This window comes from Platalea leucorodia, assembly GCF_965183815.1.
Source record: "Platalea leucorodia genome assembly, chromosome: W".
Lineage (NCBI taxonomy): Eukaryota > Metazoa > Chordata > Aves > Pelecaniformes > Threskiornithidae > Platalea > Platalea leucorodia.
Window position 1 is genome coordinate 13,450,777 of NC_138859.1, and position 144,179 is coordinate 13,594,955.

A 144,179-nucleotide genomic window follows, 5' to 3' on the forward strand; every position below is an offset into this window, starting at 1 on the left:
TTCGACTCCTCACTCACACACACACACACTCACCCTCGGGTGCTTTCTCTCCCCTCAGGCTCGACTCTAGGTTTCCCCGAAGCAGAGCCTCCGACATGACGTACGCCAGGCGAATTTATTGAGTGGTACAGCAGTGAAGAGCAGCTTGAGCTGGGTGCCTCCGGAGAGGGACCCTGAACAAAGAAATCCCTGGGCAATTATACCCTTACAGTCTGAGTTCCCCTCCCCTCATGTGATGGTTCGGTCCAATAGTAATATTTGGGTCTGGGGTCTTCTTGTTCCTTATTGGATCCTTTCCCTATCTCCAGGCAGGACATTCCTTTTCTTATCTTGAATAGTTGCAGCTTCTGCTGATGGTTGTGGCTACCTTATCTTCCTGGTTTGCACCGGTTTCAGGGCCTTCCTTCATGTAGCTAGGTAGGAATTCAGCATACAGTCAGCGTATCTAGGTGAAAGTTCACAGCTTGCAGTCTAAGGCTTCAACAGGCCTAACGCTATGTACTGGATTCTATTTGAGCTAGAAAGTGACTTCTACAACATTGTGAATGGTGTTTTTCAGAATGCGGCCATTGGAAGCATTGAAATTCAACTTGCAAGGACTCTTCATAGCAAGAAGAGTTCTCTTAAAAGGGTTTTTTGTGGGTTGTTATTTTGTTTTTTTAAGTAGCCCACTATAATCTTTAATCCTGCCAAACAGAGATTCACTGCTATAGATGCAAACCCCAGACACATTTGTATGCTTATTATGTAAGTAAGGAGAATAAAAAAAGAAGCGTAGTGCTATAGGCTAACTGTTATGTGAATGATGTTGGCATTACAAAAAAAGAAAGAAAGGAAAGCTGTTGTACTTCTCCTTTTACTGCCGGAGACCTCTGTTAAGGAGAATGAGATGAATGGCTGAGAAAATATCCCAAATAAACATACTGTGTAAAACTTCACTTTCACATAGGATCTTACTCTCTTTGGGCATGCTAACCTATTAACCTGGGACTTCTGGCATCAAATGGCAGCTTAACCCACCCCAGAGTGCTTCCCATGTTGACATATACTATGCACAAAGATTGCTTCTTGCCAATTAGCTCTACCCTGCACGAGCCCCTTTATTGCTTTCAAGTTTTTTTCTTTAAATTTGATTCTTCAGCCTGTGAAAGGCCCTGAAGGGCTGACTTCTGTGTTTCACTTGGGTGACCGAAACAGGATTTGTTTTAGAGGACTTCTTAACACATGGCTTGAGTAAGAGAATATTTCATCAATAGTTATGCTTTTTTTCCATTTCAGCATTCTTTTTCCAGTCTCTGTGGCTAAATCAGTGATAAAAGCTTTTACGACTGATTAGACCTGAGAGGTGAAGGCTAACTCAGCAGCATGCTTCACATAAAAAAGCGCTCTGAGTTGCAAGTCGGAAAGGCAACTTCTCTGGCACAGAGGCAATTTATGACATTTTAAAGGCCTAGAAAAACTGAGACAATAACTGTATTGGAGACTGAAGTGAACTTAACCGGGAATGAGTGGCAGAAGCACCCCACTGTGACTGGCCCAGAGGCTCCGTGCATCCTTGGCATAGACTACCTCAGCAGAGGGTATTTCAAGGACCCAAAAGGGTACCGGTGGGCTTTTGGTATAGCTGCCTTGGAGACGGAGGAAATTAAACAGCTGTCTACCCTGCTTGGTCTCTCGAAGGACCCTTCTATTGTGGGGTTGCTGAGGGTCAAAGGACAACAGGTACCAATCGCTACCACAATGGTGCACCGGTGGCAATATTGCACCAACCAAGACTCCCTGATTCCCATCCATAAGCTGATTTGTCGACTGGAGAGCCAAGGAGTGATCAGCAAGACTCGCTCACCTTTTAACAGTCCCATATGGCCAGTGCGATAGTCTAATGGAGAGTGGAGACTAACAGTAGACTATCGGGGCCTGAACGAAGTCACGCGGCCACTGAGCGCTGCCGTGCTGGACATGCTAGAACTTCAGTATGAACTGGAGTCAAAGGCAACCAAGTGGTATGCCACAATTGATATCACTAATGTGTTTTTCTCAATCCCTTTGGCAGCAGAGTGCAGGCCACAGAATAAAATGGCAAGATGGACGTCGTCAAATCCCAATGGATGTGATCAACAAAATAACAGCCATGTCCCCACCAACCAGCAAAAAGGAAACACAAGCTTCCTTGGGCATTGTGGGTTTTTGGAGAATGTATATTCCAAATTACGGTCTGATCGTAAGCCCTCTCTATCAAGTGACCCGGAAGAAGAACGATTTCAAATGGGGCCCTGAGCAACGAGAAGCCTTTGAACAAACTAAACGGGAGATAGTCCATGCAGTAGCCCTTGGGCCAGTCCGGGCAGGACAAGATGCAAAAAATGTGCTCTACACCGCAGCCAGGGAGAATGGCCCTACCTGAAGCCTCTGGCGGAAAGCACCAGGGGAGACTTGAGGTCGACCCCTAGGGTTTTGGAGTCAGGGATACAGAGGATCCGAGGCTGGCTATACTCCAACTGAGAAAGAGATATTAGCAGCATATGAAGGGGTTTGAGCTGCTTCGGAAGTGGTTGGTACTGAAGCACAGCTCCTCCTGGCACCCCAACTGCCAGTGCTGGGCTGGATGTTCAAAGGGAGAATCCCCTGTACACATCAAGCAACTGATGCTGCATGGAGTAAGTAAGTGGGTCACGCTGATCACACAACAGGCTCAAATAGGAAACCCCAGTCGCCCAGGAATCTTGGAAGTGATCATGAAGTGATCATGATCATATCGCCAGAGAAGGAGGTGGAACGTGCTGAGGAGGCCCCACTGTATAATAAACTGCCAGAAAATGAGAAGCAATATGCCCTGTTCAGTGATGGGTCCTGTCGTCTTGTGGGGAAGCATCGGAGGTGGAAAGCTGCTGTATGGAGTCCTATAGGACAAGTCCCAGTAACTGCTGAAGGGGAAGGTGAATCGAGTCAGTTTGCAGAGGTGAAAGCCATCCAGCTGGCTTTAGATATTGCTGAACAAGAAAAGTGGCCAATGCTCTATCTCTATACTGACTCATGGATGGTGGCAAATGCCCTGTGGGGGTGGTTACAGCAATGGAAGCAGAGCAACTGGCAGTGCAGAGGCAAACCCATCTGGGCTGCCGCATTGTGGCAAGATATTGCTGCCCGGGTAAAGAACCGGGTTGTAAAAGTACATGACGTAGATGCTCACGTACCCAAGAGTTGGGCCACATCAAAACAATCAGCAGGTGGATCAGGCTGCTAAGATTGAAGTGGCTCAGGTGGGTCTGGACAGGCAACATAAGGGTGAATTATTTCTAGCTCAGTTGGTAGAGCATGGGACTCTTAATCCCAGGGTTGTGGGTTCGTGCCCACGTTGGGCACCAAAAAGGACTGTCGTGGTTTAACCCCAGCCAGCAACTAAGCACCACACAGCTACTCACTCACTTCCCCCTCCCCGGTGGTATGAGGGAGAGAATCGGAAGAGTAAAAGTGAAAAAACTTGTGGGTTGAGATAAAGACAGTTTAATAGGTAAAGCAAACCTGTGCACGCAAGCAAAGGAAAACAAGGAATTCATTCACTGCTTCCCGTGGCAGGCAGGTGTTCAGCCATCTCCAGGAAAGCAGGGCTCCATCACGTGTAATGGTTACTTGGGAAGACAAACGCCATCACTCCAAACATCCCCCCCTTCCTTTGTCTTCCCCCAGCTTTATATGCTGAGCATGATGTCATACGGTATGGAATAGCCCTTTGGCCAGTCTGGGTCAGCTGTCCTGGCTGTGCTCCCTCCCAGCTTCTTGTGCACCTGGCAGAGCATGGGAAGCTGAAAAGTCCTTGACTAGTGTAAGCCCTACTTAGCCACAACTAAAACATCAGTGGGTTATATCAACATTATTCTCATCCTAAATGCAAAACACAGCATTATACCAGCTACTAGGAAGACTATTAACTCTATATCTCAGACAAAACCAGGACAGTATCCACAGTATCCATATTCTATACCATCTACGTCACGCCCAGGTCCTACCCTTTCCAATACATTCTCATTAATCACCACCACTTTTCCAGGCTTTTGAGATATACACACAGATATCATTCCCTTAGTCCATGGGCCATCCCTCTATAAATGTCCGTTGAGTTCATTCAGTCCATGACTTTGGGCTTCATCTGTCATAACAGTCCTTCAGGGCAGGACAGATGGTGTGTGGTGTTGGGTTGTTGCATGCTGAAGCCAGTTCTGGTTCCATCACTGCTGCACCTTGCTTGGTTTCCTCAAAGTTCATTCTTCATTAATCTGGGTGATTCTTACTGTAATACCGTTGATATGGCATATAGCCACCATAGAAGTGATGACATCCAGTATTATATAGCAACTAACATTATATAATTCAGTTCATTGGCTATTTTCACCCCAAATCAAATCCCCTTGAGGTACACATCGGACTTCCCCATCCTCCCGCATCACCCACCAAGTGCACCCAGGTCCTTGAGCAAAAGCAATCCCACGAATGGGTTTACCTCTGCCTGAGGCAGGAGTAACCCAGACTGTCTTCCCCAGCATATTTTTTATGTGCACTACGGGGACTTTATCCCTCTCTACGGTATGTAAAAGTCTTGATTGGGCAGGGCCAGCTCGATTGGCAGATCCCCTAGTGTTGACTAACCAGGTGGCCTTTGCAAAATGTGTATCCCAGTGTTTGAATGCCCCACCACCCATTGCTTTGACTGTAGTCTTTCACAGTCCATTGTATCGTTTGATTTTCCCGGAGGCTGGTGCATGATAGGGGATGTGATATACCCACTCAATGCCATGCTCCTTGGCCCAGCTGTCTATGAGGTTGTTTTGGATATAGATAGATATATGATATAGAACATCTTCCTTGAAGGGATACCTTTCCTTCATACCTGACAGGAGTCGCCTCCAGAGGCTGAGGACTTGTGCCCCTTTTCCAATCACTTTGTCAATGCCCCCTTCCCTCAAAAGGGATCCCAGCTGCTTGGCTTCCCTACCCTCTAATTCCAGGCTACTGGCCCCGTTATCCCAGCATCAGAGCAGCCAGGTGACAATGTGCTCGCCTCGATGACGACTGAAATCTTTTCACATCTCTCACAGCTCACTCAAGGATAGGGATCGGGTGGTTTCTGTCTCGTTTACGAGTTCTGCCTCTTCTTCCTCCTCTCCTTGTGATGGCCCTGCTTTTTCATCATCCCTTTCTAAAGTGAGCCGACTTCTGCTTCCAAGATTTCTTCTTGTGTATAGGGGCGACTGATACTGGCACAGGTTGGTTCTCTGGTTCAGCTGCAGTGCCTGTCGCCGGGGTTTGAGCAGATACAGTGCCTGTCGTGGGGGTTTGAGTAGCTACAGTGCCTGTCGTGGGGGTTTGAGTAGCCACAGTGCCTGTCACAGGGGTTTGGAGTAACCGCAGTGCCTGTCGCTGGGGTTTCAGTAGCCATAGTTCCTGTTGCGGGTGTTGGAGTAGCTGCAGTGCCTGTGGCAGGGGTTTGAGTAGCCACAGTATTCTTAAATAGTTGTTTAACCCTGAGCAAGACCTGACACACATTCAGGAGACATAGCAATAGGAACATGCTGCTTTAAACATCCCAAGGATGTTCAAAGTTCTCAAAAGCTATTGTAATCAGCCTGGAGAAGAAGGGGAAGATGGAGGAAGGTGTCTCTCCCAAAGGTTGGCTCTCCGAGGAGAAAAAGTAAAAAGTGTAATTATTAATAATTTCCGATAGAAGGCTCCCGAAGTACAGAGGTGGCAGCAATGCTGAGTACAAATATGAGATTGATCTCATGACCAATAATTTTTTCATACCATAAGCCGGTGTTGTTACACAGTACAGCAAAGCGATGACCTTAATCCATTTCCCAGAGATGATAAACAGCACATAAATACTGATAAACAGCATATATAGCAAATGAGGTGTTACATAACACAACTCTGAGAACAAATAAAACAACTCTGAGAGCAAATGAATCAACATTGTGACCAGCGATTACTAAACTAATATAATGAATGCTTATAACAAATTTGTCTTAACACGCTCTGGTCAGATCTGTCATTATCTCAACCCTTCGAGCCCCACGTTGGGTGCCAAAAAGGACTGTCATGGTTTAACCCCAGCTGGCAACTAAGCACCACACAGCCGCTTGCTCACCTTCCCCCTGCCCCGGTGGGATGGGGGAGAATCAGGGAAAAAAAAGTAAAACCCATGGGTTGAGATAAAGACAGTTTAATAGGACAGCAGAGGAAGAGGAAATAATAATAATGATAAAAGAATATACAAAACAAGTGATGCGCTATGCAATTGCTCACCACCCGCTGACCGATGCTCAGCCCATCCCCGAGCAGAAGTCACTGCCCCCCGGCCAACTCCCCTCAGTTTATATACTGAGCATGATGTCATATGGTATGGAATAGCCCTTTGGCCAGTTTGGGTCAGCCCCCCGGCTGTGCCCCCACCCAGCTTCTTGTGCACCTGGCAGAGCATGGGAAGCTGAAAAGTCCTTGACTAGTGTAAGCACTACTTAGCCACAACTAAAACATCAGTGTGTTATCAACATTATTCTCATACTAAATCCAAAACTCAGCACTATACCAGCTACTAGGAAGAAAATTAACTCTGTCCCAGCCGAAACCAGGACACCATCTTGCACTGCCTCATTAGAACAGTCACTGTCAGCATTTTTGTTTGTTTATTTATTTATTTATTTATTTATTACCTTTTGGCATACATAGAATTTGGACACGTGAAATTTAAGATTTCACATCTACAAGCTCCACCTTTGATGATAGGAAAAGGCTGAAATAAACAGCATATTTCAAATGCAAGAGACGGAAATAGAGAATTAATTAGGATACTTCAGTGAGTTTTAACTATTTTGCAAAATATTTTAGTTACATTTCACATCTTGCATTGTGCCAACAGGGTCAAGACATGAGGCATTGTAAGTCTACGTTCCTTCTATTACCAGTGAAATGCATCTGTCTATGAACAGAGTATGGCATGTTTTCAACAGCCTGTCACAATAATGCACTCATTAATATGCATGTGTAGGTTTATAACAGTTAAATAATTATGAGATATTCAAATGGTTACTCTCTTTCTGTAATTCACAAGTGAAGACTAATCAAAGCTTTGCTTTCTGTTTTTCAAGTATAAAGCTCTGCTCTGGAATGTTGTTTTAGTAGGCAATAATTTGATGAAAATATGAAGGTGGATGGAGGGGAAGGGAATCCTTTGCTTATTCTCTGCTGTTTGTCTGAAGCTGTGCAACCACTTCAGCTTTAAAGTGCCTTCTCCTGTTTTGTTATCTGACTCTGAAGAGTTTTGATGACTCTGAAATGTGTTGCATTTAAAAAACAAAACAAAAAGACACACTGAAGTATCCAAGTGTCCTTCCCTCTTCTTGGTTCAGGTGCTTCCCCTGGTGAGTATGCTTGCCAGAAACCAGTGCCAGCAGAGCTTCTTGTGGTCTGCAGAGAAAGCTTACTCCTAATCTTTTGGGACAACTTGTCTTTCCTAAGTACTAATCCTCCTCCCTGTTCTCTTGACTGGGGAATGTGATGAACATACCTCTTCTTACACTTGCAAGTCACGTATAAGTGTGTGGGGATAGAAATGCAGAGGTGCACCTTTAGCGAGATGGGTTGATGTTCATGGTGGTATCTCCTGAGATACCTGCTTGGTGTCTGGTCCACTACTTTGAAGACTGAGTAGAAGTCGGCAGGAGCCTGCCCTCTCCTCCTGAGCAGCAGCTCCTGGAAGAATGCACCACCTGCAAGGGAACCGAGTGGGAGAAGTTTGTTTACTCACATTTATCACTCACCCAGAAAATGAATAATCTCTAATGCTCATCCCACATCGTCTCTCTTGTGTCATCCCTCCTGCCTCTGTGGTTTCGTGGCTGCCTTGCCCTGTGAGGCAGGATGAGCCAGCAGTTGACCAGCTTACTTGTCCAGTCACACCTAAGGATGGGAGCTGCATAAAGTGGGATCTCACGTCGACCTGGGTGGGGGTTAGCTTGAGGTAATTGAATCTTAGTGTGTGAGCCCCTCTCTGTTTTAAATAATGAGTCTGCAAACATCAACATAAATAGGAGCCGCTTCCACTCTCATAGTTCAAAGCATTTTCACAGTGTTTATAACTGCTAATGAACAATGTTTCGGAGATAGCAGAACCCAGGCTCCCAGGATTTGGACATTTTGGGCTATGAGATGCTCAAGCTTGTGTATTATAAACAAGGTTTAGAAACTACTCTGCATAGTTGTGCTTTGGACTGTAGCAAGCTTTAGAAGAAAAGGTCTAATTGTGCCTGGATTTATTTTATAAATTGGGACTGTTTCAGCAGTTTGTGTGGCCTTCCATTCAGCTGTTTGTTTAAGCCAAGCCAAAAGCCACTTATCTAAAGATGATTTATTCTCACTCTTGAGCTGATAGAACCAGGTTGGTTGGAAAGGCAAATGCTGAATTGTAGGGTTCAGTCCGAGCCCCCATCTTTGGTCAAAACCATAAGGGGATCATGAAGGACTAGCCATAACATCATTCTGGAAGGTACTTACAGGGCTCTTGTACACTGATTGTAAGACACTTTTTTAAAATAAACACCAGTAGTATATGATTGACTCAGATTTGAAGTTCCTATCTACCTGGTATGCCAAAGCAAAACCCTGCAGCTCAACATCTCTGAAATCAAAACCTTAATTCAAATATTATAATTTGGATCAGCTTCTGACTTTCTGGTTTTGGCAGTGTAAGCAAAATGGAGGCAAGTGTGTTTCTTTATGTAGTTCAGAAAAATAGATGTTATTTATTTACTTAGCATATAGTTTGTAGTAAAAGGCAACAGCTGAATATTCTTAGCTAGAGATGTGAAAGTATAACTTGAGGCAGCGTATCTATCTGACTGTCAAAATTGTGTTTCTGAAGAGGAAGAAAGTTTTAATGATATTTTAAGATGGTTTATTTTCTTAGATTAAAATAACCAAAAGATTTTGTATTCAAAAACTCAGTTTTATCCTTTCTGGATGCTTTTAACATCTTTTAACTGTGTTAAACTTCACTTAATGCAGAGCCTGACCATTAGCATGGTTCAGGGAGCAGAGTAAATGAGGCTGAAGGTGTAGTTTTGACCCATCCAAGAGCTGTGCTGGCTAGCTGAGGAACAGCAGGTCGTATGGTGGGGTGGGATAGCACTGCCGAGACCCTTGCACTGGGGAGCTGCCGCGGCATGCGGCTCATGCAGGTGCTCACTGTGCGGGGCTGTTTCCCCCCGGGGCACCCGCTTGCCCAGCACGGATGGCCTTCTTCAGCACCTGCACAGTTGAACACAATAGTAAAAACAGGGGGAGACCCAAATGACTAAGAGGCAAACCTAAAAAAAAGAAGTCTGCTTCCTCAATGAGAATTATTTTGAATGAGTTAATACCAAGGGGGTTAAAGAACCGTTGTATATTTTGAATTTGGGCTGTCAAAGCAAATATTTCAGCAGTTGGTCAGAAGTGGATATTGAGTGGCATGCTGTGAAGAACATACAGTTCTGTCATGGAAAAAACTTGTCAAGGGATGGGGAACTGAGAGGAGGAATAAACAGCCAGTTTTCAGCCTCACAAGGGCCTAGCTTAAGTTTCTGTCGAGCAAAAATGGGAGAAAAAGGGTGCATGAAGCACAGAGTTATTTAGGACAGTTTGTAGCTGGAAAGACTTGGATGTATGGCACAAACATGCTGTTGGAGCCGTGTGAGAATAGGTTAGGTTCATTTGGAAACTCAAGGTGGTGTGTGTTGGAAGGAAAAGGTTAACTACACAAGCATGACTGAACTGTAACTTATCTCTAATACTTTATCTGCAACCTTTCCCTGCTAAGTCTCGAAAAAAAGTGCCCCTGCCCCTACTCTGGTCTGTGTGTCATCCTACTTTATGTGTTTCTGTCTGTCTGCTTACAAAAAGGAGTTGCAGGTGAGCGGCCTTCCTATTCGAAGGCATCACTAGTGCAAGAATAAATATATCCAGAAGCTCTCCCGTGAATAATGGTACGTTGCTCTGGAGATACGCTTTGTACCAGAATAAAGTACTTGTTACCTGTGAAAAGCTGATTTGTGAAGGTTTCATTGGAAAGCTAAATATGTTCTGTTGAACTGTAGTTATTGGTGACATTTATTAACTTTTAGGTGCTGTGAAGTTTCAGTATGTTGCAAAATGGGGAAGTATACATTCCAGTGAAGTTCTGAGATTTGACACTACCTCCATATCATCTTTGGACCAGGCTATTTTGCTTATGCAGTGACTTTTCTGGAGATACTGTGTTTTAAAACATTACCGCAATTTATTCTTGCACTTGTATTTCAAATGGAAAAGAACCCCATGGTGTGTTCTTTTCTTTCTGATTCTACTATGCATCCTATGTTTGTTATCAGTGCCATGTTTTTATGGCTGCCAGTGTTCATCTGGAATTTCCACCTGCTTAAGTAAATATGAACTTTGTCCTCATCTGTGTTCGATAAACAGTATTTTATTATGTTCAGCATGTACAGAGTAAGCAACAACAGCTATGATGGGTGTTCAACTCTTATGTCCCTTGCACCTCAATTAAAATCCTGGAATTACAAAGACAATGCGGTGCTTGCACAGAAATACAGATTCTAGAGCTTTTTGCAACTTATCTTAAAAAATAAAGACATTTTCTATTATATTCTCTTTAATTGTGCTGATGACATCAGAAGAATGTAGGCTTATAGTGGACTTATTTAAAGTGGAAATACTGAGAGAATTAATTTTTTTTTGGCAGGCTGACACTTAAGCTCTCTGTTATTACAAAAGGTATATTCGATGAACCCGGGAGGTTTTCAGCAGGCTCTGTTTGACAGGCCCTCATTAGAGCTTTTGTATGTTGATGTGGATCTGCATGAGATCTTGGTTCATTGTGGGGATGGAAATGAAAATTTTTTTCTCACTGCTGACATGTTGTCTCTTTTTTTTCTTGTAGGTGTGTGTTGTCAAACAGTGGGCAGTCCTTGCGGCCTCCCCCGCCAGCCTGCAGTGTCATGTGCCAATATGAATGTTAAGAAAGAAAAGTGTACTTCAGAGATCAGCATCCCAGAAAGAAAAAAGGAGGAACTAAATGGAGAGAACAAATTACTGTACTGCTTGCAAAACTTGGGGCCATTCACTTTTTCTCCTGAGAAATTTCATCTTGGCCGTTGTGAGAGAGCTGAAAGAGCAAGCAGAACAGCCACAGTGATTTTCTTAGGGTCTTTTTTTTTCTTTCTTAATTTATTTTTTCCCCTTCATGCTTGGATTTTAAGACTGTCAGCTGCACTGATCATAAGCACTGGACATCAATATGTGTCATGTCATTGTAACATGTCGGTCAATGCTATGGACTCTCCTGAGTATTGTTGTGGCTTTCACAGAGCTCATTGCTTTCATGAGTGCAGACTGGCTGATTGGCAAAGCAAAGCCTTTGAGCTCTGAGGACATGGACAACAGAACAGGGGGGTTGCAGGAGCCTTACCATCTGACGCTGGGCATCTACGGGCGCTGCACCAGAATCTCCCACATGCAGCTTTCCAGACGAGACACACTTTGTGGTCCTTATGCCGAAAACTTCAATGAGATTGCCAGTGGGTTCTGGCAGGCAACCGCTATTTTCCTAGCCTTGGGAATCATGATTCTCTGCGCCATGGCATTTGTGTCTGTCTTTACTATGTGTGTGCAGAGTATTATGAAGAAAAGCATTTTTAATGTCTGTGGGCTGCTACAAGGGATTGCAGGTACGTGTACTTTGAGAGCAACTAAAGATTTTATTTTTTGTACCATTCAGCTGAAGAAACAACGATTCTGTCCTGTCTACAAACAGACTGCATTAGGCAGACCCAAAGCATTTCTATATGCTGGTATTTATTCAAACACAACTGAAATTTATAGCTACACAGCATGTAATACATTGACATTGGCAGCAGGATTGCAGTCTGGTGTGTGCCAAAATGAACTGACCAGTGTTGCTTTTGTTTGCTGGTCAGTTTTTTCCTCTCTGTTTGAATTTCTTTCAGTAACAAAAACTTCTCTCCTTTGTTACCAGCAGAGAACAAAGTTAATACTCTTGTTAAGGCAGTCTATCTTCCTCTCACTACTTTAGTAATTTTTCCATGGACCGAAGGCAGTTCTCTCAGCGTCTCAGACACTTCATGACTGTGGTGAGAGCAAATACCACCTCAGGGATAAGAACAGCCTGCAGAGTCGCACGCCCATGGTTTCATACTAAGCAGCATCCTTCAAGGCTGTGAGCTTGACAAGCGATACCTTACAATAAACCCTTCCTTTAGCCAGCTTATTGTTCAGCTGCAATTACACAGCCCGGTGAGCTTATTTCTTCACTGTCCAAGTCTCAGCTGTGCTTTGCCTGAAAAGATGAATTGGTTCTAGAGATTTAGTGTTTCTGCTTAAACCCGGGGATTTTACACAGATTAAGTGACTGCTATGTAAACCAACACTGGACAGCCCTAGTTAGAGCAGTATTTGGCTTTCTCTACTCACCATCAAGCCATGGGGAGAATCTGTCCTGTACATGGGTTTTTGTCTTTTGTGCTGTGTGACTGTGTTCATCTGGAGGAGGAGGGTGGTCTTCTGCCCTACCTCTGGCAGCCCTCGGAGACCTGTGAGGAGGGAAGGAATGAACAGGACCACCTCCTCTTTCCCTCTTGGTGATGCTCTTAAGCAGATGTTTTCAATTCATAAAATGGTTTCATTACAATAAAAATTAGGAGTTTTAACTTGTTTGCTCAAAATGAGAATCCAGCTTCCCCCCTCCTCATCTCTACTGAGGCGGCCAAACACGTCTGCGGTGGCCGTACCTAGACAGGTGTAACGGTAGGTGTTCAAACCTTTATGAAGCTGGTTGGTTTCATTTGCTTAGTTGAGGCGTAAATTAATCTTATTCTAAACACACGTGGGGAAGTAGACAAAAACTGAACTTGGTGCCCGCTGCAGCCCTCCGGAGCCAGCAGTATGGGCCAGGGACCAGCCTGCACTGGCTCCTAAAGCACTAGCGCAGTGACTCTCACCTTCCTCCATTTCATGCAATTTCAGTATAAAAGCATAATGCTTATTTTGCATCACCCACAATGTAAGGTTTGTGCTTCTGGGGCAGAATTAGATCCCTAAGTTGGCTCAAGATGCTTTTGTTCAGATGATGGCATACAATTAGCAGATTAATTATCTGCTTTATCTAATTTATCCTTTAGATAAAAATTACAGGTTTTGCTGTAGTCACTCCTGGTTTACAGGATTTGCCATCACCAGTGCGACAGGTAAGCAGCTCTGCAGTGCAGATTAGAGCCAGGAGAAGGTTTTATCTCCTTGCTTTCTTACCCCATGCTTCAGAAATAATCCATGAAACCTGATTTTCAAGAGATGATATTACTTCTTTTCTGTTGGAAGTGTATTTGTATGGGAGAGAGTGGTTAACAGCATAAGTAGATGTTTGGCATGTCAGACTTGGGTCTATTGAAAAGATAACCTTACTTACAACTCTGATACCATCTCAAAATATCTAGTCAAACATCAAGATTAGCAGGAAGTAGATTCTTATATCTTAGAAAACTGTTCTGGAGACCATGTATTTGTGAGAAAATATGTGCAAAGGCAGTTTTATGTTTTATTATCATAGAATCATAGAACGGTTTGGGTTGGAAGGGACCTTTAAAGGTCATCTAGTCCAACCCCTATCAAACCAGATGTACCTGTAAAGGGACTTGTGGCCTCAAGACTTGAACAATATGGTAGACAAAGCATTTCTTACATGTTAGGGGATAGATCAGTCCTTTTTTGAGCTGTACTGAGGATAGAAGCACTTCCCTTCTTATAATTCAGATAATGACACAGCATGAAACTGGGTAATTGAAACATCACATTACTGAAACCATTGCTATGAGAAGTACGCCTACCAGTATTGGCAGCCAGGCATCTTGCAGCTAGCAACTCATTTTCTCGAGATTAATTTTATTGGGTCCACTGCTACTTTTGTGCCAGTAGCATTACAGCATCTGCTTACTTAGTTGGAAGTATTTTCTTTATGACTTATCACAGCTGTTAATTTAAACTTTCTCAGTTCTTGAGTTTTGGAAAATGCTTAAGCAATTTGTTCAAGAAGGACAGTTGTTGGCCTGGTTAATCCATACAAGGATTATGATAGCTAGACTAATGCTCTGACCAGAGAACAAGATACAACCCTGCCTTAATCGTCTTAAGTGTAAGATCATTCTTTCAAATCTGAACAGTTATGGTTTTTAATAAGCGTAGAAGAAGAATTAACAAAATCATTTTGTTTATCAGCCTATATCAGTCCGATATTTGCAAGTATGTCAAACATATTTTCAAAGATGAGATGCACCCATGGTAGAGTCATCTACAGGAACTCAGGATCTTGCAGACTTCATCTCATTTAAAATCTATATCTTTGCTGTGGAGATTTAATATAATTAAAAACATACAGCAAGTTAATTTATTCCTGGAATTCATAATGAAAAAAAATAACATATACTGGATATATCTTTTAAGTCTAGCAACATTGGTTGTGACCTGTATGATGCCTACGGTGAAATTACAGAACACAGCCACATCTGTTCTGTTACGGCCCTTGGAGAAACATGCAAACTCTCATTTAGGTCAGCAGGAAGGAGCCATACACATATCTGGTGCACAGAGGGGTTTTTTTTTGTGACAGAAAATTAGAAATACAAAGCTATAAAGGAAGAAAATAAGGCTCTTGTTTAAACTCTTGTAACTCCTTTATTATAGAGCCAGACTTTCTACCACTCATTTTCAGACTGCAGGGTCTTTCATTCTGGAGCTGTAGAAATAGTAATCAGTGGCCCTGGTTTTGAAATGTTTGAGGATTGTTTCATCTGGAAAAGCATCTTTTCTCTGCAATAAAGTGCAAAGAATGGAGCCATGTAATTAAATAGATAATTGCTACCCAGCAGCAAGAAGGCCAGGCAGACTTTCATTTGAACGTCTTTTTGGGGAAAGTATTCTATTTTTACAATCTGTGAATCACTTGAAATGCAGAGGCTAGAAGAGGCAATACGTCATTATATGGTAGCTAATAAGAAACAATTCAAAGTAAATTTTCACAGTAATCATCTAGTTATAAGAAGTAAATAATTGATGATCCCCTATTGACATATCTTGGTATGGATATAGGATACTTGCATATATGTTTATAAGCCTTATTTCAGCTTTGGTACTTCACTGTGATATAATCTAAACATATCCTGGCCTCAAAAGGAGGGTAGGGGGGAGCTTAGGACAGAGCCTAAAACAGGTTCAGCCTTCTGTCTCTGACACAATTTCCTTTCCAAAATTCATCAATCAATAATTTTTCTTGGCTTTTTTTTTTTAACCTCTAAGGGCACAGCTTGGCAGAGCTGGCCCCCGGTTTCGTGGCTGGGTGGACACAGACCCTTCCCCACAGCTGGCAGCGTGGCTGGCGGCTGACGGACGTGCAGGTGAGCCATGACCTGCCAGCGACATCCTGACTGTGTGTCAGGAAGCAGAAGCTAAATTAGCAGCGCATATATTATCTCAACCTCAACACTTGAGCAGGCCCCTGTGTTTTGTCCTGGTTTTGGCTAGGATAGAGATATTTTTCTTCCTAGTAGCTGGTATAGTGCTGTGGTTTGGATTTAGGATGAGAATAATGTTGATAACACACTGATGTTTTAGTTGTGGCTAAGTAATTCTTACACTAGTCAAGGACTTTTCAGCTTCCCATGCTCTGCCAGGTGCACAAGAAGCTGGGAGGGGGCACGGCCAGGACAGCTGACCCAGACTGGCCAAAGGGCTATTCCATACCATATGATGTCATGCTCAGTATATAAACTGGGGGGAGTTGGCCAGGGGGCAGCGATCGCTGCTCGGGGACTGGCTGGGTGTTGATCACTGCTGGGGGACTGGCTGGGCATCGATCAGCGGGTTGTGAGCTGTTGCATCACTTGTTTTTCCTGAGTTTTATTTCTCTCTCTTTTTGTTATTTTCCCTTTCATTACAATTTATTATTATTATTATTATTATTATTATTATTATTATTATTATTATTATTAAATTTTATTTCAGTTATTAAACTGTTCTTATCTCAACTCACAAGTTTTCTCACTTTTACCCTTCCAATTCTCTCCCCCATCCCACTGGGGAGGGGGGAGTGAGTGAGCAGCTGTGTGGTGCTTAGTTGCTGGCTGGGGTTAAACCACAACAGTCCTTTTTGGTGCCCAATGTGGGGCACGAAGGATTTGAGGTAATAACAGATTAACCAGAGTGTATTAAGGAATTTCTATCTGTTAGCAGTTGCCGGTCATAATATTGATTCATCTGTTCTCGATCGTAGTTTATCTGATCTGCACCATGCTCTTCTTTTTTGCTGTACAGGTTAAAGATTGGTGTTGGGTTTTGCAGTTTGCTGTGCTCTGCAGTGATTAGTGATGTTTTGCCTGGGAGATTTGTTTTTATAACACTGACCTTGAGCGTTATCTGGTATTTGGGTTCTGTAGTGAAGCCATTACTGTACTTTGGGTACCACCTCATGGAGACAATTAGCAATTATACCTCTTCCTCTGAGAGGTTTTCTGTGGAGGACATACAGAATGGCACCTTCGCTGCCTTCTTCTATGATGTTTCCTCCTTCATTACAACAACTTTTCAGTATCATCTTGAACATCCTTGGGTAGTTAAGATACTTCTATTGGTATTTCTTGGGAATATTGTTTCAGTTTTGTCTAAGGTTAATAAGCAGTTTAAGAATATCATCCAGAGATCTGCCCCGAGGCTGGATAGTTATGAGTGGCAGGGTGTGTGGGAGAGCATGGGCAACCTAGGACAGTGGGCAGTACCTAGGAGATTGGGCACCTCCAATGTTTTGGAACTTCACCCCTGAACAACTGTAGAATCCTGAAAAATTAGTAAAGTATTTGGAAAAAGTATGTTGTCACCCTGGCAACTCGAGAGAGACACAAATCACTGCAACGTGCTGGGGCCTGGTCCATGCCTACTGAGCCCTGTTCAACACTATTCAGAACCCTCAACGGGAAGAGAAGGTCTCTGGATCTGATGACAAAACAACAGGCACTGTGGCTACTCCAACCCCCACGACAGACAATGAGGATATTCCAAGACCCGGTGACAGGCACTGTGGCTACTCCAACCCCTTCAACAGATGCTGCAGCTGAACCAGAGAACCAAGCTGTGCCAGTATCAGTTGCCCCTATAAACAAGAAAAAAATACACAAGAAAATCAGCTCATTTCTCCAGGGTTTTACTTTTTTTTCCCTGATTCTCCCCCATCCCACCGGGGCAGGGGGAAGGTGAGCAAGCGGCTGTGTGGTGCTTAGTTGCCAGCTGGGGTTAAACCATGACAGTCCTTTTTGGCACCCAACGTGGGGCTCGAAGGGTTGAGATAATGACAGATCTGACCAGAGCGTGTTAAGACAAATTTGTTATAAGCATTCATTATATTAGTTTAGTAATCGCTGGTCACAATGTTGATTCATTTGCTCTCAGAGTTGTTTTATTTGTTCTCAGAGTTGTGTTATGTAACACCTCATTTGCTATATATGCTGTTTATCAGTATTTATGTGCTGTTTATCATCTCTGGGAAATGGATTAAGGTCGTCGCTTTGCTGTACTGTGTAACAACACCGGCTTATGGTATGAAAAAATTATTGGTCATGAGATCAATCTCATATTTGTACTCAGCATTGCTGCCACCTCTGTACTTCGGGAGCCTTCTATCGGAAATTATTAATAATTACACTTTTTACTTTTTCTCCTCGGAGAGCCAACCTTTGGGAGAGACACCTTCCTCCATCTTCCCCTTCTTCTCCAGGCTGATTACAATAGCTTTTGAGAACTTTGAACATCCTTGGGATGTTTAAAGCAGCATGTTCCTATTGCTATGTCTCCTGAATGTGTGTCAGGTCTTGCTCAGGGTTAAACAACTATTTAAGAATACTGTGGCTACTCAAACCCCTGCCACAGGCACTGCAGCTACTCCAACACCCGCAACAGGAACTATGGCTACTGAAACCCCAGCGACAGGCACTGCGGTTACTCCAAACCCCTGTGACAGGCACTGTGGCTACTCAAACCCCCACGACAGGCACTGTAGCTACTCAAACCCCCACGACAGGCACCGTATCTGCTCAAACCCCGGCGACAGGCACTGCAGCTGAACCAGAGAACCAACCTGTGCCAGTATCAGTCGCCCCTATACACAAGAAGAAATCTTGGAAGCAGAAGTCGGCTCACTTTAGAAAGGGATGATGAAAAAGCAGGGCCATCACAAGGAGAGGAGGAAGAAGAGGCAGAACTCGTAAACGAGACAGAAACCACCCGATCCCTATCCTTGAGTGAGCTGTGAGAGATGTGAAAAGATTTCAGTCGTCATCGAGGCGAGCACATTGTCACCTGGCTGCTCTGATGCTGGGATAACGGGGCCAGTAGCCTGGAATTAGAGGGTAGGGAAGCCAAGCAGCTGGGATCCCTTTTGAGGGAAGGGGGCATTGACAAAGTGATTGGAAAAGGGGCACAAGTCCTCAGCCTCTGGAGGCGACTCCTGTCAGGTATGAAGGAAAGGTATCCCTTCAAGGAAGATGTTCTATATCATATATCTATCTATATCCAAAACAACCTCATAGACAGCTGGGCCAAGGAGCATGGCATTGAGTGGGTATATCACATCCCCTATCATGCACCAGCCTCCGGGAAAATCAAACGATACAATGGACTGTGAAAGACTACAGTCAAAGCAATGGGTGGTGGGGCATTCAAACACTGGGATACACATTTTGCAAAGGCCACCTGGTTAGTCAACACTAGGGGATCTGCCAATCGAGCTGGCCCTGCCCAATCAAGACTTTTACATACCGTAGAGAGGGATAAAGTCCCCGTAGTGCACATAAAAAATATGCTGGGGAAGACAGTCTGGGTTACTCCTGCCTCAGGCAGAGGTAAACCCATTCGTGGGATTGCTTTTGCTCAAGGACCTGGGTGCACTTGGTGGGTGATGCGGGAGGATGGGGAAGTCCGATGTGTACCTCAAGGGGATTTGATTTGGGGTGAAAATAGCCAATGAACTGAATTATATAATGTTAGTTGCTATATAATACTGGATGTCATCACTTCTATGGTGGCTATATGCCATATCAACGGTATTACAGTAAGAATCACCCAGATTAATGAAGAATGAACTTTGAGGAAACCAAGCAAGGTGCAGCAGTGATGGAACCAGAACTGGCTTCAGCATGCAACAACCCAACACCACACACCATCTGTCCTGCCCTGAAGGACTGTTATGACAGATGAAGCCCAAAGTCATGGACTGAATGAACTCAACGGACATTTATAGAGGGATGGCCCATGGACTAAGGGAATGATATCTGTGTGTATATCTCAAAAGCCTGGAAAAGTGGTGGTGATTAATGAGAATGTATTGGAAAGGGTAGGACCTGGGCGTGACGTAGATGGTATAGAATATGGATACTGTGGATACTGTCCTGGTTTTGTCTGAGATATAGAGTTAATAGTCTTCCTAGTAGCTGGTATAATGCTGTGTTTTGCATTTAGGATGAGAATAATGTTGATATAACCCACTGATGTTTTAGTTGTGGCTAAGTAGGGCTTACACTAGTCAAGGACTTTTCAGCTTCCCATGCTCTGCCAGGTGCACAAGAAGCTGGGAGGGAGCACAGCCAGGACAGCTGACCCAGACTGGCCAAAGGGCTATTCCATACCGTATGACATCATGCTCAGCATATAAAGCTGGGGGAAGACAAAGGAAGGGGGGGATGTTTGGAGTGATGGCGTTTGTCTTCCCAAGTAACCATTACACGTGATGGAGCCCTGCTTTCCTGGAGATGGCTGAACACCTGCCTGCCACGGGAAGCAGTGAATGAATTCCTTGTTTTCCTTTGCTTGCGTGCACAGGTTTGCTTTACCTATTAAACTGTCTTTATCTCAACCCACAAGTTTTTTCACTTTTACTCTTCCGATTCTCTCCCTCATACCACCGGGGAGGGGGAAGTGAGTGAGTAGCTGTGTGGTGCTTAGTTGCTGGCTGGGGTTAAACCACGACAGTCCTTTTTGGTGCCCAACGTGGGCACGAACCCACAACCCTGGGATTAAGAGTCCCATGCTCTACCAACTGAGCTAGAAATAATTCACCCTTATGTTGCCTGTCCAGACCCACCTGAGCCACTTCAATCTTAGCAGCCTGATCCACCTGCTGATTGTTTTGATGTGGCCCAACTCTTGGGTACGTGAGCATCTACGTCATGTACTTTTACAACCCGGTTCTTTACCCGGGCAGCAATATCTTGCCACAATGCGGCAGCCCAGATGGGTTTGCCTCTGCACTGCCAGTTGCTCTGCTTCCATTGCTGTAACCACCCCCACAGGGCATTTGCCACCATCCATGAGTCAGTATAGAGATAGAGCATTGGCCACTTTTCTTGTTCAGCAATATCTAAAGCCAGCTGGATGGCTTTCACCTCTGCAAACTGACTCGATTCACCTTCCCCTTCAGCAGTTACTGGGACTTGTCCTATAGGACTCCATACAGCAGCTTTCCACCTCCGATGCTTCCCCACAAGACGACAGGACCCATCACTGAACAGGGCATATTGCTTCTCATTTTCTGGCAGTTTATTATACAGTGGGGCCTCCTCAGCACGTTCCACCTCCTTCTCTGGCGATATGATCATGATCACTTCATGATCACTTCCAAGATTCCTGGGCGACTGGGGTTTCCTATTTGAGCCTGTTGTGTGATCAGTGTGACCCACTTACTTACTCCATGCAGCATCAGTTGCTTGATGTGTACAGGGGATTCTCCCTTTGAACATCCAGCCCAGCACTGGCAGTTGGGGTGCCAGGAGGAGCTGTGCTTCAGTACCAACCACTTCCGAAGCAGCTCAAACCCCTTCATATGCTGCTAATATCTCTTTCTCAGTTGGAGTATAGCCAGCCTCGGATCCTCTGTATCCCTGACTCCAAAACCCTAGGGGTCGACCTCAAGTCTCCCCTGGTGCTTTCCGCCAGAGGCTTCAGGTAGGGCCATTCTCCCTGGCTGCGGTGTAGAGCACATTTTTTGCATCTTGTCCTGCCCGGACTGGCCCAAGGGCTACTGCATGGACTATCTCCCGTTTAGTTTGTTCAAAGGCTTCTCGTTGCTCAGGGCCCCATTTGAAATCGTTCTTCTTCCGGGTCACTTGATAGAGAGGGCTTACGATCAGACCGTAATTTGGAATATACATTCTCCAAAAACCCACAATGCCCAAGGAAGCTTGTGTTTCCTTTTTGCTGGTTGGTGGGGACATGGCTGTTATTTTGTTGATCACATCCATTGGGATTTGACGACGTCCATCTTGCCATTTTATTCTGTGGCCTGCACTCTGCTGCCAAAGGGATTGAGAAAAACACATTAGTGATATCAATTGTGGCATACCACTTGGTTGCCTTTGACTCCAGTTCATACTGAAGTTCTAGCATGTCCAGCACGGCAGCGCTCAGTGGCCGCGTGACTTCGTTCAGGCCCCGATAGTCTACTGTTAGTCTCCACTCTCCATTAGACTATCGCACTGGCCATATGGGACTGTTAAAAGGTGAGCGAGTCTTGCTGATCACTCCTTGGCTCTCCAGTCGACAAATCAGCTTATGGATGGGAATCAGGGAGTCTTGGTTGGTGCAATATTGCCACCGGTGCACCATTGTGGTAGCGATTGGTACCTGTTGTCCTTTGACCCTCAGCAACCCCACAATAGAAGGGTCCTTCGAGAGACCAAGCAGGGTAGACAGCTGTTTAATTTCCTCCGTCTCCAAGGCAGCTATACCAAAAGCCCACCGGTACCCTTTTGGGTCCTTGAAATACCCTCTGCTGAGGTAGTCTATGCCAAGGATGCACGGAGCCTCTGGGCCAGTCACAGTGGGGTGCTTCTGCCACTCATTCCCGGTTAAGTTCACTTCAGTCTCCAATACAGTTATTGTCTCAGTTTTTCTAGGCCTTTAAAATGTCATAAATTGCCTCTGTGCCAGAGAAGTTGCCTTTCCGACTTGCAACTCAGAGCGCTTTTTTATGTGAAGCATGCTGCTGAGTTAGCCTTCACCTCTCAGGTCTAATCAGTCGTAAAAGCTTTTATCACTGATTTAGCCACAGAGACTGGAAAAAGAATGCTGAAATGGAAAAAAAGCATAACTATTGATGAAATATTCTCTTACTCAAGCCATGTGTTAAGAAGTCCTCTAAAACAAATCCTGTTTCGGTCACCCAAGTGAAACACAGAAGTCAGCCCTTCAGGGCCTTTCACAGGCTGAAGAATCAAATTTAAAGAAAAAAACTTGAAAGCAATAAAGGGGCTCGTGCAGGGTAGAGCTAATTGGCAAGAAGCAATCTTTGTGCATAGTATATGTCAACATGGGAAGCACTCTGGGGTGGGTTAAGCTGCCATTTGATGCCAGAAGTCCCAGGTTAATAGGTTAGCATGCCCAAAGAGAGTAAGATCCTATGTGAAAGTGAAGTTTTACACAGTATGTTTATTTGGGATATTTTCTCAGCCATTCATCTCATTCTCCTTAACAGAGGTCTCCGGCAGTAAAAGGAGAAGTACAACAGCTTTCCTTTCTTTCTTTTTTTGTAATGCCAACATCATTCACATAACAGTTAGCCTATAGCACTACGCTTCTTTTTTTATTCTCCTTACTTACATAATAAGCATACAAATGTGTCTGGGGTTTGCATCTATAGCAGTGAATCTCTGTTTGGCAGGATTAAAGATTATAGTGGGCTACTTAAAAAAACAAAATAACAACCCACAAAAAACCCTTTTAAGAGAACTCTTCTTGCTATGAAGAGTCCTTGCAAGTTGAATTTCAATGCTTCCAATGGCCGCATTCTGAAAAACACCATTCACAATGTTGTAGAAGTCACTTTCTAGCTCAAATAGAATCCAGTACATAGCGTTAGGCCTGTTGAAGCCTTAGACTGCAAGCTGTGAACTTTCACCTAGATACGCTGACTGTATGCTGAATTCCTACCTAGCTACATGAAGGAAGGCCCTGAAACCGGTGCAAACCAGGAAGATAAGGTAGCCACAACCATCAGCAGAAGCTGCAACTATTCAAGATAAGAAAAGGAATGTCCTGCCTGGAGATAGGGAAAGGATCCAATAAGGAACAAGAAGACCCCAGACCCAAATATTACTATTGGACCGAACCATCACATGAGGGGAGGGGAACTCAGACTGTAAGGGTATAATTGCCCAGGGATTTCTTTGTTCAGGGTCCCTCTCCGGAGGCACCCAGCTCAAGCTGCTCTTCACTGCTGTACCACTCAATAAATTCGCCTGGCGTACGTCATGTCGGAGGCTCTGCTTCGGGGAAACCTAGAGTCGAGCCTGAGGGGAGAGAAAGCACCCGAGGGTGAGTGTGTGTGTGTGTGAGTGAGGAGTCGAAAAGGGGCACCCATCAGCTCAGTGGAGCTGCCTGCTGTGAAGGGACTCCGGTCCTAGCAGTTAAAGTCTTGGGTGGTGTGTGTGTGACTCCCTGAATGGTGTGTGAATGCTCAGGCAGCAGCTGCTCCTTTAACAACAAAACTGAAAAATGACCCATTATTCTTCAACTGCAACCATCAGCTAGTGCTGAAACAAATTTGAAAAGAATATTCAAAATGTACCCAAATTCAGTCAAGAATTACTGCATTGCTTGCACACTTTCATTAGAACATATATAGAGAAAATATTCTCTCTAATCCCACAGAGTTAAAAGAAAGTGACTTAGGAAAAATATTTACAGTAGCTTGAATAAAATTTCTTCTCTAGTGTAGTAAGCTGTATTCAGCTAATAGACACAGTATTTTTAACATGAAGTGAAAAAAAAAAAAACTTTTAATACCCTTTGTAGCTCAACATTAATTCACTTCTTTGTTGGTAGCTGTCCTTCTAAAAGAAAAAAAAAAACAAAAACTATTTAGGTGTGGGCTGAATTGATTTTACTGTTCTGTTTCATTGCTATTTTAATCTATACTTTTCAATTTCTGTCTACATAGCTTTTTTCTATAGAGATATAATATTTGGGAAAGAGAAAAAGAGGGATACTTCTATTTACCTCCCCCTCCCCTGTCACCCATCTCTCCCCTGCAAAGTGCAATCTACAGGCTCTTCATTTATGACTGTTGCTGGTATTATTCTAAGAGCAAGGGAAAACTCTTTCTATCTTTTAAGACTATCTCTTGGCAAGTCAAAGTTAATTCCTTACACAAAAAGCTGATGCCTGAAGTCATATTTGTCTTTTAAGTAGGGAGGATGCAAGGTTAATTTAAATTTTCCTTATGCTGTTTTGTGAGTTTTTGAAAATTGCATTTAAAGCCAAGAACTGAGCTCTGAGAATAGGAAGAACTTTGACATATTCATGAAAACCTTAAATCACGTCCTTCAATAGTTAGTATGAGAACATTTTAACAGATCTTCTCTTGAAGATTGGCTTCTGTTCAAAGACACTGGGACAAGAGCAAAAAAGTATTTATTAAAAAAAAAAATCTGTATCATTAATATTTACTGTCCTCCTGCCAGATCCATCTCAAGGCAAACTGTCGACAGGAGATAATTGTTGCTTCATCAGATTATGCTGACATAAAATTATACAACACACAAACTGAGCTTTGTACTTCTATGACTAACAAAAGCTTTAGTGTTTTAATCTCAATTTACAGCATTAAATGGCTTAGAAAGCAGAACAATGCAGATTAAATACAGAAGTAATATTTGAATGAGTCAAGTGTAAGAATAACTGAGTCAAATTCAAGAAACCTGAGAGTTATAACGGTTAATTGATCCAGAAAGCAACTTTTATACACAAATCGGTAGATTGTGCTAGGAGCTGGTCTTGTGTTCCTGTGCACTGTGAGTATAAATGAATGCCAAGGCTAAGGCGCTTGGCTCCCCTTTCCAGCCCCTTGTGAGCTCTAGGCCATACTCTCTTATGTCTTTCATTCATTAGCGGGATACTTTGCTCCTGGCTCTGTGCAGCCCATCCAGCCTCCTCCTCCACCACCACCCCCGCCCTGGGGACTCTTCAGAAAAAAAAACCACGCACCCCCATGCTGCTTTGTGCTATCCACAAGCAACTGAAAACCCATTTATCTTGCTTCAACATTGTGGTGGGTTGACCTTGGCTGGATGCCAGGTGTCCACCAAGCTGCTCTATCACTCCCCCTCCTCAGCTGGACAGGGGGAAGAAAATATAACAAAAGGCTTGTGGGTAGAGATAAGGACAGGGAGATTACTCAGCAATTACCATCACAGGCAAAACAGACTCGACTCAGGGAAATTAATTTAATTTATTACTAATCAAATCAGAGTAGGGTAATGAGAAATGAAACCAAATCTTAAACACCTTCTCCCCACCCCTCCCTTCTTCCCAGGCTCAACTTCACTCCTGATTTCTCTACCTCCTCCCCCTCCCCAGTGGTGCAGGGGGACAGGGAATGGGAGTTGCAGTCATTTCATCATACATTGTCTCTGCTGCTCCTTCCTCCTCACTCTCTTTCCCTGCTCCATTGTGGGGTCCCTTCCACGGGAGACAGTTCTCCACAAGCTTCTCCAACGTGAGTCCTTCCCATGGGCTTCAGTTTTTCACAAACTGATCCAGCATGGGTCCTTTCCACTTGTCCTTTCCACAGGGTGCAGTCCTTCAGGAACAGACTGCTCCAGTGTGGGTCCCCCACAAGGTCACAAGTCCTGCCAACAAACCTGCTCCAGCGTGGGCTCCTCTCTCCATGGGTCCACAGGTCCTGCCAGGAGCCTGCTCCAGTGCAGGCTCTCCACAGGGTCACAGCCTCCTTTGGGCATCCACCTGCTCTGGCATGGGGTCCTCCATGGGCTGCAAGTGGATATCTGCTCCACCGTTAACCTCCATGGGCTGCAGGGAAGCAACCTGCCTCACCACGGTCTTCACCACAGGCTGCAGGGGAATCTCTGCTCTGGCACCTGGAGCACCTCCTCCCCCTCCTTCTTCACTGTCCTTGGTGTCTGCAGAGTTGTTTCTCTCACATATTCTCACTCCTCTCTCTTCCGGCTGCTGTTGCGCAGCAGTTTTTTTTCCCCTTCTTAAATATGCTACCACAGAGGCACTACTACTATCGCTGATTGGCTCAGCTTTGGCCAGCGGTGGGTCCACCTTGGAGCTGGCTGACATTGGCTCTGTCAGACATAGGGGAAGCTTCTGGCAGCTTCTCACAGAAGCCATCCCTGTAGACCCCCCCACTACCAAAACCTTGCCACACAAACCCAATAAAGACATTTTTCTTTTCTTGTTGCAAAGGCTGTAAAAGAAAAACTTAGTAATCATTGGGCTATGGATGTGATGAAACTATTGCCGGTGTGCTGGTTGGGGTTACCTTGCTTCTGCCTTGCGCTCTGTCTCTGTGTGCCTTTTCTGAAAAGTAGGTTGTTGGCTATTGGAGGCAGAAACTGTGAGCAGAGCTGCCAGGCTCTGTGGTAATGCAAATAAATAACCAAAATGAGAGTGCTGCAGGCAGGCGAGCCCCAGGGACTGGGCAGTGGCTACAGAAAGGCAAGGATATAGGCAATTAAGCATAAACTTCTGTCAAAGAAGCAAAGATGTAAGGGACCTGGCCAGGCTCTGCCCTGTGGATGCTGGTATGAGAAATCAGTGCTGAGGATTTACCATGTTTTTTTTCCCCCTGTGGATTGTTTAGTCACAGACTGGCCTGTAAGTGTTTTTTGCTCAACTGCAGCTGCTTGGATGTGTGTTAGATGTAGATCAAGGCTACAGCTTTAGCCGTAGAAACAGCCCTCTGGCTTTTTCGTGTTGCATAAAATGGTTGTGTGGTGCTCCTTAGGTCAAAGGTGGAAGAGCATAGAGACTGCCAAGCTATTTGTATCATCACAGTTAACCATTTTGCCTATTTAAAAGCAGACCTTGCCTTTCCAAGCAGCATCATAACCTCTCCTGCTCTTGCTACCCCTGCTATATCTTACCTTGTTCTTTCCACACGGGCATTTTTCCTTCCCTCTGCATCTGTGTTCCCAGGACCACAGAGGTGGTTCTTTTTTTTGGGTCTCTGGAAGCTGCTGCTCTGTTTACAGGTAGTTGGACAGTTAAGTGCTTTGGATTGCTGGCTTCTGCTTTAGCCCATGGTTTGCTCTGTGAGTGGTAAAGCATCTTGTGTGTATTTTTTTTAAGCTGCAGGAGTCATTGAAATGAGCTCTATAGCCTGTGACTATCTCTTTTGTAGTTACTAGGAAGCAGGAGGCAAAGCTCCTCTTGATCTTTTTATATGAGCACCCCTTTTTGGGCAGGGAGGGAGAATCAGGAAGGGGTCTTTGTATGCTGTGCAGCTCAGCCAGGTACTGGAGCTTTGAGCTGAATATGTGAAGAGTCTGTGCCTCTCCACTTGTTGTTAGCATAAAAATCCAAAGAATGTCATTTCTGTTGTGGGTATGTTGAAGTGGCTTAACTGAATCATCTTTATTCACTTTTCCTAGCAAGTAGGAACCAGGTATTAATGAAATGAGAAATGATGATAAATATTAGTGATAGTGAGAAGAGGTGCATGTGTTGTTCCAAAAGTGGGGTCATTAGCCCGCTGTGCAAACGTCAACTGACACACAGTGCAGAGGTATTTTATTCATGTTTGTGCACAAAGATGGGTGCTAAATGGTAGTTCCACAAAGCTAGCACATCTTCATACAAAACTACAGCATATTTATCTTGCTACATGATTAGTATAAACCCGCCCAAAATTACACTTATTGGTTAGTGATTAACATTTCATGCTCTATTGGTTTGCTGTATTTAAATTAGCCTCGCTTGCTATGCAAATTAGCACGCATGCTCCTGGGGGGGGGGGGGGGGGGGGCAAGTCTTTCCAGTCCTGAATTGAGTCGATAGTCTCGATCTTCCCTCGCTGCTTTTACCTTTCACCCAGTTTTATCTGTCCTCATGCTGCTTTGGCAATCATCATCCAACCTTTGGCGCTAGGATGTTCCCTTTTATCAGTCTGTTAGCTCCTCTTCAAGGGTATAGTCATTAGTTTTTCATGGTTCGTTGATAAAATAAATACTTCCTTATCTTTTAGCTCCTTCTCCTAATTGCCAGATCCTTTTCGCAGAGAACACGTGGTTCATAGTTTTGCAGGAAGTAGAAAATGCCACTTTCTGCAGGATATCACATGTCCTGAGAAGCTTTCTGTCTGCACTGAAATGGAGTAGAAGGTAGGTTCGGTAGTGAAAACATTACTTTTTTTTTCTTTTATTATGCTAGGCTAGTATAGGATTCACAAAGTTAGCTATCTAAGGGGGAAAAAAAAAAGAAACCACAACAGGCGAGAATCTGACTGTATTCACAGACCATAATTAAGACTTTTCTCCAAATTTTTTTTTCACCTTTGAAAAAAACTGCTGTAGTTTATCAAAACTGTGGGCTGCGGTCTATATTTCTCCAGGAATTTTCTATACTCTTAAAAAAAAAAATTCAGTAAAGTCCTGATGAATACACTTGACAGTGCTGCAGCCTTTTGGGGGGGGCTGAGTTTTGGGTAATGGCTTTTCAGCTTGGGGCATACATAACATGAACCAGTAGCTTTCAGGAGTTCTTCAGTGCTCAGTTTTTGGTAAAAAGAGATGGATGTAACTTCTCAGTCCTGCTTGTGACTCAGCCATAAGCCAGGTTTGCAGTTAAACATAGGCTCTCTAGGTTTGATAGTGATGGGGGGGGTAAACCTTAAAAACTTCCTTGGTGGCAGCAGCTACATTAACATTTCAGATTTGGTTTCTTACTTGCGTGATGGTGATTTTTTAACTACCTTGTGATTATTAGAGAAAAATGGCAACTGGACGATACCAATGTAGAGTTAGAAAAATACATCACGTAGTCACGCTGGTTATACAGAACAGGAAACTAGTGATGAATAGAGGAGAAGGAATTGCTTGGTTTTAGTCTGAAACAGCTGCTGGGCTCAGCAGGATGAAAGCACAGCTTATCCAGGTCTGTCCAAGATAAAGCAATACTTAATGCAGTTTGGCCAATCATCAGCCAGGAAACACTGCATAAAATTTGTCACTGGTTCTTAAATGTAAGCAGTGATGAAATCCCTTCACAGAGAATGGATATCACTCACTAATGGATTTTGCTGCCACGAATAATGACATGCCCGTGGTGTTGTGTCATCATTAGAAAAACGCTGGAGGAAGGACTTTCTTTTGTGAACTATCTGGCATTCATAGACATTAATTTTAGACAGTTGGATAATGTTTTTTGCATTTTGTGTATATTAACTGCTTACTAGCTAGGATCTAGTTTTTCTTTCTCAATGAGGAAGGTTTTTTGCATCTGGCTGAATTTCTTTAAACAAAATTAAGAAAACCTAACATATTGCAAAATGGGCTAGTGTAACTAACTGAATTGAAAAAGATGTAAACAAGTCTTTACAGCTGTGTTTGGTATAATCTGTTAGTATAGGGTAGAAAAAAACCACTTTTCTATTTTATTACTTAGTAGAAATTTGGGGATTGGCTGAAATCTATGGATGAACCAGCAGCGTACATAAAAAGCACAACTTTCAGCCCGCTTCTAGAAGATGATAACACATTTACCAGCTATTTTCCTCAAGGTACCAGGTTAAATAAAGGGATTTACAGTGCAGGACAATTAAATCAGTAATGTTTATGGGATCTGGAAGGCTGTATTCATTTTCTGGATAAACTGGTTGTGTTTAAGCAAAAACTATTTTGCATAATTATTCCTCTTCTTATAAGTAAAATTTTAAAGAAAACAGAAAGCAAATTTTGATACCTATGAGCTGTCCTGATGTTTAGTTACATACAATATTTAGTTAAGACAACAAAAAAATGTCTCTACAAATACATTCACAACAAAAGGAGGACTAAGGAGAATCTCCATCCTTTATTGGATGCGGGGGGAAACATAGGTACTGAGGTACTTAATGCCTTCTCTTTGCCTCAGTCTTTAATAGTCAGACCAGTTGTTCTGGGGAGCAGAATGCTCCCCCTGAGCTGGAAGACAGGGACAGGACGGGGAGCAGAATGAAGCCCCCATAATCCAAGGGGAAATGGTTAGCGACCTGCTACACCACGTAGACACACACAAGTCTATGGGGCCGGATGGGATCCACCCAAGGGTACTGAGGGAGCTGGCAGAAGTGCTCACCAAGCCACTTTCCATCATCTATCAGCAGTCCTGGCTAACCGGGGAGGTCCCAATCGACTGGAGGTTAGCAAATGTGACGCCCATCTACAAGAAGGGCTGGAAGGAGGATCTGGGGAACTACAGGCCTGTCAGCCTGACCTCGGTGCCAGGGAAGGTTATGGAGCAGATCATCCTGAGTGCCATCACATGGCATGTATGGGACAACCAGGGGATCAGACCCAGTCAGCATGGGTTTATGAAAGACAGGTCCTGCTCAACTAACCTGATCTCCTTCTATGTTAAGGTGACCTGCTTAGTGGATGAGGGAAAGGCTGTGGATGTTGTCTGCCTGGGCTTTAGTAAAGCCTTTGACATCATTTCCCACAGCATTCTCCTGGAGAAACTGGCTGCTCATGACTTGGACGGGCATGCTCTTTGCTGGGTAAAAATCTGGCTGGATGGCCAAGCCCAAAGAGTGGTGGTGAATGGAGTTAAATCCATTTGGTGGCCGGTCACAAGTGGTGTTCCCCAGGGCTCAGTATTGGGGCCAGTTCTGTTTACTGTTTTTAAATATCAAACCCATTTGTGGGCTTGCTTTTGCTCAAGGACCTGGGTGCACTTGGTGGGTGATGTGGAAGGATGGGGAAGTCCAATGTGTACCTCAAGGGGATTTCATTTTGGGTGTGAATAGCCAATGAACTGAACTGTATGATGTTATTTGTTATATAATACTGGATGTCATCACTTTTATGGTTGCTATATGCCATATCAATGGTATTACAGCAAGAGTGCACTTTCTGCTGGGTAAAAAACTGGCTAAATGGCCGAGCCCAGAGAGCGGTGGTGAATGGAGTCAAATCCAGTTGGCGGCCGGTCATGAGTCGTGTTCCTCAGAGCTCAGTATTGGGGCCGGTTCTGTTTAATATCTTTGTCAACAATCTGGATGAGGGGATCGAGTGCACCCTCAGTAAGTTTGCAGATGACACCAAGATGGGAGGGAGTGTTGATCTGCTGGAGGGTAGGAAGGCCCTGCAGAGGTATCTGGTCTGGCTGGATCGATGAGCTGAGGTCAACTGCATGAGCTTCAACAAGGCTAAGTGCTGGGTCCTGCACTTGGGTCACAAAATCCCATGCAACGCTACAGGCTTGGGGAAGAGCGGCTGGAGAGCTGCCTGGTGGAAAAGGACCTGGGGGTGCTGGTTGACAGCTGGCTGAATATGAGCCAGCAGTGTGCCCAGGTGGCCAAGAAGGCCAATGGCATCCTGGCTTGCATCAGGAATACTGTGGCCAGCAGGACCAGGGAAGTGATCGTCCCATTGTACTCGGCACTGATGAGGCTGGACCTCGAGTACTGTGTTCAGTTTTGGGCCCCTCACTACAAGAAGGACATCGAGGTGCTGGAGCATGTCCAAAGAAGCTGGTGAAGGGTCTAGAGAACAAGTCTTATGAGGAGCAGCTGAGGGAGCTGGGGTTGTTTAGTCTGGAGAAGAGGAGGGTGAGGGGAGACCTTATTGCTCTCTACAACTACCTGCAAGGAGGTTGTAGCGAGGTGGGGGTCGGTCTCTTCTCCCTAGTAGCAAGTGATAGGACGAGAAGAAATGGCCTCAAGCTGCACCAGGGGAGGTTTAGACTGGATATTAGGAAAAATTTCTTCACTGAGAGGGTAGTCAGGCATTGGAACAGGCTGCCCAAGGAAGTGGTTGAGTCCCCATCCCTGGAGGTATTTAAAAGATGTGTAGATGTGGCACTTAGGGACATGGTTTGGTGGTGCACTTGGCAGTGCTAGGTTAACGGTTGGACTTGATCTTAAAGGTCTTTTCCAACCTAAACAATTCTATGATCGTATACCTTATAGGAAGGAGATCTGGTTTTAACTCATTGTTTCTCACAGAAGCCACCCCTGTAGCCCCCCTGCTATCAAAACCTTGCCACACAAACACAATACACAGGGTTCAGATGAGAGCATTGTAGCCACTAGCATATTAGGCATTTTGATTAAATCTCTCATCTTTGTACAAAGACACATCATGTGTACAGGGACTCTAATGTGACTTTTCATTTCCTTAATGAAGCCCTTCACTGCTTAGATACAGACTGGTCCTCATAGGAGAGAAAACTATCAATACGAGTGACAAATCAGATGGGCAAAACATCTAGTTTGAGCTTTTTACTTCCAGGCTGAGGCACAGCAGGGTGTTCAGGTGGTTTAGCAAGATCAGGAGTTGAAGCTTTTGCTCATGCATCACTAGAAATGTGCTTTCCTTCTGCAGCAGTTGATCACCTGTTTAGAGGATCCCAGTGTTACCTATGCACTGGCGGTGGGTACTTAGATCCGTTCATTTGTGTCTGACTCCAGAATCCCTTCATTGTGAAAGCAGCTTATTGAACTGGCTGTATTATTTGTCTACTATGTCCTGCTGTGGCCAAATAAGCAGATGCAGTTTGAGATTTTATTTTTTCCAGGCAAGAAATTCAAGGTAGGAAAAATCCAGAGGAAAAAGGCAAAAATGTTTATGATGAATGACTAAATAAAGCTGAAAGAGGGCTAGCTAAATATGAATTCAAAAGTGGATGCAAACATTCCTAAGTATTTGAAATGTGCAAGTATAAACAGTAGGCAGAGATGCTCAAATGTTTTGCAAGCTCTGTATACCTAGCAATAATGTGTGAAAACAAAGAATGCAGAAGGAATACAGGGATTAAAATTAAGAACAAAGTCATTATCATATGAAACAAACCTTTCATAAGAAAAATCGTAGGATAGTTCCAAGTTTAGATAAAACACTACACAGTATATACTAGGGAACAATCAGTAAAAGAAGGATGGATGGGGAAGAGTCATCTTCTCCCAATGCTGGTACTTATGAGTGAGTAGTCACCCTGATAACCATCACTACATGGGCTGTGTTTGGTGTTAAATTGATCATTTGTTAAACTTCTCTCCTTTCTTTCTGTTTTTATTTCTAGGCCTCTTCCTTATCTTAGGCTTGATACTTTACCCTGCAGGTTGGGGATGCCAGAAAGCAATAAGCTATTGTGGACGTTATGCTTCTGCTTACAAACTAGGAGACTGCTCCTTGGGCTGGTCTTTCTACACAGCTATTGGTGGCACTATTCTGACGTTCATCTGTGCAGTCTTCTCGGCGCAAGCTGAAATAGCTACATCCAGTGACAAAGTGCAAGAAGAAATAGAAGAAGGAAAAAACCTTATCTGCCTCCTTTAACTCCAGTGGGAAAAACATCATCGGGAAAAACACCAGCGTGTGGATCTTAATTTGCTTTCCATTGACTGGACAAGCAGATCCGATTACTTGTTTCCACCATTTGTGTGATTGAGCCCCATACGTTCCAGCCCTGAACTACTGAAATGGTCTTTGTTCCTTGCTGGGCAATGAGGATCAAAGGATCCCAAGAAAGCAGAATGTAAATACTTGGGGAATTTTTTAGTTTCATTCTATTATCAGGACGCAGTGGAATTTATTAATCCAATTGGGGAGGTGCGGAATCATGTGTATATAGCAGGAATGTTGTTGTTATAACTGACAAATTCTGACTGATTGGATTGTCTTACCTACCTTGGCCACTTTGAAGAATTTGGATTTAAAATAATAAAAGCCAGCACAGTTTTTTTTCTTATACAAAGGAGAAGCCTATTTTAATTAGGCTTTGTTTCCAAGGGCTCCCCTCACCTGTGAATATTTTACCACCACCTGATTTGGTACAATACTTTTCATTGAGGTGCTTTTTGATACTGAACTTCCTTAAAGTACAGTGCCTTCTTGGATAGCAAGTATATGATGGAGAGAGCAAAGTTGATGTGACGCCATTTACACCAATCTTTAAGCAGTTAAAGTTGAGTCCCTGCCAGGTTTCTTTCTTTGTCTTGAAACTTATAGTGCAAGGTGTATGCCACTTGTTACTTAGCAGGTAAATGATTCTGGTTTCATTGACTGGGCAAAGAAGCTGTTGTTACACTGGCTTTCACCTGATTCTGATAAAATTGTTAGAAATCCCATTGTTAGAAATATTTCTACAGCCTTTATTAGAAACTCCTGAAATCCCAAGCAGATGCCCATTCCCCATGGCACAGCTGGGCATTATGGTGTGAATGCCAACAGCCTGGCCTGGGCTTTAGCTTCTCCTACAAATGTAGATCACACGTTGGACTTTAACAGTATTATTCTTTCTCTTGCCAGTGAAACCTCATTCCTAGTCCACAGATCAGTATGTCTCACGTCCCAGAGCCAGCTGAGTCCTTAAGAAATTTACATTTTTTCAGGAAGTCATGCCAAATTCTAAATGGCTGGGAAGATCTTTTCCCATGTTTTTAACCACATGTAGTATGGATCCTTTTCCAACTAAATCAGCAGAAATAAAACAGACCTTGCCACAAACGACATTCTTTTCTCAAAGGCAGTATTGTGGTGTGTCCTGGTTTCAGCTGGGATAGAGTTAATTTTCTTCTTAGTAGCTGGTACAGTGCTGTGTTTTGGATTTAGGATGAGAATAATGTTGATAACACACTGATGTTTTAGTTGCTGCTAAGTAGTGCTTACACTAGTCAAGGACTTTTTTCAGCTTCCCATGCTCTGCCAGGTGCACAAGAAGCTGGGAGGGGGCACAGCCAGGACAGCTGACCCAGACTGGCCAAAGGGCTATTCCATACCATATGACATCATGCTCAGTATATAAGCTGGGGGAAGAAGGAGGAAGGGGGGGGACATTCGGTGTGATGGCATTTGTCTTCCCAAGTAACCGTTATGCGTGATGGAGCCCTGCTTTCCTGGGGATGGCTGAACACCTGCCTGCCCATGGGAAATAGTGAATGAATTCCTTGCTTTGCTTTGCTTTGCTTGCACGCACGGCTTTTGCTTTACCTATTACAGAACGCTTGGAAAAATTTAATAGTGGGGTTTTTAAGTACAAAGGAAGTATTTTCAGTGGCATGTTTTGCTTTTGTTTGCATTTGTAACCAAGAAGAACCAGCTTTTCTGCTTGTTGCTGGTATACTATCAACTTGCTCTGTAACAGCATAATCAACTAACTTGCAAGAATAGCCATGTTCATCACATAACACAGATAGAAGACAGGCTGGGAAAAAATACAGAAAAAAATAATCAGAATTTCTGTTTTTCTAGCAAGTGATAAGATGGTATATATTGCAGATTCAGGTGTAGGGTGCACTCATTAAATTTGACAGCTGTTTAAAGTTGTTCCTGAATTTCACCTCAGCAGTAGCTTTCAAAGATGTTGGGGGGGGGAAGAGAGAGAAATCAGCTTTAAACTAATTTAATTAATTTAATGAGGGGGCTGCAGAGTTTAACTACTTCTTAATGTACATGCACTGCATAAGATCTAGAAGAACTTGCTGTGGATTCTTTAAAACCTGTGTGCCAATTAGTTCAGTTTAACTTTGGTTTTGTGGTATTGAAAAATTCTTCAAACATCTGTGGTTTGATTGACTTTGTAAACATATTCTGTAAAGAGCCATAGACCTTTTTCTAAAAATTGTAGCTTTTTTTTAATATATATATATATATAAACTTGTGTGAGATGTGCAATAATGGGAATGGGTTTTGGTTTGGGGTTTTTTTTGTTTGTTTGGAGGGGGATTTGTTTATTTTTTATGGTTTTGGTTTTAAACAAGGTATTTGAAAAGTGACTTCCCAGGGAAGAAGTGGCTGGAGTTTTGATGTTGTGGACAAACTAAGCATAGAGTAATGCAACAAAATCACTGATTTTGAAGATGAATACAACAGTAGTAACAGTAGCTTAAAGATTTAAACAAAAGCCTCTTCTAGATTGATTTGAAATACTCAGATCTATACAATACAGACAATTAAAATGTGAAGCTGTATCCATCTCTGGCAATATACAATCTAAAAGCTCAAAAGGCTCAGCAAGTTTTCTTAATGTGCTTTATTTATAATGTGGCACTGCAAAAAACATTCCTATTGAGCTATTTCTGGGTTGTCTATATCACCTTTGTATCTATTTTACTCAATAAAGTTCTCTGGATTCTGAGATGTTTTTTTCAGCCATTTTCATTTCCATTTCGCATTGTTATCCCACATCAGAGTATCTCACGTCCTAGTGATAAACGGAGAAGAGTTCAAGTCTTCCTTGAAAGCAGTGGGCACTGGTGCCTACCACAAGGAATGGACAGAGCCCAACAACAGCAGAGCATGGCAGCAATGTATACACCACAGCTGCCTTGTATAGGAAGAGAGGCTGTGGCAATCCAGCTAGAGTAGATTTTGAGCCATGGTTTATTTGTGGCACTGTTATTCTGTTCTTAAGTCACCACTATGTACATTTGTTAGCATGAATGATGTACCTAATGTGTTATTTTTAATCTAAATTTCAATTAAAATGTATTTTTAATCACAGTTCTCTTCCCTGTGCTGTTTTCTGTGTGTGTGCTTGCTTTCCCAACTTAGTGCTTACAACTAGCCTGTGCAAATCAGGGGAATTATCTCCCCACAACAGCACTTAAATTGTGCAATAATTCTAATCATAAAACATGACTGTATCATGCTGCACAACTGTGCTTACCATTTACAAGAAAGTTCAAAAACTGTTTAGTCTGTTGCCACTGCCACCCTAGATCTGTAAATTACAAAGAAACAGATCAAGTTGATGAAGAATTTCACTACTAAATGATGCATGCATGCGCAGGTGTCTTCAAAAACTCACATCTGCTATCTCCCAAAATAATCCCGACTGTACCTCAGAGCGCTGTTCTCTGTATTGTGTATTTGCAAACATAACTACGTCACAGTGGTCTAGATGAACTCATTTTGCCCTTCAAAGAAAACCTGGTAATAAATTCAGTACTAGAGAGCAGGTGTTACAGTTGATATGATATGAAAAAAAATCAACAGACTGTGATAGTGCCTAAAAAAAAAAAAAGCGAGAGACAGCAGTGATACAGAAGTATCAATTCATAGACAGAAATTAGGAAAATAAACAGTACCAAAGCAATGCTGTTTTCAGCAACTTCATTTTACTTTCAATAATGTTTTAGGATTCACTTAATACCTGTAGAATTTCATTCAGTAATGACAGAACATGTTTAGATTTTAACCCTCTTAAGTTTAGAGCACAAGAAAGTGGGCTGCAAGTGTTTAAGAATTTTCTTCATAACAGTTGAGTAGACTAATTCTCGTTACCCTAATGTATTATTTTGATAGTGGACATTTTGCTTCCCCATTTCAGCAGAATTATAAAAAACAAGTGAGACTTTTACATAGATCAGCCACCCTGCATGTTATCCTGACCTTTAACAGAAAAATCCCTATATTGTTCAAAACTATACAGAGCAAACAATCAGGAAAAAAGACTTTTTTTATTCTATGACACTGTGTTAATACAATAAATATACAAAACTTCTGAACTACTCAGACATGCAACAGAGAGACAGAAGAAGTGCATTTGTAGAGAACCATGACATTCACCAGGATGGCAGAGCATTGTTAGTAATTTACAAAATATACAAACATCCCCCAGATAAATAAAACCAACTCCTAAATTACAGATCAACGACTACAGACATTCCAGTGTTTAAACTTCATACTTTGTACTCAATTTGCCACAATACTACAAAATGACAAATTAAGTGGGTGCCATACTCTGATTAATAATTAGTTAATTAATAATTAATTAATAAGAGACTGTAAAATCTAGTTTGAGTTAGGTATAAAATATTTTAACAAATATCAGCCTTCTGTTGTCAAAGCTAAACTCAAACTTCTCCCTCCCTTTTGGACTGCAAAGTGTCAGAGATTTCTGGTTTAAACAATTCACGTGTAACTGAACCTTGAATTTCACTTAGGAGGTTTAAATCTGTACATTCAACCCATGACATTATAAATCAACGATCCCTATACATAGAACATTAAATATGTTTTCTCAAAGAGCAGTTAAACATTTGGGAAAAAAAAAAATCTACCTGCCAAACTCAGGTTCTATTCCTAATGTTTTTTCCATAATATATTCTGGTGATGTATGTTATTATGCAATATTAAAACTTAAATTAAATTGCAAGGATGATGTCCCTATGATTCATATCCAAGAGATATCAAAGAGAATTGCTTAAATTTAGATTTAAAAGTAATCCATAGTAGAGTTCCTCGATACAATCCTCAAGTTAAATTAAAAAGATTATGAAAAGAACAGTCTTGATATACAGCTGCTAGAAGCGTGATGCCCGATCTCAACAGAAAATTGAGGTTTTGTCTGGAAGGCTTTTAATAATATTCCACGCAAATTTAAGTTCAATGCTAGCATGTCCACTAGTATAGAATTTTAGAGCCCCTATTACACAGAATATTTAAATGACTTTTAACTTCATGATGCAGAGACTATTTAGAAGCAAGTATATTCATTAATATGAACTTCAGCATAGGTGAAACTACTACATTTATCCAAATTCAAGTTGGATTTAAAGAAATTGGTAAAAGAAAGGAGACTAATAGGTACTTCATTCTAACAGTACAATATTGATCCAGGGATTAAGCTAAGGGTTTTATTTTTTGTAATGCTCTTATGTTATTATGTTATTATACACTGTAGTGAAAAAGAATTAATCTATGAAAGTCTGTCCACATTCAGAACATGGAGGGGCCTCAGAATTTTATGCTCAGTCTTACTAAAGGTAATTCACTTTAAGAGCTGAATTCATTTCAACTACAGTGTGTACTTACTTATGCAGGTTGTAGGATGTGGTCCCTTCCTGTTTTAATTTTCTAAAACAGATTTAAAAAAAAAAGCCCAAGTATTGTGCATAAAACTCATGAGGCAATCCAAGAATATCAAATAGCCTTCAAAGGAGAGAAACATCACTTTATAGTAAGACTTGATTAAATTCTAGAATATTTTGATGGTACGTACCATTATGGATTGTTCAGTTCCACAGCACCAATTTAACCTCTTAGGCCTCCAGTTCAATGAGTTAAAATTTAACTTTGTGAAAGACAAAGATTTCTCACTTTTCCAACTCAAAATATTTTAAAAGCTTTTATTCCCAGCTTAAATCAAATCACAGAGATGGCTGAGTTGCGTTAAAATGAAATCATGTATCTGTTACATTCCATTGCTTAAAAAGCTTGATTTTAGACAATATTCCTGGTAGAAAATTAAATACCGTATATTTCGATTTTTGGACAAGCAGTAAACAGAGTGACTGACAAGGCTAGAGATTTAGTACCACTGTTAAACACAAAACTACACTAAAAAAAAATTAAAAAAAACCCCAAACACAAAAATACCACTGCATGTAAGAGGAAAGGGGGGCATGAAACTAGTGTTCTAAAGGTCAATATTTGTTTCTTTTCCAGCAAAACGATTACCTCAAGACATGAATACTGAAAGTAAAAATAGCAAATCATTTAGCTCTGAGATTGAAACCATCAGTTAACTTCCTTAAACTGTACACTGCATTACACATTCTATTACAGAGAATGTTTCTGCACCATAGTCATTTCTCACAGGTAGAGAATACTCCATGAAAATAGATACAAACAAACGCTATAATTATAAAGTGGTGCAGGTAAATTCTGGACCAAAACACTATTTAAACAAGATCAGATAACTCAACTGTATTCATGCAAACTTACAGGTTTATATCAAAAGACTTATCCAAAAAAAAAAAAAAAAAACAAGAAAAGAATTTATAATATCTATCTTACTTGTATTTGTCCTCTAGCAGCTGCTGAAATTGCAAAAGCAGTAGCCAAACCTAACTTTCTACATCTCTCAGTCTACCCCACTTCTTATAGCAGAAATAGGGAAAACAGTTCTTACAAAGAAAAAAAAAAAGATCCAAAGTGCTTTCTTGAAGTTAAAAAAAAAACAACACAGAGTGAACCACTAAAAAACCCTCCAAATTCTTAATATATTTATTTGATCATTATATACCACAATTCATTCTCAGGCCAATTGTTGAAATTATTTATCCTCCATAAAATATGGAAGGCTTTATATTCTAGAATGCAACACTTTAAAGAAGGGCAGAGAATGGTTATCTTTTTAAAATAAATAAATTTATAATAAAATAAAACAAACATTTCCCATTTTACCCATGCACAGCTGCAGAAGAGACAAACATGCTGTGTGTATTTTGATCTATGTTTTTAGGGAATATAATAAATGATTGGAAAATAAAGTACAATTAAAGAGAACCGTCATGACTTTTTATACGTCCCTACATTTAGTTACCCTTGAACGCATTCTGAGCTGCACTGGTTGCTGCTGTTGATGCGGCGTTGGCTGCAGCAGTTTGCACAGTTTTGTTGGACATCACTCCCGTTGCAAACTCCTGCTGTGCTTTCTCAAAACTAGCACCAGTTGTGCGGTAGAGACCATGCACCTAGGGAGATGTAAAAGCAGTGAAAAAAGTGTGCCGAGCCTTCCATTTCTTGGTAGAGTAATAGCAAAGTTTCAAACACAAAGCAGAGCTGTGTGGTGGAGAAATCTGGTTTGCTCATATGTTTGGGAAGATCCGGAAATGAGTAAACAGACTTTTTTTTCCAACAAATCCTACAACTTTTGATTGCCCTGCTGTGCATGGACAGTTTGACTGTAGGGATATCTGTAACTTTTTGCAAGTTCAGAGGGGTTTTGTAGGTCTTCACTAAAATGTGTGTGGTATCTACTGTCCGAAATAACATTTAAATACACAAACAGGCTGCATCCTTAGCATAACGCAGGACCCCATAGCTTGCAAAAGCATCTTCTGTCTCAATTTGTATAAAACTTGGTGTACTCATTAAAAGAGTTTGTAAGTGTGCATGTTAAAAGAAACAGCAGGAAACAAAACCGAAAAAGTATTTTTGAATCTACTGTGTCAATAACATTCTGGCGAACTTTTTTCTACGTCAATTTTTTAGAAACATCTTAATCTCTCTGATTGACATGGATACAAGAACCTATTAAGCTAAGATATGACTGAACATTAAAAAGCATAAAATATCCCAATAATGCAGACAAATATCTGCTAAACTAGTGTGATGACCAATTGCTCTGCATAATAAGCAAAGGTATTAAACAATATGGCTTATAATCTCTAGTACAACAAAAAAACAAATCCTGAGTAACTTCCAAGTACCCGAGTATTAAAATTAAAATGCTATTTCTGATTCATATTCAATCAAGTCACGATAAAGTTATCAAATAATATTACGAAGACATTTTCATTCAAGTGTAGCAGGAAAATTCATGTCGTAACTTTTTTCTTTGTTATAAATGTGACTATTTTTCACCCATAAAGACACACCAGGTCATATCTGAGTATGCATGTTTTTTGAAAAGAATCCAGATGCATGTGGTAGAAAGAGTGTAAAAAAATGCTCACCATACATTTTTCTTGTTTGTTTCTTTCTCCTGTACCTGAGTATTTATGCAGAAAACAAATAAGGAGAAGGGACATCTCCAGGCTATGCTTAAAATTTCTAGCTTACTGTAAATAGGCCAGAAGAGTTTGGGTATGTGAAAACCTTAAAGCGTAACTGTAATTGAGGTTGAATTATTAGAATTGCCAGCACACCAGCAGCAGCATTCTCAGTTACATTTAATCAAAACAACATAAAAAACTTACTAGTGCATTAGGATCTAAACTTATTCCTTCTGGATGGAAATTCACAAAAAGGAACCAAGCATCTTTCTTTGAGCTTTTATGCTACGCAATCATTAATTGACAGCAAAATGTTAAAATAATATAAGCAGAGAAATAAAAATCCTTTTCTGAGGTGCCAGGCATCTCCCTCTTCTATTGATTTTAATGGGAATGATTTTGATGAGAGCTGAAACTTAGCAATCGTTTGAATCACACTTCACTCAGCCTGATGAATCACCACAGATTTGAAAACTGCAACCTAGTACTACAGGTCCTACCTTAGTGTCCAGTGCACTCACCTACCCTTTCATTGTGGGCTTACCTCCCAACTTCTCTTATTCAAAGCTATCCTTCCCCATTTTAGTTTGCAGAAATAAGTGCGTTGTAAAAACAGCATTTCGTAACTCCATGACAGTATAAGCAAAAAAGTACTATAAAAGCACAGTTGTTAAAAGGTAAGGCGCATCCCCAAGAATATCATTTAATCCCCATTACTTTGTGAGAGACTACCTCTCTCAAGCAGGAAAAGCAAAATCCAGATCAAACATAGGAAACAGAAGAGGGGAATAATAAGTAACTTACCTTTTTAAACATAACTAATGAAATAACAGCAGATGCTGTGAAAAGTGCAGCTATGATTATCATCATAATGCCAACAGGGATACTCTTATTAAGACCAGTAAGAGATGAAATCCACCCACTGAAGGAAAAAGAAAAGACAAACTTTACTAGCACAGCACATGAATCATTCAACCACAGGTATCCACATCAAGGGAAGCTTTATAACCTCCTGGTTCTGATTAACTGAATATTTTTGAAGAAAAAGTCATGGAAATTATACATGAGCATATTTCTGTTCTATAATAAGCTTTTACAGCTTAGTTGCCATTTTCCCAATGAATGCAGTGAAACTATAAGGAAAATTTTAAAGATGAGGAGAGTTGTGAAGAAATTGAGAGACATTAGAGTTACTCATGACCTTTTGGGGTTTTTTTGGTCATACTATCATTTCAGAATAATTTAAGACTACATGACTTCGTGGAAGAGAAAATGTCCCTAAAAAGATAGCTTCTAACTTCTTCAAAAATAAAACAAAAACATGCCACACACAGAGAGCTTCTATGTGGGAAAACTCATTTAGTTGTATCCACACAGTGATGCTTTCTCAATTGCGGTTAATATATTTTTTTTAAGTAGATAGTGTCAGATTAATTAAGAGAAAAGATTGCTATATCAGTATCTACTTCAAACATTTCCCCGTTCTTTAAAATTGAAACACCGACATAAAAGTACAATATCAAACTTGAAGCCACAAAAAAGCAGGTTGCCTTAAGAAAAATAAAACATTAAGATGGAAAAGATTCTTCCACTGAAAAGAGCAAAAAATTTCTGTAAACCCAAACACCCTTAAAACTTTCCTCTACTTGTTTCAAATTGCTTTGATATCCCCTATGTCCAACTGGACTCTACCACAGAACTTCAAAATCCAAACTGTAATTAGCATCTTCTGATGATCTGGCTACTTTTCATACCCCTTCCCCAAGTATCCTTAAAAGCACACTCCACATACTTGGAGAGTTGGCCCTCTAAAATTACTTTTTAACTTTGTTCATGTCAATCAAGGTATCTATGAAAAAGCAAAATATTGGATTTGAGAGCAAAAATAATAAACCAGGATTTTTCCTTACACTCCAGTTCTAAAGCAATGATGTTTTGTCTGCCTTACATACATTTGGAGGTTAGCAGAAAACCACTGATACACAGAAGTGTCATTACCCAGGTACATTATTGCCAGTCATAGCTCTCTGCTATCAGCTGGCTACTACAACCACGCTTTTTGTTAATTCAAGTTTGTTGGGTTTTTTTTCCAAGAAAGATGACTGATTCCCAATAGCTTTTCCTTGTAAAATCTAAATATTAGACCTTGGAGCTTCAAATAAAAGCTATATATACATAAAAGCTTCAAGTAAAAGCTTATATACTTATAATCTATTACAGAATAAGGAGTTGACTTGGACAAATAAGCTTTTCAACTAATATCAAAGATATACAACTATATTCACCCAAATACAATGTTGACTTATTCTTCAAATTTTAGCCATAAATTTCATTAGTAAGTATACTAATATAATTAGAAATAACTAATGATACAAAATAATATTCAAACAGTATATTATTACAGCCTAAATTATTCTCATTTTCTCTAAGTTTTGCTTATTTCTTTATCCTAAATATAGAGCAAATAATAACATCTCCACACACCACTAAAATAGGGGAGGTAATGTATAAAAGAGTAGTTCAAAGTGGCTTACATTGAAAGATAAAATTTTGACCAGCCTAATAACAGAAGTACCTCACACTCTTGGGATATGTTTCACACGCTTTTCCTAGTTAAGAGTACTCCAAAAATGCTTTTCTGAGTGCTAAATGTAACAATTCCAGTGAACATAAGATTTTTTTTTTTAAAAAACACACACTGTATTGCAGTTGCTATATCGAATATGAGCGTTTGTCTTACAGACAGTACAATGCTACAGAAAACAGAATACTCACCAGTTTCCCCATCTTTGAAATCCTGCAGCTTGAAGTACATGTACAGCAAACTGACAGATATATACAAAGAAGAACACAAAGAACCTGAATGAACTGTCACTCCTGAAAGAGGGGGGGGGGGAAAATTAAAGCAGCCAGGAAATTTATGACGTTTTACAAATACTGTAGTACCAATCTAAAATTTTTTTTCTGCATGAACTAGAGGAAAAGTGCTTTGATTTATTGATGGTAACTTGAAATACCAGTAATTCTGTGGTTTTGTAGAGTGTTTATTTACTAGAGCTGCTGCTGCTTCTTTAATATAGTATTTTTGTCACTTGCACCTCTAACAGAGGGAAGAATAACAGCAAGATACTATTCCTTAGTGTTCTGTTCATCACACAGCAGGGCCTCTTAGACTAAACATACAACTTTTGCTACAATGCATGAAGAACAGAAGTCTGCTCCACTTTCAGACTGAAGTTCACAGTGCTGGCAGGATGGGAAGAAAATATTTTACTTGTAAGAGGACATAAAATCTAATATGGAATTACTGAAACATAATGCAGATCAGAATACTGAAGCAGCTGTTATTTAAAAACAAAATACACAAAATATGTTTGCTGTTTAAATTACTAAAAGGTCAGCCTGACAAAGACCGAAAGTATTAAAAGCCTGTAAAAAAACCCCAAATATAAACATACAGTCAAAATCTCAACAAAGACCTCAAGGTATTACTATCAAAACTAATGATCGCATGATATGCTTCCTACCAAATTTCTAAAGGAAGTAAAAATCACTTAAGTCACAGAACCAGATTTTGCCAATAATAGCTCTTTCTGCAGAAGGGAATTTGTTCATTTCTATTTATTCAACCAGTTCAGTTCAATAACTATTTCATTTTCAGCTGAACAAATGATTGAAAGTTGAATATACAAGTAGTAGTTTTCCTTTTCCAAACAATAAATATTCATTAAGAAATGCTAAGGATTTACTAGATCTAAAACCCTGAAAGATAACGTGATACTAAACTCCACTAAATCAGGAATAATAATTTCATATAAAACAACACTACTAAGAGAGAGTATGTAAGATTTATAATTAGTAAATGAAAGCTACCATTTTAAAATACTGGCAATTCTCTGTATTTTTAATTTATCTCAATTTGCACCCACATTGTAACCCAAGTCATGAATAAAAGTTAGACTAGTAAAAGAAAAATACTCTTCTCATTTTTTAGCCTTAAGGATATAAGAATTTAGTGTATGAGCAAATGTAAGTTAAACTATATGATTCTTCAAAGATGTGCGGATAGAGCAATACCTCCTTGGTTAGCAAAGAGAAACATCTCATTTAGTCTAAAGGTTATGATGTTCAACAATTTATGGCTATCAATCTTTCTCTACAAAAATTAGTGCATTTAAACTGAGAATATCCTGATTCATTTCGATGTAAAAAATAATTACCAAGAAATACTGTAAGAATACAGGAATTTAGAATCTCTACATGCTGATTTTCACAAAAAAAGTTCAATTTTGCATGCAAACCAACCATTCTATTTTTAAAGACTAAGATACCACACCTCAAGCTTGTAAAGTCTGCAAAATCCAGACTGCTAAAAGCTAAGAAAAATACGGGAGTTTGATTATGATATACCTGGTCTACTCATTCTTAAGAATCTCAGCCTACTTTAACTACAGACACTGCAGGTCACTTAACGATATAAGATTTTTTAAATGTAGAGTTTTATCAAATTCATTCAGGAAGCCAAAAATGGAAGACAAGCTGCTTGTGAAGGGATAGAGATATAATGAGAATTTTCCTTAAAATTGTTATCAGCCCAATACAAAGTTAAATATTTTCTACAACTATTATGCTAATGGTAGAAGCTATAAATAGAATAGAATAGAATAGAATAGAATAGAATAGAATAGAATAGAATAGAATACAATACAATACAATACAATACAATATTTTCAGAAGGAAGGAACCTACAATGATCATCTAGTCCAACTGCCTGACCCCTTCAGGGCTGACCAAAAGTTAAAGCACGTTGTTAAGGGCATTGTCCAAATGCCTCTTAAACACTGACAGGCATGGGGCATCGACCACCTCTCTAGGAAGCCTGTTCCAGTGTTTGACCACCCTCTCGGTAAAGAAATGCTTCCTAATGTCCAGGCTAAACCTCCCCTGGCACAGCTTTGAACCATTCCCATGCGTCCTGTCACTGGATACCAGGGAGAAGAGCTCAGCACCTCCCTCTCCACTTCCCCTCCTCAGGAAGCTGTAGAGAGCAATGAGGTCGCCCCTCAGCCTCCTTTTCCCCAAACTAGACAAACCCAGAGTCCTTAGCTGGTCCTCCTCATAGGACTTGCCTTCCAGCCCTCTCACCAGCTTTGTTGCCCTCCTCTGGACACATTCAAGGACCTTCACATCCTTCTTAAATTGCGGGGCCCGGAACTGCACACAGTACTCAAGGTGAGGTCGCAGCAACGCTGAATACAGCAGGATAATCACCTCTCTCAACCAGCTGGTTATACTGTGTTTGATGCACCCCAGGATGCAGTTTGCCCTCTTGGCTGCCAGGGCACACTGCTGACTCATATTGAGCCCGCTGTCAACCAGTACCCCCAGGTCCCTTTCTGCAGGGCTGCTCTCCAGCCACTCCTCTTCCAATTTATACTTGTGTCCAGCATTACTCCGTCCCAGGTGCAGAATCTGGCATTTGTTCTTGTCAGATTTCATCCCATTAATCATTGCCCAATGCTCCAATCTATCTAGATCCCTCTGCAAGGCCTCCTGTCCCTCAAGAGAGTCAACAGCACCTCCCAGTTTAGTATCATCAGCAAACTTGCTAATGGTGCATTCAACTCCTGCATCCAGACCGTTGATAAATATATTGAACAGAACTGGCCCTAGAATTGAGCCCTGAGGAACCCCGCTGGTGGCCGGTCGCCAGCCAGATGTAGTCCCATTCACTAGAACCCTTTGAGCCCTGCCCTTCAGCCAGTTCTTCACCCAGCACACCGTGAATCCGCTCATCCTACAGTTGGACAACTTGTCCAGAAGGATGCTGTGAGGGACAGTATCAAAAGCCTTACTAAAATTCAAAAAAACTACATCCACTACCTTCCCTTCATCCACTAGGCGCGTGACCTTATCGTAGAAGGATATCAAATTAGTTAAACAGGACTTTCCCTTTGTGAACCCATGTTGACTGTGCCTGATGATTGATTGCATTGTTCTTTAAATGCCTTTCAATAGCACCCAGTATGATCTGCTCCATAATTTTTCCAGGTACTGAGGTTAGACTAACAGGTCTGTAGTTTCCTGGGTCTTCTCTCACTCCCTTCTTGTAAATTGGAATAATGTTGGCTAGATTCCAGTCAGCAGAGACCTCCCCAGACTCCCAAGACCTTTGGTAGATGATCGAGAGGGGTCCTGCCGTAACATCTGCTAGCTCCTTCAGTACTCTGGGATGAATCCCATCAGGCCTCATGGACTTGTGAACATTCAGGTGATACAGCTGGTCCCTTATAATTTCAGTGTCCACAAATGGAAAGTCACTGTTCCCACACTCGTGGTCCTCCGACTCAGGGGACCGGGCAGCCCAAGTATTATTAAATTATCAGTATTATTAAAGACCGAGGCAAAAAAAGCATTGAATGCCTCCGCTTTATCTTCATCCCTCTTAGTCAGATGACCATCTTCAACAAGTATCAGTCCAATATTTTCTTTAGACCTCCTCTTGCTACTAATGTACTTAAAAAAGCCCTTCTTGTCTGACACAACATTGGCCAGTTTCAACTCTACTTCAGCTTTGGGCTTTCATGTCTTCTCCCTGCATATAGCTCTGTAATCTTCCTGTGAAGCCTGACCTTGCTTCCAGAGATCGTACAATTTCCTTTTCCTCCTGAGCTCCATGAGGAGTTCCCTGTTCAGCCAAGCTGGTCTTCTGCCCCGCTTTCTTGACTTTCAACACAATGGGATTGCCTGCTCCTGCACTTTTAAAAGGTGGTTCTTAAAAACTGACCAGCACTCGTGGACTCCTAAGCCCTCAAAAGCAGATTCCCAGGGTACTCTGCTGAATAGCTCCCTGAATAGCTTAAAGTTTGCTCTCCTGAAGTCCAGGGTAGCAACTCTGCTGACCTTTTTTCTCATTACACTGAAAATTTTAAACTCAACCATTTCATGGTCACTGTGGCCAAGACAGCCACCTACCATCACATCTCCCACGAGTCCTTCTCTATTCACAAACAGCAAGTCTAGGAGGGCATCTTTCCTAGTTGGCTCCCTGAGTACCTGTGACAAGAAGTTATCTTCCACAAACTTCAAGAATTTCCCAGGCTTGCTCATCACAGCAGTATGGTATTCCCAGCTGATGTCTGGGAAGTTGAAATCACCCATAAGGACAAGGGCTACCGATCCAGAGATTTCTCCTAATTGCCTATAGAATAACTCATCAGCGCTTACATCCTGGCTGGGCGATCAGTAGTAGACACACACTACGCCATCTCCTTTGTTTTCCATCCCCCTAATCCTCACCCAGAGGCGCTCAACCACATCATCACTAACTGTAAGGGCTGTTACAATCAAACCTCTCCCTTACGTACAGTGCAACTCCTCCACCTCGCCTGCCCTGCCTATCCCTCCTGAACAGCCTGTAGCCCTCCATCCCAGCACTCCAGTCGTGGGAGTCATTCCACCAAGTCTCGCTAATACCAACGATATCATAGCTCTGGGAACTGATCAATGCTTCCAGTTCATCCTGCTTGTTTCTCATACTGCGTGTGCTGGTGTACAAGCATTTCAGATGTGCTCCTGAACCTTCTGTGCTCCCAGGAGCAAATATTTTTAAAATATTTTAGAGGATATTCTATGATATTCCTAACTATTGCCGTTGACATTTCAGATACAGCAACTGAATTAATGGCAAACATTCTACTTGTTTCTAATGAAATCATATTAAAGGATTATCATAATGATAAACAAGCAAATTCGGGAATGTTAATGCATTTCAACAAGTGTAGTAATTTTTTTTACAATATACTAACAAAATAAATACACTAACTTAAGTCAAGCTGAAGTTCTTACCTGAAAGCTCCATAAAGTGGTCTGTACCAGCAGACAAAAGAACAAGGGGTAAAAAGCAAGAACCATAGGATACTCAATCCAAAATCAACCCCTCGCGTAGCATCAATGTAAAACCAGGCCAAACAGCCAAAGATATTAAGAAACAGTGTCACTGTATGGACTGCAGAAGCAAAAGCAAAAAAGTCTTAATTAAATTATGTTCATATAATAAATTACAGCTGTTAAAGTAATACCCAAACTGTGAATTATTAAACAAAACATAAGCATGCTGACAATAAATCAAAATCTTCTCTCAGCAATAAGCTGATTTTTATAGTTTTCTAACTTTTGGGTTAAAGCCAGTATTCACAAGCGAAAGTACTGAACATGAAAACTCATGAAGTGAAGAAAAAAAAATCCATTATAAAAATAAAATATTTTCAAACCTAAAATGATGAAAAAAAGAGGTTTCTAGAGCTGCAATAACTGATACTTCTTCTACAGTAATTACTGCATACAGATATTTGCACTTTTCTTAACATGCTGGTTATTTATTTTCGCTTACAATCAGGCAAGTAAATGAGTGCAGGACTGTCAGCCTTAATATTACAATACAAAACTACTGGATTTTTTTTTTTTTTAGAGAAAAGCTTATAAATTACATAAAATACATCATACATTTAGCACTGTACACATTCTAATTTGAAAAGTGAATTTTCAAAAAACATCTTTTAATGAAAAGCTCTTTGTCTTACACATAATAAAGCAAAAAAGCCTACTTAGTAAAAAAGTTTCTCAGTAAAACAAGATCTGCAAGAAGCCGTTCTAGATCCTTTAATACATATTGCATATTCAAATATTTCTTATAACACTGGTCTTAAACATCTGCCTTTTTGGTGCTCAGTTCTTAGCTCAATACTGGCATTTTCTCATTGGCAGACCTTGTTACAGGTTAACTTCTGAATTTCTACTAAAGAAAATGCATTGGCATTACAACTGCACAGTTTATTTCAAATATATTTAGTTCCTGGAACAGAAAAAGATACAGCAGTAGTAAGAAACATTACAACTACTACTTTCATGCTATCTGGCACAAAAGTTATTTCTACCAGACGTAAAAGATGAACATGAATTTCTGTCTTTGTTCAGCAATAACTAGTGATTCAGAAGTAATTTTGCAATCTCGGAGGACAGTTTCTGTCCTCGTGGACCAGGACAAAATACATTATTTATAATTGAGAGTGCACAAGCAGCTCCTTACAGCAATGATTTTTTAAGTCTTCTGTGGTTTAACCCCAGTTGGCAACCAAGCACCACACAGCTGCTCGCTCACTGTCCCCCTCCCCTGGTGGGATGGGGGACAGAATCAGAAAAAAAAAAAAAAAGGCAAAACTCTTGGGTTGAAATAAAAACAGTTTAATAGGACAGCAGAGGAAAAGAAAATAATAATTATAATAATTATAATAATAATGATAAAAGAATATACAAAACAAGTGAGGCACAATGCAATTGCTCACCACCTGCTGACTGATGCCCAGCCAGTCTTCCCCAGCAACAATCACTGCCCCCCGGCCAACTCCCCCCAGTTTATATACTGAGCATGACGTCATATATGGAATAGCCCTTTGGCCAGTCTGGGTCAGCTGTCCTGGCTGTGCCCCCTCCCAGCTTCTTGTGCACCTGACAGAGCATGGGAAGCTGAAAAGTCCTTGACTAGTGTAAGCACTACTTAGCAACAACTAAAACATCAGTGTGTTATCAACATTATTCTCATCCTAAATCCAAAACACAGTACTATACCAGCTACTAGGAAGAAAATTAACTCTATCCCAGCTGAAACCAGGACAGTATCCACCCTTTATTCCATACCGTCTACGTCATGCCCAGGTCCTACCCTTTCCAATACAAGGAACAAGAGTAAGTGCCAGATTTTGCACCTGGGACATGGCAACCCTGGACGTACATACAGACTGCGGAACGAGAGGCTGGAGAGCAGCCCTGCAGAGAGGGATCTGGGGGTTCTGGTCGATGGCAAGTTGAACATGAGCCAACAGTGTGCCCTGGCTGCCAGGAGGGCCAACCGTGTCCTGGGGTGCATCAAGCACTGTATTGCTAGCCGGTCAAGGGAGGTGATTGTCCCACTCTACTCTGCACTGGTGCGGCCTCATCTTGAGTACTGTGTGCAGTTTTGGGCCCCACAGTACAAAAAGGATACAGAGCTACTAGAGAGTGTCCAGAGGAGAGCCACGAGGATGGTGAAGGGTTTAGAGGGGAAGCTGTATGAGGAGCAGCTGAAGTCACTTGGTCTGTTCAGCCTGGAGAAGAGGAGACTGAGGGGAGACCTCATCGCGGTCTACAGCTTCCTCACAAGGGAAGGAGGAAGGGCAGGTGCTGATCTCTTCTCCCTGACGACCAATGATAGAACCTGAGGGAATGGCAGGAAGATATGCCAGGGGAGGTTTAGGTTGGACATTAGGAAAAGGTTCTTCGCCCAGAGGGTTGTGGAGCATTGGAACAGGCTCCCCCAGGAGGTAGTCATGGCGCCAAGCCTGACAATATTTAAGAAGCATTTGGACAACGCCCTCAGACATATGGTGTGATTTTGAGGGTTGTCCTATGCAAGGACAGGAGCTGGACTCGATGATCCTTGTGGGTCCCTTCCAACTCAGGACATTCTATGATTCTATTATTCCAATTAAACACCACCACTTTTCCTGTCTTTTGATATATACACACAGATATTATGCCCTTAGTCTATGGGCCATCCCTCTAAAATGTCCGTTGAGTTCATTTAGTCCATGACTTTGGGCTTCATCTGTCATAACAGTCTTTCAGGGTAGGAGAGATGGTGTGTGGTGTTGGACCGTTGCATGCTGAAGCCAGTTCTGGTTCCATCACATCTGCACTTCACTTGGTTTCATCAAAGTTCATTCTTCATTAATCTGGGCGATTCATAGAATCATAGAATCATTAAAGTTGGAAAGGACCTCTGAGATCATCAAGTCCAACCTGTTAGCCTAACTGCCTGGTCCACCTCTAAACCATGTCCCTAAGCACCACATCCACATGCTTTTTGAATACTTCCAGGGACTGTGATTGTACCACTTCCCTGAGCAGTCTGTTCCAATGCCTAACCACTCTCTCTGTGAAGAAATTTTTCCTAATATGTAATCTAAATCTCCCCTGGAACAACTTGAGCCCATTTCGTCTTGTCCTATCACTTGTTACTTGGGAGAAGAGACCTACCCCCACCTTGCTACAACCTCCTTTCAGGTTGTTGTAGAGAGCAATAAGGTCTCCCCTCACCCTCCTCTTCTCCAGACTAAACAACCCCAGCTCCCTCAGCTGCTCCTCATAAGACTTGTGCTCCAGACCCTTCACCAACTTCGTTGCCCTTCTTTGGATGCACTCCAGCACCTCGATGTCCTTCTTGTAGTGAGGGGCCCAAAACTGAACACAGTACTCGAGATGCGGTCTCACAAGTGCCCAGTACAGGGGCACTATCATCACCTCCCTGGTCCTGCTGGCCACAGTATTCCTGATGCAAGCCAGGATGCTACTGGCCTTCTTGGCCACCTGGGCACACTGCTGGCTCATGTTCAGCCAGCTGTCAACCAGCACCCCCAGGTCCTTTTCCACCAGGCAGCTCTCCAGCCGCTCTTCCCCAAGCCTGTAGCGTTGCATGGGATTTTGTGACCCAAGTGCAGGACCCAGCACTTAGCCTTGTTGAAGCTCATGCAGTTGACCTCAGCTCATCGATCCAGCCAGACCAGATACCTCTGCAGGGCCTTCCTACCCTCCAGCAGATCAACACTCCCTCCCATCTTGGTGTCATCTGCAAACTTACTGAGGGTGCACTCGATCCCCTCATCCAGATTGTTGACAAAGATATTAAACAGAACCGGCCACAATACTGAGCTCTGAGGAACACGACTCATGACCGGCCGCCAACTGGATTTGACTCCATTCACCACCGCTCTCTGGGCTCGGCCATTTAGCCAGTTTTTACCCAGCAGAAAGTGCACTCTTGCTGTAATACCATTGATATGGCATATAGCAACCATAAAAGTGATGACATCCAGTATTATATAACAAATAACATCATACAGTTCAGTTCATTGGCTATTCACACCCAAAATGAAATCCCCTTGAGGTACACATTGGACTTCCCCATCCTTCCACATCACCCACCAAGTGCACCCAGGTCCTTGAGCAAAAGCAAGCCCACGAATGGGTTTCCCTTTGCCTGAGGCAGGAAGAAGCCAGACTGCCTTCCAGAGCATATTTTTTTATGTGCGCTATAGGGACTTAATTCCCTTCTACAGTACGTAGAAGTCTTGATTGGGCAGGGCCAGCTCGATTGGCAGATGCCCTAGTGTTGACTAACCAGGTGGCCTTTGCTAAATGTGTATCCCAGTGTTTGAATGTCCCACCACCCATTGCTCTCTGTGTAGTCTTTCACAGTCCATTTTATCGTTCGATTTTCTTGGAGGCTGGTGCATGATAGGGGATGTGATATATCCACTCAATGCCGTGCTCTTTGGCCTAGTTGTCTATGAGATTGTTTCAGAAATGAGTCCCTTTGTCTGACTCAATTCTTTCTGGGGTGCCATTTCACCATAGGACTTGTTTTTAAAGGCCCAGGATACTGTTCGGGGCAGTGGCATGGGGGATGGGATATGTTGACTGACTCGATTCACCTTCCCCTTCAGCAGTTACTGGGACTTGTCCTATAGGACTCCATACAGCAGCTTTCCACCTCCGATGCTTCCCCACAAGATGACAGGACCCATCAGTGAACAGGGCATATTGCTTCTCATTTTCTGGCAGTTTATTATACAGTGGGGCCTCCTCAGCATGCGTCACCTCCTCCTCTGGCGATATTCCGAAATCTTTGCCTTCTGGCCAGTCCATGATCACTTCCAAGATTCCTGGGCGACTGGGGTTTCCTATTCGAGCCCGTTGGGTGATCAGTGCAACTCACTTACTCCATTTAGCATCAGTTGCATGATGTGTACAGTGGATCCTCCCTTTGAACATCCAGCCCAGCACCAGCAGTCGGGGTGCCAGGAGGAACTGCGCTTCAGTAACAACCACTTCTGAAGCGGCTCAGACCCCTTCATATGCTGCCAATATCTCTTTTTCAGTTGGAGTATAGCCAGCCTCGAATCCTCTGTATCCCTGACTCCAAAACCCTAGGGGTCGACCTCAAGTCTCCCCTGGTGCTTTCTGCCAGAGGCTTCAGGTAGGGCAGTTCTCCCTGGCTGCGGTGTAGAGCTCATTTTTTACATCTTGTCCTGCCCAGACTGGCCCAAGGGCGACTGCATGAACTGCCTCCTGTTTAATTTGTTCAAAGGCTTATTGTTGCTCAGGGCCCCATTTGAAATCGTTCTTCTTCCGGGTCACTTGAGAGAGAGGGCTTACGATCAGACTGTAATTTGGAATATGCATTCTCCAAAAACCCACAACGCCCAAGAAAGCTTGTGTTTCCTTTTTGCTGGTTGGTGGGGACATGGCTGTGATTTTGTTGATCACATCCATTGGGATCTGATGACGCCCATCTTGCCATTTTATTTCTAAAAACTGGATCTCCTGTGCAGGTCCATTGACCTTACTTTGTTTTATGGCAAAGCCGGCCTCGAGAAGGATTTGGACTATTTCCCTCCCTTTCTCAAACACTTCTTCTGCTGTATTGCCCCACATGATGATGTCATCAATGTATTGCAGGTGTTCCAGAGCCCCACCCTGTTCCAATGCAGTCTGGATCAGTCCATGGCAAATGGTGGGGCTGTGTTTCCACCCCTGGGGCAGTCGATTCCAGGTGTACTGGAGGCCCCTCCAAGTGAAAGCAAACTGTGGCCTGCATTCCGCTGCCAAGAGGACTGAGAAAAACACATTAGCGATGTCAATTGTGGCATACCACTTGGCTGCCTTTGACTCCAGTTCATATTGAAGTTCTAGCATGTCCGGCACGGCAGCACTCAGCGGTGGCGTGACTTCATTCAGGCCCCGATAGTCTACTGTTAGTCTCCACTCTCCATTAGACTATCGCACTGGCCATATGGGACTGTTAAAAGGTGAGCGAGTCTTGCTGATCACTCCTTGGCTCTCCAGTCAACGAATAAACTTAGGGATATAATCAAGAGTCTCGGTTGGTGCGATATTGCTGCCAGTGCACCGTTGCGGTGGCGATTGGTACCCATTGTCCTTTGACCCTCAGCATCCCCACAACAGAAGGGTCCTTCGAGAGACTGGGCAGGGTAGACAGCTGTTTAATTTCCTCCGTCTCCAAGGCAGCTATACCAAAAGCCCACTGGTACCCTTTTGGGTCCTTGAAATACCCTCTGCTGAGGTAGTCTATGCCAAGGATGCATGGAGCCTCTGGGCCACTCGTTCCCAGTTAGGCTCACTTTGGCCTCCAATACAGTTAGCTCTTGGGATCCCCCTGTCACTCCAGAAATACAGATGGATCCTGCCCCTTTATAGCTTGATGGCATTAGGGTACACTGTGCACCGGTGTCCACTAGAGCCTTCTACTCCTTTGGGTCTGATGTGCCAGGCCATCGAATCCACACAGTACAGTAAAACCCATTGTTCCTTTCCTCCACCTGGCTGGTGATTCGCTAAGCGTTCTAAATCCCCCATTCGCGACAAATTGGCATAGTCTGCAGGATCCTAAATCAGGATTCACGACATCCCTTTGCTCCATCTGGCTGGAGGAAGGGCCCCTCTAGTCCTGGTCATAGTATCCATTACTCACTTCTTGTAAACATGAGTTGGGAGTTCCTTCATTACAATCAGGAGTAAGATCAGCCCTTCTACTCTGTCTGGGGAGCTGCCCACTGGAAACTGGAGCAGCAATTTTCCTGGAAGAACCCCCTTGTGTAATTGTTTTTCCTTGCAACTCACGTACCCGTGCCTCTAGGGTCGAGGTTCCATCCCACTTCCTCATGTCCTCATGTCCTCTCTGTGGTCATACAGGTATAACCATAGGGTGCCCCGTGGTGTGTACCCTCTATATCCTCTCTCTTGAGCAGAAGAACGCTGAGATACTGGTCAGTACAGCTGAGGAGTAGGATATATCCTCTTTAAGTTGCTGGACCTCCTGGGACAGTTTCTCCACAGCTGAGATGAGGGACGAAGAGAGACTTTCTTTGTATTGTCAGAGTTGGCCAGCCAATTCATCCACTGTTTATCCCTCTCCATCTTTCCAGGTCATTACTGCCAATGAGTTGGCATATGACAATGATGCGCTCCATACAAACTTGTGCCACATGGGTCGTGTGCACTGGACTTCATCTGGATCTTTGGATAACTGCTCATTGTTCAGGTCACCATAAATCACCTCCAGCATGGCTAATTCCCTCAGGTACTAGATACCTCTCTCCATGGTGGTCCACTTGCCTGGGTGACATATAACATCTTCCTTGAAGGGATACCTTTCCTTCACACCTGACAGGAGTCACCTCCAGAGGCTGAGGGCTTGTGCCCCTTTTCCAATCACTTTGTCAATGCCCCCTTCCCTAGAAAGGGATCCCAGCTGCTTGGCTTCCCTACCCTCTAATTCCAGGCTACTGGCCCCATAATCCCAGCATTGGAGCAGCCAGGTGACAATGTGCTCACCTGGATGATGACTGAAATATTTTCACATCTCTCACAGCTCACTCAAGGATAGGGATCAAGTGGTTTCTGTCTCGTTTACGAGTTCTGCCTCTTCCTCCTCCTCTCCTTGTGATGGCCCTGCTTTTCCATCATCCCTTTCTAAGTGAGCTGACTTTTGCTTCCAAGATTTCTTCTTGTGTATAGGGGCGACTGATACTGGCACAGGTTGGTTCTCTGGTTCAGCTGCAGTGCCTGTCACCGGGGTTTGAGTAACCACAGTGCCTGTCATGGGGGTTGGAGTAACCGCAGTATTCTTAAATAGTTGTTTAACTCTGAGCAAGACCTGACACACATTCAGGAGACATAGCAATAGGAACATGCTGCTTTGAACATCCCAAGGATGTTCAAAGTTCTCAAAAGCTATTGTAATCAGCCTGGAGAAGAAGGGGAAGATGGAGGAAGGTGTCTCTCCCAAAGGTTGGCTCTCCGAGGAGAAAAAGTAAAAAGTGTAATTATTAATAATTTCCGATAGAAGGCTCCCAAAGTACAGAGGTGGCAGCAATGCTGAGTACAAATATGAGATTGATCTCATGACCAATAATTTTTTCATACCATAAGCCGGTGTTACACAGTACAGGAAAGCAATAACCTTAATCCATCTCCCAGAGATGATAAACAGTATATATGGTAAGGTGTTACATAACACAACTCTGAGAACAAATACAACTCTGAGAGCAAATGAATCAACATTGTGACCAGCGATTACTAAACTAATATAATGAATGCTTATAACAAATTTGTTTTAACGTGCTCTGGTCAGATCTGTCATTATCTCAACCCTTCGAGCCCCACGTTGGGCACCAAAAAGGACTGTTGCGGTTTAACCCGTCGGCAACCAAACACCACACAGCCACTCGCTCACCCTCCCCACCCCCCATCATAGAAGGCCACTAGGTTGGTCAGGCAAGACTTGCCCTTGGTGAAGCCATGCTGGCTGTCTCGAATCACCTCCCTGTCCTCCATGTGCCTCAGCATAGCTTCTAGGAGGATCTGTTCCATGATCTTCCCAGGCACAGAGGCGAGGCTGCCAGGTCAGTAGTTCCCAGGGTCCTCCTTTCTACCCTTTGTAAAAATGGGTGCAATGTTTCCCTTTTTCCAGTCCCCAGGGACTTCACCTGACTGCCATGACTTTTCAAATATCACGGAGAGTGGCTTGGCAACTACATCAGCCAATTCCCTCAGGACTCTGGGATGCATCTCATCGGGTCCCATAGACTTATCTATGTTCAGATTCCTCAGGTGGTCTCGAATCTGATCTTCTCTTACAGCGGGAGGGACTTTGCTCCCCCAGTCCCTGCCTTGAGGTCCATCCACTTGAGAGGTGTGGGAAGAGAGAATGCCAGTGAAGACTGAGGCAAAAAAGTCATTGAGTACCTCAGCCTTCTCCGTGTCTGTTGTTACCTGTTTGCCAGTCGTGTTCATCAGTGAGGGGTACACTTTCTTTGACCTTCCTTTTCTGGCTGACATACCTATAGAAGCCCTTCTTATTATTCCTTGCGTCCCTTGCCAAGTTCAGCTCCAGCTGCGCCTTGGCCTTCCTGACCCCATCCCTACACAACCGGGCAGCATCCCTATACTCTTCCCAGGATACCTGTCCCTGCCTCCACTGCCTGTGCATTTCCTTCTTGCCCAGGTCTTGACTCAGCCATGCTGGTCTCTTGCCTTCCTTTCCTGATTTCTTACACATGGGGATCAAGAGCTCTTGTGCCCTATGGAAAGCATCCTTCAAGATCTGCCAGCTCTGTTCTGCTCCCTTGTCCCTGAGGGCAGTTTCCCAGGGGGTCCCATTGACTAACTCCTTGAACAGCTGGAAGTTTGCTTTCCTAAAATTCAGGGTCCTGACTTTACTCTTTGCCTGTCCCATATCCCTCAGGACTGCGAACTCCACCAGTGCATGATCACTACAGCCCAGGCTGCCTCCAGTCTTGATGTCACCAATTAGCTCACTTGCATTGGTGACCAAGAGGTCCAGTAACACATCCCCTCTGGTAGGGCTGTCTATTACCTGGCCTAAGATGTTATCCTCGATGCACTCCAGGAGTCTGCTGGATTGCCTACAGCTCCCTGTGCAACTTTTCCAGCAGATGTCAGGGTGGTTGAAATCCCCCAGCAGGATGAGAGCCTGCGAGCACAATGCCTCCTGTAGCTAGAGTAAGAAGGCTTCATCAATAGGCTCCCCTTGATTGGATGGCCTGTAGTAAACACCATCCACAAGGTTCCCTTTGTTTCCTCGGTGTCTAATTCTTACCCATAAGCTTTCAACCTGCTCGTGGTTATTCTTCAGAGACAGCTCTTCACAATCTATCCATTTCTTGACAAAGAGGGCAACACCTCCGCCCCTCCTTCCTCGCCTGTCCCTTCTGAACAGCCTGTAGCCATTGATAGCTGCACTCCAGTTGTGGGATTCGTCCCACCAAGTTTCAGTAATGGCAACTAGGTCGTAGCTTTCTAGCAGCATGGTGGCTTCCAGCTCCTCCTGTTTGTTGCCCATGCTGCGTGCGTTGGTGTAGAGGCACTTCAGCTGGGCTGTCAGCTATGTCACCTTCTTAGAGGAACACACCTTAATTCCTTTGAGGTATTTCACCATGTTCCCCTGTTGGCTCCTGTTAACTCAGGAGCCCCTGGCTCCTCTCCGTAAGACTTTAAGTGTGCTCCAGTGTACCCAGCATGTCTCAGAGCAACAGGCTGAGGGCCCTCGCTAGCACCCTATCCCTCTAACCCTGGAGTGTCATCCCATGGCTTGTCACTGGCGAGCCTGATATTATCCCCTTCCCCCCCTTCAAGTCTAGTTTAAGGCTCTGTCAATGAGCCCTGCTAGCTCGTGAGCAAAGACCCTCTTCCCCCTTTGAGAAAGGTGAATCCCATCAGACACCAGCAAGCCTGGTGTTGTGTAGACCATCCCATTATCAAAAAAAACCCACATTTTGGTGGTGACACTAGCCATGAAGCCATGTATCAATAGACTGGGTCCACCTGTTTCTTCCAATATTACTGCCTGCAACTGGAAGGATAGAGGAGAAAATTACCTGGGCTCCAGATTCCCTTACCAACCATCCCAAGGCCCTGAAGTCTCTTTTGATTGCCCTTGGACTATGTGTTGCAGCTTCATCGCCACTCACATGGAAAAGCAATAATGGGTAATAGTCTGAGAGCCATACCAGGCTAGGAAGTTTCCTAGTGATGTCCTTAACCCGGGCCCCAGGGAGGCAGCAGACTTCCCTAAGAGGAGGGTCTGTGGCATATTGGACCCTCTGTTCCACTCAGAAATGAGTCACCTACAACTATAACCTGCCTTATCTTCCTCATGGAGGTGGTCGTGATACAGCAGGTAGGCCTTTCTAACCTTGGCAATACCTCTGGTGCAGATGGACCATCATCCACATCATCAATTGACTGACCTTCCAGATCCAGAGCCTCATACCTGTTGTACAGAGGCACCTGGGAAGGCAAGGTAGGCAGGGAGGGGGATCACCTGCCACCCCAAGTGTGGACTTGCCTCCATTCGCTCCTTTCGTTTAAGTTACTGCCTTCTGCCTGGTGGGGGGGAGGATACAGGATCCCCTTGATCTTGTTTTTTTTCTGGTGGATGTTCCTGTTTCTGTCTCAGGGAGGGCAGAGCATGGTTCCACCAGTCTACCTCTTTCTCAGATTCCCTGATGCTCCTTAACCTTTCTACTTCCTCTCATAGCTCTGCCACCAGGCTGAGCAGATCATCTACTTGGTCACACCTCACACAGGTGTTCTCACTACTGCCATCAGGCACTAGTGAAAGGCTCTGGCACTCCCTGCAGCCTGAGACCTGGGTGGCTGCATTTTTTTGTGGGAGCTCTGTCTGGGTAGCCATATCAGTTCTGATGAGTGCAGAGGACACTGCTTTCTGCTGGGTGGTAAGCTCCTTCTGGGAGGGTGATGACCACCAATTGAACTGACCTTTTGGGCTAGTAGGATGACGACGACCTTCCTGCGTGCCCTTCTGCACAAACTGCCATGCCACACCCTGGTTGCTAGCGCTCCCTAGGCTGCTTTTTATAGGTGTGGGGGTGGCCACAGTTGCTCTGGCAACGCCCTGGCCTCATCAGCATCTCTTGTGAGAGCTGCCAGCTCCTGGTGGGTCTCTCCGCTGCCCTGGCATTTCCCTGCCTCAGGAAACCCCCCTCTACACCAAGATCTGCCTCAGCTCTGGAACAGCTCACCTCGGCTTTGACTGTAAAGAACTGGCAAGATAATAAAGATTCTGAAAAAAGACTCTTCAAAGATCTTTGCTTCCCCCTTAACCGGTACTTAAATAAGCCCTAAATCAACTTAGTGGAAAAAAAATCTTAAAGCAAAATGCCCACATCAATGCATAAAGGGCTTAAGGAACTCAAAACACATTTCCCTCAGACAAATCATATTTTCCTCCAAGAGTCACCAGAAAAGTTTGTACTTTTAAATAAACAGCACTGTTCCAAGAGGTTAGCAAAGCAACTCATTTCAGAATTTGTATGTGTATGCCTCATAAAGCACAACAAAGGATACAAATCCAAATTCCTACCTTCCTTTGATGAATATGACAAAGCTTACTAAGGGGTATTCTTTCTTTTTCTAGTCAATACTGGAAAACAGGAAGACCTCCTAGATTACTAGAAAAATCCACGTTCTGGTGGAGTTCAAACTTTCCAAAATTATTACTTTTTTTTTTGTAATTGCAGTTATGATAACAGGACAAGTTTTAAAAGAATACCATCACTGCAGAAGAGGGTTGAAACAATGTCACACACACTACTGATACTTACTACCACAATAAAACTGGCAACATAGGAGTCTACTTCACTACTGTCACAGAGAATCTCAGCCATAAAAACTGAGTATCAGCAAGCTACAGATGAAGACACAGGACTTCACTGACAATTCTCCCTTCGCTCCACTCACCCTTCTCTCTGCCTGCTGCAAGCTACAGAGAGGCATTTGTTCTTTGAGCCAACGCCTTCAATAAGTGACCTAGATGAGCTTTGCTGTTGTATGAGTAGACAGGTGTTTTCATGTTCAGGGTAGTGGTTTTAAGTACCTTCCACCTACTTGCCTCTTCAAATTCAACCGTGATTGATACAACTTATTAGAAGATAATGATCACCTGAGAGCTGAAATGACCTAAGGCTTTGGCAGAAGTCTGCATCATACAGTGCCTATATGACAATAACTTCACAGCTATACCAATAGAGCACTCAGTGTGAAGTGATCTAAGAAAGCCTTCTCCTAGTTTAGCTGTGGAAGCAGGTGAGGTTAAAAAAAAAAAAAAAAAAGGGCACTCATGCCAGAATAAGAGTGAACAACAGGAAATTATATTAGCTTAATAAATATTCAGACTCAACTTCATTTTTATTAGTGTAAACTTCCTTGTATAGAAGAACCCTACTTAGATATACATTCCCTGTCTTAATTAACTACACTTTATCATCCATTAATGTTTGAAAGTGAACTGTAGATAAAGACCACAAGTTGCACTGATGCTGTTTGGCATCTACGTTATTGAGATGATTATTTTGCAGTCCCATTTGGGACTGTATGAAAATAGATTTTTTGTAATAATCATAGAATCATAGAATGCTTCGGGATGGAAGGGACCTTTAAAGGTCATCTAGTCCAACCCCCCTGCAATTGGCAGGGACATCTACAACTAGATCAGGTTGCTCAGAGCACCGTCCACCCTAACCTTGAATGTTTCCAAGGATGGGGCATCTACCACCTCTCTGGGCAACCCATTCCAGTGTTTCACCACCCTCATCGTAAAAAATTTCTTCCTCATATCTAGTCTGAATCTACCCTCTTGTAGTTTAAAACCATTACCCCCTGTCCTATCACAACAGGCCCTACTCAAAAGTCTGTCCCCATCTTTCTTATAAGCCCCCTTTAAGTACTGAAAGGCCGCAATAAGGTCTCCCCAGAGCCTCCTCTTCTCCAGGCTGAACAACCCCAGCTCTCTCAGCCTTTCCTCATAGTAGAGGTGTTCCATCCCTCTGATCATCTTTGTGGCCCTCCTCTGGACCTGCTCCAACAGGTCCATGTCCTTCCTGTGCTGAGGACTCCAGAGCTGGATGCAGTACTCCAGGTGGGGTCTCACCAGAGCAGAGTAGAGGGGCAGAATAAGTTTCATTTCAGTAATGTTTTATTGATGGTATTCTCAGGAAACCAAATTCCTCACTAGGATACATGACAAAAGAATGTGCTTCTTCCCAGGAACCAGCTGGACTGTCACCCTGTAATGGAGTGCCTCAAGGGGAATGGGATACCTGCAAAATGTAGGGCTTTGAAGCCACAAGGCAACTGGAAAATGAGGACAAAGCTGGTGAAGTTTGATCACACACAACCTTGGAGCACATCAGAGTGGTTTCAAATGTAGTTTAGGCTTTTGTTCCTTGTCTGTTCTGCTCTTTGTGGGGAGGGTGAGACATTTGCAAACACACCTTACAAATGACAGAAGTATTTTTCATAGGAAAAAATATATTCTAAAACAGGCTTAGATCAGCACAGAACACAAACACATACTACTAAAAATGTGAAGGTGTTTTTTTTCCTCTACAAAGTACATTAGGACTTCAGCTAAAATAGTGGACACAGTTAACACTGTCCAATTCTTGATGCTACACACTAAAAATCTGTAAGAGAGCAACAAAAGAATCAGATGTCTAGAAAACATGACCTACAAAGAAAGGCTGAGTGAACTATGCTAATTTAGCCAAAAGATGACTAATGGGGATAAATGTACTCTCCATAACAACAGTGGACAGAATAGGGAAGATCAATCACAGGAAGGGAGAATTAAATTATATACTTGGAAACACCTTCTAAGGATAAAGACAGCAACACACTAGAACAGGTTTGGGGGGAGTTTATGAAGTGTCCATCCTTGGAGGTTCTCGGGAAGAGGCAAACCAAACATAAACACAGATTGTTATATGTACCATTGACTGTATCCTCAGATAGAAGGAAGGATGGATGAGATGAAACTCTCCTAAATGGAAAAAATACCATGAAAGTTGGCACCTCAGGGTATATTTCCACCAGAACCTATAGTTTAAGTCATTTGTCTTTGAAAAACTTTTCAAAGTCTTGTTCACAAAAAAAGGAAACATTCACAGCCTATATAAAGTAACAAACCCAAACGCTACAAAAGCTTTCTATGTGATTAAGCAGCTCGTCAGTTTGTAACTTCAAATAAATAAGAAATATTCTTTGAAAATCACTACTGCTCATTTTACACATGCTATCAGACTATGGGGAAAGTAGCTGGAAAAAACAAGCTTTTGAGCCAAAAAATATTTGGTGTCAGATAACAGTCAAGACACATGGGACATTTCACTAGTAACAGCATACAAAAATCTAAAAAGCAGTGCCCAGCGCTACAAAGCCAGGAAAACTGCCATTCGATCTGCAAGTCACTAGAACAGCAATGGTCACAAAAAAAGATAGTATATAAAAGCTCCACTGGCAGCTGACAGAAGCCATTGCTAATTGATTGCTGCAGTTTACAAAAACATGGGAGCAGTCAGTCAGTTAAAAAAAAAAAAAAAAAAGCTCTCCCCAGGGCAGGGGGGAATCTGTGCAAAGAAAAAACCACCTCTGTCCTGGTTTCAGCTGGGATAGAGTTAATTTTCTTCTTAGTAGCTGGTAGAGTGCTGTGTTTTGGATTTAGGATGAGAATAATGTTGATAACACACTGATGTTTTGGTTCTTGCTGAGCAGAGTTTACACTAGACAAGGACTTTTCAGCTTCTTGTGCTCTGCCCAGTGCATAAGAAGCTGGGAGGGAGCATAGCTAGGACAGCTGACCCAGACTGGCCAAAGGGCTATTCCATACCATATGACATCATGCTCAGTATATAAGCTGGGGGAAGAAGAAGGAAGGGGGGGACATTGGGTGTGATGGCGTTTGTCTTCCCAAGTAACCGTTACGCGTGATGGAGCCCTGCTTTCCTGGGGATGGCTGAACACCTGCCTGCCGATGGGAAGGAGTGAATGAATTCCTTGCTTTGCTTTGCTTGTGCACGCGGCTTTTGCTTTACCTATTAAACTGTCTTTATCTCAACCCATGAGTTTTCTCACTTTTACTCTTCTGATTCTCTCCCCCATCCCACCGGCGGGGAGTGAGCGAGCGGCTGTGTGGTGCTTAGTTGCCAGCTGGGGTTAAACAACGACAGTCCTTTTTGGCGCCCAACATGGGGCTCGAAGGGTTCGAGATAATGACAGATTTAATTGGAATGTGCTAGATCGAATTTATAGCTGTTAGTGCTGTTTAGGTATTAATCGGCAGGCTTCTGTGCTTGCCATGGGGCTTGCTTGCCTTACTGTATATTAGAGTCTAGTGCTCGTTAGTGGCTGCTTTTTGCTTTTGCTGCTTGCTGAACTGCTTATCATCTTACTCTGCTGTGCCTGGGAACATTCTGATAACAACAACGGCCATGCCCTGGGCTGGCAGATGGCCAGGGCATCGCTGCTGTTTCTGTGCTGCTGTACTGGACAGGCTGGAACTCCAGTGTGAACTCAAGTCGAAGGGACTGTGACCTGTGGATGAGTCCATGCGGGAGCAGGACACCCCGAAGCGCCTGTGGACGTGGATAAGCCCATGCCAGAGCAGGTATGTCTCGAAGAGTCTGTGGCCATGGTTATGTCTGTGCCGCAGCAGGTATACTTCTTGAAGGGATTGTGGCCCAAGGATAAGTCCACGCTGGAGAGGGTACACCTCGAAGTATCTGTGGCTGTGGATAAGTCCGTGCTGCAGCAGGTACACGTTGAAGCATCAGTGGCTGTGCATGAGGTCATGCTGGAGCACCTCAAAGCGTGTGGCCATGGGTAAGGCCATGGTGGAGCAAGTTTATTTCTGAAGAGACTGTGGCTGCGGGCAAGGCCACGCTGGAGCAGGTATATCTCTGAAAGCATTGTGGCCCATGGAGAAGGCCATGCGGGAACAGGTGCACCTCTAAGTGACTGTGGCTGTGGATAAATCCATGCCACAGCAGGTATACCCCTGGAGAGACTGTGGCTCATAGACAAGGCTCCACTTGGAGCAGGTAAACCCCTGAGGGACTGCAGTCTGTGGATAAGTCCAAGCCGGAGCAGGGGCAAGGGGAGGAGTCCATTGCAGTGTTAAACCCAATGGTCTGGTCGAAAGGGGCCATGGGTGGAGACTGTAATGGAAATACCTTTAAATTGTTGTAACCCGGGATTTGAGTTGCATGTTATGGGAATTACTATAGCAGGAACCCCTTATTGCTAGCCAGGCTAGGAGCAAGGGGAGGAGTTCCTTGCAATGTTAATCCTGACCCAAAGGGGCCAGGGGTGGAGACTGTAATGGAAATACCTTTAAATTGTTGTAAGCCATGATCTGAGTTGCATGTTATAGGAATTACCATAGCAGGAACCACCTGAACCAATGGAGGAGAAGCCTTACAAGAAGCAGTGCAAGTGCAGCAGTGACCCGACCTGAGCTGGCTTTGGTGCCCAATAACTCCACGCAACACACTACCTCTCCTGTCCTGAGCGACCACCATCACAGATGGAGTCCAAAGTCATGGACTAAATGAACTCAATGGACATTTTGTGGACATTTGTGGATGTTTATGGACATTTTACAGACATTTCACAGGGGTGGTGGTTAATGAGGATGTATTGGATAATGTGGGACCTGAGCATGACGTAAATGGTATGGAATAAGGGGTGGATACTGTCCTGGTTTCAGCTGGGATAGAGTTAATTTTCTTCTTAGTAGCTGGTATAGTGCTGTGTTTTGGATTTAGGATGAGAATAATGTTGATAACACACTGATGTTTTAGTTGCTGCTAAGTAGTGCTTACACTAGTCAAGGACTTTTCAGCTTCCCATGCTCTGCCAGGTGCACAAGATGCTGGGAGGGGGCACAGCCAGGACAGCTGACCCAAACTGGCCAAAGGGCTATTCCATACCATATGACGTCATGCTCAGTATATAAGCTGGGGGAAGAAGGAGGAAGGGGGGGGCATTGGGTGTGATGGCGTTTGTCTTCCCAAGTAACCATTACACGTGATGGAGCCCTGCTTTCCTGGGGATGGCTGAACACCTGCCTGCCCATGGGAAGTGGTGAATGAATTCCTTGCTTTGCTTTGCTTGTGCGCGTGGCTTTTGCTTTACCTATTAAACTGTCTTTATCTCAACCCATGAGTTTTCTCACTTTTACTCTTCTGATTCTCTCCCCCATCCCACCGGCAGGGAGTGAGCGAGCAGCTGTGTGGTGCTTAGTTGCTGGCTGGGGTTAAACCACGACAACCTCAAAGAATCAGAAAACTCTGACTTCAGATACAAATAGAGAAAAGACAGAGAATTCACAGAATAGGGATTACAAGCAGACTTGTATGCTTATGAGATAAAGAGCATATAGGTCTGAAGCAGGTAAAAAAGTTTCTTCAGATACATAAAGACCATGAATAAAGATATAAAAATTGCTACCAACCAAAGCAACAACCAGAAAATGAAATAGAAAGGTGTGTTCTTAGGACTGCTAAAAAGGAAGAGGAAAACTAACGTACTTTACAAAGTGCTGAGCAGGCAGTACTAGATTTATCCAAATGTGATTACGTCCACAGACCCCTAGGCCTTACAAGACCTATGAAGTTCTAGAAGAGGAAATAAAATGTAGGGTAGAGCAGCAAGCAGAAGCAGGTTGGTTTGCTATGGTAATGAGTGCCTCCACTGAGGAAGCAAAGCCACTCTAATGAAGTATGAGCCAAACCACATAGATAGGTTCCTGGGAAAGAAAAGTCATAAGGACTGATTCAGCCACCAGCCCTAAAGCACGAAGTTCTGTACTCAATCTTTTTTTTTTTTTTAACCTGAAATAGATTTTTTTCTTTCTTTTCCTTTATTATGCCCTTTTCCTTCCTTCCTGAGTAATCCCTAAGTCAGAGAGTATGAGAGCTAAAGAAGGAAAAGAGCAAGAGGACTCAGTTAAAATCTCAGTCTACCTAGAAGAAAATCTGTCATGTTATATAAGAGCACAACTAGTATAGATTTTGAAATACTATAATGTCACTGCTTCTTTTATTTATTGCCATAAGAAGGAAAAAGAAAAACAGTATTAATATTCCAGTTCTCACTGCCCTCTCACCTTGTGTTTGAAACATACGGCACTTTTAGAACTCAGTCCTGCAAATGGCCAGAATTAGTAACTATCCTAAAATTTTGGAGTACTTGATCTTAGAATTCATATAACTTAAATGTCTGTCAGATTTATGTGAGCGACTAGTCCCACCTTCTACAGTAGATTTACTTGCTTATTTAAAGATTAATGACCCAACAATAAATATAGAAAGCTGTGGATTACGATGAAGTGGAATTCACATCATTCAATGCTGACTACTCATTTTATGTTTTTCAATTACACGGTTAATCACAGGTAAAATGCAGATCCGCTAACTAAATCTGGAGCCCTGGAAAAAATACAGAAGAGTTCTAAAATTTACATCCCCTTAGTATGCTAAAAATATATTAATGGCATCAAAGCACCTAAATCTTTGGAATATCATCAGTCTCAGTATTTATTAGGCTCTCATCACAGTGGACAAGGCAGAAGAAACAAATGTTGTGGCATTTTTACATTTAGTTCATCCAACATTTCTCCAGTGAAAACACAGCACCTGAATGAGGACAAAATTAACCCCACAAAGGCTGTGTAGAGCATTCTTGGCATACAAAATATAGTTGTAACGCGAACTGATTCTTCAGCTAATTTACTTTACACAATTTTTCTTAAAAATGCTATAATGATATTAAGTATCCACTATAGACTAAAACTGTGTTAAACTATATAAAACTATGTCAATTATAAAGCAAAAGATTATTACACTTTGTGCTGGTTTTGGCTGGGATAGTGCCAATTTCCTTCACAGAAGTTAGTATGAGGCAATGTTTTGGATTTGTGCTGGAAACAATGTTGATAATACAGGGATGTTTTAGTTATTGCTGAGCAGTGCTTACACAGAGTCAAGGACTTTTCTGCTTCTCACACCACCCCACCAGCAAGTAGGCTGGGGATGCACAAGAAATTGGGAGGGGACACAGCCGGGGCAGCTGACCTCAACTGACCAAAGGGATATTCCATACCATATGATGTCATGCTCTGCATATAAAGCTGGGGGAAGAAGAAGGAAAGGGGGACGTTCGGAGTGATGGCACTTGTCTTCCCAAGTAACCGTTCCACGTGATGGAGCCCTGCTTTCCTGAAGGTGACTAACACCTGCCTGCCAATGGGAAGTAGAGAATGAATTCTTTATTTGGCTTTGCTTGCATACACAGGCAGCACTCAGCAGCGGCGTGACTTCATTCAGGCCCTGACAGTCTACTGTTAGTCTCCACTCTCCATTAGACTTTCGCACTGGCCATATGGGACTGTTAAAGGGTGAGCGAGTCTTGCTGATCACTCCTTGGATCTCCAGTCGATGAATCAGCTTATGGATGGGAATCAGGGAGTCTCTGTTGGTGCGATATTGCTGCCGGTGCACTGTTGTGGTAGCAATTGGTACCTGTTGTTCTTTGACTCTCAGCAACCCCACAACAGAAGGGTCCCTCGAGAGACCGGGCAGGGTAGACAGCTGTTTAATTTCCTCCATCTCCAAGGCAGCTATGCCAAAAGCCCAGCGGTACCCTTTTGGGTCCTTGAAATACCCTCTCCTGAGGTAGTCTATGCCAAGGATGCACGGGGCCTCTGGGCCAGTCACAATGGGGTGCTTCTGCCACTCGTTCCCACCTAGGCTCACTTCAGCCTCCAATACAGTCAGCTCTTGGGATCCCCCTGTCACTCCAGAAATACAGATGGGTTCTGCCCCTTTATAGCTTGATGGCATGAGGGTACACTGTGCACCGGTGTCCACTAGAGCCTTCTACTCCTGTGGGTCTGATGTGCCAGGCCATCGAATCCACACGGTCCAGTACACCCGGTTGTCCCTTTCCTCCACCTGGCTGGAGGCAGGGCCCCTCTAGTCCTGGTCATAGCATTCGTTACTCACTTCTTGTAGATGCCAATCAAAAGTCCCTTTATTAAGATCGGAAGCAAAATCAGCCCTTCTACTCTGTCTGGGGAACTGCCCACTGGAAACTGGAGCAGCAATTTTCCTGGGAGAACCCCCTCTTGTGTTATTGTTTTTCCTTGCAACTCACATACTCGTGCCTCTAGGGTCGAGGTAGATTTTCCATCCCACTTCCTCATGTCCTCTCTGTGGTCACGCAGATAAAACCACAGGGTGGCCTGTGGTGTGTATCCACTATATCTTCTCTCTTGAGCAGAGGGACGCTTACTCCTAATGGCTGAGATACTGGTCCGTACAGGTGAGGAGTAGGATATATCCTCTTTGAGTTGCTGGACCTCCTGGGACAGTTTCTCCACAGCCGAGATGCAGGCCCGTAGGGAGGAAGAGAGACTTTCTTTGTACTGTCGGAGTTGGCCAGCCATTTCATCGACTGTCTGTCCGTCTTCATCTTTCGAGGTCGTTACTGCCAATGAGTTGGCATATGACAATGGTGCGCTCTGTACAAACTTGTGCCACATGGGTCGTGTGCACTGGACTTTGTCTGGATCTTTGGATAACTGCTTGTTGTCCAGGTCATTATAAATCACTTCCAGCACAGCTAATTCCCTCAGGTACTGGATACCTCTCTCCATGGTGGTCCACTTGCCTGGGTGACATATAACATCTTCCTTGAAGGGATACCTTTCCTTCACACCTGACAGGAGTCACCCCCAGAGGCTGAGGACTTGTGCCCCTTTTCCAATCGCTTTGTCAATGCCCCCTTCCCTAGAAAGGGGCTTGGCTTCCCTACCCTCTAATTCCAGGCTACTGGCCCCATTATCCCAGCATCGGAGCAGCCAGGTGATGATGTGCTCGCCTGGACGATGACTAAAATCTTTTCGCATATCTCGCAGCTCACTCAGGGACAGGGATCGGGTGGTCACCATCTCATTTATGGGTTCTGCCTCTTCCTCCTCCTGTTCTCGTGATGGCCCTGGTTCATCTTCATCCCTTCTTAAATGAGCTGATTTTCTTGTGTATTTTTTTTCTTCTGTATAGGGGTGACTGATACTGGCACGGGTTAGTTCTCTGGTTTAGCCACAGTGCCTGTCGCAAGGGTTGGAGTAGCTGCAGCCCCTGTCACGGGGGCAATACCGCTTATCATCTGACTCTGCTGTGCCTGGGAACATTCTGATAACAGCAATGGCCATGCGCCTGGGCTGGCAGATGGCCAGGGCATCGCTGCTGTTTCTGTGCTGCTGTAGTGGACAGGCTGGAACTCCAGTACTTGATTCGAAGGGACTGTGACCTGTGGATGAGTGCACGTGGGAGCAGGACACCCCAAAGTGTCTGTGGCCATGGATAAGCCCGTGCCAGAGCAGGTACATCTTGAAGCATCTGTGGCCGTGGTTATGTCCATGCCGCAGCAGGTATACTTCTGAAGGGATTTTAGCCCAAGGATAAGTCCATGATGGAGAAGGTACACCTCGAAGCATCTGTGGCTGTGCATGAGGTCATGCTGGAGCACCTCAAAGCGTGTGGCCATGGGTAAGGCCACGACAGAGCAGGTACTCCCCCGGAGGGACTGCAGCCATGGGTAAGACCATGCTGCAGCAGGTATATCTCTGAAGGCCACACTGGAACAGGTGCACCTCTAAGTGACTGTGGCTGTGGATAAGTCTATGCCGCAGCAGGTATAGCCCTGGAGAGACTGTGGCCCATAGATAAGCCTCCACTTGGAGCAGGTACAACCTTAAGGGACTGCAGTCTGTGGATAAGTCCAAGCCGGAGCAGGGGCAAGGGGAGGAGTTCATTGCAATGTTAAACCCTATAGTCTGGTCCAAAGGGGCCAGACGTGGAGACTGTAATGGAAATACCTTTAAATTGTTGTAAGCCAGGATGAATTGCATGTTGTGGGAATTACTACAGCAGGAACCACCTGAACCAACGGAGGACAAGGCTTACAAGAAGCAGTGCAAGTGCAGCAGCGACCCGAACTGAGCTGGCTTTGGTGCCTAATAACTCCATGCAACACACCACCTCTCCTGTCCTGAGCGACCACCATCACAGATGGAGCCCAAACTCATGGACTAAATGAAACTCAGTGAACATTTTATGGACATTATACAGGGGTGGTCCATAGACTAGGGGAATGATATCTGTGTATTGTAGCAAAGGATGGGATGGGGAGTGGTGGTTAATGAGTATGTATTGGATAGTGTGGGACCTGAGCATGACGTAAATGGTATGGAATAAGAGGTGGAGAATGTGCTGGTTTCAGCTGGGATAGAGTTAATTTTCTTCCTAGTAGCTGGTATAGTACTGTGTTTTGGATTTAGGATGAGAATAATGTTGATAACACACTGATGTTTTAGTTGTTGCTAAGTAGTGCTTACACTAGTCAAGGACTTTTCAGCTTCCCATGCTCTGCCAGGTGCACAAGAAGCTGGGAGGGGGCATAGCCAGGACAGCTGACCCAAACTGGCCAAAGGGCTATTCCATATATGATGTCATGCTCAGTATATAAACTGGGGGAAAGCTGGCTTGGGGGCTGCTGCTCAGGGACTGGCTGGGTATCGGTTGGCGGGTGGTGAGCAATTGCATCGCGCATCACTTGTTTTGTATATTCTTTTATCATTATTATTATTATTATTTTCTCTTCCTCTGCTGTCCTATTAAACTGTCTTTATCTCAACCCACAGGTTCTACTTTTTTTTTCCGATTCTCTCACCTATCCCACCGGCGGGAAGTGAGCGAGTGGCTCTGTGGTGCTTATTTGCTAGCTGGGGTTAAACCACAACATGCTTCTTAAACTCAGAAGTCTATTAACAGTGGTTGTGAATTGTATTTCATAATATATAAGAGGATTTTAAAAACAGTGAAATTATTTCTAAGGTAATAAATGGTCAAAGCTCATTTTACAACAACAGGGATATTTAAAACAGAAATCTGCAGTATACTATAACCAAACTGCAATATACTATAACCAAACTGCCCTTTTTTTATATGGAAGTTTCTATGAAATAATCTAATACTTTTAAAATTCAAGCTAACAAAAAGATTTCACTTCAACATTTGACTTCTGGATTTAAAACAATTTCTCATTACAGATGCTGCAAAAGCCAAAGTAGCAGATAGTAGCAGTAGTAGTCATCAAGTTCGAACAGGCACTTTGTTTTTTCTTAAAAAAAAAAATACTTACACATCCACAAATAGTACATAATCTTTACTGTCTTCTGGAATTCTACAGGAATGTCTACAGAAAAGTCCTGGTAGAAACATGGACCCACTGGAAAATTCTCAGGAAGAGGTGGCCAGTTATTTTTTCTACCTGCCAATCAGAAAAAAAAACAACTTTATAATAGTTTTAATTTCTGTATACTAGAAAGAGATATGCATTTGGTCTTGTTCAAATTGTTTTATGCACAAGTTCCACAAGCATATGAATAACTTGGGCTACCAAAACCCAAGAGTTTTATTAGCAATCCTCACACAATAATGAAAATAAACTTCAGAAATAAAATACAATGAAGCGCAGACAGATCAAGGAATGTACAATATTTTATCTATGTAAAAGACTAAGCAGGCATCTGACAGTTCCCATAAAGTAATGAGAAAAGAGAATTCTTCACAAAACAATTTCTCAGAGTTCCTTGACTTTTAAATGCACATTTCCCTGTCCCACCATACTCTCATACTTTGTAGAACACAAAGACTGGGGACTGAAAAGTATTCTCCATTCTCAGAATCCTGATATTTTTAACACCTGGATATCTCTAACACTTTGAACTAGTTCCCAATACAGTTTACAGTCAAAGCTTTATCTAAAAGCCTGTAAGCCTGAAGAAAGGCAGCTATTTAAATGGTCTAAACTACTTTTTTGTTACAAGAAGATGCCTACAGCATCAATATATTTTGATACAGTTGTGTGACAGAGTCAGGACACCACAAAGGACAACACAGTATAAGACACTTGGATTTCCTGTATGATGATCTGCTCACAGACTAGAGTATACATTCTGCCAAACACAAGTCATACCAAGCATAGACTCAGAGATTCAACTGAGATAACTACAACAAACCTTTACCATAGCATTTCAAATTCTGGATGCAAGAGATACATTAATCACCATATTCCTAAAGTGGAGCTGAACTAGAGACTAACCTTTATTTGCACCTTTATTTGAAATTCTGAAAAGGTTTTTTTTGCAATTTGTGTCTTCAACCATATCTTTAGTAGCAGTTCAGCTGGTAAGAACAGAAAACTTGCAAATCTTACACACTTGCATTATTTCTTATTTCTTTCCCCACTCAGACAAGATGAAGCTGACAGTTCTGTCCAAACAAGTCCAAGGCACTAAGTATCTGTTAAATTTTCTGCCTCTTCCACTGAACATTTTTTATCAAGCCTTTTAGAGCAGGAGATTTACAGAGGGAGCATACAGAAGGCAATCAAGTAATATTCCCATCCATATTAAAAACTACTTAGGGATTTCTTATATGAAAAATATCTGATAATAATTCAGATCTTCATTCTGCAGTATATGGTTATTTCTTTCAGGACCGATAGTTTCAAGACAGAGTCACAGAAAAAATCAGATATCTTATAATAGTTCAAGTTCTTATTTAAGAATTTTATTTGATGTGCTTTCCCACCCCTGTGGCACAGGTTTCAAAATTTTCAACTAAGACTGAAAATTACAGCTTGGTGAGATGCTTTGAGATCAAAAACCAAGTGGCCTTTTTCTAAATACACTTTGGATACTCATATTCCAAGATTGTATCTTGATAAGCAAAGAGCTAGCTCAGAGTTATTTCATTCAACACAACAAGTTACCATCTCAAAGACTATTAACATAACTTCAACGGCATGCCTACACTATGAATGCAGACACCCCCAAACTAGCTTCATGCAAGCCCAGAAAGGGATTTTCAGGCATGCCCAAATGGACTAGCTGAAATAGGAAGCAGCACACTTTAATAAGCTCAAGTGCAATACTGCACAGGACCTGAGCAGAGAAGACCAAAGGCATTGAGCTGAGCAGACCTACCAGCTTGAAGATCTTTGCACTGTAGTCAATTGCATATGATGACAGTGTCCTAGATGTGCAGCCAGTATCTTAAATTGAATGCAAATAGCTAGAGTACTGTTGCAAAAGACCTTGCCCTCCAATCAAAACATCTCTACAGTGTTTCCAAAGGAGTTCGAATGAGTGTGCAAAAGAAAAAAAAAATCAAAAGGAAAAGAATATTTTTCTCCTCAGTCACAACATACAATTTCTGATTTGCAGCATCTTTTATGCAGTCATTTGGTAAAAACCCAATATCCTCTTTAAAGCTTTAAAAGCACTCTCTTCTCTATTCAGCCTTCCTAAAGAATCCTTTAGATTCTTCATGGACTCTTCAAGCACTTTGATGTGAACAATTGCAACCTAATAACACAGTAAATACCCATTTTAGAAACATCCTGAAACACGCATTTGGTATCAGAGTTATGTTCCCTATGATATAGATGAACAAAACTGTCCCTGAAGCCTGGAAGAGACAAATAATCAATCCAGACCATCAATATAAGTTAGTGAAATTAGATGAAGAGCAATATTTGGAAAAGGAAATGAAAAAACAACCAAAAAAATCATTATCTGGGAGAACAGGTACAGAGATTTAATAAAGAGACTGAAAAGAATAAATACTGAGAAAATAGAAATGGTTTAATGTAGAGACAATATCACCATGATTCTTTTCCTTAGAAGAAGAATAGCAATTCCCCATTCCCAGATCCTAGCATATGACTGGCATAAAGTTCCCTGAGAATTTGAATTACTAAGCAATTACGCAATCTGGAATTGTACCGCTGTTTTGTTTAGGTTTTTTTCTAACTTCAGTCTGAAGTTCTTCCTTTTGAAAAGGAATATTCCCATAGATCTACTTCTAGCAAAGTATCTTCAGTTAAGAGGATGTAAATCTTCTCGTTTGTAAAATTGTGGTATGAAAACTGATGGTTTCACACAGCACACATAGTTTGTGGCAAAATGAGATACGGATCTTGACTATGGGTTCCAAAGTGTCATATGAAAAATTAATAAAAGATTAAGAATAGAATAAATCTTTCTGCTATTTGCATAGAATATTGTGTCTGTAACACAGCAAAAGAAAATGTTTCAAAACAGGAAAGTTCTCCTACAGCTATAAATACTGACAGAAGAGAAATCAAAGAGATGTTACTTATGAAGTTACTTTTACTTCTTCTCAAACCGCTCCATTTCTATTCAACAGTATTACTTAGATATTAACCTAGAATAAAAATAGCTGATAGCAGAGAGCAACATGTAACATAGGCCACATTTAAAAGTTTTGCTGTGAAAATTTGCACAGGCCAGGCCAGTTTTTATTCACTGTATGCACTGTCCCAAAGGAGATAAATTTTCTTTTCCTGAAGAGTTTATAAAAACCCCTCTTTGATCTGTTTCACATCATCACTGTAAAACTAAAAGAGTTTCTAAGAAAAAGTGAAATTTCTGCAATTTAAAAAAGTATTTTTTTCATGCATACCCCCCTGCTGACTGAGACTCTGCATTTCCCTTTCTCTGCGATCTAGTTCAGCTGCTTTTCTTTCCAGTTCTTCTTGTCGCTTTAGCAGTTCTGCCTGGGCCAAGGCATGCTCCTGAACAAAACAAGCATCATTAGATATTGATTAAAAAAAATACAAACACAAAATAAATATTCCAAGTCTATTTTCCATAATTAAGCATTTCCAGTTATGGATGAAGATTGACGTAATATTACACAAATTCATGCAGTAACTGATTACTTAAAGGCAGTATTAATTTTCATAAATCATCAGGAAAGCAATGCTTATTTATAAAAGACACTATTCCAGAAGTGTATTTATATGATTATAATTGAAAGGAACCTAGTGCCTGAAAGTTATAGACAAACCTTTGCAATTTGTGTGTAAGCAGGTGGTTCTTCTGTTGGTTTCATTATTGCTGGCTGGGTACTGGATACATTAGGCATTTTCACATTTCCTGGAGGAGGCTAAGAAAACAAGAGACAATTATAGGGAAACAGTCTCCTATTCTAATAAACATATTTTCATTAACTTTATAAGAACTAATCCGGTTGTTTTAAAGGAAGTGTTACTGATAAACTGAAAATCTGATATGCTGCCTGCAATATTTATAACCTTTAGGAAAAAGAAGATAACTATATTCTGTGGTGCAGCGTTCTGCTTATTTGTTTTTTACACTGCACTACTTGCCATAAACACACATGGAATTTTATGAATCAGTAGAAAGTAAATAGAATTTTAATTTTGTTCAGACATGAATATGAATAACGACAGTTATTGTTTAAGAGAATTGCAGGATTTAACAGTGATCTATTCATATTCTCAAACACGATGTCATTTATTATTAATGTCTTCCAGAGCTTTCTACTTAACAAAGGCTTATATCACCTGGTTAACTAGAGAAGCAATATACTGTATTAAATTTTCCAATTCAGGATCCACAATCTATTGCTTAACTGTTCCACCAGTATGTACTGTAGTATCTAGTTTCAAGTACCACTAGCAATTTGGTCACTTGGTCATTACCTATAAGAACATATCTTAAAAGAAGCTTTTAGTAGCTCGGGTTTTCTTGTTTAGTTTTTTTTTCTTTAATCCTCTCCTGCTTATTCCTGTTTGTCATCTCCTCTGACTTTCTCTACATCTCTCTATCATACACAATGTTAACGAGTACCTATCAAACCAAGGAAACTACTACTGCCTAGATTAAAGTTATGAACTGAACTTTACCAAAGCAGACCAGTATAGCCCTACTATGATGTTATTTTATTCTTAAATATGCTTGGGAGAAAACTACAATTCACATCTTTCTTTGTGTAGAGCTTGCAACATGAAAGACTTCCCTGTTCTGTGATCTTTTAAGACAGAGAACCACTTGTTCCTAATAAGACTGAAATCAAGAACAAAAATATGGTGAGAAGTGTGATGTTTTAAATATAAAAGCACCTTAAAACAAAGCAGGAATCAACTGAATACCACTAACTTGGCAAATTATGAATTGGTCCAGCTTATCTGTATCTTTTCCAACTGTGGTGTGTTGACCCTGGCTGGACACTAGGTGCCCACCAAGCTGCTCTATCACTCCCTCTTCTCAGCTGGACAAGGGAGAGAGAATATAATGACAAGCTTGTGGGTCGAGATAAGGACAGGGAGATCACTCACCAATTACCATCATGGGCAAAACAGACTCCACTTGGGAAATTAATTTAATTTATTGCCAATCACCACCAGAGTAGGGTAATGAGAAATAAAACCAAATCTTAAAAACACATTCCCCTCACCCCTCCCTTCTTCCCGAGCTCAACTTCACTCCCAATTTTCTCTACCTCCTCCCCTCCAAGTGGTGCAGGGGGATGGGGAATGGGGGTTGCGGTCAGTTCATCACATGTTGTCTCTGCCGCTCCTTCCTCCTCGAGGGAGGACTCCTCACTCTCTTCCCCTGCTCCAGCATGGGGTCCCTCCCACGGGAGACAGTCCTCCACAAACTTCTCCAACATGAGTCCTTCCCACAGGCTGCAGTTCTTCACGAACTGTTCCAGCGTGGGCTCCTCTCTCCATGGGTCCACAGGTCCTGCCAGGAGCCTGCTCCAGCACAGGCTTCCCACAGAGTCACAGCCTCCTTCGGGCACATCCACCTGCTCTGGCATGGGGTCCTCCATGGGCTGCAGGTGGATATCTGCTCCACCATTAACCTCCATGGGCTGCAGGGGGACAGCCTGCATCACTATGGTCTTCACCATGGGGTACAGGGGAATCTCTGCTCCAGCGCCTGGAGAACCTCCCCCCCCTCCTTCTTCACTGACCTTGGTGTCTTGCAGGGTTGTTTCTCTCACATATTCTCACTCTTCTCTCCCAGCTGCTGTTGCACAGCAGTTTTTCCCCCTTCTTAAATATGTTATCACAGAGGTGCTACCACTGTCGCTGATAGGCTCAGCCTTGGCCAGCGGCAAGCCCGTCTTGGAGCCGGCTGGATCTGGCTCTATCGGACACAGGGGAAGCTTCTAGCAGCTTCTCACTGAAGCCACGCCTATAACCCCCCTGCTACCAAAACCTTGCCACCAAAACCCAATACACCAACCATCTTCTGAAATGCACAAACACAGTACACTGAGGAGAAAACATCATGCCTGAGTAAACTCCACCTCTGTGTGTAATATTGCAGCATATCTCAGCAACATCAGCTGATTCCAGCATTTCAAAATTATCTTTCCACCTTATACATCAGCTCTTAACAGAATACTGAGGTATCAGAGAGGTCTCATTTCTCAGAAATACTCAGTGATTTAAGCTTTTAATCATAAAAAAGATTACTCAGTGTCCTAGGATGAAAATAGCCAAAGTTGGTTAAAGACAGTTAATAATGCTATTCCGTATGTCGGAGCCTTCTGTGATAAGGACAAAAGTCTCTTGTATGAGAACTCCTAGACAACCATCAAGAATCTTATCAACTGCTTCAAACATAAGATACAAACCCTGCACCAGAGTAACAAATTGCTACTGAACAGAAACTCTATGCGTTATGCATTGTAGGCCAGAGCAATGCCAGAAAAGCCCCAAAAAAGTCTGATTATTGTAGCTCTGTGGCTAAAGTAACAATAGCTTTGAAAGCATAACTGCTAAGCAGCTGCCTGCTAGACTAATGAGCAAGACTGCCCACAATCTCCAGTAAGGACTCCAGTAGCCCTTCATAGACACCTGTAATAGTGTTTAAAGGTGGATTGGCAGACTAGAAAATATTTGAACAATGAACTCAAAGAGACTTATCCTTGAAAGACACTTTGTCCCAACAGCCTGCAGTGCTGCTAATGACTGGGACATGCATATATGCTTATGAATAAAGGAATCAAACAGAAAGCTCATTAGAGACACATAATCAAAGATGCTAGCCAACAGCATACATGATAGATGACATTAATATAAGGAACTAATTATGTACAAGATTCTTTGGATTCAGATTTCTGCATTGTTTAGGTTCCACTATATGCTAGCTGGCCACCTATACAGTGTTAGAATTGCTGTCCACTAAAAGCCTGTGCTCCCTGGAAGAAGAGAGACTAAAACAGTGATTTGTAGCAAGGGCTGTGCATCCTGGAATCCTAAGAAAGTCAAGAGGGGGACAAATGCTATTAAGAGATGTTATAAAAGCTACCTCTTCCAGCAGACTCTAAGACCTGGGGACTCCTCCTTTCCAACTGCTGGAGCCTAGGTCCAGCACACCTCTGAGGGCTCTCCATCCCAGGCTGACAGATACAGCTGCTGCTTTCCTGTTTCGAGGTTTGGCTAGTAGCAAGATTGAGTGCATATCCCAGAGATACAAACAAATACACACACAACCACACGTACCAAGGACACAAGCTACCACAGGCAGGGTGCTGCCTTTAACAACACCCCCACGCTATCAGAACTACATAAAATATAGGTACACAGAGTCATTTCCCATTCCTCCTCTCCAGCTGATCAGCACTGAAGTTCACTATTGAAAAACACATGCCTTGCTCTCCAGATTTACAAGCACACCAACAACTGCAGATCCTTCAGACATGAGCACGGGCCCTCAGCCTGTCTGATATACCTCCCTGGATCCGGGGCCCTCTTACCTGGTATACAGGTTTCCTCCTGTTTGCCAGATAGCCCAGCTTGATGTTCACTAGCAGATTCATGCACTCAAACACTAGTCTCACAAGCACCCCCTGTCCTCACAGCTCCCTCAAACACCAGCACAGGCTCTCAGCTTGCCATATATCTAGGCCCAGACCCTGGACTCCCTTACTTTTGACTCAGACTTTGAGTCTTCCCAGAGACAGGTTTTCCTCCTATTTGCCAGCTAGTCCAGCTTGAAGTTTGCTAGTGAATTACACATATACACAGAGGAAAACGCACTGATCCCTCCAGCTGCTAGCACCCCAAACACATAGGTCCTATGACCCACGGTCCCTCCAGCTGCTGATACAGAGATGCTCAGCTGTTGACACCTCAAACATACAGACCACTGCTACCTGGGGTCTGACTGGATTGCTGGCACCTAATTCACTCACTCTAGTATCTCCAGTTGCTGGCACCTAGACCTTGCAGCACTCACAGATGGTGCAGAGTGTAATTTCACAGAAAGATAATTAAGAAAGGATTTACAATAAGTGCAGTGATTAGATGCATAGCTCTGTCAGATATGCGTACTGACTGGTAGCAACTTACATGCAACCAGCCCCTTTTATCCATTCTCTTTGCTAGTCTCTTCCTTGTTCCTCCCCAGTCCCCAACTGTTCCACATTTTTCACTATTCCCCTAAATATTCCTTAATAAATTTTGCACACTCCCACAGGCTCAACTATCCATAAAATTCATGTTTATCTCCTTTCGGCCTTCTTATCAGTTACAAAATCCAGGTTGAACCTCCTCAAAGCTACACCTGTTGTTTTTTAATTGACCATTGTCGTGGTTTAACCCCAGCCAGCAACTAAGCACCACACAGCCGCTCACTCATTCCCCCCACCCCAGTGGGATGGGGGAGAGAATTGGAAGGGTGAAAGTCAGAAAACTCGTGGGTTGAGATAAGAACAGTTTAATACTTGAAGTAAAATAAAATAGAATAGTAGTAATAGTAGCAGTAGTAGTAGTAATAATAATAATAATAATAATAATAATAATAATAATACAATAATAACATACAAAGCAAGTGATACACTATACAATTGGCTCACCACCCACCGACCAATGCTCAGCACATCCCCAAGCAGTAATCGCTGCCCCCCAGCCAACTCCCCCAGTTTATATACTGAGCATGATGTCATATGGTATGGAATAGCCCTTTGGCCAGTTTGGGTCAGCTGTCCTGGCTGTGCCCCCTCCCAGCTTCTTGTGCACCTGGCAGAGCATGGGAAGCTGAAAAGTCCTTGACTAGTATAAGCATTACTTAGCCACAACTAAAACATCAGTGTGTTATCAACATTATTCTCATCCTAAATCCAAAACACAGCACTATACCAGCTACTAGGAAGAAAAATTAACTCTATCCCAGCTGAAACCAGGAGAGTATCCACCCCTTATTCCATACCATATACATCATGCCCAGGTCTTACACTTTCCAATACATTCCAATTAATCACCACCACTTTTCCAGGCTTTTGAGATAGATATAGATATAGATATAGATATAGATATAGATATAGATATAGATATAGATATAGATATAGATATAGATATAGATACAGATATAGATATAGATATAGATACACACACACACATAGATATAATTTCCTTAATCTGTAGGCTATCCCTCTCAAATGTTTGTTGAGTTCATTCAGTCCATGACTTTGGGCTCCATCCATCATAACAGTCTTTCAGGGCAGGACAGATGGTGTGTGGTGTTGGATTGTTGCATGCTGAAGCCAGTTCTGGTTCCATCACCTCTACCCTTTGCTCGGTTTCCTCAATTTGGGTGATTTTTACTGTATACTGTTGATATGGCACATAGTAATCATTGAAGTGATGACATCCAGTATTATATAGCAACTAACATCATACAATTCAGTTCACTGGCTATTTTCACCCCAAATCAAATCCCCTTGAGGTACACATCGGACTTCCCCATCCTCCCGCATCACCCACCAAGTGCACTCAGGTCCTTGAGCAAAAGCAATCCCACGAATGGGCTTGCCTTTGCCTGACGCAGGAGTAACCCAGACTGTCTTCCCCAGCGTATTTTTTTATGTGCACTACAGGGACTTTATCCCCCTCTACAGTACGTAAAAGTCTTGATTGGGCAGGGCCAGCTCGATTGGCAGATCCCTTAGTGTTGACTAACCAGGTGGCCTTTGCTAAATGTGTATCCCAATGTTTGAATGTCCCAGCACCCATTGCTCTCAGTGTAGTCTTTAACAGTCCATTGTATTGTTCGATTTTCCCAGAGGCTGGTGCATGATAGGGGATGTGATATACCCACTCAATGCCATGCTCTTTGGCCCAGGTGTCTGTGAGGTTGTTTCGGAAATGAGTCCCGTTGTCTGACTCAATTCTTTCCGGGGTGCCATGTCGCCATGAGACTTGGTTTTCAAGGCCCAGGATAGTGTTCCGGGTGGTGGCATGGGGCACAGGATATGTTTCCAGGCATCCGGTGGTTGCTTCCACCATTGTAAGCACATGGCGCTTCCCTTGGTGGGTTTGTGGGAGTGTGATACAATCAATCTGCCAGGCCTCCCCATATTGATATTTCAGCCACCGTCCTCCATACCAGAGAGGCTTTAACCGCTTGGCTTGCTTGATTGCAGCACGTTTCACATTCATGGATAACCTGTGCAATAGTGTCCATGGTCAGGTCCACCCCGCGATCACGAGCCCATCTATATGTTGCATCTCTTCTTTGGTGGCCTGAGGCGTCATGGGCCCACCGAGCTAGAAATAATTCACCCTTATGTTGCCAGTCCAGATCCACTTGAGTCACTTCAATCTTAGCAGCCTGATCCACCTGCTGGTTGTTTTGATGTTCTTCAGTGGCCCGACTCTTGGGCACGTGAGCATCTACGTAACATACTTTTACAGCCAGGTTCTCTACCTGGGCAGCAATATCTTGCCACAGTGTGGCAGCCCAGATGGGTTTGCCTCTGCGCTGCCAGTTGCTCTGCTTCCATTGCTGCAGCCACCCCTACAGGGCATTTGCCACCATCCATGAGTCAGTATAGAGATAGAGCATTGGCCACTTTTCTCGTTCAGCAATATCTCAAGCCAGCTGGATGGCTTTCACCTCTGCAAACTGACTCGATTCACCTTCTCCTTCAGCAGTTTCTGCAACTTGTCGTACAGGACTCCATACAGCAGCTTTCCACCTCCGATGCTTTCCCACAAGACGACAGGACCCATCAGTGAACAGGGCATATTGCTTCTCATTTTCTGGTAGTTTATTATACAGTGGGGACTCCTCAGCATGCGTCACCTCCTCCTCTGGCGATATTCCGAAATCTTTGCCTTCTGGCCAGTCCATGATCACTTCCAAGATTCCTGGGCGACTGGGGTTTCCTATTCGAGCCCGTTGGGTGATCAGTGCAACCCACTTACTCCACGTAGCATCAGTTGCATGATGTGTACAGCGGATCCTCCCTTTGAACATCCAGCCCAGCACCAGCAGTCGGGGTGCCAGGAGGTGCTTCAGGACCAGCCACTTCTGAAGCAGCTCAAACCCCTTCATATGCTGCCAATATCTCTTTTTCAGTTGGAGTATAGCCAGCCTCGGATCCTCTGTATCCCTAGGGGTCGACCTCGAGTCTCCCCTGGTGCTTTCTGCCAGAGGCTCCAGGTAGGGTCATTCTCCCCGGCTGAAGCGTAGAGCACATTTTTTTTACATCTTGCGCTGCCCGGAAGGGCCCAAGGGCTACTGCATGAACTATCTCCCGTTTAATTTGTTCAAAGGCTTATTGTTGCTCAGGGCCCCATTTGAAATCGTTCTTCTTCCGGGTCACTTGAGAGAGAGGGCTTACGATCAGACTGTAACTTGGAATATGCATTCTCCAAAAACCACAACGCCCAAGAAAGCTTGCGTTTCCTTTTTGCTGGTTGGTGGGGACATGGCTGTGATTTTGTTGATCACATCCATTGGGATCTGACGACGTCCATCTTGCCATTTTATTCCTAAAAACTGGATCTCCTGTGCAAGTCCCTTGACCTTACTTTGTTTTATGGCAAAGCCGGCCTCGAGAAGGATTTGGACTATTTCCCTCCCTTTCTCAAACACTTCTGCTGCTGTGTTGCCCCACATGATGATGTCATCAATGTATTGCAGGTGTTCTGGAGCCCCTGGGGCAGTGTTCCCACCCCTGGGGCAGTTGATTCCAGGTGTACTGGACTCCCCTCCAAGTGAAAGCAAACTGTGGCCTGCACTCTGCTGCCAAAGGGATTGAGAAAAACGCATTAGCGATGTCAATGGTGGCATACCACTTGGCTGCCTTTGACTCCAATTCATATTGAAGTTCTAGCATGTCCGGCACGGCAGCGCTCAGCGGCGGCGTGACTTCATTCAGGCCCTGAGAGTCTACTGTTAGTCTCCACTCTCCATTAGACTTTCACACTGGCCATATGGGACTGTTAAAGGGTGAGCGAGTCTTGCTGATCACTCCTTGGCTCTCCAGCCGATGAATCAGCTTATGGATGGAATTAGGGAGTCTCGGTTGGTGCGATATTGCTGCCGGTGCACTGTTGTGGTAGCAATTGGTACCTGTTGTTCTTTGACCCTCAGCAACCCCACAACAGAAGGGTCCCTCGAGAGACCGGGCAGGGTAGACAGCTGTTTAATTTCCTCCATCTCCAAGGCAGCTATACCCTTTTGGGTCCTTGAAATACCCTCTCCTGAGGTAGTCTATGCCAAGGATGCACGGGGCCTCTGGGCCAGTCACAATGGGGTGCTTCTGCCACTCGTTCCCGCCTAGGCTCACTTCAGCCTCCAATACAGTCAGCTCTTGGGATCCCCCTGTCACTCCAGAAATACAGATGGGTTCTGCCCCTTTATAGCTTGATGGTATTAGGGTACACTGTGCACCGGTGTCCACTAGAGCCTTCTACTCCTGTGGGTCTGATGTGCCAGGCCATCGAATCCACACGGTCCAGTACACCCGGTTGTCCCTTTCCTCCACCTGGCTGGAGGCAGGGCCCCTCTAGTCCTGGTCATAGCATTCGTTACTCACTTCTTGTCAATGCCAATCAAAAGTCCCTTTATTAAGATCGGAAGCAAAATCAGCCCTTCTACTCTGTCTGGGGAACTGCCCACTGGAAACTGGAGCAGCAATTTTCCTGGGAGAACCCCCTCTTGTAGTTGTTTTTCCTTGCAATTCAGGTACCCGTGCCTCTAGGGTCGAGGTAGATTTTCCATCCCACTCCCTCATGTCCTCTCTGTGGTCACGCAGATAAAACCACAGGGTGGCCTGTGGTGTGTATCCACTATATCTTCTCTCTTTGTGCAGAGGGACGCTTACTCCTAATGGCTGAGATACTGGTCCGTACAGGTGAGGAGTAGGATATATCCTCTTTGAGTTGCTGGACCTCCTGGGACGGTTTCTCCACAGCCGAGATGCAGGCCCGTAGGGAGGAAGAGAGACTTTCTTTGTACTGTCGGAGTTGGCCAGCCATTTCATCGACTGTCTGTCCGTCTTCATCTTTCGAGATCGTTACTGCCAATGAGTTGGCATATGACAACGATGCGCTCTGTACAAACTTCCACCACATGGGTCGTGTGCACTGGACTTTGTCTGGATCTTTGGATAACTGCTTGTTGTCCAGGTCATTATAAATCACTTCCAGCACAGCTAATTCCCTCAGGTACTGGATACCTCTCTCCATGGTGGTCCACTTGCCTGGGTGACATATAACATCTTCCTTGAAGGGATACCTTTCCTTCACACCTGACAGGAGTCACCTCCAGAGGCTGAGGACTTGTGCCCCTTTTCCAATCGCTTTGTCAATGCCCCCTTCCCTAGAAAGGGATCCCAGCTGCTTGGCTTCCCTACCCTCTAATTCCAGGCTACTGGCCCCATTATCCCAGCATCGGAGCAGCCAGGTGATGATGTGCTCGCCTGGACGGCGACTAAAATCTTTTCGCATATCTCGCAGCTCACTCAGGGACAGGGATCGGGTTGTTACCATCTCATTTATGGGTTCTGCCTCTTCCTCCTCCTGTTCTCATGATGGCCCTGGCTCATCATCAGTCCTTACTAAACGAGCTGATCTTCTTGTGTATTTTTTCTTCTGTATAGGGGCAACTGATACTGGCACGGGCTGGTTCTCTGGTTCAGCCGCAGCGCCTGTCATGGGGGCTGGCGTAGCCACAGCGCCTGTCATTTTGTCGTCAGATCCAGAGACCTTCTCTTCCCCTTGAGGGTTCTGAATAGTGTTTAATATGGCTCAATAGGCATGGGCCAGGCCCCAGCATGTTGCAGTGATTTGTGTCTCTCTCGAGTTGCCAGGGTGACAACATATACAAATACTTTACTAGTTTTCCAGGATTCTGCACTTGTTCAGGGGTGAAGTTCCAAAACATTGGAGGTGCCCACTGTCCTAGGTACTTGCCCATGGTCTCCCACACACCCTGCCACTCATAACTATCCAGCCTTGGAGCAGATCTCTGGATGATATTCTTAAACTGCTTATTAACCTTAGACAAAACCGAAACAATATTCCCAAGAACTACCAATAGATATATCTTAACTACCCAAGGATGTTCAAGATGATACTGAAAAGTTGTTGTATTAAAGGAGGAAACATCATAGAAGAAAGCAACGAAGGTGCCATTCTGTATGTCCTCCACAGAAAACCTCTCAGAGGAAGAGGTATAATTGCTAATTGTCTCCATGAGGTGGTACCCAAAGTACAGTAATGGCTTCACTACAGAACCCAAATACCAGATAACGCTCAAGGTCAGTGTTATAAAAACAAATCTCCCAGGCAAAACATCACTAATCACTGCAGAGCACAGCAAACTGCAAAACCCAACACCAATCTTTAACCTGTACAGCAAAAAAGAAGAGCATGGTGCAGATCAGATAAACTACGATCGAGAACAGATGAATCAATATTATGACCGGCAACTGCTAACAGATAGAAATTCCTTAATACACTCTGGTTAATCTGTTATCATCTGAAACCCTTCGAGCCCCACGTTGGGCGCCAAAAAGGACTGTCGTGGTTTAACCCCAGCCAGCAACTAAGCACCACACAGCCGCTCGCTCACTCCCCCCACCCCAGTGGGATGGGGTAGAGAATTGGAAGGGTGAAAATGAGAAAACTCGTGGGCTGAGATAAGGACAGTTTAATAATTGAAGTAAAATAAAATAGAATAGTAGTAATAGTAGCAGTAGTAGTAATAACAATAATAGTAATACTATAATAACATACAAAGCAAGTGATACACTATACAATTGGCTCACCACCCACCGACCAATGCCCAGCACGTCCCCAAGCAACGATCGCTGCCCCCCAGCCAACTCCCCCCAGCTTATATACTGAGCATGACGTCATATGGTATGGAATTTGGCCAGTCTGGGTCAGTTGTCCTGGCTATGCCCCCTCCCAGCTTCTTGTGCACCTAGCCAAGCATGGGAAGCTGAAAAGTCCTTGACCGGTGTAAGCACTACTTAGCAACCACTAAAGCATCAGTGTGTTATCAACATTATTCTCCTACTAAATCCAAAATGCAGCACTATACCAGCTACTAGGAAGAAAAAATCAACTCTATCCCAGCTGAAACCAGGACACCCATCAATTAGCAGCTGAAGAGTTTTACTTTTACTTTATGTCTCTGTTATCATTTATCTGGTTTGTATTTCTGTCTGGTTTTGTTTATCACTTTCCCTGTTATTTATTACTCCCTTTAAACTGAAAAGGTCTATAACCTGAATGAAACAGATGGTCTCACATTCCACATATCCTTATAGCAACCAGTATGACTGCCTTGAGTATTTGGACAGTCATGACCATCACAGAGGTTTGCAACCGAAAGGCTACCTTTACTTTGTCAAAGATAGCACATGATTAGGAATTTTAGATACTCTGTAATAATATGACTGGGATTATGATCTTTCTTCAGTCCTCAGCCCCCCAAAAAAACCATACAGCCATATCACTATAGTAACATGAAGGAGGACACTCCAGGCTTATTTCTTCAAGCACCGCAAGGAAGCAGCTGTCCTGAGTCTCATGTTGTCAGATCTGTGCACTGAAGTCCATTACTTAATGCAGGAATGACTCAGCAGTCAAGACAACTTCCATGTCTCTTTGAAGGTTAAAGCCTCTGTACGTGTAGAGTTCTGCTAAAACAAACAAAAAACCCAACCAACCAACCAACCAACATCTATGAGTAGTAGACTTCCCCTTCTACTTGCCCAGTAAAGAACTTGTACCTTCTGGCCTCTTAATTTCTTGAATCCTTTTAAGAGCTTTTTCTATAGCGAGTGTGACAGCCATCACTTTTCCTTCCTCTGGTATAAGGCCAGCTGAGGTACATTCCAATTCATGCTTTAGCAATTTTCCATCATGGTTTTCTTAACACTCAGCTGAATACTACCTATTTCTAGCAAGTTATTGCTTCTCTAAAGCCTATTCTATTAAGAATTCAAGACACTTCCCTTGTAAAGAAACAATTAATTTAGCTTTTTCCTACATCATTATCTTCTATTAGTACTCTTACAACCTTAAAGATGGTGGAAGCTTCCTGCTTCTGGGAAAGAAATTTTCCCAAGTTGTTCTACAAGTTTTTCCTCAGAGCTTTGAGCTCACCTTAGTTTCACACTTAGCTTCCCAGATGTTAAGCTCTTAAGTTTTCTTTGAAAATAGCTTCCGCTTTTCTAAAGGCTGTCTTACGCCAGTAGCACACTTGACACTGTTTAAATCAAAAGCAGCAAAAAGCCAGCACAGTTAGTCTCTTATGGTACATCTAAAGTAGCTATTTTTGAGCTACAGTAGGTATGTCTACACCATTAGTTTAAGTTATTGTGTGTTTAATATCACTTATGTGTTATTTAATATCATTTGCTGGAATTAGCACACGATGTAAGAAAAAATAGAGAGAAGAGCTTGTAAGGAAAGGATAAGAAAAAAAAAAATCACATATCTGCCTCAACATCTGTTGTTAATTTTTGCTGGGTACCACTCCAGAATTTCTGCTAGGTTGATATATATAAAGAATGAAATCTTAGCTTCATAATGTGTGCACAGGGGAACGAATGTCAGTGCTCAAATCTACCTCTAATGGTGGAAGTTCAATAATGCTTTAATGTGCTTATTTTTCCAGGTTATTATTTAAAGATCATAATTCAATGCACGACAGGCACAGATATTATAAACCATCTTCTAAGAAATTTTTTACAATAAGGGTGATGAAACACTGGAACAGGTTGCCCAGAGAGGTGGTAGATGCCCCATCCCTGGAAACATTCAAGGTCAGGTTAGACAAGGCTCTGAGTAACCTGCTCTAGTTGAAGATGTCCCTGCCCATTGCAGTGGGGTTGGACTAGATGACCTTTAAAGGTCCCTTCCAACCCAAACTGCCCAGGGAAGTGGTTGAGTCTCTATCCCTAGAAGTATTTAAAAGAAGGGTAGACAAGGCGCTTAGGGACATGGTTTAGTGGTGGACTTGGCAGTGATAGGTTAACGGTTGGACTCAATGATCTTAAGGGTCTTTTCCAACCTTAACGATTCTATGATTCTACAATTCTATGATTCTACAGATCAAGAACCTAATGAAGAAAACACTGTAGTATGCAACCATTTTAAACGCAGTTTGCACTAAGTCTTCCTACCAAACTGAAGTACTCATTTTTATAACCCTAATCAAAGCTGAGCAGCAGTGAATAAAAACCCCACAGCTGCTTAACATGAAACAAATAGAAGTATCCAGCTGCCTTGGAAAATCATTAACAAAAAAAAAAAAAAAAAGACATAGCAGTACAGTTTGGGATTTTCCTAGAAACAAGAAGTATTGAAGAGAAATCAAAGAAGGTACATCTTCAAGCTCTAGCACTGTATAGCAGATCTGGAGAACTGCATGGACTTAATCAGTCTTGTGTGTTAGCTGGACTCTCTTTATTATTGGACTGACATAGGTAGTAAGGAAAGGGTACAGGAAAAAAGGAAAAAAATGTTATTTGTGATAACATTTTGTCAGAAACCATTTCTTCATAAAGCCACAAATAATTTATTTTGTCCTATAAATCTCTTCAGCAATCACTGGAAAAAAACAGAAGTTCAATAAAAATGCATACATGGCAAATAAACAAGAACCAGGGAGAACAGAGGTTATGCTAAGCCTTAATGCAAATGGGTTACTCAAAAAAAACCTTGCTTCATACATGCAATTAAAACATAGTCAATAAAAGTCAAAGAAATAATCATTTATTGGCTAGTAGACAAACAGTAAGGCAGATGGTTCTTCGTACAATTAAGAAGGTAATACAAAGCAAAATTCCACAAGTATATTTGCACAAGTGTCTCACATCAATTTCCAAAATATACAGTAAGCACAGGTTTGCTCTAACTGCCATCTCTGAAGTTTGCTCAACTAAGAATTAAGCTAACTTCATAAAAAAAGCTCCAAAACAATTCCAATAAAAATCCTCATTGGTATGTTAGCTAGCATACAGTAGGTTCTTTACAGTCTGAAATGAAGAAGTATTTGCAAGCTGTTGTATTGAAAAACTGTCTGAAATGGCATAAGTTCTGTTGTACGAGATGCAAGAAGTCTAAAATTGGAGGCATTTTTAAACCATTCTGGAAAGCAATAGCTCAGATTTAGGTTTTAAAAAGGTTGGAAAGGGACATCAATTTAATACAGACAAAAATTGTATATAGTAAGTGTAAATCTTACTGAGGAAATACTATTACCAAATGGTGATATTAGAGCTAGTTATAGGAGCAACTGATTTGCTATTTAGAATCAAAAGCAAACATCCACTTTCTAAGGTCACCTCAAATGTTTTATCAGCACAAAAAACGCAAGTGGGACAGAGATACTTGGTCAATAACTATCAAAATCCTGAAGATGTTAAACTAGGTAACTGCAGTTTTGAGAAGTAATGGACATTTCATAAGGACACCGAGATCCATAACTATTAAATAAGCAGAAAAGGAATTCTCATTGTTCAGTATACTTTTGTCTCTCTATGTTATTTTGATTTTTATTGACATTGGATTTCTAGGAATAAAAAAATGCTGAGGCAGCTTTGAAAGAAACCAGTGAATCTGGCATTTGCCAGGTAACTCCTTTAACCTTCATGAACATCTTCTGCAGTTCATACCAGAGCATCCCAAAAACTACTGTGTCTTCTTTTGTCTCAGAAGTAGATGGGTAGACATAGGCTTCTCAGGTGGCTTCAGGGCATCAGAAGTCAAGCCTCTTCTTTCAACTCTCAAATTTAACAGTTCAATACATCCTTCTGGAACTTAGAAGACTTGGCCCCACATCAGGCATAATGAAAATTTTAAAACAAGGCTTTATCAGTGCTTCTTACCTGAGAAGAATGTCACAGTCACCCTGTAAGAATTCTTTCATTTCCTAATCTCATACTTACTGAAGCGAAGTCTGGCTTATCCACATATCAGGCTAATGCTGTAGAATTCTGCCCTCATTAATATATAATTTACTACGTATAAGAAATGAAACATACATTTTGATTCCCTTATTGATCAGCATACACATGGGATTGCTGGGAAAAGATACTGCTGCTTTTATTACACAGCACATTACTTGTTGGAACATAGCAAACTAATTAGATATTAGGGGGGGAAAATTCACTGCAAGAACTGCCAAGCACTAGGACAGGTTGCCCAGTGAAGTCACAGGATATCTATCCCTGGATATATTCAAAACTCACCAGGACAAGATGCTGAGCAATGTGACTTAGTGACCAACTTTGAATAGGGGGGGACTGAAAAAGATGACCTCCAGAGGTCCCTTGCAACCTATGACTTGGCACATATTTTGTCATTCCTGTCTGTCCATGGGGTGTTGGTTGCCTGTCCAAGTGCTATTGGTGGCTTAGGGATTTAGGTATGGAAGAGATTTAGGGATTTAGGTATGTTTTCAGAAACCTGACTGACTTGCAGCCTAGATAGGATTGACAAGACATTCACAGCAAGACAGATGGCTGGCAATTCTGTCTTCTTAAGGGTGTAACTTTAATGCTAATTACTCAGGCTTGTATTGTGAGGACTGTGATAACCTCCAGCCATCACTGAATAATATCATGATAGATCCCCTGGCCAAATGTGGGTGGTGCAAGTTGACTGTTTTTAGAGAGACTTTACTTCACAGATCCATGGTTTTTGATCCTCACTAACAGATTACAATAAGATACTTATATCCTGAAATTCAACCAACCTCTCTCTACAGCATCCCTTTTTGTCCCTACCCCAAATGGTTTTTCTGGAATAGATCTTTTTATTTCAAAGAATCATAGAATCGTTTAGGTTGGAAAAGACCCTTAAGATCATCGAGTCCAATTGTTAACCTAGCACTGCCAAGTCCACGACTAAACCATGTCCCTATGCATCATGTCTATCCGTCTTTTAAATACCTCCAGGGATGGGGACTCAACCACTTCCCTGGGCAGCCTGTTCTAGTGCCTGACTACCCTTTCACTGAAGAAGTTTGTCCTGATATCCAACCTAACCTGCCCTGGCATGTGCCTTGCTGTCACAGCTGCACTAGGAGAAAAAGCAAATTAGTATGACCTCTCCTGAAGAGAAATAAGAGAGAGAAACGCTCAAAAGAAATTCTCTCTCAAATAGATTTTCCCATGTGGGTGAAGTAGTTTATTCAAGGGGGGGGGTGGGGGTGGAAACAGGGGGGAAGGACAGACTTCCAAAAGAAGCCAGGTATAGCTGATCAATCTGGTTTCCTATAAACACTTCACTGTGTGTGGATGCAAGACAGGAGGAGAGGAGCTGTCCAGGAATTTACTGAAAAAAAAAAATCCATTTAAATATGCCTCTTAAAACCAACAACAACAAAAAAACCCTCTATACATGTTATACATATATACACACAGTATACATATATACACACTTGTAGAAGCTGGAAGAGTTTAAAAACTTTCTTTAACAGTAGTTTCATTAAATGATGAAGCAGAAATACTAATTGTCTAATCTCATCTGTTCCTTGTTGTTTTCAGAAACCTGAAAAAAGACGAAGTCCTCTCCATGGCAACTGTTAGAGCTGGAGACAAAACCACTGAAGATGCAGGCAATGATATTTAGTCTGACATTTATTACCATTCACTGAAAAATTTGTTTGGTTTAACAATCAAAAATAAGACAAGCTTTAAAATTTGATAAGAAGCCAAAAAAGAAAGACTCCTGATTTCTCAAGTGTCACCACCTTGATATCTAACATGAGACCTAAAGTCTCCTATGCCCATTCATTTTCCTCATTATGTCTTACATGTTATTTTCCTACCAATTTCCCACTGCAGTTGTGAAGGATGTAAGTTGACAGAGAAAAGGTGAATGCACTGAAATACTAAAAAAAAAAAATAAAAATTAGAAATACAATTTACTTTTTTTTTTTTCCTGTCCTATCCTGCTAACCAAGAAAGAATTGATAGGCAGCATCTCCCTTGGCAAAGGGAGAACACAACTGAGCTAAGATAATCAATGTCAGTATTCAGAGTTTGAAGTCACTTTCTCACAGAAGAAACATATCCCTGCCTGGATCTGCAATGGAGAAATATTTGTGGAGACCAGAATGTTTTATTAACTTGAATTTGGAGGGGAGGGGGAAGAAGGTTAATGCTGTGTTAATGCTATAGACTAAGATACCATCTTAGCATTAGCTAAGATGTATAAACAGGAAAAATTTGGATTTCTAATTGAAGCATACTGTTCTCAGCTTCCTTAAAAACTACAACTACACACTGTTACTTGTAGTGAAACACAAACATCATTTAAAGTCTTAGAGGCCAGTAATTCTCAAACTGAAGAGCACAAATCTCCAGGATATATTTTTCTATGACCAGCATATATCCTTTCTGCTCACTGGTGCCATTATTGTTTTCAAATGTTAGAAGTAAGATTACCTGCACAAAATTGTTCAAGATGGCTCAGCTTCCCAACAAAGGAAGAACAAAGAACAGCAGCAAATCCAAGCCCCTGGAAACTATCTGGATGTTTTTGCTCTAAGCAGCACACAAAACAGAGTAATTTCTATCCCTACCCTGATGGGCATTGTAATCCTCCAAGTCTAATATCCACAGATCCTGCTTTCTACCTCTGTTCATCCAATCCTTAAAGGCATTCAATTCCACTTTATCTTCCCTTCGTCCTGTTGCATGCACATTTGTACAGGCATAGTATGCCCTTCTCTTGCACACAAAGCTGGTAGGAAAAGAGGTGAGCACATGGAATTGTGAGCATATCCTCAGGTATCTAAGCACATTCCTGCAAATGCATATAATTATGGAATACTTCTTTACATAGTCAGCATCCACAAGATACAGAAAGAAGAAGGGAAATATAATCTAAAGGTTGATTACTACTGCACTCTTAGCTGAATATATACTTTACTAAAAAGAAAGCCTGCACAAGTTCCTTTTTTCCTCCGCAGAAAGAACTGCTCATTCAATAGACAGTTTTTATGAATTTGGTAACATCCCACAGATTATTAATTGAATCACAATGCATGAATATAGCACATATTCAGTAGATCTGAACACTGACTTCAAGATTTCCCCCATCCTCCCAATTTTTCTGTATGACATCTGTAACAAGTGATTAGAATTTATATATGCACAGCTGACTGTTAGAAGCCAGATAACCTTAGCCATATACTTCAGTTTTCCTTTTCCCAGAGCTGCACGTTAAAATAAGTAGATAATAAAAAAAGTCAGAGTAGCTCTAGAATTTTTTTTTTTAAACAAGACCTACTGTTTTTAAAACAGACCTACCTGACATTTATAACTTATTGTCTGTACAAAGCAATTTTGAAACTCTTCAAGCTTCAGAAAAATAAATCAAATACAGTTTGTGGTATTGTGAGTTAGGAGAAAAAATTTGAGAACTATTTAATATTGCTGCCAGCTCAAAAAAAAAAAAAAAAAAAAGCAGCTTCTTCCAGTCTAGCATTTTAATACTGTATAAAACCTTACTGTTGCATTGCAAAGACTCAAATACCAACATTCCCTATCAGCACTACCAGATTTGCCATAGGAAATATAAGCATACATTTAAAAAATATAGTATTTGAATGTTTATAAATTATAGTGACAGACAGTAATCATCCATACATTTTGCAGATCTTGCACAAGATCTTTACTATCAAAAGTAACTACTGAGAAATGCTGTTACAGTATGAATTTACTACCCCATTCCTTGTATCCCTCCTCCCCCCCGAGAAAATAAGCACAAGGTAAATTAAAACTACACAAATTAGAGGCAAAATCCAACTGTGTTTCTCGGACATAAATTATTCCTTTTAGTACAGCACAGCTATTCATAGCCTGTGGACTGTTGCTTAAACACAATGTTTTTCTTATTCTGAACAGCACTTTCATAAGTGCAATGGAAATCAAAAGCAAGACACTGAGGAAGTGTGCCACATTCATACACTTTAAAGCAAGTAAAATTTAGAAAAGCATAAAGACAGGCTACCAGAAGTCCTACTGAACAAAGGAAAGACTCGATTCTGTTTTGGCCCCCTTTCAGGGAGCCACCTTTCCTTAAGGGGTCAAAGCTCACTTACGTCAACCTACCCACTGAATCCTCCAAATACTTTACAGGACTATCTATCCTTACACATCTTCCATTACCTCTAGCTAGCCCCTGACATAGAATATCTCAAGTTGGAATGGACCCACAAGGATCATCGAGTCCAACTCCCTGCTCCACACAGGACTACCTAAAACTAAACCACATGACTAAGAGCATCGTCCAGACAGGCTTGGTGCCGTGACCACTTCCCTGGGGAGCCTGTTCCAGTGACCGACCACCCTCTCGGTGAAGAACCTTTTCCTAATGTCCAATCTGAACTCCCCCTGACACAGCTTCATTCCATTTCCTCGTGTCCTATCGCTGGTCACCAGAGAGAGGGGGTCAGCACCTCCCCCTCCGCTGCCCCTCTTGAGGAAGTTGTAGACTGTGATGAGATCACCCCTCGGCCTTCTCTTCTCCAAGCTGAACAAGCCAAGTGACCTCAGCCGCTCCTCATAAGTCTTGCCCTCGAGACCTTTCACCATCTTGGTCGCCCTCCTCTGGACATACTCTAATAGTTTGATGTCCTTCTTATACTGAGGCACCCAAAACTGCACATAGTACTCGAGGTGGGGCCGCACCAGTGCATTGTAGAGGGGGACAACCACCTCCCTCGACCGGCTAGCTATGCTGTGCTTGATGCACCCCAGGACCCGGTTGGCCCTTTTGGCTGCCAGGGCATGCTGTTGACTCATGTTCAACTTGCCATCAACCCAAATCCCCAGATCTCTTTCTGCAGGGCTGCTCTCCAGCCTCTCGTCCCCCAATTTGTATGTTTTACATCAGTCCCAAACTCTGAAAACAATACCCCACAAATCTCACCTAAAAAGATTAACAGCATTATTAATAAATAAATGTGCTTACTGTTCTTGAATCAGAGAAAGGATTGTATTCATCTAGCCCTGGAGGAACATTTCTTGTCACTTGTGTAACAGAAGGATCCTAGAAGAGAAAACAGTTCTGTAAATGTATGTATATGTATACAAGCAACGAGTCAACACATATCGTTATATCATATAAAACTCATTATGTCATATAAAACTCTAAAAAAGTTTGTTTTCACTAAAAAAGCCTGTAAATATCCACCTCTTCCTCTGACCCTGAAATGACATCATTCCATCCTGAGCTTCTTACAAAATTAGATTAACACAGTCTAAAAGAAACTCCATCTGTCATACATTTGATTTATAAGGGAAAAAGCTCTCAATAGAGAAGGGAAGAAAACTGTATCCTGCTATGTTGACCACTGGACTCCACAACTATATACCCAAAGAGCACGACAGAAGAAAAGAGCTTTCTGTAAACTCTTGGTTTTCCCTACCCAGAAGTACCTCCAACACCTTCAGGAATAGGAAAAGCATTTCAGAAAAATGAAGCTGAGAGCTGAGGAAACAGTGTCCCATAATGCCAAAAGCACCTCTGGTTCAGCTTCTACCTGAACTGGTAAAATTAAGAAAAAGGTGAAATTTTTTCCTCCAATGAACTCTACAGCAAAAAAGACTGCTTAAGGTTTCACTTGAGAAAGCAACTTCAGGAATGAAACATTTCTCTGTGCTAGAGATAGGCAGGCTTGATTCTGCAGAAGAGCAGAAGTGCCCACTATCACAGACCACACTAACTTCATATGAAGAAAAATTGTACATATTTCATGTGATGCCTGGTTCCACTACATTGTTTCTGTGGCTTAATTTAAAGTTTTTGCATCTTCAGAAAATAAGAATGGATGAAAGGAGGGTTTTCTTGAAAATTAAGAAATCCACTTATTTGATATGGTTAGTTACATTTATATTTACATAAATACACAAAACAATTGCACAATATTTCACATGTATATCAAACATACAAAATATAGCTATAAATATACTATCCACTTAGTTATAACTGTTATGTATATATACACACACATTTTCTTAATTTTAACAGTAGTTCAACATTAGAAAACAAACTAGAGCTGATAAAGACTGGGACAAAGATAAGTATTTACATTTATATACATTTACATTTCCTCAAGGCCATTAAATTTAAAAACTCAATATTTGTCTACTTTAAAAAAATACAGTAATTGACTTAATCTACACTTAAATAAATACAAAAACTATTAAGCTACTAAAAATAAAATCTAGATTCTTAGAATCAGCATCTATTACAGCATTATCTTAGTCTTGACAGCAGTAGCTTAATCTACAGGTGCAGGAATATTATTTTCTTAATGGCTGCAGTCAACTTGTTTATAGCTAGAGAAAAAATAGGGAAGAATGTCTATCAACTCTAAAATCCTGAAGGATACAGCAAATGAGAACAAGTGTTCTTTCACTAGCTATAGTCACAAATGTATTAAAATGAGGCAATTAAAAATACTTTGACTATAAAAAAGTTTAAGAAAAGCATTGCTTCAAAAATTATATGTTGCATATTTTAATCAAGTTCATGTACATAAAAACTACCCTTATTGTTCACATAAAATGCTACCACTTTTGCCTAAAGCACACATTTAGCTGCAAAGCAGTATTTTAACAGTGACTAAACAAGAAACAACCTTTCTCTAAATGAATACAGAACGTTACATGCAATTTAAAAATCAGCTTTCCTGCACTTGACTTATACCATAATTAGTGATTTCAATAAAGCCATCCTGGTGACAGTCTCCCCCACAAGTTTGCCATATTTTTAGTTACCATCCTAGACTTGAATGCACTGTTCCAACTAAAATCTCATCAAGTCTTGCATAAACTGATAGACTAACTTCTTGTAACATGTCATTTCATTAAAGGACTGGCACAAAATATTGTGCAGATGAACAACAACAATAAGGGAAAGTGTATGGGGAAAGAATATTTGCTGTAAAATTCAGCTACAAATTATTTGAAACACTGACTAAAAAGATCATAAAACTAAGGGAAGAATTAAATCTGATATCTGAATTAGGCATTAGTTTACTAGACTTGTTAGTACAAGATCAAAAAAGATGAACTTCTTTTTTGAAAAGGGGGGGGGGATGACACAAAAAAACAAACAACGACTCAGAGGACATTCAACATCAGCTCTATATAAGAAAAGTTTCACTACCTAGTAAAAAAAAATATTATAGTTGTATAGTTGTATTGCAACACACAAATTGAACCCCACCATGCCAAGTAGCATTCAAATTCTGCTCTCGGAAAACCTCAATTATACAGTCTGGGCTTCAATAGAAGTTCATGGCCTGATCTCTTCCACAAGCTGGAAGACTCAAGGAGAAGTAAACCAGAGATCACAGGAAGAGTAACTTCATAGTTGAAGGTGGCAAATACTAGCCTGGATATCCACATCTCTCCTATACTCATTCACTGAGATCTTCTGTAATGCTAGAACTAGCCTCAGCATGGAAAGAAACAAGATCTTCATAGTCTGGATGTCCAGATGTAGGCTGTTGGACTTTGAATTGTTCTGAACACATACAGTGCAGTGAACAAACGATGCCAACAGGAGCTGCACTTCATATCTCAAAAAGGTACTTACAATATTTCTGAAAAGATTAGACCTGACATCCCAAGGAACACACAGAATTACTGTGAATCATTTACCTTGTACTCATTGCATCTTACTTTAAAAATGGAGCAAATGCCAACTCATCTAGATGCAGTGACAATAACTGCAAAGCACTTGTACTTATTGCTGCAGAATAATAAAACATTGAATTTAGAAGTTAATCAGGGTGTGAGTAATGAACATGAACAACAAATGTTGTGCAGGACCACATACTCAAAGAAAAAGTGACATTTAAATGAATGCTATCAAATTTGTATGTTGCATGACACGTTATCCTAGTGGTTAAAAAAGTAAAAACTAATATTCTATAGGAATAAGTAAGTCTAGGCTGGCATAACTTATTTTTCCATATTTGATATTCCACCTAGATAATAAAGTTAAAATACATTATTTTCGAGTTATTTTTGTTTGTTAATATTTAAAAAAAGCCACAAAGACAAGTTCCAATAGGTGATAATGTCAGACATGAACACAAAGCACCAACATGGCTGGAACCACCAAATATCCAGAGATCTCAACCTGCTGCATGATTTAAGTGATTAAAAAATGGGTTACCCTCTGCAAATACAGAAGATAGGGAATTTCTGGGACAGACTTTAAATATCTGATGTCAGCTGCTGAATGCAGCAACTGTAAAATGCCTGGTCCAATCTCAGACTAAGAAGGCTATGTCCTGGTGGACCAGTACTTCTGCCCAAAATTGACCTGCCCTTGCACTAACTCCTTGTCACAACCTGATTGTCTTCAGCCACCCAGCCAGTCCCAGTCCCTGCTCCACAGAGTGCTGATCCCAGTAATTCTCATCTTGCTCACCCAACTCCTTGTTCCCTCTTTCCAGTTCACACTTCCTTCTCCAGCCTTGTCTCACCCAAGCTCCTGCCAGTTCAGCACCTTGAGTTTCTGGTCTTTTTATTTAACTATTAGTCATATCAAGCAGGGAGCAGAATTTAAGAATACGCTATTTTTCATACCCATATACTGTAGCTATTGGTGCACTGAAGTTGTGTACAGTCATTTCAGATGACATTTTAAAGATCTGAATTAGTTCAGGAGACTGGAGTTTTAAGAAATCAGCACAACCTAATTGACTGTTTTCCATCTAATCTTTCATTTTACCTGCTTCTTGTAGTCTCTCTCCCACAATATCAATCTCAAAAACAAAGATTAGAATCATGCTCTGAATCACTAGGAGTCAGGTACAAGAAGCATCCCAGTATTTACATCAAGAAAGGAAAAGTCAGTCAGAAAAACAAGCAAACAAAACAAAAACAGAAAAACACAACACATCTATATTTCACATTGGCAAGAGCACCTAACTATTAAAAATGTCTCCTATGCTAGCGAATTGGGTTTGTGTGGCAAGGTTTTGGTAGCAGGGGGGCTACAGGGGTGGTTTCTGAGAGAAGCTGCTAGAAGCTTCCCCTATGTCTGATAGAGCCAATGCCGGCCAGCTCCAAGATGGACCCAATGCTGGCCAAAGCTGAGCCAATCAGCGATGGTGGTAGCACCTCTGTGATAACATATTTAAGGGGGGGGGGGGGACGGGACGACACAGGGACAGGGACTGCTGCACAACAGCAGCTGGGAGAGAAGAGTGAGAATATGCGAGAGAAACAACTCTGCAGGCACCAAGGTCAATAAAGAAGGAGGGGGAGGAGGTGCTCCAGGCGATGGAGCAGAGATTCCCCTCAGCCTATGGTGAAGGCCGTGGTGATGCAGGCTGTCCCCCTGCAGCCCATGGAGGTCCACAGTGTAGCAGATATCCACCTGCAGCCCATTGAGGACCCCACACCAGAGCAGGTGGATGTGCCTGAAGGAGGCTGGGACCCTGTGGAGAGAGAGAGGAGACCACGCTGAAGCAAGTTTGCTAGCAGGACTTGTGACCCTGTGAGGGACCCACACTGGAGTAGTCTGTTCCTGAAGGACTGCACCCTATGGAAAGGATCCATGCTGGAATAGTTCATGAAGAACTGCAGCATGTGGGAAGGACTCATGTTGGATAAGTTTGTGGAGGACTGTCTCCCGTGGGTGGGACCCCATGCTGGAGCAGGGGAAGAGAGTGAGGAGTCCTCCCTCGAGGAGGAAGGAGCAGCAGAGACAACGCGTGATGAACTGATTGCTGTCATTCAGCTGATGAACTGTCACCCTGCACCACTCAGAGGGGAGGAGGTAGAGAAAATTGGGAGTGAAGTTGAGCTCGGGAAGAAGGGAGGGGTGGGGGGAATATGTTTTAAGATTTGGTTTTATTTCTCATTACCCTACTCTGGTGGTGATTGGCAATAAATTAAATTAATTTCCCAAGTGGAGTCTGTTTTGCCCATGATGGTAATTGGCGAGTGATCTCCCTGTCCTTATCTCGACCCACAAGCTTGTCATTATATTCTCTCTCCCTTGTCCAGCTGAGAAGAGGGAGTGATAGAGCAGCTTGGTGGGCACCTAGTGTCCAGCCAGGGTCAACTCACCACAGCTAGGTTAACAAATGACCTTCACATCACTCAGATATAAAATTAACTGAATACCCAATTAACACAGAGGGTGCACAAACTCAACTAATTACAAGTGAGAACGGATTAATCTACTCCATTTTAAACATTCTATGTAATTTTTACAGCTTTTCAAAAATCAAATTAAAGGGAACAGATACCTCTGTTGTCTAGGAGACCAAAACTAGTCATCAGCTACCAGGTTTCATTAATACAAAATAGACTAGCAAATTAAAGACTGAAGAAGTAGATACATCTGTAATGATTCTTTGTTTTCTGTTCATTGGGAATTCCAGCATTGTTCCACCATAAGATGCTTTGATAGCATACGTAACGCAAAAATATGTATCCTCCCCTCCAAACTGTCCTTCAGGTTGTTAAAAGAACAGAGGTCAAGAAACAGGGTTTATAAACACTCATTCTAAACACTGATTTGGATAGGGATTATAATGGTTTTACAACACATCAGCAATTGAAAACAAGAATTTCAAATAAAAACTGCATAACTTAAGTAGAACAAAAAAAATTGCGGGAAACAAGAACAGGGAGAAATGCTGTCCTGGTTTCAGCTGGGATAGAGTTACTTTTCTTCCTAGTAGCTGGCATAGTGCTGTGTTTTGGATTTAGCATGAGAATAATATTGGTAACACACTGATGTTTTAGTTGCTGCTAAGTAGTGCTTACACTAGTCAAGGACTTTTCAGCTTCCCATGCTCTGCCAGGTGCACAAGAAGCTGGGAGGGGGCACAGCCAGGACAGCTGACCCAAACTGGCCAAAGAGATATTAATTCTATTCCATATGACATCATGCTCAGTGTATAAACTGGGGGGAGCTGGCCAGGGGGTGTGATCACTGCTCAGGGACTGGCTGGGTATCAGTCGGCAGGTGGTGAACAGTTGCATGATTTGTTTTTCCTGGGTTTTGTTCCTCTCTCTTTTGTTTTTTTTTTTCCTTTTCATTACAATTTATTATTATTTCAATTCAATTATTAAACTGTTCTTATCTCAACCCATGAGTTTTCTCACTTTTACCCTTCCAATTCTCTCCCCCGTCCCACTGGGGGGGGGCAAGCGAGTGGCTGTGTGGTGCTTAGTTGCCGGCTGGGGTTAAATCACGACAAATGCATAAGATACTTTTATGAGGAAAAGAACAGGCGAAGAAAGGTAATAAGGAAATGGGATAATAAAGTACATTTTTAACACGGGATGGCAAGGGCAAGTACCAAGACAACTAAATATCCTCAAGTCTTGGAACGTGTTACCAGGAGGATTGTATATCAAAAGAATATGGAATGCTGCATTTAAAAGAGAAAAAAAAAAAAAAAAAATGCTGTCACTTCTTTTTTCCTCTCTTCCCCCCCCCCCTCTTTTTTAAAGTTACATGGGAATCATGGGACAGCACCAATTAAATACCCGAGTAAACTGACAGAAGTACATCTGTTTAGTCTTAGGAAAAAGTGACTAAGGAGAAACAACACACTATGAACAAAAAAAAAAAAAATGGATTTTAGAAGAGGTTTAATTATTTTTAGTGAATGAAGTCAGAAAGAGAGAACATGGAAGACAACTTATCAGTTATGTAGATCCTTAAGTACAGCTGAGGGAAGAATAAGCTACCATAGACGATTGTAGAAATCTTCATTTTTGACCTTAGTTTAGGTTAAGTTCAAGGGATAAGAATGATCTCTTAATGACTGGAGTAGTTTCAATCTAAATCAAGAAAACAGTTCTCCTCATCGCAAAAACTCTTAGAAGATGATGTCCCTTTATAAAAAATTTATTACCAATAATTCATTATATCAGTCACTGACTACCCTTCAGCTCTGCCACCATACAATTTTTGTCTTTTACTTCAAGACCCCCACAAATGACTTTATCCTACCTAACTGCTTTATCAGTTGCTGACACCAACCAGCCTTGACTCTACCAACTTCTTCAGCATTTACCATTCCATAACCACCTTCACCTATCTGTGCATTTTCCCTGTTGCTTTTTGTGCTTGAAAGGAAGTTCCCAGAGAGCAAGAGAGGTACAGCCCCAACCTTATCCTCCAAAATACTCAACATGCTCAGCAAAGATGTTATACCTTCAAAAAACCTGACTGTATATACAGATTAGAAGCAGAAGCCAGAGGTCTATCAGGACTCAATCCAGACTGGTGAATCCACCCTGGGTAAGTCATGAGATTAGATCCACAAATCCAGCAAAATCAATCTTGATCAACTAGGATTTCTTATCCCTACTACTCCTACTGAAAGGCTGTTTCAGTTTTTCAATCCCAAAAATTAGAACCCTTCTAGTTTTTAGTCTAAATTTACTACCGATCAATTATACTCATCTTCAAGCACAACGTAAGCCTTCATTTATCTCTCTCAGGTATGCATTCCCAATCAAATACCCAAGAGCCTTTGTTTTGCTGCATGAAAAGGATAAGCTCTTTTCATTTCAAGATAAACTCTCTATTGATTATCACAAATTATTCCCTATAAACACTTCATATTGCCCTTCTCTAAATGTGAATAACACTAATTGTACACTTTCTGGTAAGAATTCATCCTGAGTGGTATTTGATAGTAACAGTTGTACTTCCCGCTCTCTGTTGAGTACTTCTTAAGATCACACCGCTGGCTCAGAAAATTAAGCAAAAATGCAACGAAAAATGCCTGAAACTATGTTTGTTGGCCTGAGTTTTTTGATTTCTTGATCAAGGAGAACACTGTCCATCCCACTCTTCATAAAGGAATGAGTTCTGGAGAGCAATCAAAGCTATTGCTGTTTCAGTTGAAACTCTCCATATGATATACTTTGCTTTCAATATGTCCTCACATGAGCATTTTTGGGGAGAGATTTCTGACAAAGTTTAGCTTTTGAGAACAAAATTAGAAGAAAAAAAAAAAAGTATTTGGCCAGCAATGGATATCAAAGATTTTTTTCCTCCTGTGTTAACTGTTGGGTCTCAGCTTTTAAATTAGGACCTGACACTTAGAAAAGAAGATAGTCTGCACATGAAGGATCTGTTTTTCAGTCCCATAACACTGTCTACATTCAGCCAGATTAAGCCTCCGAGATTGCAATTTACACACATTCAGTAAACATTTGGTATAAATCAAACAGCTAAACTCCCCCAAAACTTCCTCCCTGTTCATGCCACAAGCTGCACATGGAAAAGTTTCAAGAAGCTACTCACGTTTTGATGCAGTGTCAAACACTGCTGGTTCTTCATGCTTTATTTATATCATCCCAGGCCCAAGGAGGAGTAAAGTTACAGAAACTTCACAAACAGCAACTTAATTGAGATTTCATGTTTCACTGTCCTAATAGTACATTAGCAGTATAAACAGTTTCCATTTAACAGTATAAAGGAAGCCTTAATATCTTGCACCTACAACAGTATATTTTAACCTATGATTAAAAACCACTTACTACAAGAAAGAACTGTCCTCAAAGATTACACATGTAACACAAAGGAATTAATGACTTAAAGGCAAAATAAAGACTATTTCTGTACTTCTAATAAAAAAATCTGAGTAACCACTAGAACAGTTCTTTCACAATTTCAAATTTAACATCTCATTCATTGATCAGCCATTTCCCACCCCCCTCAGAGAATGATATTAAAAAATATTTTCACCCTAGCACTGCCAGGACACAATTATTAAACAGGATAGTGCAAAAGTAGGCAACTGGGGTTTCTTATACTTGGCTCTCAAGCAGTGCCCATTATAGGCCACTTTATCTGATGGCCGCAGAACTATGAAGGGTTCTGAGCTACTGAGCAAGGCAAATTCCCCACCTCTGAAACCAAAAAGAACTTCATAAGCTCACAAGGCCAAATTTGTCCTAAAGCCCACACCAGCGGAGTACTGGATGCCTAAATAAAGCATCATCTCTCTCATCACTGTTCTCAAAACTCTCCCCTTCCCCAGCTCTGAAAGGTGTGTTTATGTTCCTCTTTGTAATGTTAAAGTTTCAATATATACTGCAATACTAATGCAATACGTGCTAACACTTTACTGAAAATCTGGGGGAAAAAATGCATCTATAACTGATACTGAATATCTATTAAAATACTTCACAGTTTGAATAGATTACAATGCGGTTACAGCACTGATGAAGTGTACTCTCAAAAGCTAGCTACCATGTAAGACAGCTAAAGGACATTTCCAATATCATGATGTTCAGCATTAAATTATGCAAGATTTGGGGAATTTATAAATTTTGAAGTCATGAAGGGAAAACAGGTAATAAAGTCAGAAAAATATTTGTATTTTATGTCCTTTACTAATTTAAAGACAGACAACTTAATTGGGTATATTTTATAGTCATATAAAAGAATTAAAACTAAGTTATGCATACAGGCACACAACAAAACTTTTTAATTCTAAAGCACAAATACTGCAGAAACACTTCAAGTAATTAGGGTCCTAATCCTTCAGAAATAATTAAGACTTCTCTTCCTTGCTATAAGTTTCTATCACTTTAGCTTCACTTGAACAATAGCAGTCAAGGTGTAAACTGTATAGATTCTGCTGCCACACAAGGTAGCAGAGTCATCAAAGCACTATTAGCTTCAGCATCAGATCTCCAGCTTGTACTTCCTGCCAAACCAGACAGAAGATTAATTTGTGCTCACGTGAGTCAGATTAAGTGCAATATCCAAATTATAACTGGAACTACATCTGTAGTAAAGTTAAGCTCTAACATATACTTAGCTCTAGTGACTCAAGTAATCCTGTGACCTCAGTGGAAGCAATTCAGGTGCCTAACACCATTTTTAGGTATTTTAGAGCATCTCAGACATCCACACAAGAATGACAGTCATGACGGAACTACAAAAGACCCACGTCTTTATTTTGAGCAACAATTCAAAGCTAACCACTGTTTGGATACCTAATCCCACCCAAAGAAACTACTCATATAATTAACATTACATACATTTGAGGGTTTCCATGATCGTGTCCTTCCACACTGTGACTGAACAAGACAGACATAGGGCACTCTGTTCAAATCTTCATCTACATCACTTAGTGGTTTGTTTTTTTACCTGAAGGTCACTATTCACATTTAAACACAAATCTATTTAATTTTCAGTCCTACCATAATTTCTATAGTATCAAATACCTGCACCTGCTCAGAGCTCCAATCACATCAGAGGAACCGACCCAACAGAATTCATCACAGAACCCACTTTTTAAAGTCCTGATTCCACAGTCACTCAGAAGTAACCATTTCATATGTTTGGATGACTGTAACAACCAGCCCTCCAAAACTTTTACAGTCTGTCAGCCAAGCCACAAAGGCCTGGGAAATTCATAACTCTACTTAAAAAATTCTTCTCTTAGTAGTAGTATCATTCACTTAGAAAAAAACACCAACACATTTTTAGAGTAGATGAATTGCTGAATTGTTTCAGAATAAGTGAAACTTACATTGGATTTCAAGAGACTGCAGTTTCAGAACCTTTGTATCATCTCCCAAGATGGAAGACTACAACTATCCCCTGTCCTATGACTTAAAAGGAGAAAAAAAAAAAAAAGAAAAAAAAACACAACAAAAACCAAACACACAACCACAAACACACCAAGGAGACAGCTACATAGGAAAAGGTTTAAGCTGATTTTAGAAATTCAGCTTTGTAAATTTATTTCATACTGTTTTAGTCTATTCAAGAATAGATTGTCAGGGCCTTAAGGACGCTCAAACCCCTCCTAGGTGGTCAGACCTGCCTCATCACTAAGGACTTGCCTGGTCATCATGGAACTGTTGGCCGACCCTGGTTACTTTTGCTGGACCTGATCCTGACCCTGACTTGACTTTCTAACTTGGGCTTGGATCTGCCTCCTCACTATGGACTTGTCTAACACTCTGGACTCTTGGCTGAATGCAGTTACCATCACTGGACCTGCTCTGCTAACCCTGCTTGGGTGCTGTGGGACTGCACCATTTGTCAGTGAGAACTTTACCAAGTGTGAATTCATGCTCACAAACTATGACAAGTGTTTCTCAGTGAAAGGAATAAAAAAAAAAAACCACCACCCCCCTAAAACTTTCGTTATTAGCCTACTTCCATCTATGATACTTGAGGTTACACACCAAATGTGTATTTCTTCACAATGCTACTACATCAAATTATAGCAGGATTATCACATCTTCATTTGAATGGTACATAGATGCATTTTCTTCTGCACAACTTTAATGTGATCAAAAGCTTTTTAACTTTAGAATGTTATTATCTGTTTGTTTCATTACCTCTTGTCTTTCAAACCAAAACACATCTTGGTTTGGTTGGTACACCATCCAGAGGACAGCTATTTACAGAGGAATACTATGACTTCAAAAGCATATCAGCCTTTGGGTTCAGTTCAGGGTTTGGTTGGTTGTTTTTTTTAAAAAAAAAAAAAAAAAAAAAAAAAAGTACCACATAATAAAAGCAGAGGTTAATTAGCCACTGTCTCAAAATCAACGTTTTATGATCAATCCAAGCAAGCAAATACTTGAAACAAGAAATCCTATTTTACAAACTAAATTCCTTTACTTTCAGGAGATAGTAAAACAGAAACATAATTTAATTTTAGATTTCCAAAAGAATTAACTACCCAAAATAATGAGCAAACTAGATGTTTCTGCTTTACCTTTATCTTCCCAGAAAACATATTTTTTGATTTAACATCAAGTAAGAATCTCTGCTGTAATCTTTTTATTAAAAGGCATGAGAATAGTCACAGGAAACCTCACAAGTAGATCACAAACAATTAGTAAAACCAAAATATTTAAGAAAAAGCAGGACCTATTTTTAGACCTTGGCAATAACTCTTCCACATGATGCCCCCTCTCCTTTCTCTGCCATACTAGTTTGTGATTTTACACAAGCACAGGAAGTGGCTTCAAAGGTAAGGAAAATAACTAATATCATCATACTTAAAATTATCAAGCATAAATTAAAATATGAATACATTTGAATAAGGTGTTCAGACAACATTACTTAGGTTGTCAGGGTCCATCTGGAAATACTGGTTCTTTGTATAAAGTATTTTAAAACACATAGTCAAACAAACCTGAAATGCAGACACGCATTAATACCCACTAATTTCAAATTTGTTATGCCAACGGCATGACAATCAAGGTTTAGCTTATACATGAGGCCTTCTGCCCCTTTAGGTAAACGTGTGGATGAGGAAAGATATGCAAAATTACCTTTTGTGGGCAGTGGGACGAGACAGAAGTCAGCAGAGATTGAAAGAAGTAAAAAAAGGCCTCCGAAAAAAGGAAAGGCATACAGCTTTCCTAAAACAACTTCTACAAGAAATCCAGAACCATGTTTAACAATGAGCTTCAAGTTACAGATAAGTTGTTTAGAGTCCTTTTATCATGATGCATTGCAGATAAGTAGAGCGTGGATTTTGCCTGACAGGTACAATAGAAGTCTTTCCCTGATGAGAAATTGGAATAAAGTATTGCACTTTAAGCAATGTCTTCAAACTGTAAGTATGGTTGAGGTAGGTCCCTAGCTTAGGTCACAGAAACACTACATAGGACAAGTTACGTGGGCTGATGAGCCATGCAGGGGCAGCTATACTGCTTCCAATACCCCTAACCACTCTGGATATCCATACACAATAAATTTTGCTATATGTTATTTTCATCACTATTACAAAAAGCAAAGAAAAGCATCACATGTTGCTGAAGACATATACTAAAACAATGACACCTTTTCCGTACTTGGTGCCAAAAGGTATTGTAAGAGACTGAAGTGTTAAGAACAATTGTCTCAAAGCTTGCTTGTGTGTGTTTATCTGATAAGACCAGACAGCAGACCACTCTTTTGTCCTGAGGGCAGACCATTCTTTGGCTTATCAAGTACCACTAGCTTGCAAGGAAACCTGTGCAAACTTGCTGAAGCAGCAGGCCATTCTTTGGCTTATCAGGCACCACCAAGAATAGGACACCAACTGGTATCCGGGCCAGGCCGCTTGCCCACCAACAATATATATTGTGTGATTAGATGTGCATGTGTTGGGCACGTGATGTTGCCCTGGGTAACCAAACCGAAACGAGAGGGCAAAACTCCCTCTCCAACACCAGATAAAAGATGGCACAACAAAACCTGAGGGTGGCCATCCACCACCGAAAAACTGAAGACTGAGGACCAATGGGACGTCGCTGGATCCATGGTGGTGACTATCCTTTGCTTATCTCTCTGAATGCTTGCTTAATTTCCTCCTAATATTTCCTGCCTTTCCTATCACTTTACTCTTTTCTATTTACCCAATAAAACATCTGATTGGTGGCATATGACCTCATTTGTGTCTTAATTTCGCTCTTGGGATCATTACAAACCTTCCCCGAGCCTGACAATCAGACCGGGACTTAACAGGTATTTAAAAGAACAGTGCTCACTGCCATTGGTGCCAGTCCAAACCATTGTTGGTGACAACCTCAACACCAGGGCTGCTGTTCATCTAGAAGATCATTGCACTGTGTAAAACATGAAGAAAAAACACAGTGACTAGCCTAGAGAATACACTTTACTAAATTTTATGACCATAAAAACTAATGATTCAGACAGACTCCAATGAATAAATGTCAGTAACACTATGCTTCCAACAGCTACCTGCACAAAAGTATGCTTGAAGTGTGACAGCTCAATTTTTAAAAGGCTTAGTTATTCCAGCTGATATCCTAAACTCACTGCCATATAGTATGTGTGTGTTTTAAAGTGTCAGCATGAAATAAAAGTGAGGCACAAAAGAGTTCGGTAAGATTATTAAAGTAAGCAGCTCAAGAAATTCATTGAACTGGATTCAAATAGCAAAGAAAGAACAGGTAAGGAAGGGAAGCATCCAAGGAGGTCAGCTCATCTTGACAGCTGAAGCTAGAACAGCAGGTAAAGAAACAAGTCTCAGCTGTATGACAGGTCAGTAGTGCAAAAACTAAAAGCTTTAGAATACATTACAACACAGCATTTTGAGATGCAGGGTGTAGAGAACTGCTAGTGTAAAACAACAAGATGTCTCAAACAGCCTGGGTGCTAAAACCACAATGCAGAGCATCGGTCGCTAGGACCCAGGACCAGACAGTACCCTGGAGTGAGGGTGAGGGAGGGAGCCCTGTGGAGACAGGACAGCCTTGCCTCAGCCCCATTCCCTGTGAAGTGTCTTATTCCCCCCCACACACCTACTGCCTGGGGGACAGTCCTGGTATTACTCCTCTTGGTTTGACTGGTCACTGATGTAATTTTCCAATTAGTAAAACTACTAACCACTTGTGCCTCGGGAAAGGAATTTGGGAGGGAGCTAAAAGATAACAAACTGTGGAAAACTAATGGCTCTAGCCTTGAAGAAGAGCTAACAAGCCGATAAAAGTGAACATCTTGGCACCAAAGACTGGACGGGGGCCAGAGAAGATAAAACTGCAGAAAGTAGGTGAAAGGTAAATGTGGCAAGGGGAGATCACAACCACCGACTCAATTCAGGACCGAAAAGACTTGCCTGCCATAGGCCGGGAGAGGTTCAAGCAGTGGCAAGTCATGACTACCCAGGAAATGTTGATGCTTGACTGCTCCACAATTTTTGATAAGTTGAAGGAGTACAAAGCATGCCCTACGCCACCTGGAATAGCTTGGGCTCATGATAATTGGCACGACCCTGAGACAGTGGTAAACCGTACAGTCACCATTGCAAAGGAGCAGAAGTGGCGAGCGGGTAGAGGAAAGGCTCTCGTGTGTGCTGTATTAGGAGCCGCGCTGACGGCGGCACAAAAGGAAAGGCATTTGGCGAGGCAGGCGGAAGGAGAAACAATTAGGTCTTTACAGGACCAATTAACAGCAGAATGCAAGAAAAGCGAGAGTTTACAAAAACAGCTGGAGAGCTCACAAAAACAGCTAACTATGGAGCGTAATGCCACTCAGCGGGCTTGTGCGGCTCTAGCGGATGCATTGGACCGAGAAAAAAGAAATCTTACGGTCTGAATTAGAAGAGAATGAGCAGGGGGTTTACTATCAAACAGATTGTGACTCAATTCCGGATAGCGAGCCAGAATTTTCAAGTTTGGCAAAGTTAGCCGAAAAGTCGGCATCCAATTCAAGACCTCTGTACCCGCTCAAGGAATTGGAAATTAGTCAAGAAATTTTTTACCCCGAAGCCAAAAAGGAGCAGACAATTCTGAGACCATTAATCAAAACGGAGACCACTGAAGGCCAACGTGGAGGAGCTCCGCAAGTCACCACCAGGACAGTGCCGTATTTGGCAACCGAACTAACAAAAATCCAGGAAAAATATACTAGACGGGCTCAAGAATCTGAGACTGAATATGTATGGAGGGTGTCATTGTCTGGCGGAGACTGAGTTTTATTGTCAGAAGATGAGGCGCAGGGATACTGGGGGCCCGGCATATTTTTAACCACTGATGATCAAAGAGAGCCATGGTCGTTAACTCAATGAGCTGCGTATTGGGCAGGAGGTTTAGACCCCTGGAAAGAGGAGACCCGGCATGTATTGAGACCCCCAATATAAATCATTTAACCAAAAGTTTACAAAAGGCTGCCTGCCTCCACTTGATGCACGACAAGTGTTTAGTCCCTCAACAGCCTTCCCCAATGTTGCTAAATGCACACCCTGATAGAATGACTCCCCTGATCCGGGGTCTTCCAGACTCACTGAAACTGTACGCGGTACAGCTGCAGGACCGTCTAAGGGATATCCTGGCTCTGAGGGGGTGGTGGGGTGGAACCAACAAGGAGGAGGGGCCATGACTTGGGGGGAGGTAGCCCAGGAACTGATAAATTATGGTAGGAGAATGGGTGTCACTGGGGGGGGCTATAAAATCAAGAACTGCCATATGGAGAGTGGAACAGCAAGAAAATCACCCCCCCTCTTGGGCCTCAGGGGCAAGGAGAAACCTGTTGTGGGCGGAGGGAATCAAAAAGGGGATTCCCTGGGAGTTAATGGATGGTATGCCTACTATGGCCTTAGAGAAGCTCGTGCGAACATGAAAAGACAAACGGAAAGTACCCCTCCAAATTGATCAGCCCACTCGAGAGAGTATGAGGGCAGAGCCCCGATCTGATGACATTGCGGGAGTTGCCTCCAAGGCACCTAATGCCCCTGAAAAGGATTTGATTGATCTTGGGACAAGAAACTGGATGCGCCGTCCCCAATAACTGAGCCGGGGGACGGCCAGTGGGTCCATTTGAGAAGGTTCACAGAAAATAATAAAGAGGATTTGTTAATTACTTTTCCCCTTGGTCCCTTTAAAACCCCAGTTACTTTCTTAATTGACACAGGTGCTCAGATGTCAGCACTTCGGGCGGATGTCACTAATCGCAATGGCATAGTTGCCGATAAAAAATAAATTTGGGTCACAGATGCTTTTGGAAACTCTAAGCCACAGTCAATAGCTCGAGTCAGACGCTGGTTACCTGGAGACACATCTCCTGTTGAGGTCACGATGATATTGGGTACTTTGCATACGAACATTTTAGGACTTGATTTATCGAAGGGGAGAGCATGGACAGACTCAAAAGGAAGGGAGTGGAAATTCAGACTCCCCATGGTTTCTATAAGACTTCTACAACCAGCACCTGCGTTCCCTCCTTCCAAAATCATTAATGTCAAACTGTACCCTCTTCCCTTAGGGGCCTGGGAGGGTATAACCCCTGTGATAACTGAGTTGTGAGAGAAAGGGATAATTATCCCAACTCACTCACCTTATAACTCCCCGGTAAGGCCAATCCGCAAACCCAATGGAAAATGGGGATTAACAATTGACTATCGGTGCCTAAATGCCAACACAGGCCCCTTGACAGCCACAGTGCCTAACACAGCCGAATTGCTTGCGACCATACAGGAGCAAGCTCATCAGGTTTTAGCAACCATTGACACAAAGGATATGTTTTTTATGGTTCCCTCACAGGAAGCCGACAGAGACCGCTTTGCCTTCACATGGGAGGGTGTGCAATTCACTTTCACACGTCTCCCCCAGGGATACCGCCATTCACCGACCATTGCTCACTATGCACTAGGACAAGAGCTTGCTCAAGTCACTCCTCGAGAGGGCGTCAAGGCATATCAATACATCGATGATGTATTGATAGGTGGCCCTGATGCTGCTGCAGTAGGACAGACTCAGATGGAGATAATCAATCGCCTAGAGAATTTAGGGCTCCAAATCCCAGCAGAAAAGGTACAGCTTCCCTCTTCCGAGGTAAAATTCCTAGGCATTTGGTGGAAGGGAGGAATGGTGTGCATTCCCCCTGAAACTTTAGCTACTCTTGAACAAGTAACAATGCCTGGTAATAAAAAAGAACTGCAACATGCCCTAGGTCTGCTGGTATCTTGGAGAAAACACATTCTAGATTTCTCTATCATAGCCCGTCCCTTATATGATCTAACACGCAAAAGAGTCACCTGGGATTGGACCCCCATCCATGAAGAAGCCTTAAAGTTGTTGATTTTTGAAGCAAGCACATATCAGGCTTTAGGGCCAATACACCCAACAGATCCACTCCGTATTGAATGGGGTTTTGCAATTCACAGGCTATCCATACATATGTGGCAACATGGGCCTGAAGGTCCAACTCGTCCCATAGGATTCTACTCATGCAGTTTTAAAGATGCAGAAAAACATTACTCAGTTTGGGAGAAGGGCCTTTTTGTGGTTAGTTTAGTTTTGCAGGAAGCTGAAAGGATCATATGGCAGCAACCAATCATCTTACGAGGGCCCTTTAAGGTTTTGAAGCCAGTGTTGTCCAGAACCCCGCCTCCTGTGGGGGTGGCACAGCGAGAAACAGTAAGGAAGTGGTACCGCAGTTGGATCACTATTGTCACACATGGAGAACAGAGGAAGGAACACCCAAAATACTCCAAATACAAGATCCACCCACCGATCACCCAGACACAGAACCCCCTCCCTCATGCATAAAACCTGCTCCTCCATTTGAGCCCCACCTGAAAAACATGTGGTTCACTGATGCATCCTCTAGGAGGGAGGGAAAGGTGTGGAAGTACCGAGCAGCAGCACTACATGTTGACTCTGGGGACCGAATCATAACGGAGGGTGAAGGGAGTGCCCAAGTGGGCGAATTAGTGGCTGTGTGGAACGTGGTCACCAGGGAAGCTGAGACCAGAGAATCAGTGTATATTTATACAGACTCATATGCTGTGTTCAAGGGATGTACAGAGTGGCTCCCTTTTTGGGAACAAAATGGATGAGAGGTAAACCGAATACCAGTATGGCAGCAGGAAAAGTGGGAGGAAATTCTGAATATTTCCAAACAAAAATCCTTTCTGGTAGGATGGGTCGCTGCACATCAAGCAGGAGACAATCCAGCTCACCTTTTGAACAACCAAGTAGACTCACTGACCCACCTAGCAAATATAGCCATAGAAAGTGAAGGGGAAAAATGGGAACATCTGTTAGAGTGGTTACATGTGAAACGCAGCCATTCAGGGGTTAAAGACCTTTTCAAAGAAGCCAGTGGCAGGGGCTGGCACTGTGTAACATGATCATTTCTGCTTGTAGTCAATGCCATATAGGATTAGAACATGACCCTCTGAAAGACCCACCCTTACACTTGAGAAATAAGAAGGGGCTGTGGGAGACATGGCAAGTAGATTATATTGGTCCCTTTCGACTTTCCGATGGGAAAAGGTATGTATTAGTAGGGGTAGAAGTGGTATCAGGGCTGACACAAGCAGAAGTGGTGCAGCAAGCTACTGGGGAAAGCACGGTAAAAGGTTTAAAACTCTGGTTCAGTTACCTACCCAAGCCCAAATCAATCCAATCAGATAACGGAAGTCATTTCACTGCAGGAGTAGTTAAGGAGTGGGTGCAGAGAGAAGGGATTCAGTGGATCTTCCACACCCCTTATCACCCTCAAGCGAATGGAATTAATTGTTGAACACACAAATGGGCTTTTGAAACATGCCCTGAGGCCTCACGATCCTAGGTGGGCAGAGAGACTGCCGGATGCTGTTTATAAAGTGAACAGTCACTGGGGGATAAATGGATGTCCATGACTCACTGCTTTCTGTCCCCAACCCCCCACCTTCCCAGGAAGAAGAGGAACCAAAGACCCCATTCACCCATGTCAGGACAACCCATGCTGGTGGAGCTTCCCACTGTGGGAACAGTTCCACTGGTTTTAACGAAACCTCTTGGAGCGTATGCCTGGGAAGCTACTGATGCCCACGGGAAGAATCACCAAATTCATACCCAATGGATTGTCCCATCCCATTAATCATTGTTCATCTTTATGTATATGTTTTACACGTTGTCAGAAGCCCACCGTGGGACTTATGTTTTCTGTTGCTGAATGGGTCATTTTTGCATTGTTGGTCTGATTTTAAGCCTATTGTTGTTCTTTGCTAGGGATAAATGGTGTGGGAGAAGTTTATATTCTTACTTTGTGCATGTATAATCCTGTCTCAGTCAACTGGGAATTTGGATAACCAACCCAATTTGGCATGGGAACTAATTACAGGTTTCATCCGGATCTGGAATTGAACAGACCAAGGTCTTTGTGTAGACCTCCCCACATCCGCAGGCTTTAAATTAGCCATCATTTGGCTAAATTTCTCACGAATTCTAAATTCGAAGCTAGAAACGTTAAACCAAAAATGTATTCAAAATGCACACTGGAAAGGAAAATGTTTGTGGGGAGCTGACTCATTCCCATTCCAAGAGTATAGCGGGACAACTTGGTACATGCCCTCTCCAGTGGCCTATCGATTTCCAGTTAACATAACCTGGAGAGACATATGGAACGCTACCTGTTGGAAGCAACAACTCTGCAGGGGAACTACAAGTGCCACCCTTGCAGCCCAAAAAAATTGGACATTGTGTCCCCAGGAGGTGGAGATCCCTTGTAATCTTGTACTGAATTGGACATTGTGTCCCCAGGAGGTGGAGATCCCTTGTAATCTTGTACTGAATTGGACATGATGTCCCCGGGAGTTGGAGATCCCTTGTAATCTTGTACTGAATTGGACATGATGTCCCCGGGAGTTGGAGATCCCTTGTAATCTTGTACTGAATTGGACATGATGTCCCCGGGAGTTGGAGATCCCTTGCAATCTTGTACGTTGGTGGGACCCTCCCTCTCACGGCAAATCCCTGCAACACAAATATAATGTCCCGTTTTCCCCGGGTTGGTGTATTCAAATTCCTAACAAATGGGGTGGCTATGCTCACCATAGCCACTCTCATTATTAATATGCTTGGTCCCTTAAGCATTTTTTGTCCAACCCAGATAGTACGATTAATGCACAAGAAATAAATACCCTACCCTATGAGGATACCCCCCTAATGAAGTGTTCACAAACAATTAGTTGTGGATCACTAACGTGGGACCCCATAGAAACATGGTATATCCCTGAACTGCGAGCCTCTATTTGGGATATGTGCATTTGTTGGGGCTTTTCGGTAATAGGGTCTAAACCTGGAGATCCCATGTGTAATGGAACCATTACTAATTCAGAAACTGCGATAAAATGTGGAGTCACGCTTACCCACGAGGCAAAGTGGAATTTTGCGTGGGAAGGAGGAGTCGCAATAAACGAACCCCATGACCCATCAACATGCTCCACTGCTAAATATCCAGCCCCTCAGGGTACCCTCTGGGCATGTTCATATGGGAAAATGTACTCACGCCTGCATGTACACAAAATGGCGGGTTTACGCTGCACCATCAATGTGCCCCTCCAGAACAATTGACTTTAACGACCCCAAATATAACCGGAGGAAACAGGATGTTCAGGCACCTCAGACTGCACTGGAATAGGCAGTGCAGGGAGTCCGAATACTCGATTATTATACCTGGGGCATGACAACATCTCTGATGTTAGAAAATATATTTACCCCATACGTAACCCCTAAAAGGCACCAGTTTGTCTTAGAAAACCTAACCTGGCAAGCACACGTTTTGAGCAATTGAACCAGACATGCTTTCAGGGAAATAAATTTGCAAGTCTAACAGGTGTCTAAAATGACTTTACAAAACAGATTAGCTTTAGATATGCTATTTTTAAAAGAGGAGGGAGAATGCAGAATGTTAAATCTCACCGATGGAGAATGCTGTCTCACCATTCACAACACGACTACCACCATAGAAGAAGCACAAAATAAGATGAGAGAGGTATCTGAGCAGGCTGGAGAACTTTTCTGGGCAATGCAACTGAAGGACTGGTTTAACGGCTGGAGCCCTGGACCCTGGTTCAACTCTCTCCTGAAGTCTCTTGGACTCACGGGGTGGGGAAAATGGCTTGTAGATATTGGTATTATGATTTTAATGATATTTCTGGCAGCGGTAATAGGCCTTGCAGTAGTTAGGTGTATGATTTCTAAACTCCTGTCCTCTCTTTCTCCCTCTATCCACTATATTTGAATCACCACCGAAGATGAAGATGTAAAATACAGAACTTGGATCGCACTGCTGTTTGAGCCACGGGGTGGTATAGAGAACTGCTAGTGTAAAACAACAAGATGTCTCAAACAGCCTGGGTGCTAAAACCACAATGCAGAGCATCGGTCGCTAGGACCCAGGACCAGACAGTACCCTGGAGTGAGGGTGAGGGAGGGAGTCCTGTGGAGACAGGACAGCCTTGCCTCAGCCCCATTCCCTGTGAAGTGTCTTATTCCCCCCCACACACCTACTGCCTGGGGGACAGTCCTGGTATTACTCCTCTTGGTTTGACTGGTCGCTGATGTAATTTTCCAATTAGCAACTGAATTATCACCGAGCACCCTGTGCAGAATCAACATCTCTATAAGAACCTTCACTTTGCCTCACTTTTTTTTTTTCTCACCGAATACCCCTGTTGGCAGGACCAACGCTGGATCCAGGACTGGTGATTCTCTTTTCCTTCTCTCTCTCTTTCACTTTTCCTAAGGTGATTAAGTTTTTTAATTTTAGTCAAGTACTGCATGGCCTACCTTGATTTTTCCATAAAACCGCACAGCTAGGGTGGATATAACCATGAGAGGGTTGGCGGGTATTGAATATTTGTACTCAATATTTGTCTCTATAGAAGCTTTCTATTAAAGCTGGTGTTTGTGTACGGACCTCAAGTGTTGGCCCACCTTAATCCATACTGAGAGGATTTGCGAATCTTTAGTCACTCCTCCCTCCTCCTCCCCAGGGGTAGAACTTATACCTAGCCATCAGTACCCTGCATGCTTCAGAGATAATGTAAAGAAGTGGGTAAGCTTGATAGGAGCTGGAAGGAGGCGAGAGAGAGTAAATTCACTAAACTTAACTATCTAGGTCAGTCAAATGGAAGAAAAAATGTTGTAGCATTATGCACACACAAACTAAGTTACCGCCAAAATCAAGACACTTTTTTTTTCCTTCAAAATAATGCACCTGAAACGCAAGTTGTGTTATTTTAGCAACACGAGTCGAGACGAAACACAGAAACCTGAACTTGTGAAACGGCTGTGCCCGTTTCTAGGGCTTCCAAAAGCGCTGCTTATCCTACAAGCCCCCCAGAGCCGTCGTGTCCCAAGCCCCACGGAAGGCAGGCGCCTCCGGCGCTGCCGATCGACGCCCCCCAGGCCCGCCAACCCCCCCGAGGCCAGCGCTACCCCACAACGCTGGCCCTTCCCCACCTCCCACGGTTAGGAGCGGCCCCCCACACGCAGCGGGGCTGGTGCCCCTCCCTCCCTCCCCTCCCCCAGGACACCCGAGGCTCCGCACAGCCCGTTCTCTCCCCGCCGCGGCACCGAGGAAGGCTCGCGGCCAGTCGCCGCCCGCAGCCTCACCGCGAAGGGGGTGTTGAGGTCCGGGTCAGCGAAGGGGTTGCTATCGAAGTCCGACATGACAGGGGCAGGCGGGCACTACGATCACTGAGCAGCGACTCTTCCCCTGCAGCACCCTCCACACTCACTAGCTCGCAAGCTATCCCTGCCACTATCACCAGCCACTGCAACCCAAGCCAAACTAGCTACAGAGGACCGACCTCTCAAAATGGCTGCCTCGGAAGTGAGGTCACAGGGCGGAACAGCCTTGAAAAGGAGAGGGAGCACCTACTCCCGGGGTGGGTAGGAAGGGAGCGGGGGCTTGGAAGAGCCCATTCCCGGGATGGGGAGGGAGGAGAGCTAGAAGAGCCCGTTCCCGGGGGAGCGGGCTGTGGTTTGGAGACCTGCTGTGGTGAGGGTTGTTGGGCGCCCGTTGCCCTCGCCGCACCGCCTGAGCTGATGGGGGGCTCTGTCCCGCTGCCCTCGCTTGGCAGCACCAGCCTGGAGCCGGGGGGGAAGGAGGCCCAGGGCTTCCCGCCTATGGCAGGCCCAGCGCGGCAGCCGGGGAAGCGCGCGTGCGTACGTTGCCAATGGCCATGGCGGGAGCGGGGTGCCTCCTCTCAGAGAGCGGCACCTGGCCGGGCAGCTCCGAGCCGCCGGCTCGGCCAGGGTAGCCCCCATTTGGTAATCCTCTCTCAGGGCTACTCGGTACCGTGTGGATGGTACCCAAAGGGAGGTGGTGCATGGCCTCTCCTCCATCCCTTCCCCTCAGAATGGGTCAGGATAACCTGTCTTGTCTGAAAAGTGAAATGCACATGCGAAGGTAAAGAGAAAGCCTTCATATTTGAGGCTTATTTGGTAAAACACAAATTTACTCCCTTATTCCCTTCTCCTGTTGGCATAATAAATGGCGTGCCAAGTGTATGGCTTCTCAGATGTCTTGTACAAAGGTTCAACAAGGGCTGTAGGTAGGGTATGGCTTTGAACCATGGTCACAAAATCCTGCTTAATTGGGTGGACACATTGAAAGGGCTTCTTGGAAATGTTCAACCATTTTGAACTGTTCAAAAGACTTTTCAAATACTTCCTCAGAAATGCTGACGCTGCAGTTTGAAGAACCTGGTCCAAATGATGCAAATAAATGGGAACAGCTGTTTGAAGCACTGAAGAACCTTTGGTTCAGAGCTATCGTTGAAATCTGAAATCCTGTATACTTGATATCGAACAGTAACAGTCTACATTGATGCAACACACTTAAAACCAGTGAATTCTGGATTTCTTTACATGCTTTCTAAAGAAATGATTTAAACTTTCATTTAAATGCAAAAAGAGAGTTTTGAGACAGGTTAGCCTGTAGTCTACCTAAAAGAAATTTCTATGAGAGTAAAATTGGCCTTTTAACTTTTTGGTATTCAAATGTGATTTTTTTCCCATGTAATAATCATAGACTAACTTTGAGGCACACTGTCTAGGGTTTGTTGAAGGCTGACTCAGAATGGTAACGCTTTTATGTATTTTAATGGCTCTACATACATCGTTACTCTGATCCTTACACTGGCAGTCATTGCGATGGTGGTGTTCCATCAACGAGTAAGGAAAAATCCTACATGTACAAGAGAATTGATTTTGCATGGATCAGTAAAGAAAGCAATAATTGCCTCAAAGCCATTGCGACATTTCTCTGATAATATTTTGTTTGTGCACAGTTAAAGAGGAATAATCTGTCATCTTGTATGACTTTCAAGGCAATAATGAAACTGCATGAGATTGTTTTTGGAAAGGATAAGTATTTTACATTAAAACGATAGAACTTTCACAGTGCATCATTGCTTGCTACTAAAAATGTTAACTTTGGGAGATACCAACTGACTGCCAGCTAAAAGAAAATGAGAATGAATATATGCTTCCAGCTAATTGAGTAGTTTATACTATACATATACAACATGGGAAATATAAATGGTCATCATTTGATGCTGAGGGTTGACATTATCAATTATTTTCCTCATCTTGCAAAGGAGTTTCAGAATTAGAAAAGATACATGATTAGCCAAGGATGCCCCCCCCCCAACAAGTCCTCTCTACACCTTGCTTGCCAAATAGTAGAATTTAATTTTTTGTGCTAGGTAAGAATTAACCTGTTTCTAATTCTGGTACAAGATATAGCTCATAAATACATCAATCTGATTTTTAATACGCTAATAAGTAAGTTCATTGAAAAATAAATTCTAGTAGAGAATGGGTGACATTATTTATATAAAAATATCTCTCAACTAAAAATTCCCCAGCCTCACAAAATTGGTTTCATTCAGTGGTTTTCAATAATTCTGAAATAGTTGCCTTCTTAGCAAACAAAATTATCTTAATCTGAATTGGCCATTTTCTTAGAAAGAAGAGTTTAAACTTCAACAAACAGTAGATTTGAACTGCTTGTGTGAGTACTGTACTTGTATACTTGTGTTTAAGAAATCTTGTGTAAGGAAACTGACTTGATATTATTCCTTCAAGTCCTGGTTCTCTCAATTTTCTATCACTTGTGGAATTTACAGTGTTTATGCCAACCTCAGATGGTGGTGAGGAGTGCTCAGATCAGCTGAGAGGAAAATCCATCAGGTTTTTCTCAATCCAAAATGCTTGAATGCTGAGTAGGCAGCCAAGTGATGTGTCTTGATCAGCTCGCTGTCCCAGTAAAGTAGATCACAGTTTTACAGAGGATGGACCTTCAAAAAATAAAACCAAGCTGTAACAAGTAAGCCCTAGTAACCCTTCTAAAGAAGTGTTTCCTTTCATAGAATGGAGAAGTCTATGCAGCATCAAATGCAAGCATAATTGTTAGAAAAAAATCAGGGATGGAGAATGTCAATGTGCTACATGAGCACTTAGCTAAGGCTCTGCTATAGAAGTTAGGCAAAATGACTGGCATGGAAGATTGACCAACTGCTAGAAACTCATGTAGAAGAAACAAGCAAGAGAACTCTATGGTAGTGTAAGTGCAAGGTACAGCTTCAAATTAGATCATATGCAGATACTAGTTTTAGCAAGACTTTAAGTCTTGCTGAAAGTTTAGGGAAAAGGCGCCTAGTCTGTTAGGTAAAACTTTACCTGAAGAGTTATTTGATAACAGCTCTTGGAAGAATTTAAAATAGTGAGAACCTTTTTCTAGGTTTTACAGCAGACAGATTTACTTAGAAAATGTTGGAAAGATTTTAACTTAGGAGAGAGTGTGGGATATCTGAAAAGCCAAGGACGTGTAGTGAGCAACCCAGACTCAGACTATGTGGACTTAATCTGCATTTAACGCAAAAGGAATTCAAGGATGCTGCGAAGGTCGACTGCGGTTTGGAAGACATGAAACAAGCAGATTAAGAGGAAGAAACTATTGGCTTGCAATGTTGAAAACAAGATATGGGAGAAGCGGGCGGTGCGTGTGAACTATTGTTATGAACGAATCAGAATATTGCTAGTAGCGCATGAGCAGCATATTGCCAAACATAGTTAACCAATTAACGATAAGTTTATGCATGATTAGGAAGGCCAGAAACTATATTAACTAAGCTGTGTATGTAATAAACCGACATTTTGCTTGATCATATTGATCGTGTGCTGTGTCCGTGACTTCCGCGTCAGCAGGTGGCGCCCGAACAGGGACCCTCAGATCGGAGTTGGATTTTCTGACGAAACCGAGAATGGAGGGGGCGGAAGCCGGCCGAAGGTGAGTGCTGCCCCGGCGCTCGGGAAACGCTAGCGCGAAAGGCAGAATCTCACCCTGATCAGGTGAGCGGCCGGGGAGGAGATGGGGGCTACCATGACAAAAGAAGAGTCAGCGGTGGTTAAGCTCCTCCAACATATCCTCTCAACGAGAGGTATAAGTTATGACTCGTCTACTCTGAAAGCATTATTGCTCTGGGCAAAAGGAAAGGATTTGATCCCCACGGTTGGAGTTGCCTTTGATGCTATGACATGGGAGAAAATAGGGGCAGAACTGTGGGAAGAAATAAGTAAAGGATCCAAAGAGGCGAGCAAATTCCCCACGGTGTGGAGACTGATTCATGAAACTTTAAAAAGCATGGGGGAGGAGCGGCAAGTCGCTGCATCGGCATTCGCGGCTTTGACTCCAGGGGGCGGGCCCACCTCTGCAACCAGTATGTTGTTTTCGGGTCCGACAATCCCTGCAGCGACCCCAGCCCGCGTTGCAGGAGGGGTTCGGAACCTAGCAGGGACTGCAACTGCAGCTCCCACCGCCACCGAAGTGCAGTCACCAGAAAAAAACGCTGCGGAGGCTACTCCACCATCGCCCGATGTACCACAGTCGGATCGCCCTCCGAGTTACGATGAGGCTGATCCACCAAATCGACCTCCCTCACCGGTGGCGACCACCTCACTTTACCCTCCTTTGCCACCAGGTGGCGAAGAGGAGGAGGAAAACAATGGTGTTCTAGAGGAGAAAGCTGAATTACAGGAATTGATAAAAAGACTAGAGACTTTAGAAGCGCGATTGGCGGCCCCGCCAGAAAATCCACCAACGTCACTGTCCGCATTATACCCAGGACGGTCAGCACCCGACGTTTTTGCTCCAACTAGGACACCGGTGGAAACTGGTGCTTTTCCGTCTTTGCCACCACAACAACCATCGGGGGGGCGGGGTATCCGGGCAAGGGATGTTGGTGGGAGGAGTTGGGGATCCGTCAATGCGATGGAAAGGTGTTATCCGAGATGCCATGATAGAGGGACAGGTTTTACCCATGGCTTTTCCTGTTGTAGTTGGTAATAACGGGAGAGGTGTATGGGAAGCACTGGACTGGAAAATATTGAAAGAAGCGAAAAGCGCTGTTACTCAATATGGTTTAAAATCACCATATACTCAATCTATATTACAGCACATTTTTTCAGCACAGTTATTAACTCCTTATGATTCTAGAATGATTGTCAAAATGCTATTACCACCATCGCAACAATTACAATTTTTCCAACATTGGCAAACTGCCTGCGATAGGGCAGCTTCAATACCTCGACAACAAGGCGATCCGTTATTCGGAATCCAGGCTCAAATGTTAATGGGCGCAGGGCCTTATATGCGACCTGATTGGCAAGCGCAGTTTGCTACCGAGGTATTGCAATTGAGTCAGGAGTTAGCTTATAAAGCTCTTATTAACGTGCATGATGAGAAAATTAGACCTGCTTTTACCGCTGTAAGGCAGGGACCCACTGAATCGTACGGCAAGTTTATTGATCGTTTGCACGCTGCGATTATGGCTCATCCAGATATGGATGAGGAAATGAAAGTAAAGTTCTTAGATATGCTTGCTTTTGATAACGCTAATGAAAAACCAAAAAGAGCGCTCAGTGTGTTGCCAAGAGGATCCAGCACAGGACAGTTGCTAGAGGCTGCTGAGCGAATGTTAGAACAAGAAAAGGCTGCGGTTATGGCCGCAGCTGTAGGTGCAGCAGTGAAGCCGTTGGTATCAAAAAAGCAAGGGGGAAAAAAGGACAAGAAGTGCTTTAATTGTGGAAAACTAGGCCATTTTAAAAAAGAATGTAGGAGTCCAATTAATACTGAGGGTCGGAAAGAAAAATGGTGTACGAATTGTAAAAAAGATAATCACGACACCCAAGAATGTCGAAAATCGGGAAACACGGTGCGGAGTGCGCCACACCCACGCGTGAAGACACAAGTGCAGGGTGCTTGGACCGCTGCGCAGCCGCCACAGCCGGTAGCGCCGGAGTGGACCTGGCAACAGCAGTAGACATAACCTTAACAACGTCTGAGGTTAAATTAATTGATTCAGATCAACAAGGACCTCTAGGGCATGGGTTGAGTGCATTGCTCATAGGCCGTTCTTCAATATCACGAAAAGGTATATTTATAGTACCAGGACTCATCGATGCGGATTTCTGCGGAACCATAAAGATTATGGTATATACCTTAACGCCACCACTTACAATACCAGCACAGTCTAAAATAGCTCAATTAATACCATTTCATGCGTGTGTCCCTAAAGCGCATTCAATTGTACGTGGACATGGAGGTTTTGGATCCACAGGAGTACCAAATGTGTTATTAGCAATAAATATTACCAAGGGAAAACCTGAAGAAAGGGTAACATTAAGACATCCTAATGGACAATCTTTAGTACTGTCAATGTTAATTGACACGGGGGGAAGATGTAACTATTGTCCCTATCACAAAATGGCCTCGTAATTGGTACCTGCAGCTACCAGTGTTGTGGGAGTCGGGGGGGGCACAATGCACGATGATTAGCAAATTACTGATAGCATTCAATTTTGAAGACGGTGCCACTGTTACCACAAGGCCATATGTAATGCACTTGCCTGTAGCTCTTATAGGTCGGGATATATTAATCCAAATGGGAGCCAAACTTGTAACCCAGCATTTTTAGGAGCGGCCATGGTTGAGCAGCCCATCTTAAAACTCACCTGGACTACGACAACGCCAGTGTGGGTAGACCAGTGGCCGCTGAAACAGGAGAGGCTGCATATTTTACAAAATTTAGTTAAAGAACAGTTAGAAGCAGGTCACATTGTGCCTTCCACAAGCCCTTGGAACACACCCGTTTTTACCATCCCGAAAAAATCTGGAAAATGGCGATTGTTGCATGATTTACGAGCGGTGAATGCTGTAATGCAAAATATGGGGGCATTACAGCCAGGATTACCCTCCCCTGTGATGATCCCAGAAAATTGGGACTTACTCATCATTGATTTGAAGGATTGTTTTTTTACTATTCCTTTGCATCCTGAAGATGCAGAAAAATTTGCATTTACAGTACCATCAATCAATAAACAGGAACCAGCAAAAAGATACCATTGGGTGGTACTACCTCAAGGAATGAAAAACTCACCTACTCTGTGTCAAAATTTTGTAGCGTGGGCCTTACAACCATTCCGAATGAAACATCCATTTTTACTAGTTTTTCACTATATGGATGATATCTTAATTGCTGGAGAAAAAATGGATGTGGAAGGAACTTTACAAAGGTTAATAGAAACCTTAGAACTGAAAGGTCTTAAAATTGCTCCAGAAAAGGTACAACGACAAAATCCATGGCAATATTTAGGATGGACAATTACTGGGAGCACAGTCAGACCACAAAAGATCATACTCAAAACAGACATTAAGACGCTCTCAGATGTTCAAAAACTAATGGGAGATTTACAGTGGGTAAGGTCAGTTAGTGGAATAACTAATGATGATCTAGCTCCCTTGATGCCTCTGTTGGGAACCTCAACCAGAGCCGATGAACGACGAAGCCTGACGAAGGAACAAGAGCAGGCATTGGATCACATTATAAAAAAGGTTTTGACAACAGTTGTACAAAGAAAAATTAGTGATTTGCCTTTGCAATTTTTAATTGTTAACTCATCACCCAACCGAAAACACTTCATAGGACTGATAATCCAAATAGATAGCCCACGCATCAACATTTTAGAGTGGGTATTTTTATCCTATCAGCCAAAAAATACCGTCTGTACACGGATTGAACTATTAGCTAATATGATCATCAAAGGTAGAAGAAGGATTTGTGATCTGACAGGACAAGAACCTGAAACCCTGTTTGTACCTATAGCACAGAATTATTTAGATTGGCTTTTAGCAACATCAGAAATGTTTCAAATCGCTTTAGCTGAATATCCAGGTACTGTAACCAATAACTATCCTTCCACGAAAATTTTGCCGCTTTTACAAAATCAGGACTTTGAAGACATCCCTTATAGATCAGAAGTACCAGTTGAAGGGCTTACAGTATTTACTGATGCTGGAAGAAAATCGAAACGAGCTGCTATTGCTTGGTATGACAATAATCAATGGAATCATCAACTTCTTACAGGTCATACCGCCGACTCTTTACAAACCCTCGAGCTGAGAGCGGTGTTATGGGCCTTTCAACGCTGGCCCGACAAACCTCTAAATGTAATTTCAGATTCGCTCTACGTAGTAGGAACGGTACAGCGCCTAGAACGCGCTATGATCAAATCACTGAAGAATAACACCTTATATATGTTATTAATGCAACTTTTATTTTTATTGAATCAACGCACTAAACACTATTTTGTGACACATATTCGTAGCCATCAATTTGATCAAGGCTTGTCAATTGGAAACAACATAGCCGACAAGTTGGTTGCTACCATCTGGAAAAATCAAAATATTAACCTGTTTGAGCAGGCCCGTTTATCTCATGAATTTTTACATCAATCTGCAAAAGTATTGGCGAAACAATATTTGATTTAAAACTATCAGATGCCCGAGGCATCGTCCAATCCTGTCCTGCCTGCCAAAAATCAGGATTCGGTTTAGGTCTTGGGGTCAACCCTCGAGGTCTGGGAGCCCTACAGTTATGGCAAATGGATGTCACCCACATCACAGAGTTTGGATGGCAAAAATATGTACACGTTAGCATTGATACTTATTCGCATGCAATCTGGGCCACTGCTCAAACAGGGGAAACAGCCAAACATGTTGTAAAACATATGTGTGCAGCCATCGCTGCTTTGGGGATTCCTCAAGAGATAAAAACAGATAATGGTCCTGCATATATCTCTAAAACATTCGAACATTTCTGCCACTTGTGGGGCATTCGCAGAATCACAGGCATACCACACTCTCCTACAGGACAGGCGATCGTAGAACGCACACATGCTACGTTAAAATCGCTGTTGCAAAAACAAAAGGGGGGGGAAATAGCCCCTGCTGAACGTCTTGCAAAAGCGATTTACGTTTTAAATTATTTATGGTTAACAGGGGACCGTGAATCTCCTCCAATTGTTATACACCATATGTCATTTCAATCGGGAATACAGAAGATCGATTCAGTATCGGTAAAAGTACGATATTGTGACTTAAAAACTGGAGAATGGAAGGGTCCTGCAGAAATTAAGATGACAGGTCAAGGATATGTTTGTGTTTTGACAGACGAAGGTCCGAGGTGGGTGCCTAGCCGCTGGGTGAAACCATGGAGAGAAGAGTCGGGACCACAACAGGAGTTACCATGATAGGTTTTCTCACGTCATTCCTCTCCATCATTGGTAGTGGTCACTCATGGATTTCAGTACAACCACGTAGAAATGTTTGGGTAACTCTAGCTAATAAAACAGGGCAAGATTCAATCTGTTTAGCGGCAGCAAATGCAGGCAACCCATTTATGACATGTTTAGTGGGGACTCCGATTGGCGGTAAAGAGTGGGAGTATGTTTGTAACTCCTCCACCATCAGGCATGCATGCAGAGATATAGCTAACGACGTCAATGATTTTGAATATTAAAAAACAAACCCACAGATCTTGAAGAAGTATTGAAAAATATTCAAAGGATTGTAAGTCAGATTTAGATTTCTGGACAGCAGATAAAACAATTGTAGAAAGACTAGCTCTTTAGGTTTTAATTCATGGTTAGCTGGGTTAGGCATTTCAGGTTGGGGAAAAGATCTAATTATCCATGGGTTTATATTATTATTGGGATTATTATTATTAACTATACTTATATTAAGATGTGTTTTTAAATATTTCATGAAAGCCGTGGAGCATATGATGAATGGAGTCTGGATTGCTCAAAAACAAAAAGGGGGATTTGTGGGATATCTGAAAAGCCAAGGACATGTAGTGAGCAACCCAGACTCAGACTATGTGGACTTAATCTGCATTTAACGCAAAAGGAATTCAAGGATGCTGCGAAGGTCGACTGCGGTTTGGAAGACATGAAACAAGCAGATTAAGAGGAAGAAACTATTGGCTTGCAATGTTGAAAACAAGATATGGGAGAAGCGGGCGGTGCGTGTGAACTATTGTTATGAACGAATCAGAATATTGCTAGTAGCGCATGAGCAGCATATTGCCAAACATAGTTAACCAATTAACGATAAGTTTATGCATGATTAGGAAGGCCAGAAACTATATTAACTAAGCTGTGTATGTAATAAACCGACATTTTGCTTGATCATATTGATCGTGTGCTGTGTCCGTGACTTCCGCGTCAGCAAGAGAGAAGAGAGCATTCAGAACTCTCAAAATCTGCTACATGCGGACTCCCATTTAACCTCTCTTACAATCAATGAAGCCCTGGTTCCACAAGATAATAAATCCAGTTTCAGTGTGCTGATTGCTGAATCAAAATCTCTGTGTTTCCATCATGCAAAGTGTTGAGCCAATATAAACTTGTTTAAAATAGTCTGAAGAGGTAGCTTTAGTCTTTTTCTGGGAGAAAGGCAGCTTTGCCAGTTCTGCTGTAGTGCACTTGCACCCTTTTCTGAGTAGAACCAGCTTAGCCAGCTCACAGGGGGTGGTACATGACCAAGCCAAACCTCTGGGGTTGCCTAACAAGTGCAACAGTGAATACTCACAGGCTGGTGAGTGTCTTGCCCTTTTTATGCGAACCCTGACCACTTTCTGAAGCCGCACACTTAGATTTTCCCATTGTGTTCCAGAACTGTAGCAGGATATTTGGAATTCTTCTCTGTGGACAGTTCACCTTTTCAGAGGTAGGAGAAGGATTCCCGGGGCAATAGCTGAATCATAGCAGGGAACGGGTAACTGATGCATAGCCAGGTTGTGGTCATTTTGCCAAAGGTCAGTCTGATACTGCCAGTGATCTCGTGCCCTGCATCTCCACGCTCTATCCCACTCTGTTGCTCTGACTGAACATGCCTTATATGCTATACCCCAGACCTGCACTGACAAGGACATGTGCATCCAGCCACTGTTCCTCATGCAGTGCCTCAAGGGCATCAGAACAGAACTTTAGTTCACAGCAGAGAACCAAAATCTCATACTTGTTACTTTGAGTAACTGATTTCGCTAATGTCCAGGTGCTCTAAGGGTATGCTGTGTAATAACAAAATTGAGTCATTCTTGGCTTGAGCAAAGAATCATTTTTGCTGACCTAGAATGACATTGCTCAATGTCATGTCATTTGAAATGAAAGTTAGATATGAAAAGTAAAAGCTGGCCCCAGTGGAGTCATCAGTCTCTGCTATTTCCCTTAGTCCTATTCTGCTCCACCTGTTCAGGGACTCTACAGAGAGTAGATCATCAGCAAACCATCCTTCCCTCTGCTTCCTTTCCCTGTGGACCAGTTGCTGGTCCTCATCCAAGGAGTAGAGCCCTTACTTCTCCCACAGCAGGGGATGCCTGTATCTTAGGAATGTGCAGGCACAGCATAGCTATCACCAGCAAGCCGTCTTCATTTTTCTCCCAAGCTGAACTTGTCTGCCTGTTTCCCATCCCACAGGCAGCAAAGGTAAGCATGAGCACATTTATAGAGCCCAGCAATCATTAGCACTGGCCAAGACAGCAGGATGTAATCATGGAAGAAGAGTTATTCCTGCTGAAAGAAGACTTATGTATGTGTCTAGCTGGAGACAGAACAGTAGCAATTTCCCCCTCTTGTCTAAAGGGTCATGACACCTGTGGATGCAGCCACACACTGCAACAAACGCTGCTTTTAAGAGGATGGCTAACCTACCATGGGAGCAATGAATAGGAAGCTACAGTCATGAGGGGAGATACGGCAAAGTGAACACATGCTATTTGGGAGTGGGGAGAGCGTTCCAGGCAGCTGTAGAGTGAGGCCAAGTGGCACTAGCAGTCTGTGCTGCATGCATGCGTTCCTGTACCAACTCAAGAGTGGGAGGAACAGCAGAAGCTAAGGCAGGTGATAAAAGAGCTAGTTCAGGCAGTGAACAGATCTGTCTCACCTGTCTCTTCTTCCTGTTGTATTATCTCTTGTTGTATTATACCACAGATGCCTGGCTTCTGCAGCCCTTTTCTTACACCTCCCCAAGCTTTTCTCATATCGTGACCCCTCAAGAAGAGGTACACTGGTGAACTTCAGTGGGCATTGTCTAGACAGTAGCAGGACTTGTGTTATTATTTTATGTTTGCATTGTTTTATGTTTTGCATTGCTTTTTAATCACTCGTATTTTCTTCATTGAGTGATTGTTAACTTGTAATTATTAAGCAATTAAATTCCAATTAATTATTATTAAGCAATTAAATTCCAATTAGAAAGCAATTGCATTGCAAAAGCAATTCTGGGATCTAGAAAACAATTCAGGGAGGAATCTGTATACATGCAGGAAGTGAGTGATTCAAAACTGTGGTCCGCAAATGTCAGGAGTTCTGTTCTGCAACAAATAAGACAAGGAAAAAACATTGAGAACAAAAGGTGTGGGGAATGATGGATTCTTGGTTTCAATTCAACTATACACAGTTTTGCAGAACAAATGTGGGATTTTGCATAAAATAGCTCAGAGGGCATCCCTCAGTTTGACTCTCCTGATTCTCATGTGCAGGTGCAAGTAGTTACTAATCTTCACACAAATCCCAACAATATATTGAGAAATTTTAGGCTTGGGGCAGCCTGGCCTGTTGTCATTCCATCTCAGCATGTACCTATTCTCCCTGTATGTGACCATTAGTGAACAAGAAGGCTCATACCTGGCACAGAGAGTCTCAACAGAGCTGCATCAGGACATGTACAGCTGTCATCAGGCAAGGATCCACGCTTCTGCTGCTGCAGTTGCTGCTCAGGTAAAAGCAAAAATGATGTATTGATTTTGCAGTGCTGAATGGTGTCCTGGCAGTGAAGCAGTGCTTTAATGGCAGTTGTTTCTGGACAGCAACATAAGAAAAGTCTGATATTATAAACAGGCCAGCTCTTCCAAAGAGGCCAATCCACAGGGAGCCCCACAGGGAAACAGGATGGACGAGTGAACGGCTGCACACACAGCAGTCAGAGCATCAGGCTTCTTGCCATCCAAAAACCTCTACCGTTAGCTCTTGCTAAGCGAACAGCGCTGTTGGAAAAGTGCCCTCATGTCTGAACTGACTCAAACCTGTACTCCAAGGTAATATGACAATGCACAACTGCAAACATGGAACCACAGCTTTAGACAATGAGGGAAATTTAAGGCAGTCACCTGCAGCCTGAAGCTAAATCTCTGGTATAAAAAAAGATAATTCCAAGATAAAATCTAAGGATCAGCTGGTGAAAATAGTCTTGCAGATTACCACACTACTGGGGAGATACAGTGTGGTGGAGATATTCTGAAGGCTGCAAGAGCAGATGTGAAGTGAAGCTGACAAAAGGACTCATATCTGTATGATTTAAACATTAAATAGGGGAGATGATACAGTGTTGAAGGAAAATAAGGCAGATTTTAGTTTAATTTGGATAGGCATGATTCTTATGTGTTGATGTCTGATTTTTATATAAAGAAGAAAAAGGAGTGATTCCCAGAAATGTCAGCGACTGGAAGGAGCAGGATTTTTCCTGGTTTTCTCTGCTCAAACTTTATTCCTGAGAATTTTTTTTAGGGCAGTGACAGAACCAGAAACAGTGGCCTGTCACATGTAGTAGGCACATGACGTAAAGCAGAGAGTATATGTTCTGTTGTATGGCATCCCTTTATAAAATAATCTATAGTAACAACAGCTTTCAGGAATCTCTGCATACCCTCTTTTTGTGAACAAAAACAGCAAAACCAAATTAGATGGTGGTCTATCCCTGACAGCATATATATAGTGGAATTTATGTTCTTCTTTTCAGGAGTTTATGTTCTCATGGGAGTCATATCTAGGCTTTAGAATTTAGGAAAGCACATCCTTTTGAAAAATCTTTTGCATCTTACTTGCGTACTTAAACAAAAAGGTGTGTAGCAAAGGGGAGGGAACTGAGCAAGCAGTAGAGATGATTGACAAAGAAAAGAGCTCTGGGAGTTTCTGATAGCTACTCATGCACACAACTGTAGAGACAGCATAGTTTGAAGTGAGAGACATTTATTGCACAAGGTTTCATATAAAAAAACTATTTTCCATATTTTAAAATAAATAACTCTTTCCTTTGAATTTGCCCTTTGACATTCATAACAGGTTATTAATCAGATCCTTCAAAGGAAAAACATCTTGGCAGAACTAAAAAAAAACACCCACTCATTACTTTGAGAGGCTTGTTTTCAGAAGGGGCAAATTATAGATATGAAAAATAACAGATTTCCAGCGTACAGATTAGGCTTCCTCTGAAGAAAAAGAAACATAAATGAAATGTTTGTTAAACTTGTGCCTCTTCAGATTTAAAGTCAATTAGAAAAGAGGGATATTTTATCTTAAAAATGCAGTAATTGCTCCCTCTTTTCTAATAACGGTAGCTCAGTGTGTGCTTTCAAGACAAAAAGTATTGTTTCTTTAAAGCACTACAGAGTTCTGGAGGAAAGAATTTCAACATCGATTTCATTTTGTACTGATTCCTTATTAGGATAGGTTTGTTTTATAAAAGGGGGGGAGAAAAGAAAGCAGGTATATCACTAAATCTAACTGCTGGAAAGAAATACAACAGGGGAACCAGGTTAGTCATTTTATTGTGACTCAGATCTGTTGTATACAAAAGTGGTGTAATTATAATCTTTAAAATGTTAACAGAGTTACCAAAAGTTAGTTCTTACAATGATTGAATCAAGCCTCATATCAAAAGTGTTGGAAAAAACACATATCTTGCTGCCTTTGAAAAAATTTCTGGATCTCTGAAGCATTTCATAAAAGGGAAGCAAAACTGCATTAGCTCAGAAGTTTAAAGTTATTCAGGAGCATCTCTTTGTTTTTAATTGGTAATATATTTAACAAAAAATTGTGATACTCCCTAATGAAATGCATTACTTATTCTAATAAACCTAGTTACTTTAGAAGTTCCAACACTGGAAGGTTGACATTCTTGACATCCCAAGTATTCCAAAGAAACATAAAATTCAAAGAGAAATGTGAGTGAATTCTGAGTGAATTTCACAATAGGTCTATCTGTCTGTATCTACACCTATATCTACATATGTATAATATAGTGTTAGTGGCTACAAGCCCGAAGTGAGATAATATATGTATTTTGTAATATTTGTATTTCCTAGGGTCAAATTAAAAATAAATGTATCATATGCAAAGAAAGTCTTCAATTCATATGCAAGAAATTTCTTATTAGGGTCACATCCCCTTGTCCTCCATTTAAAAAAGATAACTGTTTTTTCTATAGTTTCAAAAGTAGCTCTTTAAATTAAATTGCAGAATTAGCCAAGAATGTCCATTAATCTCCATTCCCACTCATTGCCTTTCTTGACCACGTAGCCTTTTATGTGGATGATAAGATAATTAAAATTTGCATCAGAATGTAGTTTTGTATACTGATAAACTTTAACATTATCTAAAAACGAATAGCTAAGGAAATAAATCCAGGACTTCAGAAAAATGCCTGGCTTTAAAGACAATGATGCCAACTCTGAACTGCTAACTGTAAGCATGCTAAAGTCAAAGAAATATTCCCTTTGAAATATCTGAGTACAAGTGTGCAGCAAGCTCTATGTGGTACTTGAAAATTCAAAGCTCAGAATAACCTAGAAGTTCTAAATGTCAAATCATCATTTCAGTAAACAGAGATCTGAAGTGTTGGTGTCGTGGTTTAACCCCAGCCAGCAACTAAGCACCACATAGCCGCTTGCTCACTCCCCCCCCCCCAGTGGGATGGGGGAGAGAATCGGAAGAGTAAAAGTGAAAAAACTCATGGGTTGAGATAAGAACAGTTTAATAGGTAAAGCAAAAGCCACGCACACAAGCAAAGCAAAGCAAGGAATTCATTCACTACTTCCCATCGGCAGGCAGGTGTTCAGCCATCTCCAGGAAAGCAGGGCTCCATCACGTGTAACAGTTACCTGGGAAGACAAAATGCCATCACTCCGAACGTCCTCCCCTTCCTTCTTTTTCCCCCAGCTTTATATGCTGAGCATGACATCATATGGTATGGAATATCCCTTTGGTCAGTTGGGGTCAGCTGTCCCGGCTGTGTCCCCTCCCAACTTCTTGTGCATCCCCAGCCTACTTGCTGGTGGGGTGGTGTGAGAAGCATCAAAGGCCTTGACTCTGTGTAAGCACTGCTCAGCAATGACAAAAACATCCCTGTATTATCAACACTGTTTCCAGCACAAATCCAAAACATAGCCCCATACTAGCTACTATGGAGAAAATTAACTCTACCCCAGCCAAAACCAGCACAGTTGGAGAGAAAACATGCAGGTTCTTGGTGAAAAAGATTGGCCACTGACAAAGTTAATGTTTTGCCAAGGATATTCTTGTTTCATTCTTTCCATAAGCATTGCAGATGAAGCTGAGAATATTGTTAACAATTATGTGGAATAAAGAGTGATGGACAGGGTACATACTTAGTGCAGATCTATTAAACTGGGTTGCCAAAACCTTTCAAATATTGTATGGTATCATTATTACTGTGTGGTAGAGCTGTAGTGCATGCAGAGTGCTCTGCTCCAGCCAAATACTGTGTGCTCATCGAAAGAAAAAAATTTAGAGGAATGTATGTACCATTAGAATACTGTGAATCAATGCAAATCAAGTTTTTTCCCTTAGAAAAATCCAATATGTCCTTTAGTAAAGACTAACTTATGAATCTGTAATAGAACCCTGAAATAAATGTAAACCTCTCCAGCCCCTGGAAGTGCTGGAGTGCAGCTCATAACCAGGTATTAAAAAGTGCTAGATATTACCCTTTGATAAGTCTCATGGGCATTCATAGCAGAAATGAAGAATTAATTTTTCATCTACTAGTGTACTATCAATATCCTAGACTATCAATATCTACAGACTAGCAGCATGGTTTAAGTACTCTAAGTGGCCAGCAAAAAATGTGATAAATAATCTATTATTTTAGTTCTCAAGGACATTTGCCTTGAAAACTCTAACCTCTTTTCCATATTTTTAAGTTAGCATTTGATACGTGTGCCTGGTTTGATACATGAGATGACGCTTTCACTAAGCTCAATAAAAAAAAAGACACCAGAAGGATCTGATTAGTGTAAAGAAGCTCACTTTGAAACATAGTACCACGCTTTAAACAAAACCAATGATTATATTACTGCATAGTGCTTGCTAAGCATTGATGAGCTTGTTATTTTAATGATGAATGTTCTGGTTTTGATACAGTGCACTGGGTGAAGAACTGGCTGAAGGGCAGAGCTCAAAGGGTTCTAGTGAATGGGACTACATCTGGCTGGCGACCGGTCACCAGCAGGGTTCCTCAGGGCTCAATTCTAGGGCCAGTTCTGTTCAATATATTTATCAACGGTCTGGATGCAGGAGTTGAATGCACCATTAGCAAGTTTGCTGATGATACTAAACTGGGAGGTGCTGTTGACTCTCTTGAGGGACAGGAGGCCTTGCAGAGGGATCTAGATAGATTGGAGCATTGGGCAATGATTAATGGGATGAAATCTGACAAGAACAAATGCCAGATTCTGCACCTGGGACGGAGTAATGCTGGACACAAGTATAAATTGGAAGAGGAGTGGCTGGAGAGCAGCCCTGCAGAAAGGGACCTGGGGGTACTGGTTGACAGCGGGCTCAATATGAGTCAGCAGTGTGCCCTGGCAGCCAAGAGGGCAAACTGCATCCTGGGGTGCATCAAACACAGTATAACCAGCTGGTTGAGAGAGGTGATTATCCTGCTGTATTCAGCGTTGCTGCGACCTCACCTTGAGTACTGTGTGCAGTTCCGGGCCCCGCAATTTAAGAAGGATGTGAAGGTCCTTGAATGTGTCCAGAGGAGGGCAACAAAGCTGGTGAGAGGGCTGGAAGGCAAGTCCTATGAGGAGGACCAGCTAAGGACTCTGGGTTTGTCTAGTTTGGGGAAAAGGAGGCTGAGGGGCGACCTCATTGCTCTCTACAGCTTCCTGAGGAGGGGAAGTGGAGAGGGAGGTGCTGAGCTCTTCTCCCTGGTATCCAGTGACAGGACGCATGGGAATGGTTCGAAGCTGTGCCAGGGGAGGTTTAGCCTGGACATTAGGAAGCATTTCTTTACCGAGAGGGTGGTCAAACACTGGAACAGGCTTCCTAGAGAGGTGGTCGATGCCCCATGCCTGTCAGTGTTTAAGAGGCATTTGGACAATGCCCTTAACAACGTGCTTTAACTTTTGGTCAGCCCTGAAGGGGTCAGGCAGTTAGACTAGATGATCGTTGTAGGTCCCTTCCAACTGAAATATTCTAGTCTAGTCTAGTCTAAGTGACAATGGGGACACCTATTACTGTTGCTTTGGGTCATCCTGTTTCCACCCCAGGGTCCTACATGCTGCCTGAGCACCAAGATCCCCTCTGGAGTGGAACAACTAGCTGTCCCTGTCCCCAGCCCCCCTGACAAAACTCGGGGGCAGGTCAGCAGTTGATCAGCCCAGGGACCCCTTCACCTAGCCCTGGCTTCCAGCTCTATCGCAGCTGGCCTGGCATCTTTGCTTCCAGCATAAGCTATTGGTGTCATGCTGTCAGCGCAGCTAGAACTTGCCAGGTCATTTGAGGCATATTTAAAATTGTTAAAATATCTTTCAAAGAAGGAGCAAACAGGACCCAGAAGAGACATCAGGTGTTGTATCAGTATGTTTTGAGCTATCTTGGGCTCAGAAAGGTTTTAGGAAAGGAAGACTGATAGCAGACAACATTGACACCTGTTTATCACAATGTTTAATAATTGTAATCTCTATTTATTGAATTTCCTTGAATCCCTCAAGCAGTTTTTGTGTGGGTTTTTTCCTCAAGAAGACCCTCATTTTTCTGGTTTTCACAGTACAATAACTGTAGAGATCCGAGAAAGAAGGTAGATATTAGTCATCATCTGGAAACTACTGTTGGGAAAAATTATGGAATTAAGACTTAAATATGTAAGCAACAAACCCCTTTGGGGTTCATCAAATGCCTGAAAGGAAATATTGTTCAAAAAATAGCAGGTGAGAGCTGAATTCCTAACACCTTGACTCCAAGGAAAAAGTATGGTTATATGCTGGACAATAATTTAACAGTATAGATGAAACTCCTTACATAATAGCTTTCTTTCACTGAGAAAAATGGCCTTTGCATATGTTATGTTAAAGAAGAACTAGTTAATAAGCAGTTTCACACATGGAGTAGTTCTGTGTATTTTTTGTAAGTAAGCAAATGTTCTTTTAGTTTTTGTCCAAGTAATTATTCCAACATACCCATCAAATGCTACTTATCCTTAGAAATCTGTCTTCAATGCTTTTCTCAGTGAGTATTTATTCCCCCTCTTTCTTCCAATTCCATCCACAGAAATAAATAGCAAAGGAAAGAATTAAGATTCTCACTAATGTTGGTGGGTGTGCAACTCCATTCCTTTAGAAACAGACTTCCATTTGCACCATACAAATGTACCATCCTACAGGATATTTAAAATGTTTGGTAGTGGCACTGTAAAGTCTGGACCTGCTGTGAAATGTGACTTTGCAAAAATAGTAATAAAAGGGTTCCATATTTATTGCTTTTCTGCTTTCCAAACTTAGTCCAGCTTTCAAAGAATGGAGAATTTTGCTATGTTTTTAGCTTCTAAAAAAATGTATAGAGAAGTATATTCTTAGACTCAAAGGAGTTTCTATTTTTTGATACAAACTACCACTATAACTCAAATTTGGTTATTTTTTTCATGCTGTATGAATCAGAAGAAAATCCACATTTGCAATCATTGAAAACTTGAATAATATAGAACCCAGATGTGATACAGAACACAAAGAGCAAAATTTTGAGTCAAGAATATCGAATTTGCAAAATTTCTATTCAGAAGTGTAATTGCATTCTAAAATGCTTCTTATTCAATTTGCAATATTCATAGTAACAGAATAAAGAAGCTGTATACTTTCTGCTTCATGCCAAGGTCATTGCTGTGAGATGCACTTAACATTTGAGAAATATTTAGCAACAAAACAATACTGTTTCTATTTTTGTGAAAGGGCATCTATTGGAGCATTGTAGAAATGCTGAGAAAATGCAGTCAGCAAAATAACATATTTGGTATTAAATTCAGATGAACATTTATGTGAAAAGTGCAACATGAAAATAAGTACTCCATCCGCTTAGTAACTATCTGAGAAATGTTAAAAAAGTGATGCAGTTTCACCTAGATGTCCCATCTAAAAGATAAGCTTGGTCAGTGGTTCTGCCAAGCATTTGCAACGAAACATGAAGTGAAGTAAAAATTTTAGCAATATGCAGTCATATTGGCCCCATTTCTTATCCACCCCAACAGCTAAAAACCCTCAACAAGGCATTTCCTATTGTTAAGGTAACCTTAGCTTGGAGGGCAGGGGTCGGATTTCCCCCCAGTCCACAGATCTGTGATGTGGCTTCTTTATTATTAATATTACTATGTAATACAGTGTCGTGGTTTAACCCCAGCCAGCAACTAAGCACCACACAGCTGCTTGCTCACTCCCCCCTCCCCGGTGGGACTGGGGAGAGAATCAGAAGAGTAAAAGGGAGAAAACTCATGGGTTGAGATAAGAACAGTTTAATAATTGAAGTAAAATGAAATAGAATAGTAGTAGTAGTAGTAGTAATACTAATACTACTACTACTACTAATAATATACAAAGCAAATGATACACTATACAATTGGCTCACCACCCACCGACCAATGCCCAGCACATCCCTGAGCAGCGATCGCTGGCCCCCGGCCAACTCCCCCAGTTTATATACTGAGCATGATGTCATATGGTATGGAATAGCCCTTTGGCCAGTCTGGGTCAGTTGTCCTGGCTATGCTCCCTCCCAGCTTCTTGTGCACCTGGCAGAGCATGGGAAGCTGAAAAGTCCTTGACTAGTGTAAGAATTACTTAGCAACAACTAAAACATCAGTGTGTTATCAACATTATTCTCATCCTAAATCCAAACCACAGCACTATACCAGCTACTAGGAAGAAAATTAACCAGGACATAGAGTAACCTCAGCTCCAGTATCCACCAGAGCTAACACATGTAAAATCCCCCCAGACTGCCACTTTATAGTTAAAGGAACATAGGGGCATTGGTCCCCCTCACAGTAAGAGGCTACAGTGGCGGCAATACTGGGGGACCTGCCAAACCTTCATTTCTGCTGTTTTGGCATTTGCCAGGTTGTGCCTTGCCTTGAGGTGGCAGGTGGGGGTGGAGGGTGGGTGCAGAGTTGGTGGTGGGGCCAGGGACGGTCGGCTTTTTTTGTAGGTGCTAACTTTTGCCATCGGCGAAACATTTCTGATGTTGTAATCCCATTTATTTCTGATCGTGGGACACCAGCTTGTACAAGACCATTCCACAGTTGTTTTCTCATCACCTGTGATGTAACTCCTTTAGGTTTTGCTGGCTTTCCTTTATTCACCACCTGCACAGATGGTCCTGAAGTTACAACCCCAATTTCCCTCAAGGTATTTGCTAGGGTGCCTACATTACCCGTAGCATTTGTGACTGCTGGTGTAATCAAGGGTTTTAGTGAGGCAGGCGCTCCTCTCAAAAGCTGCATTTTGATACTTCTTGTTACTGCTACCCTGTCCAGATTGAATCCCGTAATCAATGCATGAGCCATTGCTGTTATCAAAATGTTCCCAGGCACAGCAGAGTAAGATGATAAGCACCACAGCAGTACAGCAAGCAGCAAAAGCAAAAAGCAGCCACTAACGAGCACTAGACTCTAATATACAGTAAGGCAAGCAAGCCCCGTGGCAAGCACAGAAGCCTGCCGATTAATAGCTAAACAGCAATAACAGCTATAAATTCAATCATCTAGCACATTCCAATCAAATCTGTCGTTATCTTGAACCCTTCATGCCCCACGTTGGGCGCCAAAAAGGACTGTCGTGGTTTAACCCCAGCCAGCAACTAAGCACCACACAGCTGCTCGCTCACTCCCCCCACCCTGTTTATTAGCAATATGTGCTATCAACCATTCTACAGTATCTTGCAGCCCATGGCACCGCTCTGCTTGAGTAGTAATTACTTCTTGCACAATTGCCTTTGCATCTTGTAAAGTCCCAACTTCCTTTTCCAATTCTCTCATTTTAGTCCGTAATGCAACAACTTCACGGTCAAGAGCTCTAAGACTGGTAACTAATAACCATGCCAATCTCCCCGCTAACTTGTGAGAATCCGATGCTACTTTCCATGGCAATCCGTGCACAGCCATTTCAATTGTCTGGGGGGTAACCACCGCCCCATCATCTATTTCAGGCCATGCTTCTGGCAGAGCCCATGTAGCCAAGAAAGTGGCCACAAGGGTCCAGCGCTCAGTACTGGCCCATCCCAGAATACGGGCAGTCACCGTTGTGGCCTCCCCAGTCCCCGACTTTTTTGCCAGCCATGGCATGGCTGTTCCTGGATCCTACCGACTACACCAAGTGTGTGAGCTGGCACAGGCAGGACACAGGAACAACCACAGAACTACAGATGAAATGCAAAGAGTAAATTTATTTTTGTTACCTCACCAGCTGGGGGATCCCTGAAGCAGCACCCGGGCAGAGGCACACAAGCGGGGACGCAGGCACTGCGGAGCTCGGTCCATGCTAGAAGATCGCTGAACCTGCTGGTTTTGCCTGTTTATCAGGGATTCGCGCAGTTTACCACTGTGCTTTGATCTTTCCCGCAGCAGGGCAGGAATCTCAAGCGTGTTTAATAGGGTGCCTCTAAGTCCATCACAGGCCTATGTTATCTAAAAACAGATCTTCTACTTGTCCAACACACAAGGCTAAACAATAATTAGTATGATATATGTGTTTTTCTACAAGCCAGCTGCAAGTCACTTGAGCATGTTTACAATCCTCCTTGCCAATCTTCCATTATTTTCCCACAATTTGAGATAACAGTTGTGATCTGCATTAGCTCATTCTAATCTTTTGCTGTTGGTTCATATTTGCAATCCACACAATTTACAGACTTTGAATTTTGTCTTTAAAAGCATAGCTTTGAAATAATACATTACAAAAGTTTCCATTGCCTTTGCACATTTCAAATTTCTGTATGAAATTTCATAAGGTAAATAGCTTTATTAGCTTGCTTTCTAAGAGATTTTTCATAAAGGACTGCTTTTAAAAATTCATATCACAGTTATCTTTAAATATATCTATTATAAATATGTTGTCTAAGGTTGTATGCCATGAATTCCCCTTGTTTCAAGACTTGTGCAATTTTTCATTTGACTCTGATGTGAAAACATCTCTCTCCTCTCCCTCTTTCTCTATATATGTAAATGCATGTGTGTGTGTGTATAACATTTGTGTGTGTGTGTATGTATATAACATTTATATTGGATAATTCCATATTGCCCAAAGTGCCATATACTGCCACTTGTGCTTTTAAATTCCAGAGACTCTTTCATGCTTCCTGGAATTTTTAGACTGAAGATTTTGGGCTGAGTTACATTACAGGATCTAGGTCAGTAAGTTCTGTTCTATCAGTGTTTTTGAAGAAGTGTTTCCTCTGGGAATTAGGACAGCACTGCCCTGCTTTCTCCTGCTGCAGGATTATTTCAGTTGTTCGATTTTTCATATTATCTTACAATTTAACCCTTAGGAGTTGCTTAATTATTTTTATAGATTTCCTTAAGATTCTCCTGTGGATTAAAAGAGATTCAGGAAAAAAGGGATACAAAAGTCTAACTATTCATTTAAAGCCCTGGAATTAGCCAGGTCATTTCACTGGTAATAATATTTTCCCATTTACATCATAGTAAGTAATTGCCATTCCATATTTCATTGAAAAAGGTTCTCCTTATTTAGAACATTAGTGCCAAAATATCTAAATTTATTATCTATACATTTTTATGTCATCTGTCATCTTTTACTGTTTTAGCCACAACACAGTATCTGTGACTTATAGCATTTTAATTCATACCCTCATTGCTGATAAAAAGCTTTATTTCCTATAATCCTTTCTAACTTTATTATGTATATTGTATGAAGAACATAAAGTCATAAGCATATAATGAAATCTTATTTTCTATTTCCCTCCAGCTTCTTCTGTGTCTCCAATCAACTGTCCTAATGGCTTTATAATTAAAACAAGTGGTAAGTATAAGAAATGTCCATGTCTCTTTCTTCTGTATAATGTTATTGTTTCTCGGTTTTGCTACTGTCTTCCAAACAATTGAAAAAAGTAATTCTTTTAAGTTCGTTTCTGAAAGTGTTCCCCAAAACAGTTTTCTTCTATATCACAGAATCAATCATAGAATGCTTTGGGATGGAAGGGACCTTTAAAGGTCATCG

At 42.4% G+C, this 144,179-nt stretch overlaps 2 protein-coding genes across 3 annotated transcripts; one reads left to right on the forward strand and one right to left on the reverse strand.

Moving 5' to 3' along the window:
* Positions 1-11,326: 11,326 nt before the first annotated feature.
* LOC309601834 (LHFPL tetraspan subfamily member 2 protein-like) lies at positions 11,327-33,419 on the forward strand (the record flags this gene model as incomplete). The annotated part of the gene is made up of 2 exons (XM_082335009.1): positions 11,327-11,756; positions 33,163-33,419. 2 exons carry the CDS (start codon positions 11,327-11,329, stop codon positions 33,417-33,419), a joined length of 687 nt encoding a protein of 228 aa, XP_082191135.1.
* Positions 33,420-40,405: 6,986 nt separating this feature from the next.
* LOC309601804 (secretory carrier-associated membrane protein 1-like) lies at positions 40,406-120,198 on the reverse strand (the record flags this gene model as incomplete). Of its 2 annotated transcripts, XM_082334936.1 has the most annotated exons (9): positions 40,406-40,564; positions 42,392-42,509; positions 44,363-44,464; positions 49,436-49,595; positions 73,292-73,420; positions 76,642-76,753; positions 77,029-77,127; positions 97,238-97,315; positions 120,142-120,198. In XM_082334936.1, the coding sequence occupies 9 exons, from the start codon at positions 120,196-120,198 to the stop codon at positions 40,406-40,408; spliced, it is 1,014 nt and encodes a 337-aa protein (XP_082191062.1). The 2 variants fall into 2 exon arrangements, with proteins under 2 accessions (XP_082191062.1, XP_082191063.1); XM_082334937.1 differs by lacking the exon at positions 97,238-97,315.
* Positions 120,199-144,179: the final 23,981 nt, after the last annotated feature.